General features: G+C 47.2%; 4 protein-coding genes across 9 annotated transcripts; 3 read left to right on the top strand and 1 right to left on the bottom strand.

Annotated features, from left to right (window-relative positions):
- Window positions 1-99: 99 nt before the first annotated feature.
- On the top strand, window positions 100-8,069 carry AQP2 (aquaporin 2). Its single transcript, XM_039514788.1, has 4 exons — window positions 100-462; window positions 3,383-3,547; window positions 5,067-5,147; window positions 7,854-8,069. The coding sequence occupies exons 1-4, from the start codon at window positions 100-102 to the stop codon at window positions 8,067-8,069; spliced, it is 825 nt and encodes a 274-aa protein (XP_039370722.1).
- Window positions 8,070-26,901: 18,832 nt separating this feature from the next.
- Window positions 26,902-30,880, top strand: LOC120391288 (aquaporin-5-like). Its single transcript, XM_039514787.1, has 4 exons — window positions 26,902-27,313; window positions 28,688-28,852; window positions 29,127-29,210; window positions 29,761-30,880. The coding sequence occupies exons 1-4, from the start codon at window positions 26,951-26,953 to the stop codon at window positions 29,944-29,946; spliced, it is 798 nt and encodes a 265-aa protein (XP_039370721.1). The 5' UTR covers window positions 26,902-26,950; the 3' UTR covers window positions 29,947-30,880.
- Window positions 30,881-57,915: 27,035 nt separating this feature from the next.
- Window positions 57,916-63,275, top strand: LOC120391290 (pro-glucagon-like). The gene is made up of 4 exons (XM_039514789.1): window positions 57,916-58,016; window positions 60,079-60,231; window positions 61,623-61,691; window positions 63,023-63,275. Exons 1-4 carry the CDS (start codon window positions 57,916-57,918, stop codon window positions 63,030-63,032), a joined length of 333 nt encoding a protein of 110 aa, XP_039370723.1. The 3' UTR covers window positions 63,033-63,275.
- Window positions 63,276-78,236: 14,961 nt separating this feature from the next.
- SLC4A8 (solute carrier family 4 member 8) lies at window positions 78,237-142,276 on the bottom strand. 6 transcript variants are annotated; one of them, XM_039514622.1, is made up of 26 exons: window positions 127,776-127,841; window positions 127,455-127,551; window positions 115,709-115,790; window positions 111,558-111,695; window positions 110,031-110,166; window positions 108,824-108,984; window positions 105,283-105,471; window positions 103,699-103,790; window positions 102,101-102,258; window positions 101,593-101,680; window positions 100,333-100,479; window positions 99,131-99,222; window positions 98,552-98,726; window positions 96,860-96,993; window positions 95,610-95,855; window positions 95,228-95,333; window positions 91,207-91,368; window positions 89,328-89,441; window positions 88,369-88,530; window positions 86,953-87,204; window positions 85,181-85,249; window positions 84,525-84,698; window positions 83,583-83,720; window positions 81,518-81,618; window positions 78,944-79,046; window positions 78,237-78,437 (listed from the first exon to the last, which is right to left on the bottom strand). In XM_039514622.1, the coding sequence occupies exons 2-25, from the start codon at window positions 127,473-127,475 to the stop codon at window positions 78,959-78,961; spliced, it is 3,225 nt and encodes a 1,074-aa protein (XP_039370556.1). In that variant the 5' UTR covers window positions 127,476-127,551; window positions 127,776-127,841; the 3' UTR covers window positions 78,237-78,437; window positions 78,944-78,958. The 6 variants fall into 6 exon arrangements, with proteins under 6 accessions (XP_039370556.1, XP_039370554.1, XP_039370551.1 ...); XM_039514620.1 differs by lacking the exons at window positions 127,455-127,551; window positions 127,776-127,841 and adding an exon at window positions 142,213-142,276; XM_039514617.1 differs by lacking the exons at window positions 127,455-127,551; window positions 127,776-127,841 and adding an exon at window positions 134,938-135,113.
- Window positions 142,277-142,913: the final 637 nt, after the last annotated feature.

The following is a 142,913-nucleotide window of genomic DNA, read 5'->3' as shown; positions in this document are numbered from 1 at the left end:
TAGATAGATAGATAGATATCTCGCACCCCAGCACCTTTGCAAGGAGAAGCCACGGGAGCAGCCATCAAGCTGCTTTTAGGGTCGCTCCTGGCAACCCCCATGATGTGGGAGCTCCGTTCAGTAGCCTTCACCCGGGCTGTCTTTGCTGAGTTTCTGGCCACGCTGCTCTTCATCTTCTTTGGCCTGGGCTCTGCCCTCAACTGGCCTTCAGCCCCCCCAGACATCCTGCAGATCTCGCTGGCTTTCGGCTTGGCCATCGCCACGCTGGTCCAGGCCCTGGGGCACATCAGCGGGGCGCACATCAACCCGGCCGTGACCGTGGCTTGCCTGGTGGGCTCCCACATCTCCTTCCTCAGAGCTGTCTTCTACGTGGTGGCGCAGCTGCTGGGGGCGGTCGCCGGGGCAGCTCTCCTGCACGAGCTCACCCCGCCGAACATCCGGGGACACTTGGCCATCAACAGGGTAAGGAATCCGCCAACGCCGGGGCTCTCGGGGGGGACGGGAGTGATGGATGGGTAGGGCTTTTGGAGAAGCTAAGGAAAAAGTCAAGCGAGGTCACGTATAGCTGGGAACAGAACCCTGGAGTCCGGCCTCCCAGACCCCCCTTGCTCTAACCCGACTCCCTCCTTCTGCTGGGAACGAACCCAGGTGTCCTGACACCCAGCACTGCGTTCCAACTATTAGACCAGGCTTCCTTCTAGCTGTGGGAACCGGACTTGGAGGTCCTGCTCCCAATTCCCCCCTGTAAGGATTCCCCCAGTGCTGCCTATGAGACCGACCAACAAGAGTCAGGACATTCACAGCCAAGCTGCCATTTTGACATAAGAGATGTTGCAGTTCCTAGCACTGCCATGCTTAACCCTTCTCCGGCAGCATATCCCACCACCTCTACAATACCCTTGTCTGGCTCCCTGCCACGTTAGGTCCTGCCAGTATTTCCAGAATGCTTGTTAGTCTTTAAGGTGCCACAAGGACTCCTGTTCTTTTTGCGGACACAGACTAACACGGCTGCTCCTCTGAAACCAATAATTACCATGAGACTCATGACATAATCATGAGAATTGGCAACACTGGACTAAAAGGCTGAAGACGATGGGGGCTAGTTTCTCTTTTCAGGCCTTGTCTACACCCAACATTTCACTGCTTTAAGTATACCACAGTGAAAGCAGTTCAACCTCCCCCAGTGTGAATGCAGTTATGCCAGTATAAAAATCCTCATACCTGTGTGACTTATTCCTGTAAGGGAGGAGGAATAAGGTATGCTGGTCTGAAGCACTTTTACGGTAGGAGCTGTACCGGTATGACTATTGCATCTTGAAAAGGAATTACATTCCCTAAATGACTGCACAGTGTCTGCACTGCAATCAGAGGTGTGATTTAATTTGCCACACAGGTAGACAGACATCCCTATTTTGGATACAGCTAGCGCCACTAACGATAGCAGAGAACCCAGCTAGCTGGATTTTGCAAAGGGACTGCTCAGTGCAACAAAAATCAGGCTACTCACAGGACCACAGGCAGGAAACTTGTTTCTTTGTTTAACTCAGGGGTTCTCAAACTGGGGGTCGGGACCCCTCAGGGGGTCACGAGGTTATTACATGGGGGGGGGGGTCGCGAGCTGTCAGCCTCCACCCCAAACCCCACTTTGCCTCCAGCATTTATAATGGTGTTAAGTATATTGTAAAGTGTTTTTAATTTATAAAGGGGGGTCGCACTCAGAGGCTTGCTATGTGAAAGGGGTCACTTGTACGAAAGTTTGAGAACCACTGGTTTAACTGCATCGCAACAGAATCGGGGGATGGGGAAAATTTCCCATGGACTAAACAGAAAGTAAGGGAGAGGTGGATCAGGACTCCAACCCATAGTACCCGGAGTAACCTAGTTAACCCTTTGATGACCACTTTTCTACATCACTGCTCTTGCTATTCTATCAATGCTAGCTCAGCTATGTCTGTGTGCGTTGTGCGGTCACACCTCCGACTCCGGCAGCAGTGTAGACAGATCCTGTGTATAGACCAGGCTTCAGTAACGCCGGAGTTATGCAATCCCTGGATTTACACCCACATAATGGAGATCAGAATCTAGCCCTTAACCGTCCTGGCAGGCAAAGAGGTGATGCAGTGAGAGAAAAAAAAAACAGCAGGTGAAATTTCTGGTTCTGTATAAAACATCTAGATTTCAGTATTTAACAGCGCATGTCTCAGGCTCCAGCCGCATAGCTGGACCATGGATAAGATCTCAGCCAACCCCCGAGTGCCAGCGGCACCGCAAATTGGTCAATTAACCAGCAACCTCCAGTGGTACCGCCACTTACATTGGCTTAAGGAAACACGAGCTGCCATTTATATTGCAAAACATACACTGGAGATGTTATCTCGAAGTGCGGTCAGATTAGGTTTGATGCAATTGCTGAGCACAGAATGGCTGCTTGGAAAGGTTGACCTGGAAAATATACATGCTAGGTGCATATTGCTTGTGCGTGTGCATGAGAGAGAGAGAGAGAGAATCAGTGATTACCATTGTGAAAAATAAAATTCTCATTTCCAGACACTTGAACTTTTCAAATACTGTCTCGGGTCACAAGTGAAATGAATTTTATGGGGCTCATTATAGTCCTTGTCGGCACACCTCCCAAGTACTAAACATTTGGCAGAATCTCCTTAAAAGAGGCCCAGCATGGGAATGGGGCCGCCCAGAGGATTCAGGGGGCCTGGGGTCTTCGGCAGCAGGGGGCCCCATTGCTGAATTGCCGCCAAAGACCTGGAGCGGAAGAAGCTCCGGGGACCCAGGCCCCGCGAGAGTTTTCCGGGGCCTCCGGAGCGAGTGAAGGACCCCACTCCAGGGGCCCCGAAAAACTCTTGTGGGGGCCCCTGTGGGGCCCAGGGCCTGGGGCAAATTGCCCCACTTGCACCCCCGCCCCCGGGCGGCCCTGCATGGGAATAGCACCGTACAAGAACAAGCAGACTTTTGACTGATACGGAAAGGCAGCAACCTCTGTAAAACGACGCACGAAAATACTCTTGCACACAATGCACAACGAGCCTGTGGAACTCCTTGCCACAAGGTAGTATTGAGGCCAAAGAGTTCTGAAGGGCTCAAAAAATACTAGGTGGACCCCTGACTCCGATCCACTCTGGCAATTCCTATGTTCCTTGCAAGTCAAGAGGATATGTTGACAGAGATGGAGCGATCCAGACCAGGAGCACAAGTGAGGACTGAGGTGTCCTGACAAAGCTGGAGTGTAGGAAGCGCTGACAGAGCAGGGATTTTGCAGAGCAGGATAGAGGGGCATCAGCTGGGCTGTGTAAGGAACCTGGGACTGCAGGGGGTGATGCTGGTAAGACCAAGGTGCCTTGACAGAGCTGCTTTCCTCTCGTTACAGCTGCACAACGACACGACTCCAGGCCAGGCCGTCACCGTCGAGCTCTTCCTCACCTTCCAGCTGGTGCTGTGCGTTTTCGCTTCCACCGATGACCAGAGGAGCGATAACGTCGGCTCGCCGGCCTTGTCCATCGGCCTTTCTGTCGCCGCGGGTCACTTGCTGGGGGTGCGTCACAACAGCCTGGCTTTTGGGTTTTAGAGCCATGACACGCAAGCAGGCCCATGTCCCAGATGGTTTCACTAGGTTGGGTGCTTTACAGAGCAGAGGAAGAATGGCCCAGTGGTTAGGATGTCAGCCTGGGTGTCGTAAGAGCTGGGTTTGATTCCTTGCTCTGCCACAGCTTTCCTGGGTGGCCTTGGGCAAGTCACTTAGCCTCTCTGTGCCTCAGTTTCCCAAAGGGGGAGAGTAGCACTTCCCTGCCCTCAGGGGTGTTGTGAAGTTGATGATTGTGAAGTGCTGAGGTACTACAGTAATGGAGAACATTCGGTATTTGTGCAGTGCCTAGCACAGTGGGGTCATGTGCATGGCTCCTAAGCACTATGGTAACACTACGAATAATAAATACCCAACATAGATCACTCCGGCCCCAGACTCCCCGAGCTAGAGATGCAGCAGGAACTAATATGCAGATTCCCTCCAAGGATCTCAGAGCCCTTTGCAAACATGAATGACCTCCTTTGAGATCTAGGTCAGTATCGTCTGCATATTACAGGGGAGGAAATTGATGAGACTTGCCCAACATCTGTGTAGCCGAGAAGGCTGTCAACAATTCGGTGCTTTCCCATTAAAGCAGGGTGGCCAACCTGACCCTGAGAAGGAGCCAGAATTTACCAATGTACATTGCCAAAGAGCCACAGTGATGTGTCAGCGGCTCCCAGTGCCTTCCACTCCCTCCCCACACATCCCGATCAGCTGTTTCGTGGCGTGCAGAAGTCAAGGGCGGCTCTAGGCATTTTGCCGCCCCCAGCACGGCAGGCTGCTTTCGGCGGCTTGCCTGCGGGAGGTCCCCAGTCCCGTGAATTCGGCGGCAGCCTGCGGAAGGTCCGCCGAAGCCGCGGGACCAGCGGACCCTCCGCAGGCAAGCCGCCGAAGGCAGCCTGCCTGCCGCCCTCGCAGCGACCGGCAGAGCGCCCCCCACCCCGCCGCGGCTTGCCGCCCCAGGCACACGCTTGGCGTGCTGGTGCCTGGAGCCGCCCCTGTCTGGGGGGGAGGAGCGAGGGCGTGGCCAGCTCAGGGGGGGGGGGAGAGGTGAAGTGGGGGCAGGGCCAGTGGCAGAGCCAAGGGTTGAGCAGTGAGCACCCCCCGGCACACTGGAAAGTTGGCGCCTGTAGCTCCAGCCCCGGAGTTGGTGCCTGTACTCTGGAGCCACAGGCTGGCCACTCCCCTGCATTAGACCATGCTTTCCATAATCGCTCCCGGTGCTGCAGGGAAACTCCCAGCTACTCCAGGCCCAGCCCCTTCCAGCAGGAGCCAGTGAGAAAATTTAGCTCCCTTTGCCAGCCGTACGACTGGTTGGTGAAAGATGCCAGTCAGTCTTTTCCTAGCACAAGGCGGCCTGGAGAACAAAAAGCTAGCGCCAGTGAACGAAGCCTGTGAATAACAGGCGAAGGCATTTAAAAATAGTCTTGCTGCTGAAAGGGCTTGGTGGTTAATAACAACCGTGCCCCTTTTTCCCACCCCCTAGATCCACTACACCGGCTGCTCCATGAACCCCGCCAGATCTTTCGCCCCAGCTGTGATAGTAGGAGACTTCAGCGCCCATTGGGTAAGAATTCAGCCCCCCGCACTCCTCATAGCTGCAGATCTGGGTGCAGTTTTGGCAGGACGAGTTGCGGTGCATAGGGTTGCCAATTTTGGTTGGACGTATTCCTGGAAGTCTCATCACCTGACGTAACCTTTAATTAAGGATTCATCTTTTAGTCCAGGAGACCCAACTCTAGCCCGTGTCAATATTTCTAGATCTCTCGAGAGTCAACCTAGCTGCTGGCATTTTGACAGTGAGAAGGGTAATAATAATATTATCCAAACCAGGCTCTGGTTGCCACCTGGAAGAAAGATCTAGAGATTGGGAGCAATAGATGCAGCAAACCATAGCCCTTAATTGCCTAGCCAAGTGGGCTAAGTTGCAACAGGAAAAAGGTGTGTGGTTCATTGTACGTGAGTTGGCAGAGGCACAAAACCTACAGAGACGTTAACTCTAGTTATTATCAAACTAATCTTTCCTGACTCTTGTCTAAACCAGCGTGGTTCAATTTTTCCATCAGATGCGGACGGCATTTATTTGGAATCTAAGTTTTGTGTTCAGTGAACCAAAAAAGGGGTCGAGGAAGAGACGCTTTGCTCCTTCTGGGCAAGTTTTAGCAAAGTTCTGAGAGTTTGATTGACTTCCTGGGTCAGAGGTCAGGCAACAGCCGTCTTGAAAAATGTTTCTTTGGCATGTTGACCAGGCAAATGTGCCTGCCAAGAGCAGATTCAGAACTAGAGCCCGGGAACACGCGGAAGCTGTGTTTTAGTTTTGCAGAACTTCATTGGTTCAGTATGGGGGTTTTGCATAAATCAAACCAAGTTTGGTGGACACCTGAGTTTCATTTTACCCAAATCACCAAGGTTGAAGGTGGCTAAATAAATAAAACTGAAGTTATACTACTTAGCACTTATCTAATGAACATTCAAAGATCTCAAAGCACTTTATAAAGGGGGGGTAATATCTCTATCTCCATTCACCCAGATGGTCAAACCAAGCTGCAGCGAGGGGAGTGCCTCGTTTTAGATCAGAGAGCAATTTAATACTTGAACTGAGAAAAGAAAAGAAAAGAAATCCTGCCTCTCTGCTTTAACCACTAGACCAGAGGTTCTCAAATTGTGGTCCGCGGACCCGAGCTCCATTCAGATGGTCTGTGGGGATAGTTCCCTCTAAGGTGCGCGCCTGGGCAGCTGCCCACGAGAGAATGAAGGGCCACGCAGGCGTGGCTCCACTAATTAGGTGCCTGAACCCTGGAGAAGACGTACATGTAAGGTGAGGTGGTGGCCTTAGGAGGAATAAGGGGTAGGTGGGAGGGGGCAGTGGGGTGAGAAGAGGGGGTGGGGGGAATTTGGGATGTGCAGGGCTGCAGCGGGCAGAGAAAGAGGTGACTTTCCCCAGCTCCAGGGTTGCGGCTGCCGGGGAGAGACACCCCACCCCCTTCCCAGCCTCAGCTCTGCGGGTCCTGTGGCGGGGCAGAGACCCCCCCTCTCCTTCCCAGCCCCAGCTCGGGGGCTGCTGGGGTGAGGGAGAAAGAGAGAGAGACACTCCCCCCTTCTTCCCAGCCCCAGCTCGAGGGCTGCCGCGGCGGGGGAGAGAGGGCACATCCATCGCATTAGAAAAGTAAGACTACTGATATTAAAATAGGAGTTGTGTGCTTTTATCTGTAGAACAAAAAAAAACATTAATTATAAAGTTTTTTTAAATAAAGCGCTTTTATCCAAAGCACTTTGCAATACTTAGCTAATGGTACAAACAACATTTGGAAAGATCATTAAGTGGTCCGCTGAGACCCTCAGCAATTTTCAAGTGGTCTGCGGAAAAAAAAGTTTGAGAACCACTTTCCTTTCTAGAACTGGGACTAGATCTCAAGAGACCTGGTTCCCAATCCCAGCCCTGATCTAACCACTGGTCCACATTCCCCACAAAGGCTGGGAAGAGACCCCAAGGGTCACAATTCCCAAACTTCTATTCTCCCCAGCAGAGCCCATTCCTTCCTACAGCTGAGCACAGAACCAAAGAGGTTAAATGCTCAATACTGAGTTCTTACCACAAGCCTGCATCACTTTCCAAAGTTTTGGTTTCATCACATTCCCTGAACCAGGTTTAGGCAATGGCTGCACTATAGTTTAAGATGCAATAAGTTATGTCGCACAGAGGTGTGAATTAGCCACTCCCTGGAGCAACATAATTTATGCCAATTTAAGCCACCAGTGTGGACCGTGCTATGAGAAGTTGGGGGTGGATTAATTAAGTCAACGGGAGAGCTCTCTCGCACCGGCTTAGAGCAGCTGCACAGAGAGTTTACAGCGGACTTAGATTTAGTGTTGCCAAAGCTCATTGGCTTGATCTTGGTTCCACAAAACCAACCACTAAAAAAAACCAAACAGGGTTGTTTTCAGATCCATTTGATCAGAACCACCAGCGCTTGGAGGATGGGAGTTCGGACAAAAGGTTCTGTTTTGGGTCCATCTCTGGTCCAAACGGCAGCGGAGATCAGGATGGAGCAAATATAGATGGATGGATGTGTCCCACTGGGATGAAAAGTTTATGGCCGTGGGCAAATTTTGAGCCCCGTTGGTTCCCAAATGCAGAGTGAACTCAAGCCTAGGTGGCTTGAAGACCAGACTCAGATCCATAAATATCTGGTGTTCATCTCAAGTTCCAGCTAAATGTCTGAGTCCTACAGTTCATTCGGAAGCCTTATTTTTTCTCTCTCCATCTGTCCAGGTCTTCTGGCTGGGGCCTTTGGCTGGCGCAGTGGTGGCCTCGCTGATCTACAATTATATTCTCTTCCCACACACCAAGACCCTGTCAGAGAGACTTGCCATCTTCAAAGGCTTCGAGCCTGAGGAGGACTGGGAAGAGCGCGACGTTCGCCGGAGGCAGTCGATGGAGCTGCACTCCCCGCAGACTCTGCCAAGGGGCATGACGGAGAAAGTCTAGTGAAGTCCCCCTGGGCTGCAAACGGAACTAGCCCCGTTCTCCGGCATCTGTTCTAGACAAACACACGTCATGAGTGACAAATGCACTTTTCCCCCCTTTGGCCGAGGAGTAAAGGTGCCAGAAGTTGCCCCAATGAACCATAAAAGGTTTGATCCCATTGTTAGCTGTGCCCTGGGCAATTCACTTAACCTTCCCTATGCTCGCCAGCTTTCCACCTTTACGGTCCATCCACATCCCCTTGCCTGAACCAAACACCGGCTCCGCCTACAGAACACACTGACCCCTAGTGGCCTCAGCATGGCAACCCCCAGGAGGCAGAACTCCTGGATCTGGTTCCCAGCTCTGCCACCGAACATCATGTGCCACGTCACTTCTTTTCTCCGTACCTCAGTTTCCCCAGCTGCAGAAGGAGGGTAAGACTACTCCCCACCTCACTGAGCTCTCGTGATGGATTAACATTTGCTGAGCACTTAAAAGCGCTATATATTGGCATTGTTTTTATGACTCGCCATTTAATGGAGTGGGGAGATTGCTACCTATTCCAGTCCACTTTCCCCCCGGCCCCCATCTCAGATTCTCTCACAGCTATGGCTGCTTGGACCCAAACAGGAGTTTGCCCCATGTAACGAGAGGCAAGCGTCTCATACACGGCCGATTCTATGCAGAGAACAGCACAGAAGGTTTTCCACAGAGATATGAAGGATGCATCATTCATCCTACCAGGAGAGCTTTTCTAAACTTCATCTGGGTGGTTCCTCCGGGCTGCCAGCTCCCATGTTTCAACAGAGAACAACACCCCTCTGTATTCCCCAGAGCCATCTCCCCGCTTGTTCCCTAGACATTTGCCTCCAAGTCTAATTCATTGTATTCCCAAGCTCCTTCTTATTCCTGTATTAAATTGTCACAGGCATCCTTCTGAGGCTCTTAGAGAGCTGCCGCATCCCACCCCAGAGGTGGCTGCATTTGCCCCAGCAGGTAAAGCAGCAGTGGCTTAACCTGTTCTGTGTCAGGACTAAAAATATGGCTCCCTGCCCCCAAGGAAATTCAGAATCGTTTAAAAAGAAAAAACTTGCCCTGCCTTTCTGTAGATTGAACTAAAGTGATAGAATTCACTGGTTTAAAATGCGATTTGAGTCCGTGGCAAAAAAAAATAATTTAAATCACCAATTTTCTTTTCTTTTTTTAAAAAATATTTCTTATTTTAGTTACTTTCCTAAGGAAAACTTAATTCTCACTGGCTGACAGAAGAACCCAAGAAACTTATCCAAAACTTACCCTAGCAATCAGATGGCATAAATAATGACTGTATATATCTATTCAGATTCTTCATTTTTACATTTCCATTCTAACCAATATCAGTGACTGTTCTCTTTCTGCTATAGACATTTAACTTATTGTTCATTGTGATTGTATGTAAAGCTAAAATGAAATGGAACGAAGCCATGAAAATGATTTTTTTAAACCATGGTTGAATATCTGTTGTATTAATTTCAAATAAAGCACTTTAAATTTCCTTTTACATGTCAAATCAATGAAATAACAGACTCACATTTATATAGTATCTTTCATTCCAAAGTGCTTTACAAACTGCTTCCACATAAGACCATATTCTGCTATCCTGACAGCAAATAGTAATTTATTCCAAGAGTAAAATATTCCTCAGAATGAGAACAGATGGTAGAAGTGGGTGCGTAATGATTATTCACCCACCACTGAAATGCAGCCAGCTCTGGGGTGGAATGCAGCCACCATTCTATCACCAGCAACACACTACAGCTTTTTTATTTGTTTTGGATGGTGAGACTGGACATATTAACCTTTTATCAACCCAGCCCACATCATCCAACTGGGAACACAAAATAAAGATCAGTCCCTTACCAGTACTCCAGTATGTCACATTTTTATTACACGCTTGTGACAGATTCTGATCTCTGCTACACCTGTAGGCCAAATTCTCAGTAGGCATCAATTGACCGACACCAGCCAATGGAGGGAGCTACACCAGCTGACAATCTGGCCAGTGACTTCAATGGATTGATGCTGATTTACGCCACCTGGGGATCTGGCCCCTTGACTCCAGTGGAGCTACACCAATTTACATCAATTGAGAATCTAACCACTGACGTCAAGGGAGTTACACAGAATTACAACAACTGGGGTAATGGCTTATTGACTTTAATGGAGCCAAACCAATTTATACCAGCTGGAAAGCGGGTCCCATCCTCTCCAAGGTATTTAGGTGCTTAAGTCCCAAATGTGAGTTAGGTGCCTAAATACCTCTGAGGATCTGGGCAGCAGCTCATTGACTTCACTGGCTCTGTAGCAATATACACCACCTGAGAATCCGGCTCCTTTGCGGCAATGGAGCTAGGCCAGTTTACACTAGCTGAGAATCTGCCCTGTTTACACCAGTGGAGTCGCTCCAGATTGACACTAGTGTAACTCAGATCGCACGTGGTGTCGCGGGGATCGGAGTTGCCTGAAGGAAACCCAAGACTAAGCCAAAGGAACCTCACTTTGCAGCTGAGCTTCTGTTTATAAACAGTTTAACGGGGATCGATAAAAGAGAAGGCATTGTTTTAATAAGTGGCTAATCAATTGCAATAGATCGTTGTAGAATCCAGCAGGTCTATGGGCTGCTTATAACCAACCATAACATCTGCTCCTGAGGTGCTTAGAAGCATGAATAATGGTATGTCTGTAACATGTATTATTAACCCTTTATAAACCAGGGTATCAATGGACCCTCAAAGCGTGGCTGCCACCTCAAGAAGGAAATGGAAATATTGCACAGAATAACCTCTTTCTCTCCCTGACTTGAGGTTTGTCCTTTGAGTCCTGATGCTCCAGACCTCAGGCCCATTGTTTTACTGATTCCAGTGGAGAAGGGTGAAACGCTGGTGCTATAGATATGCGAGATCATATCATTTCAGAAACGCTCAGCCCGCCGCTGCTCCGAGATGGCTCCAAGCTACCAAAATGAACCTGTCCGTCGAAGTCCGAAAACAGCAATCTAGCCACCAGCATTATGCAGGTACTCAGCATCAGAGGGCTGCCGCAAAGGGTTTTTATTTTTCTCTCCCTTCCTCGGTTATCGTCTGGATCACTTCAGCCATTACCCTGTGACCACTAGATTAGCTGCCCGTAGGGCTCTCACGCTTCTCATAGCGTGGTGCAAGCCGCAGTCTCCTGGCTGCAGTCTGTGGAGAATAATATTAATAACACCTCAGTAGACTGCAAAGCACTTGACAAAGGTGGGCAATATAATTATCCCCATTTTACAGATGGGGAAACTGAGGCACAGGGAGATGATTTGCCCATGGTCGCCTACTGGCAGACCTGGGCCCAGAACCCAGCTCTAGGCCAGCGCAGTAGCCACTAGGCCATACTGCCTCTCATCTGATCAAGCAGGCACACAGCCTCTTTATTGTTTTGCTCCTTGGTTAAAAACCATCGGCCGTTTGGCGGGGACGTTTGTCAATTCTCTTAATTCTATCACAGGTCTCAGGCTATTTGCTGCTTTTCTTAAACTCCCAGCTCCTGTATGTGATAAGGTGACAATATCAGCTCACATTTAAGGAAAAAAAGTAAGTTTCTAACCTTTATGGTAGCAGAAAAAATATATATTGTTGGATGTTTTCTTCATTTTCAAATATATTGATTTCAATTGCTGCACAAAATACAAAGTGTACAGGGCTCAATTTCTATTATTTTTTATTATAAATATTTGCACTGTAAGAAAAGAAACAAAAGAAACAGTATTTTGCAATTCACCTGATAGGTACTACAGTGCAATCTCTTTATCGAGAAAGTGCATTACAGGGTGGAGAATAGAACCCCATAAGTTTGAGGTTTGTAAACAAACTTATGTGGCTTAGGGATTGGCTGAATAAGAAGTAGGACTGAGTGGACTTTCATAGAGGATAGGTCCATCAATGGCTACTAGCCAGGATAAGCAGGGATGGTGTCCCTGGCCTCTGTTTGCCAGAAGCTGGGAATGGGCGACACGATGGATCACTTGATGTTACCTGTTCTGTTCATTCCCTCTGAGGCACCTGGTATTGGCCACTGTCGGAAGACAGGATACTGGGCTAGATGGACCTTGGTCTGATCCAGTATGCCCGTTCTTATGACTTGTAGACTCTAAAGGTTTACATTGTGTTATTTTTGAATGCGGTTATGTAACAAAAACAAATCTACGTTTATAAAAGAGATTGCCCTACCGTACTTGTATGAGGTGAATTGAAAAAGACTATTTCTTTTGTTTACCTTTAGTACAGTGCAAATATGTGTAATCAAAATTAATAATATCAAGTAAGCACCGTACTCATTGTATTCTGCATTGCAAGTGAAATCAATATATTTTAAAATGCAGAAAAACATCCAAAATATTTATAAGACTTTTAAACAAGTATTCTACTGTTATTGAACAGTGCGATTAAAACGGCGATTCATCGCAATTAAATTTTTTAATCGCGGTCATTTGTTTTGAGGTAATCACTTGAGTTAACTGCGATTAATTGGCAGCCCTACTATTAACCCCATTTTACAGAGGGGAAACTGAGGCACAGGGCAGCCAAGGCAAGGTCTACACTAGCACTTTTGTTGGTATAACTTATGTCACTCAGGGGTGTGAAAAAAACACCCCTCCTGAGCGACATAAGTTACACCGACAGAAGCGCTGGTGTGGACAGCGCTCTCCCGCTGACACAGCTAACACCGCTCGTTGGGGGTGGTTTAATTATGTTGACGGGAGAGCTCTCTCCCACTGGCATAGAGCGGCTACAACAGAGACCTTACGGTGGCACAGCTGCATCAGTATAACTGTGCCACCCGTAAGGTCTCTAGTGTAGCCATGGCCTAAGTGACTTCCCTGAAGTCCCCAAGGAAATCTGTGCTACACTAGGGATTTGAACCCAGCTCCCTCAAGTCAACTGTCACAGCTGCCTTGAGTGGAACAGTTGTGCAAGGTGGGAAAATGGAATCTGCTGCTTTTGCAAGATCCGTAGGGGAGATAAAAGAAGCCGCGGGGACTTTCCTCCTAGTTTTCCACCCAGGACCAGAATTACAAGTCCTCATTCCTCCCAGGTCTTTTCACTCCTTCCCAGCCTGTGCCTGGCCCTCACCAGCCACAGGGCCTACCAGCATATGCGTCAAGAGACTCTTGCCTCATTCACAGACGGCACCGCTGGTTGCTATCAAAAGCCGGCCTCCTGTGCTGGCTCTGCGCTCGGTGGCTGAATTTCCAGTCCAACAGGGACACGGCGGGGGGACTCCACACACAGAACCGGATTTTCTGGGACCACGGGCATTCTGCAGAAAATAACGTGTTTCTGCAGGGATCCTTTAGTGCTGGTGAAAGGTGCTAGACGGACAGTCCTGGAGGGCAAAGTTCTTTAATTACCCCTAGCTACAGCAGGGGAACGAAGCTTCATGCACGATCGCCACTGCATCTGAGCACACACAATACCTCCTTCTACTCCCCCATCACAGTCAGTCATCCCGAATCCAGCAGGAAGACTTATCGGGGAATGAAGTTTGTTCAGCAACATGATCCGTTCATTCTGGGCCTTCTAAAGTCCAGAGGACACTCAGGGTGGGTCTCCACTGCATCTGGAAGCGAGCCTCCCAGCCCGGATAGACAGACGTGTGCTAGTGTACTAAAAATAGCTTGCAAAATGTTGCGGCTCGGGCTTCAGAGCCCAAGAAAGGGATTGAAAGGCCAGGCTCCAGGCCAAGTTGCAACATCAAAGCAACATCTCCACGGCTATTTTTAGCACGCTAGCGCAAGCCTTACTTAGCAGAAGGCTGTCGACCCAGGCTGGGAGACTTGGTCCCAGATGCAGTGAAGATATCTCCTCAGATCTGAGAGGCCCATCTTATTACAAAGTACTGAATGACAGCAGTGCTGCCAATTTTAAGGGTTTTATTGCCAGCCTCAGGATAGTCGGTGTTTTTCTGAAAGCCCCAGTTCCTGGAGTCAGGTGATTAGGTGAGAATCTCAGCTTTCATTTCTAGTCCTTGTGGTTGCAAAGAAAAGCTTCAAAAATAGAAACGCAGAATTTCCCATCTGCGAGAAATTCTGACATTCCAAAATCCCCCATGGAACAAAACGTTTCGAAAAAAATCATTTGGGGGCCAATCAAAATCTGATTGACTTTTTTTTTTAATTGATAATATAACATTTCAAAATGAAAAATCAAAACATCCCATTCCAATAAGAACCTCATCAAAAGCCTTTTGCATCCAAAGCACCATGTTTCTGCTGGAAGTGACTTTGATTCTCATGAAACTGCTTTTTCTGACGGAAAAAAGTGTCCCACCGGCAAATTTTGGACCTGTTCTATTAAACCATAAACAATCCCCCAAACAGGTTCACAAACCCAAATACAAGAAACCCCATTGAACTAATTTTGGGGCCTGACTTACGATTTTTGAACGTTTGGGATTGGCCGTACTGCAAGAGTCAAGGTGAACAATGCAACTGAGAGAAAGCGGTGTTCTTGGGGGAAAGGGACTCGCTTGGAATTGAAGATCTGAGTGTAATTTACAATCTTCTCTGCATCCTTTGGCAAGTGCTTTCATCCCTTGTGCCTCAGTTCCCCCATCTCTAAAATGTCTCGTCTATTTAGGTTTTAGACTCTTTGGAGCAAGGGTTGTCTTTGATTATGTGCATGAACAACATCCCCACACTCAGCTGGGCTACTGTGATACCAGTAATAATTCAAAGAGCCAATTTGCTTCCTGTCCCATCCCCCCATTCCCCAAATAAATAAAACCCCAGAAAATTCGCAGATAGAATAAAATGAGTCTAAATCATCCAAAGAATTATTTGGTCTGTGGAGTTTGCTTGGATCTAGGATAGAGCCTCCTCTCACTCACACCAGAATAACTCCTCATTTACACCAATGCAAAAAAGAGAATCAACCCCTTTCTCCCCCCTCCTCCCCCGCCGCCCTGAGAATGGCATAGAGCCTGGACAGAGAGAGAGAGAGAGAGAGAGAGAAAGACTCAATCCCTCTGTGACTCTTGTGCCCTTGGTTGCTGGGTGTTGCAATGACACCATCCTTTTGGGGGTACTTTACACACTAAATCGCAGAGGAGGGCGCCAAGGGACATCTGTGGCATCTGACTGTTTAATCAGAGAAAAGAAAGGTCGGAGCTTCTATGAGTGCAAAACTTTTCCACCTGGGATGAGAGGTGGCAAGAGCTTTCAGTGTCCTCTAGTTGGCATTGAGTTATGGGATGCCACACACACACACACACACACACACACACTCACGGGATAAGCAATGGAGCCATTGCTCTTGCACCATACGCCAGCCACGCTGTAGGAAACTGCACAGGTAGCTTTGTCCAGGTGCTTCTTGCTGAGGAATTTGGAACACTCTTGCTTGTCTTCTTCAGCCTGGGCACTGGCTTTCCCTGGACTTCTTCCCATGCATCCTGCAGATCATGTCAGCCAGCAGCCTGGGTACAGATACGGGTGGGACCCACATGAGCCCAGCAGTAGCCTTCCGCTTGGGGGCCAGCATCTCTTTGCTTCAAGCTATGCCCAGCTTCCGAGGGCCATGGTCGGCGTCAGGGCAGCCTTGCTGCATGAGTTGATTCCAGGGGCTGCCCAAAGGGAAGCTGAGCCTGATGGTGTTAAGTTCATTGATGGGGACATGGAATCAATGTTCCATGTGGACCTAGATGCCAACAGGAGTTGGGTCGAGCCTTTGGTGTGGAGAGGGTCACATGCAGAGGGAATCGGGAGTTCTTTGACTAAGTATCTTTGTTGGAAAATGCCAATTCATCCAAACCAAAAGGAAAGGATCCGCGCTGATTAATTTCCTGTTTCCAAAAACGTCGGAGAAACGTTTCAAAATTGTCCATGTCCCATTTCAACATTTTCCAAAGGAAAAAGTTTTGAGGTGTCTGATTCCAAACAAGGTTTTGTTTAAAAATTTAAGGTTAAAAAAAAACCCCGAAATGGTCCAAATTAAAACAAAACATTTCAAAGTTACAGGGATGAATTGTTTCAGTCAATCTGAGCCAAATGTTCTGGGGGGATTTTCCGTTCGTGACAAATGTCAAGATTTTGATTTTGATGCAAGAGGGGACCATTTTTCAACATCTTGGAAATTCTCACGGGTCAGGGAAAACCATTTCCCTCCCAGCTCTTGGCATATGTCATCTTTACCAAGAGATCAGTCGTTGGGGGATCCATTTATTGGACTTCCTTGACCACTGCAACCACTAGGCCTCTGCACCTCCATGGGGCGTGCTGAGATATCCCCCATGCCCCACCCTGGAGTGATAAGCTGCAGATAACACCAGCTAAGACTGTAGCAAAGATATTGCTGATTGCATCTCCTTGCGCAGCGGGAAAGGGTTGCACGGTTTGTCTCAGGAACGCATCCAACAGGTAACCGATCCAAACTGCCTCTTCCGGCTAATCACTCCACGCGAGGGGCTGGATTCTCCCCTACCTTGCACCAGCACTGATGCCTGTGCAGACCAGACTCAGGCTGATCAGGCAGTTTTCCACCCATCTTCCATGGGTGTAAAAGGTGACCTTGGCCCAGGCTCTTGACTGGTGTAAACCCACATCGCTACTTTACACCATTTACACCGGTTGGATTTGGCCCACCAGGTGCAAGGCAGTCTCGAGTCTATGCAGTTCTGTATTAAAGAGCTCCCCGAGTTTTTAGAGCGATGGTTCGCCCCAGCATCCTTGGCAGAAACTTCCGCTCCATGCTGCAGCTGTGCAGCCTGCTATATTGATCGCCTCCACCCCAGAGGTGGCTGCATTGCAGCTACTGTTAGTAACGGCAATATGTTGGGAGGAAAGCGAGCACATCGTTGATTTATCATTTACAGAGTCATGCACGTCGTAGCTTCTATAGGCGAAGCGTATGGCACACATCAGAGGATCTTTGCATTCCTCCAACACCCTCCCCCCCCCACACACACACAGGTGCCTTGCAGTCCCCCTCTATTTCAGGGACTCCCCCCAGCTTCCCCTTACCAGAGGTTCTGTGAATCCCCCTAATTGCCCTTCCTCCAATACCAGAATCCCCCATTTCGCCCCCCGTGCCCAGCACCTTTGTGTGCCCCCCACACACACACATTCCCACTTCTCCACGCCAGGTCTACAAAGCCCCTCTCCCCAGTTTGCGACTGGACTAAAGCTCTATTGCATTCAGCCGCGGGTTCAAACAGAATGGGCTGTTGGGGTAGTTTTCATTCCCACTAAATAGCAAAGCAACCCCAGGCTAAGCCATTGTTGTTGACCTATGGCTGACCTCCGCAGCCTGCCCTTTGCCTGCCATGACAGAGCACGGCTGGGTTCCTCAGACCCCTCTTGGGGAGAAGGTACTCAAGCCACCAGGCCTGATTCTCCATTCTGTCAGCGCAAGGGGCCACCAGATCAGAATGGTGCACCGGTGTCAAAATGGAAATGAAGCTTTCACGAGGCCATTCATTTTCCTTGCACGACTTCACCCTGATGCCCCATGAATCCCACCCAATCCTTAGGGCCAACAGGTGTAACAAGAGACTTGAAATTCAGACAGCTCAGGGGCTGGTGCATTTAGGGTGACCAGATGTCCCGATTTCATAGGGACAGTCCCGATCTGGGGGCCTTTTTCTTTTATAGGCCCCTATTACCCCCCAACCCCGTCCCGATTTTTCACACTTGTCCTCTAGTCACGCTAGGTGCATTTCAATAGGTATGCGCACTCCCAAGGGCAGATCAGATCTTGGTTGCCTGAATGCTTAGCACATCAGTCAGTGGTGACTGGACACATTAAAGAGAAATCAGAGTACTTAACTGGTAGATAGATAAGTCTGCAGTTGTTGTTGGACAAGAACTGGAGCCTACGTTGGGAAGTTATTGGAAGCGGCATCGAAATGGGTGAGAGGGTTGAAGCTGAAAATCAGGATTCCTGGATTCTAATCCCAGCGGTGTCCCGGATTCCCTGGACAAGTCGTTTTCCCTTGCTGTGCTTTCTTTTCCCCACCCAGATAATAATAGAGACCAACTTCATGGGCGGGATGGTGATGCATAAATAATGTTTAGGAACATAGGAATTGCTAGACTGGATCAGACCAGTGGGTCCATCTCTACTCCAGTATCCTGTCACCAGGGGTGACCAGTATCAGCTGCTTCAGAGGAAGAAAGCCTGAAGTAGGCAGTTCGGCTTAATCTGCCCACAAGGAAAATTTCTCCCTGACCCCTCCAACAGTTAAAGGTTGACTTAAACCCTGAAGCACGAGAGTTTGTCTAGATCTTTGCAAGGAAGCCACTAGAAAAGAGTGGAGTATTACTATTAGCAAAGTATTAATACTATTTAACACCTCCCAAATGCAGTCGCCTTTGGGGGGAGGCTGCCAGCCAGATAGACAAAGTATACCACAGAGAAGTGGGAAATGTTTGCAGAATAAACTTCTCCTTTTAAAGGGCCATCTGAACATAACAGCACCGAGGGCCCCAGCTGAGATCAGGGCCCCTGGTGCTGGGTGTTGCACAGACACATAGGATTTGACTAGACAAAGTGGGCGAGGTTTTAGCTAATCCCGACCACAATTCCTAATCAAGACAAAACCATCGCAAGAGAGAATCCCTGCTTCAGATGGCTTAGAGACAGAGGGTGCGAGAGGGAACCGACTTGCCCAGCCCTATACCAGTGAAAGTTCTGGGAACAGAAGCCAGCTGTCCTGGATCCCACGCCAGGTCCCCAACCACTAAACCACAGCACCTTTAACAACCGGTCTGACCGTACAGGGCCTCACTCCTGAGGATCTCACCTGAAAGATTCCCCTCCAACATACACGTCATAGGAGGATGCAGGACGAAGGCCATGTCTATTCTGCAAAATTATGCCGACCCATGTCAGCATCCAGCCACCGCAGTTATTAAATCGCTTGTGTGCATGCACCCTTGGCTCCTTGCATCGGGGGAGCGCATCCTCACCAGGAGCGCTTGTATTGATTATACTGTTGGCATGGGGCATTGTGAGACAGCTGCCGAAAGCCAGTAACAATCGACATCAGCAACGCCAGGTCTACATGGAGACCGCATCGACCTAATTACATCGACCGTGACTCGGTGCCGCTCGGGGAGGTGGTGTAACGAAATCGGCACAGACAGACTGAGGAAGGCTGGAAGGAAGAAAGGAAATGGATCATCCAGGCCTTATAACCATGGGAGGAAGATTAAGAGCGTGACACCCTGGATAATGAAGGGATGGATGGTGCATGGTTGAGCAGTTCTGATTCTTGCTAGTGGAAGCTTGTGGTGCTTACACACACACACACACACCCCTACCTCTCTTAGCCTGGACACACACACAGGGTAGTTCACTACAATACACAGTTAATGTCCACGTTGCCACTGAATATTCTTTCAAGTATCATCTGGTGTCAGCAGTTACTATTAAATATTCCAGTGGCAAGAGCATGTGGGTAGGAAGAGGGGAGGGGCAGCGGATATTTGCCATTTTGTCTGTAACTTTTATCATTATTCTGATCAATACATGCCTGAAATTTTTCAAAACTGAGTCAGGTTTTTTTTGCTTAACCCCATTATATTCATCCTGCTGGTAGGTTTCAGCGGAAGGATTCGATTTCCTAATCTCATTACATATTTTACGGTAGCACCTATGAGTCCCCAGTTGTGCAGTACAAACCCAGAATGAAAAGAGTGATGCCCACTTCATGGAATTTACAATCTAATCTAATGTGACAGGCCCATCTCCTATGCTTTGCAATCCCACACTGAAACTGACCAGTCAGAACTCTGGGCTGATTGGAAATTACAAATCGGTAGCTTCCCGGTTGAGGAACAGAAAATGAAATCAACCATCCGGGGATTACAAGAAGCAACGATTCATTCACTGAATAACTTAAACATAAACACCTTCATGGGAAAGGACATGTCTGTGTGCCAAGCCTTGCAAAGAGCAAAGGATCTGACGGTTCTAATTTGTTCACACCCATCAGGCTCTGGAAGAAAATAGCTCCGGAAGTGGATGGTTTTGATCTTATTAGGTTACATTGTTTGTCTAAGAGCAAAATTAAGACCGCAAAGATTATTAAGGAGGGCAAAGAAACACCCCCGTCCTCAGAGCAACCACAAAGTGCCTTTCTTTTGCATTCCTGGGAGTTTTCCCTATGAATCTATCTAAACCTGCCTCCCCACCCCCGGTTGGAGAATTTTCACTCTTGCGACCTAATTCATCAGGGTTCCCCGCCCCCACCCCCAAAGAAATAGATCTGGAGTCAGATTCAGACTTGATGGAAGAATGGGTTCCCTAGGGAGGTGGTGGAATCTCCTTCCTTAGAGGTTTTTAAGGTCAGGCTTGACAAAGCCCTGGCTGGGATGATTTAGTTGGGAATTGGTCCTGCTTTGAGCAGGGGGTTGGACTAGATACCTCCTGAGGTCACTTCCAATCCTGATATTCTATGATTCTATGAAGGGGAGGGACTCCATTAAAGTCAAAGGAGTTTCACCCACTTACACTCAATCTGGTTTGATTGTTAACAGTCTTTAAATGGGGTACTGGGTGACCGTTCTCCATAGACTGTCCTTTGATTTGTTTAAGGCCCAGTGGGTCTGAAACTGCACAATGGATGGCATGTGTGTTGGTCGCTCGCCTGACAGGGAGATTCAGCCTCCTCTGGGGGGGAACACAGTAGTACTTCTGTGCTAGCAAGGTTGTGAAAAAGTGCTCAGGAAGGGGGTGGGGCGGAGTTTATAGGTATCCAACTGACACTGCAGCTGGGGTTTATGGGAGGTGGAAGGTCATTACTCATGTTGGAATCTAGCCAGGTCATCTTGAGGATCCAGCATACAAAACTGTCACCAGAATATGGCAATGGGGCAAGCGGTCTTAGGTTTTTCTTGGCTTAACAGACCTGGTTTTTCCTTCGCTTTACTTTCTACTCATGATCCACATAACTGGGGGAATGTGATTATGATGAATTCTGCTGTTTCCAATCCATATTCATCTAGGACCTTAGGAATGTCAGTTTCCTGCATGCTCAGAACTTCGGGGGGGGTGGGGGCAGTAGACCAAGTCCCTGATTCTTAAGTTAAAGGGGAATCTCCCCAAGCTTTTAACAGTATAGGGAATAGAACACACACAGTTCTGATTCCAAATCACTTTGCAGAATGTGTCCCTGTATGGGTTGCCAGAATGCAGCCACCGCTGGGGTGGAACACAGCAGCTGTTAGCAATGCTACAAATGGGTTTTCACCAACCGCAGGGAGGTGGAATGCAACTCATCGAGTTGAAATTTGGCTAGCAAACTCCCTAAACCTTGCACACAAAAAACATGCTGGGATTTGCAGTGAACATGAGGGGAGTCCTGGCTTCAGTGATCCATGTGGCTAGGGGCTTTGCCCCACCCAGTGAGCTCAGCTGTTAAATATCCACAGCACATCAGCTTCCCGCAGTCCAGAGCTCAGAACCTGCACCCTCTTAGAGCCTTTGGGGGGTTTTGTTTGTTTGTTTTTGGTTTTTTGCTCTAGATGAGCAGGCCGACATGGGAAAAGAGATGTAAATCTGGAATATTCCCATTCAAGCCCCAGGCATTTACACCAGCATCACTGAGATCAAAATCTGGCCCTTGCCTTGACTTTGTTAATGGGTTAACAAAAAATGGAAAATTGACAAGTGACACATACTCCTCTGTTGAAAGCATCCTGGCCTGGCTTCTTATGTCTGGTTTTGTAAGCAAGTCGTTTTTAAGTGAGGGGAAACTTGGGGTCTGCAAGACAAATCAGACTCCTGGAAGGGGGACAGCAGTCTGGGAAGGGTGAGAACTACTGCCCTGGAGGTATCTCAGGTCTCAGACAGGGAAGGGGGTGGGTGGGAGGAGGGTTCCTGTAAGGAACAGACATGGGAGAATTGGCTGTGGCCGAGGGGAAAGCCCAGTAGCAGAATTCCCCTGCCTTTGTACAGAACAGCCCCTGGTAACACTCAATAGCACCTCTCCAGCCCCCTCCCCTGCCCGGTGTACTCCGGGCTTGCAAACACTCACCTGCCGAGGTGGAGAAGGCCTCTGTTTATTTACGGAATGTGTGTGACTCTCTGGCTTGCGAAAGCCAAGGGGGTAGTCAAGCATGTGTGTGTTTGCAGGCTACAGGCCAGCTTTGCTTTCCAAAAAGCTCTGCCAATGCACCTCACCTGCAATATGCCTGAACACCCTGCACAGCTCTATCTCCCCTCCCCCTCAGCGCCTCCCTCCTACTCCAGCCCTGAGCTCCCCCAATACCGTTGTCCTACAGCACCCCCTGCTATTCAAATCCTGTCCCACTGCCACGGTGCTGCCAGGCCTTTGCTATGCACCCACCCAGCTCTGCCAGTGCAGCTCACTGCTGCGGTCCCAGTCCTGGACTCCTCGGCCAGCCTTCCCAGTGGCACCAGCTGTTATTCCAAAGCTAGGGGCCCTTCAGAGCTCTGCCAATGTGCATTACCCAGCTCGTTCCAGTGCCAAGCTCTCCTGCAGCGCTGCCAACCCACCTCGACCCTGCTCAGCCTCTGCGGAGCTAAGACAGCAAACCTGTGTGTGGCGCGGGGAACATGCCCAAATACCCACCGGGCACGAGGCTGCGACCCAGCCACACCCATTCCATTAGGGCGCTTAGGATTTGAAATCCAGCTAGGAGGCAAGAAGTGACTTAACCTCCCTTCTTCACAACCACCAAGATATGACCGGAACAGCAGCAAACAGGAAAATATTTTCCCTTTAGAGCAGTGGCTCTCAACCTTCCCAGACGGCTGTCCCCCTTTCAGGAGTCTGATGTGTCTTGCGTCCTCCTAAGTTTCACCTCACTTAAAAACTACCTGCTTACAAAATCAGACCTAAAAATACAATACAAAAGCGTCCCAGCGCATTAGTACTGAAATATTGCTACAAGAGAGTTTGCTGCTGCTCTGGTCCTATCCGGCAGGTGCATGGTTGTGAGGTGCACTGGCAGAGCTTTTTGGAAAGCAAAGCTGGCCTGTAGCCTGCAAACACACACATGCTTCGCTCTACCCCCTTGGCTTTCGCAAGCTAGAGGTTCACGCACATTCCGTAAATAAACAGAGGCCTTCTCCACCTCGGCAGGTGAGTGTTTGCAAGCCCAGAGTACACCGGGCAGGGGAGGGGGCTGGAGAGGTGTTATTGAGTGTTACCAGGGGCTGTTCTGTGCAAAGGCAGGGGAATTCTGCTACCGGCCAATTCTCCCATGTCTGTTCCTTAGAGGGACCCTCCTCCCCCCTACCCACTTCCCTGTCTGAGACCCAAGATACCTCCAGGGCAGTAGTTCTCACCCTTCCCAGACTGCTGTCCCCCTTCCAGGAGTCTGATTTGTCTTGCAGACCCCAAGTTTCCCCTCACTTAAAAACGACTGGCTTACAAAACCAGACACAAAAATACAAACGCGTCCCAGGCAGCGCACTCGTGCTGAAAAATGGCCTCCCTTTCTCATTTTTACCATCTAATTATAAAATACATCGATTGGAATCTAAATCGTGTACTTGCATTTCAGTGCATAGTACATAAAGCAGTATAAACAAGTCATTGTCTATATGAAATTGTACTTGGTGCTGACTCTGCTAGTGCTTTTTATGTTGCCTGTTGTAAAACTAGGCAAAGATCTAGAGATGAGTCGAGGTACCCCCTGGAAGACCTCTGCATACCCCCAGGGGTATGCGTACCCCTGATTGAGAACCACTGCTCTAGGGTCCCCCCACCCCTCCCCCCCCCACCATTGCTCCTGGGTAGATGCAGCCAGATATCAGAGACAGGGAGGTGAAGGTGCTGATCAGCACAGAGCCCTCGGGGTGCAAAGTAACCCCTGCTCTATAACACATTCTGAGGGCATCTCTTCCAGATAAGTGGCATCCAGAAGAAAAAATCACAACGGATGCCAGCAGTAGTGGGTACGGGAGCGGAACTGACATTCAGGGTAGCCTGGCTAGCCACCATGGCACCCGGTTCATTGTAGCCTAAGATACATGCTGCCATCTAGGAAGGAGTACGGCAGAAAGGGATCTAGGGGTTATAGTGGACCACAAGCTAAATATGAGTCAACAGTGTGATGCTGTTGCAAAAAAAGCAAACGTGATTCTGGGATGCATTAACAGGTGTGTTGTGAGCAAGACACGAGAAGTCATTCTTCTGCTCTACTCTGCGCAGGTCAGGCCTCAGCTGGAGTATTGTGTCCAGTTCTGGGCACCGCATTTCAAGACAGATGTGGAGAAATTGGAGCGGGTCCAGAGAAGAGCAACAGGAATGATTAAAGGTCGAGAGAACATGATCTACGAAGGAAGGCTGACAGAATTGGGTTTGTTTAGTTTGGAAAAGAGAAGACGGAGAGGGGACATGAGAGCAGTTTTCAGGTATCTCAAAGGGTGTCATAAGGAGATAGGAGAAAACTTGTTATCTTAGCCTCTAAGGATAGAACAAGAAGCAATGGGCTTAAACTGCAGAAGGGAGGTTTAGGCTGGACATTAGGAAAAAGTTCCTAACTGTCAGGGTGGTTAAACACTGGAATAAATTGCCTAGGGAGGTTGTGGAATCTCCATCTCTGGAGATATTTACGAGTAGGTTAGATAAATGTCTATCAGGGATAGTCTAGACAGTATTTGGTCCTGCCATGAGGGCAGGGGACTGGACTCGACCTCTCAAGGTCCCTTCCAGTCCTAGAATCTATTAATCTTGCAGAGCTCTGCCCCCACAGTCAGGGCCCGATTTTCAAAACAGCTCAGCTGCCCACTCAGGCGCTGGATTTTCACAAGAGCTCCGCACCTCGTCGGCTGATCTCCTTTTAAAAAATTTCTGGCCGGGAGAGTCACAGCGGGAGCCTGAAAATCTTGACCACCTTTAGGCGTTTCTATAGAAGCGAAGCTCTTTGGCCTCAGCAGATGATCCAATTTCTTGGAACTCGGCCCCGAGCTCTTTCTGAAATTCCCTGCGTCTCTGTACCCTGGCACTTACTTCAGAGCACAGCGAGAGACGGCGGGTTTATGAGCAAGAGTCGTGGGCAGGTTGGACTAAATGCAGACAGGGCCGACGAGGAGGGGGACGCCGGTACAAATTACCAGGGCCCAGTGGTCTGGAAGGGGGTCCAGGGCTTCGTCGGCCCTGTTTAGCCGGTCTGCCCTTGCTGGGGGGCCCGAAAAAAAATTTTCACTGGGGCCCGAACCCGCTCTCGGTGGCCCTGAATGCAGACACTGCACGAGGACAACAGGAGTCAGGCCAGGATGCTTTCAGCAGAGGAGTATGCACCATCTGGTAATTCACCCTCCCCCCCCTTTTTTTTAACCCATTAACAAGGTCAGGGGTCAGATTTTGATCTCAGTGATGCCAGTGTAAACGCCTTGGGAATGGGAATAATTCCAGATTTACACCTCTTTTCCCATGTCAGCCTGCTCATACAGAGCAACAAAAAAAAAAACCACCAACAAAACCCCCCAAAGGCTCTAAGAGGGTGCAGGTTCTGAGCTCTGGACTGCGGGAAGCTGACGTGCTGTTGATATTTAACAGCTGAGCTCACTGGGTGCCGCAAAGCCCCTAGTTCACATGGATCACTGAAGCCATGACCCTCCCGTCATGTTCACTGCAAATCCCAGAACAGTTTTTGTGGGCAAGGTTTAGGGAGTTTGCTGGCCAAATTTCAACTCGATGAGTTACATTCCACCTCCCTAAAATTCTCTCTGCAGCTAATATTTTACTTGTGAAAACTCTTCTGTGGCGTTGAAGAGCAGAACCTTTAGATCAGGGGCTCTCAACCTTCCCAGACGACTGTCCCCCTTTCAGGAGTTTGATTTCTCTTGCGTACCCCGAAGTTTCACCTCACTTAAAAACGACTTGCTTACAAAATCAGACATAAAAATACAAGTGTCCCAGCACATTAGTACTGAAAAATTGCTTCCTTTTTCATTTTTACCGTCTAATTATAAAATAAAACAATTGGAATGTAAATCTTGTACTTACATTTCAGTGTAGAGAATAGAGAGCAGTGCAAACAAGGCACTGTCTGTATGCAATTGTAGTTTGTACTGACTTCGCTAGTGCTTTTTACGTAGCCTGCTGTAAAAATAGGCAAAGATCTAGAGGAGCTGAGGTACCCCCTCCCCCGGAAGACCTCTGCGTACCCCCAGGGCTATGTGTATCCTGACAGAGAACCACTCCTTTAGAGCACTGGAGCCATGCAGGAGACTTGTCTGCAAAGCCTCAGCATTTGTTCTACATAACTGAAGTCCCAGTTCTAATCCCGGAGTTCCTCCTATGGATTGCTGGTCTGCACAATATAAATACTCTAGCAAATCCCCCCCACAAACACACACACAAAACATCCTGCATCAGCTAAGCACCAGGGCCCAGCTTCTAATCTCAGACATGCTGGTGTAAATCAGCAGTGAGAGTCACTCTGGACTGACACTGAGAGGAGAAAATGACCAGGAGAGCTTCCCCCAGCCAGGCAGTGAAACTAGCCAAAAATAAGGACTTTGCCACCTTAAATCTAAGGTGCTCCGCTTCCAAAATAGAAGCGAGACCCAAAGAGGCAGACTGCTAGTTACGCAAGGTGTTATCTAACGACCACAAAGACATCAGATAGGGAGCCATTGTCTGGAGAGAAAAAAAAAAAGGGAGAAAGAAAAACTGCCAATCATCTGAGTCTTTCACTCACTGAGAGGTGCTGAAGTTATTTTCAGCTGTAAACTTTTCCAGCTGCCCAGGAGGGCTGGCCAGTTCCTTGACTCCACCCACCAGCTTGGTAATGCAGCGACCTGCTGCTCCTGCATATATATGGCCCTGCGCCTTGCTGTTGTCCGCAGAACCCAGACAGAAGAAACCAGCCACTCTTTTCTCTCCGATTGCCCCGTCCCGATCCCACCATGTGTAAGGAAATTTGTACCATGGCTTTTCTGCGGGCCATCACGGCCGAGTTCCTAGCCACCATGATCTTCGTCTTCTTCGGCCTCGGCTCAGCCCTGAAGTGGCCCTCGGCCCTGCCGAGCATCCTGCAGATCTCCCTGGCTTTCGGCCTGGCCATCGGCACCTTGGTCCAGATGTTCGGTCACGTCAGCGGTGCGCACATCAACCCAGCGGTGACCATCGCTTTCTTGGTGGGGAACCACATCTCCTTCCTTCGGTCGGTGTTCTACGTGGTGGCCCAGCTGGTGGGGGCCATCGCTGGGGCAGGCATCCTTTACCTGGTGACCCCGATCAACACCCGTGGAAACCTGGCCGTCAACGCGGTAAGTCTTTTCCTGCCCACGGGTGATTAATTATGCCCAGGGCCTCAGCAACCCTACGCACGGGTTCCCGGCCTCGCGGGAGGAATCGGACCCACCACGAGGTGACGTAGGCCGGTTCACCCCGGCGCTGGAGGTATCTATGTCCATGCAGATGGAGAGAGATGGGAGCACCGTGCCGGCAGCCTTAGCGTAACTGACACTGCACTGACAGCACAGATTTCTTGTGCTGTGCAATTAATGAGGCGGGGTTCTTTTTTTTCCTAGTGCTTCTCTTATCCTGAGGGCTTTCAGATGAGCTTGACTCCAGCCTGTCTTCCTGGAGCCAGGGAGATCAGAGCAGGGAAAGGAGTTAAGCCAGGACAGGAGGGGAACCCACTTAAACCAGTGCAGGGGAGGACTTAGGAGCCCTTTAGACCCGTATGCCCAGTCAGAGGAAGGAGGTTGGAAGACCCCTTAAACCAGTGTGGAGGGGAGGATAGGCGCCCCACTTGGACCAGCATGAGGGCAATTTTGGGAGCCCATCTAGGGGCCCTGGGAGATCTCTTAGATCAACAGTGGGGAGTGTGACCGGTTAGAGGCGGGTTCCAGCCCCCTTTCAGACTGCTCTGAGGTGGACCCGTTGCTGTGCAGGTGTTGATTCTTGGAGCCTTCAGCCTCGTAGGAGAGTTTTCAGGGGCTGTGTTTTCCTCACTGGTTGTTCTGTGCCCCTCCAAGCCCCTAAACGCCCCCCCCCAAATAACTTCAGTCATCATGAGCCAAACTGTGCCTTGTGTCCCTTTGTTTCACAGCCCGTCCTCGCCACTTCCCCCTAACCAGGCCTGAGCGGCCCTCAACCCAACCCAATGGGGCTGGATCCTTTTTCCACACAGCTGGCGAGAGACGAAAACAGGTGCACCGACCCCAGGTGGTGATGGCTCATCCCACCCCAATGGCATCCCCTCTAGATCCCCACTGTCCCCCACCTCAAGGCCCCATACAGGGGGATCTTACCCCAGTCCCAGTCCTCACCTCCCCCTCCATGTATTGCTCACACCCTCACTCACTGAAGAGCGGACAGTCTCTGGCTACTCTGGGGCAATCCGGGTCTTAGCAAAGGGAGAAATCGTAAGGTGATAAGTGATTTGTTAATGCCTAGAGGGAGAAATGCAGAGAGAAAGGGACTTCCAGAAAGATAGAGGGGGGATATGGAGGATAGATAGATGGATAGATTGATAAGATAGACCCAGTGGCATTTCCTCGCTAGGAATTTGGGCGGGGGGGAGGGGGGTATTCCAGTCTCACTCTAAACAGCTCTGTGTTTTTTTAGGGGGTAGCAAAACCCCACAGCTCGGCTCAGCTCAGCAGCCATTCACACTCCTTCTTGTTCACGTGCAGCTCAACAACAATACATCCCCAGGCCAGGCACTGGTGGTCGAGATCATCCTCACCTTCCAGCTGGCGATGTGCATCTTTGCCTCCACGGATAAACGCCGGACCGACGCCATAGGCTCCCCAGCATTGTCCATCGGCCTGTCGGTCACCCTGGGTCACCTGGTTGGGGTGAGTGACTGGGTCGCCGCCGGGCAGGAGAGCTGGCCATGGGAGAAGCTCCCAGCTACTCTCATCCCAACCTCTCCCAGTAGGGGGCGCTGTAAGTAGCAGGGCTGAAGGGCAGGCTATGGGTGTGGGGGATGCACAGGGTGCTGTAGGGAGCAGGGCAGGAGCACTGACTGCCGGGGGAAGCCCCCAGTTACTCCAGTCACACCTGGAGCGATGCCCTGGTCACAGGAGGACTAGACCAAAGATCCGTCTTAATTCCCATGTCCCTTTACAGATCTACTTCACCGGCTGCTCCATGAACCCAGCCCGATCCTTTGCCCCTGCCGTGGTAGTGAAAAGATTCAGCACCGCTCATTGGGTAAGAATCCCTCACCAGTAACCGTAACTCGCAGCACGGTGAAGAAGAGCTAGGGGTCTGCAGCACACTGGTTGCTGGTTGGCAGGGGCTGGGCCACGGGTCGTTGGCAGCTCAAGAGCGAGGGAGGTCAGGGCGGAGGAAGCGAGGGATGTGTTTGAGTATAAGGAAATTGGGGTGGAGGGGAATCTGCTGAGAGATGACAACTGAAGGGGGCCATTAAGGAAGCACTTAGAGGCCAACGGCTCCACTGCGCCAGGCGCTGCATGAACATGGAAGGAAAAATCCCCTGGGCTTTCCCCCGGCTTGCTGTGGGGAAGCAGTGTGGTGTAGCAGATAGAGAAGTGGACTGGGACTCCGTACATGGGGATTCTATTCTGGGCTCTAACACTGGCCTGCTGTGTGATTTGGGGCAAGTCGCATCCCCGTGCCTCAACTTCCCCATCTGTAAACTGGGGGTAATGATATCGCTCTTCATAAAACGCTTTGAGATCTACCGTTGAAAAGCGTGACGGGAGGATTAGAGATGATCATTCTACCCTTGGTTTCCCAGGTCTTCTGGTTCGGACCCATCATCGGTGCAATCCTGGCCTCCCTGCTTTACAACTACTTCCTGTTCCCCTATTCACTGAACGTCTCCGAGAGGGTAGCCATCGTGAAAGGCACCTACGAGCCGGAAGAGGAGTGGGAAGAGCAGAAGGAGCAAAGGACAAAGTCCATGGAGCTGACCTCCCCGTAAGAGCGATGGCTGGAAGGGAAAAACCAAAGAACAAGCCAAGACTCTCAATCTGTGGCCTCACCACCCAAAGACCAATAGTCTCTATATGCAAAAGAAGGGTGCATGTGATATCTGTGTATATACCCTGCGACTGCGAGGGTGACTGATACAAATATTCCTGGCCAAAGAATAGAGACCCACACCCAGCAGAATGGGTCCCACCAACATCGGCCTCATAAGGTCTTGTCAATGGCTGGGATGTGCCAGGATTTTTAGCATTATGCAACTGTGCCTTAATTACTTGTCTTTGTCTTTGGGACGAGCTCCAGATCCGAACATTTCCCCCCGATCCAAACAGCCCCAGACTTTTTTTTTTTTGGAGGGGGGGAGGCATCGGTGGAGGTGATAACCTGGTCTGAATTTCACAGCCCACCTCAACCTGGTCTGAATTTCACAGCCCACCTCAAATGGGTGTGGGTGATTTCCACTGATTTTTCTTTTAATGCTCCACGGGTACCCCGACGGGGTGGCGGGCAGCGTTGTTGTAGCTGTGTTGGTCCCATGATATTAGAGAGATAAGGTGGGTGAGGTAATATTTTTTTACTGGACCAACGTCTGTGGGTGAGAGAGAGCAGCTTCTGAGCTACACGGAGCTCTTCCTGAAGAAACCCAGATGTGAAAAACATTCTGTGCACCTCAAAAGCTTGTCTCTCTCAGCCATTACCTCGCCCACCTTGTCTTTCACTTACAGGGTCAACATAACAGGGTCCCCACGTGATCCTGGATGATGGGAACATGGACCGTCCTCTGTAGGGTCAAGGAGCCATTCAGTAGCTGTTTGTGGGGTGGGGTGGGGTGGGAGTTTAACAAGGGTGGGTATCTCTTAAAGAGAGCCTGACCTGAAGGGATTGGATCTCCCATTTCTGTGGCCCCATAATTGGCTTTGGGAGGTGTCTGGGGGGGGCAATTAAAAAGCCCATGAGAAACAAGCACAAGGCCTTTCGGATTATCCAGCTGCTGCTTTGGAAGAGCGTGACTAGGCCTCACCCCCGTGCATTTGGTATCGGGGTGGCTGGGATGGGGGGCGGGGAGATATCTTGATGATGTTCCCTTCCCCCGCCCTGCCCCGCCCCAGCAGCTGAAGGTCTCTGGGCTTCCCCTCTCAGCCGACATTTGTGTGGGGCTATACCCCACGGTGCAGCAGAGATGGGAAGTGGGGGAGGGACAGAGAAAGGGGAGCAGGGAACAGACAGAAGGAGATACGGCAAAGGGGGGGAAAGGGCCGGGCGGATGGGTGAGATTAACAGGCCCAAGTCTTTCTGTCATCCCTAGGGCCCGGCGTCTTCTTGGCGGGGCTGGAAATTCGATTGTTCCCCAGCCACGAAGCACAAGGTCACAACTGCCCAATTGGGAGGTAGCCCGAGGAGCCAGGAAAGGCCTGTAACCTCCACAGTCCAGGCCCCTGGTTTGCTCCATAGTCCTGACGCCATATCCCGTAAGCCCCAACCGCACCCACGGCTTCTGCTTGTTTTCTTCCCCTTCCCTTCCCAAGCTTCTCCTGAGAACCACATAATACTGACTACGCTCTAAGGAATTAACCCGGGACAAGAGCCTTTCTCTGAATTACTCTCCAGCCTCTGCTGAGGCCCTTGGAAAGGGCAAGACAGCCAGCGAAAAGGCGCGAGGCTAGGTGGTTTGTTGTAGAGGATGCTGCTGCTGCTTCAGGTGCGCTAATCTCCTCGCTAGTCTGCTGTGTCTTTACCTCCGTACAGCCGTATCCCTGGCCTTTCGCAAAAGGCCACGATACAAGCCGGAGACCTCATTCCTCGTGCGCCCAGGGCTCCCATTAAACCCCATGGAAGCACTGGGCGCCTGGGGGGCAGGGGAGGAGACAGGGCTGGGACGCGGTATAAGGGCCAGCATGGCTGGTTTCGACAGACAGTTGCAGCAAATATATTTTTCCCGTGGCGCAGCCTACGTCCCAAACCTTTATCCCCGGGGGAAGCTGCTCTTTCCTGCATTGGCTGGTGTCGGTGAGTCCTGTTTATTTGGTGCATGAAGGATATGATTTTCGACTTTGTACGTGTATTATTGTATTATTTATTGTCAATAAAAGACACCACGGGTTAATCCTGAAAGCACAGCTGCCCCAGTGCCTGATCATTTTTGTTCCGTGATGTGTTGCACTAACCCCAGGCAGCACCCCTACTAGGCTGTATTAAGCCCATTTTGCAGATGGGAAAATTGAGGTACAGCCATGGATTAATTTCCAGGGAAATTGTGGGCACTCAGCCCCTCTGCAAATTAGGTCCAAGGTGTGTCTTGCGGGGGGGAAACTCAAAAAAAAAAGAGAGGCCTGGGTACTCAGCAGCCACACGGCAGAGCTGGGACTGGAATTCTAAATGTGCTAAGAGGAATCTGATGTTGTGCTAGGCCTGCTCGCCCCATGACGAGATTTCAGAGCTGGCTTTGAGGCCAGGGTGCAAAATCCGCCAGGGGATTATTTATATGCATGTTTTGTGGGGCATTTATTAAGGGAGCTAAGAGGAAGAGCACAAGTACAGTTGCCAATGCCAAAGGATTGTCCCGGAGTTGCCAGGAAATTAAAGAGGAATCTTTAATTAAAGAGGACGTCATGTGATGAAACCTCCAGGAAGACGTCCAACCAAAACTGGCAACCCTAAGCACAAACAAATATTGGACAAGCATCTTTCGAGAGCTCTCCCAGTTTGACTCAGTTCTGAGCAACCGGACCCTTTGCTGTTCCAGCCCTGGCCTCAGACACACGCAACTCGGCCAAATACACACCTTATTCCCAACCCACAATTCCTACCCTCTTGCCGGGCAAGTCCTGAGCTCATACACAATGCAGCTTAGCCAAATACACACCTTAATCCGGACCTTCCGCTGTTTGCTTGCTTTTCCAGTTCTGCCACTCGCATTTGCCAATGTGCCTCATTCCTGACCTGGAGTACTCCCCTGCTATCCCACTCCTGGGCTTTCACCACAACAGCTCTGCCAATGCCCCTCCATCCTGACCCACAGCCCATCTACTATGCCAGCCTCCCCCCACACACACACAGCTGTGCCACTGCCCCTCAGTCCTGACCCACCATTCCCTCCTGCCCCTGCTAGTCCACACAGCTCTGCCAATGCCTCTCCATCCTGACCCACAGCCCCTCTGCTATTCCAGCACCCCCCCACACACACACACACAGCTGTGCCACTGCCCCTCAATCCCAACCCACCATTCCCTCCTGCCCCCACAGCTCTGCCAATGCCCCTCCATCCTGACCTACAGCCCCTCTGCTATTCCAGCCCCCCACACACATGCACAGCTGTGCCAATGCTCCTCCATCCTAACCCACAATTCCCTCCTGCCCCCACAGCTCTGCCAATGCCCCTCCATCCTGACCCACAGCCCCTGTTCTATTCCAGCCCCCCCCCCACACACACACACAGCTGTGCCACTGCCCCTCAGTCCTGACCCACCATTCCCTCCTGCCCCTGCTAGCCCCCACAGCTCTGCCAATGCCCCTCCATCCTGACCTACAGCCCCTCTGCTATTCCAGCCCCCCACACACATGCACAGCTGTGCCAATGCTCCTCCATCCTAACCCACAATTCCCTCCTGCCCCCACAGCTCTGCCAATGCCCCTCCATCCTGACCCACAGCCCTTCTGCTATTCCAGCCCTGTGTTGACCCATATACGATGGGCTAATTATATATATATATCACATTATCAATATGTATTAGTCACACCATGTATATTAATATGCATTAAGCACACAATATTAATACAACATTATATTGTATATATATTTCTAGCAGTTGCATGGCCTATGTCTTTCTATAATCCTATGCAGTTTAGTTGTAGCCTGTCGGTCCCAGGGTATTTGAGAGAGAAAGGGGGTGAGATAATCTCTTTTATTGGACCAACTTCTGTTGGTGAGAGAGACAAGCTTTCAAGGCACATGGGGCCAACCTCTTCTTCCATAATCCTGTTCACGTATACTCTCTAGCTCATGACACTTTGCAAAGCTGAAGGCAATATTGGCATTAGAAAATAAGAAACGTATCAAAGGCAAAAGACATGAATGTTCTATCCCGGTACAAGATGGGGAGGTACCTTCACAAAATTAGTACCTGGAGTGCTGGTCTCCAAAACAAAGGTAAGCAAAGGTATAGAACAAGTTTAAGAACCGGTCCAAACTGATGGGCTGGATTTTATGGGATGTGCAAAGAGTTTTGTAACTTGTAAAACCATCCACTCCATACTCCAAGCTGAAATGTGGAACTCAGGGAGCACGGCTTCTGTGTGTGGTGAATTTAACAACGCTGCACGAGACAGCTTCCCAGAAACTGGTGTCCTATTGCTTTCTTCCTGGACCGCACGATCACTGACTTTCAGCAATAAACTTTACTGATACAGATTATTTGGTCTCTGGAGATTGTTTATTTCATATATCAGGGGGTAGCCGTGTTAGTCTGTATCCACAAAAACAACAAGGAGTCCAGTGGAACCTTAAAGACTAACAGATTTATTTGGGCGAAAGTTTTGCATCTGAAGAAGTAAGGTTTTTTGCCCACGAAAGCTTAGGCCCAAATAAATCTGTTAGTCTTTAAGGTGCCACCGGACTCCTTGTTGTTTTTGTATATTTCATAATGAACCGAAGTGTGGTCTCGCAAAAAGAACAGGAGTACTTGTGGCACCTTAGAGACTAACAAATTTATTTTAGCATGAGCTTTCATGAGCTACAGCTCACTTCTTCGGATGCATAGAATGGAATACACAGACCGGAGATATTTATACATACAGAGAACATGAAAAGGTGGAAGTATGCATACCAACAGGAAAAGTCTAATCAATTGAGATGAGCTATCATCAGCAGGTCTCGCAGTTGACTATGCAATTTACCAGCACCTGGTTACCCCCCCACACACAGATCTGCCGCTGTACCTCATTGCTGATTTTCAGCAACTCCTGCTGTTCCAGTCCGAGGCTCCCTGACACACAACTGAGCTGATCTGCCTCCATCCTGGCCAGAAGCAAACCCCTCCTGCTATTCAGGCTCCACAACATACCCCATTCTGATACCAGATACCTGTACATTTCCAAGGCCTCACTGGGCTGATTATGACAGGGCCACGGATATGATGCTCAATCAGGGTTAGACTGGTGGTGGGCAGATTTCCTGATGGAAGGCGCAAAATGGGGACACTGCTAACGTTCTGCTCATCACAAGAGCTTCTCCTCATGGCTCTAGTGAATTACGCTGACCGGAAGGGGCTAGACCCCCCCTTGTGTGGGTCTTTCACACCAGTGCAAATCATGACCATTCTGATCTAGCAGCGCTTTATACCCACTGGTGAAAGTGACTACGTCAACGCGCAGGGCACCGTGACCCACAGGCCTGGCAATTCTGGGATGTTTGACAAGCGCTCGCCATGAGCAGCAGCATGGTCCAGCATTAGGAGAGCTGGATTCATTACAAAAGCAGGTGTCTGTTCTTTTACAGGAGGGGAAACTGAGGCACGGTGACTGGACCAAGGTCAAGGCAGTAGCAGAGGTGAGAATCATAGACTATAAAGCCAGCAGGGACCATTGTGATCACCTCGTCTGTTCCCTGTATAACACAGGCCACAGGATTTCCCTGAATTAATTCCTGTTTGAACTATTGAAGTGGTTCCCAAACTCCCCCCTGCTAAGGATCCCTTTGGCATCTAAATAAATGTCCCAGACCCCTTTCATTTCTGGTACTACTAGAATACCCCTGCAGGAATGCCACCCCCACCCCGCCAGCACAGAATATCAGGGTTGGAAGGGACGTCAAGAGGTCATCTAGTCCAACCCTCTGTGCAAAGTAGGACAATCCCCAGGCAGATTTTTGCCCCAGATCCCTAAATGGCCCCCTCAAGGACTGAAGAGTTTAGCAGGCCAATGCTCAAACTACTGAGCTATCCCTCCCCTGCATGGTGTGGAGGCGGCCATTTTGAGAAAATGGCGTCCTTCATGTGGCAAAACTGCCAGAACACCCTTTTGGTGGATGCTGGCCACATAACCATGGCAGACCCTCCATGGATCCACTGAACTCGAGCCCTCACTGAGGAGAGCCTACGCCGCCGGCAGCAATGAACTAGTTAGCTACTCTGGCTCCTAACCAAGCCCTAGCCATGTGGGGTGTGCTCATAAACTACATGGAGGGGTCAACCATGCCACATGCTGGCACCAGCTTGCAGTGTGGTTAAGGACTAACGCCGCCTCCTGACCTGAAGGCCTCATCTACCGTATAGCTAGAACCATGGTAAATGTAACAAGGCGACGGGTCTTTCTGCAGTCTGGCAGCTCCCATGCTGGCATTTGGGGGAGGTGCAGGGAGAACACTGTAGCTCCCCAACGCAGTTAAAACCATTGTGCCTGGAGACAGGACCAAGCGACGGTTCGATTGTGCTCCTTGCTTTGCTACAGCACTATTAATGCACGGGGTGGAGCGAGGCTGTGAACATAGTCTCCGTGACTGGGACTCAAAACACAGAGGGTCTAGTCCCAGCTCTGCTCCTATCCTGCTGCGTGACTTTGTGTAGGTCAAGGCCCTGCTCTGTGCCTCAGTTTTCCCCATCTGTAAAATGGGGATAATGATGCTGATCTCCTAGAGCAGGGGTTCTCAAACTGGGGGTCAGGACCCCTCAGGGGGTCATGAGGTCATTACATGGGGGGACATGAGCGGTCAACCTCCATCTCAAAGCCCGCTTGCCTCCAGCATTTATAATGGTGTTAAATATATTTTAAAGGGTGTTTAATTTATTAGGGGGGGGTGCACTCAGAGGCTTGCGATGTGAAAGGGTACTGGCTGTTGCTATTAATATAACCAGGTTGCTCAACAGGGTACTTATTACAGGGTTGACTAAACTCAGAGCCCTCACCCAAAAGTGAAAGATCACCCATCACTACCCTGAGACATCCACTGTCACCCCCACCCCCCAGCACAGAAATTGATATAGCTAAATTCTATCTCCCAGGCCACATCATCTTCCTTCAGTTAAGCCACTGGGGTAATATTAAAATGTGGGTGCTGATGTTTATGAGGATGGCTACCCACACCCTAGAATTCAGCCAATGGGAGGGACAGACTGCAACTCACACAGTCTTGCTGCGTGACTGTGGGCAGGTCGCGTCCCCTCTCTGTGACTCAGTTTCCCCATCTCTGTAATGATACTCTCCCTTTCGGCAAAGCACTTTGAGCTCAACGGATAGAGAATGTGACTGTGCTCAGCAGCATTACAATACCCAACCATGATCAAGGCGTCATTGCGCTGGGCACTGTACAGACACGTTGAGAGACAGCCCCTGCCTCTCAGAGCAGACAATCGAAACAGATAAAACAGGCAAGGGATGGGAGAAAAAGCGACTTGCCCCGGTAACCCCGCAGGTCAGAGACAGAGCTGGGAACAGCACCGAGATCTCCCGAGTCCCAGCCGGGTGCCTTAGCCATTAGACCCACCCCGCCTCGCTGTACAAACGCTAAGCGGTATTATGATGGGACTCACCAAATTTGATTACACCTGTGACGTCAGAGCTTGTCTACATGGGGGACAGAGTGAATTAAGCTAAACCCAGTGGAGACCGTTTGAATTCTGAACGACGGCATCCGCAGCCACACCAGGGTTTAACGGATCTGCCGTAAAGGCCTCTCTTTAGTTAACTCAGACGACACTGGATCTTTGTCTCTGCGGCTTCAGAATCAAAGTAGCTCCACAGGGCCACTCAGCAAAATTACTGCAGCCCTTCAGGTCTGTCTGTTGAACGCAGCCTCGCTCCCTTCTGGGTAATAGGGCTCGGCATGTCCTTTATTCACATACCATTGTGCAAACGGCTCCGGCAATTTAGCAATTAGGCAGCAGAGCCAGTTCCAGGGCCAAATCTAGCAGCTGGGAGAGTGACTGCGGGGGAGGGAGGGGCCTGGAATTCATCAGGCAGCCTGGGGGGGCGCTGGAGGAAGCAGGCATCCCCCACCATTTTATCAGCTAGCTCCCCCAGAATGGCTGCTTAAAGTCCCCCCTGCCTCGGAGGAGCTGTCTGCACTTCCAAAGCCGCCTAGGGCACCCTCCAAGCCGCACAGTAGCAGCAGACACAGCCCCGTCTGGGGTCTGTAGCCCACGCTAATGCAATACCTAGTGCAGTGGGCCACAGGTTGAGAAACACAGCGCACCCCTCGAGTCCCCACACAGACCCCTATGCCCAGCGCCTCCCACCCAGAGAACCCGCCACATAGCGGAGTGGAGCCCTGGCCGGGGGGCCGGGCAGGAGGGACCCTAGACCCCACTGGGTGGGGCCAGGTAGCAGCCCAGACCCCACAGGGCCGGCCAGCCTGGACCCCAGAGCCCTGCCACACAGGGCCAGCCAGCCTGGACCCCGTGGCCAGGCAGCCAGGAGCCTGCGGCCCAGCGGCCTTTGGCACGCAGCTGGTATCTACAATGCGGGGGCACAAACCGCAGGTAGATCGGGCTAACTCCTTCAGCTCCACCATCTCCCCCCAGCCCCCCAAAAAGTCATCCTCTCTTCTAGGCCTTAACCCTGCGCCTTCCCATTAACACACATAATAAAGGGAGGCTGATCCACCAATCCCGTGATCTCATCACACACACGTATGGATGAAAGGGTTGCCACATCCTCTTCGTCTCGGCTTCTCCCTCGCGCCTTTCAGAAGCGAGGGCGGACGGGCTGGTTTTCTAGCCGTTCCTTCGGAGCTTTGTTCGGGCGCTTCTCAGTCCCTGGTTACCGTGCCGCCCCTGTGGGCGGTTTTCGATTCTGGTGAATGACAGGCGGATAACGAACCCAAGGCAGCTGTCGGGAGGTAAGCGCCTGAAGCAGTTACAGCACCTTCCTCATCTGAAATCTCTTTACGTAAGTGGGATCAACACCTGGAAGGATACTTAATACCGTGCATTTCTATAGCGCTTTTCAGCGGAGGAGACCACATGGAATAGGGGGGCCTTGAGGGGAAAGGCACTGCTCTAACCACTAGATCCCCTTCCCCCTCCTGGAGCCAGGAATCCTGACTCCCAGACCCCTGCTCTCGCCAGTAGAACCCACTCCCCTCCCAGAGCCAGGCACAAAACGCAGGATTCCTGAGTCCCCAGCTCAGCCTCTCTCACCACTTATCCCTCTCAGCACCGGGAACAGAACCCAGGAGTCCTGACCCCAGTCCTATGATTTACCATGCTGTGGAAATACCAAATGCGATCCCAACTCCACCTTCTAGAGACAGCTGCTGTCAAAGAAACACCGGGTGGCGAAGTGGGGGTGGAGAAAGTCCTCCGTCCTACATTTGCAGCAGCATGCTCCAAACATCAAAGCCAAAACCTCCATCCTGGGTGTGAGCCGTTCTCAGCGATGATTCAGATAATCCCATGATAGGAGCCAGCAGCTTGCGTCAGCAGAATATAAACCAGAGCCTAGAATGGAAACATGCAGGCCAAGCCAGGTACTTGGGAGCCTCCGTGGAGACGAGTAAGGAAATCAACCCTCTTGGGGGTGACGGGTCTCATCGCCCCCAAGCCATGGCTGAAGCAGGACTCACTATCTCCTGTTTAATCTGCCTGGGCCAGGAACTGCCAGGTCTCTCAAGCCCAGAGTTTGGGAAAGCAGAGAGTCTGGTCTGTTCTGACATGCTGGAGAGACGAGAGAGATACAGGATGGAGGGAGAAGCCTTTGCCAGCTCATTCTGAAGAAAAGGGGAGTCAGTTGCCCTCCACAAAACAAAACAAACAAAAAAAACCATCCACACAACAGATCTCCAGGACAGCTTTTAATCCACCCATAAAACAACAACATCTGCTGGAGGTGGGCCCCCAAAGCTGTAACAGTACGATCAACCTCCTGGCCTTCCCCAAAAGGCCGGGGCATAGTATCCTGAGTGGAGCTAGAGAAAGTCAGGTTTGAGGAGGGACCTAGGCTGCAGGGCACTAAGGGCCCAGGACTGCAAGCCAGGGGCAGGCAGCAGAACGTCCTTCCTGTACCGTTAACTCAAAGTGGTCTGCCCTCTTCCCCAGCACAAGGGAGAGCAGCTGCACTGCAATCGGGTGCTGCAAGGATCTCCTGCCACAGCAGTGGTGTGTGGGGCTCCTTGGTGAGGAGTCCTGCAGTCCTGTGAATGCTTTCGCGGCATGTTGTGGGAGAACACGTCTGTCCTTTCTGGGGGGGAGTAGCGGCTTTTGCCCATGCCAGCTAATCATATTCCTAGTGCCAGCTCACATGAGCAAGGGGTGCTGTGTGTGTTAGGCAGCGTGTTTTCACTGCAAAGCTAACTCTCAGCACGTAACCCTGACCTCAGCAGGTTTATCGAAGATCTCTCTCTTCCCAGCGACTCTGCTTAGATTAGACAAACAGAGCTTTTCAGAGAATATCAGGGTTGGAAGGGACCTCAGGAGGTCATCTAGTCCAACCCCTGCTCCAAGCAGGACCAATCCCCAAATAGATTTTTTGCCCCAGATCCCTAAACGGCCCCCCTCAAGGATTGAACTCACAACCCTGGGTTTAGCAGGCCAACGCTCAAACCACTGAGCTATCCCTCCCCCCAGTGGAAGCCACATGCCTAATTCCCGTAGGCCCATTTGAGAATCCCATCCCTAGATCAAACCATATCCTTCCTCTACAGGGCCTGCAACAAGGGGTTACCTTTGGGAAGGTCCTTCCCACCTTCCCAAAGCATCTGGCACCGGCTGTTGCCAGCTCTGGTGATTTTATTGCAAGTCTTGCGATATTTGGTCCTTTCTTTAAAGTCCCAGCTACCGGAGTAGGGCTGCCAACTTGCCTGTATCATCCTGGAGTCTCCAAGAATTAAAGATGAATCTTTAATTAAAGATGATGTCATGTGACAAAACCTCCAGGAATATGCCCAACCGAAATTGGCAACTCTACGAACAGACCTGGAGTCGTTTGCATACTTGAGCATCTCAGCTGTCGTTTTAAATAAAATACAGGTTTCCCAACCTTCACGGTTGCGGGAGATCAATCTGAAAATGTGACCTCCACAGGCTATGACACCAGAAGACAAGAACTCCACTGTTGTTTTTTTTAAATCTCATGACTGTTAAGCCAATCTCGTGATTTTTTGGAGGCCTGACTGACGATTTTTCAATGCTAAGGGCCGGCAATGTTGCACCCCTGCCAGCAGAGGTGCTCAGACCTGCAACCAGCCAGGAACCTCCCTGGCACACGAAACCGCCAACGCAGCCTTGACCTGTTATTTGGGGCTTATGGGCTGGGTGACACTCCGCTCCCATTGTTATCTTCCTGTCTCATATAACTCTGCTCCCAGCTGGGTTGCTAGGAGGAAGGAGCAGTGGAGGGGGCCCCGTGATGGGTGTTATCATGGTTCATACCACAGACAGTCTTAGCACCTGTTTCTCTTAGAGCCTGTTCTCTCAGTAGCCTACCCTTCCACTCCCCTCCTGCCAGGGCTAAAGCTACTGCTGTGTCATTTGCTTATGAGCTACCTAGGAAATAGCTCACACGCTGTCATTTGCACCTCAACAGACACACTTCCTGTTATTACAGTAGATTACACTGCAAAGCTAGAGGAATCTGCATGTGCCTATTGAATGCGTAATTTGTTCTAGGATAGCACTTCTAGCTCACCAACCCCAGTACGGGTAGAGGACCACATTCTCACCGATGTAGAAACATTCACATACCATCAGCCAGGACGGTGGAACAAGCCAGAACGTCCGGAACAAAAATCAATAAAGCCAGGAACACCTTCAGGACCTTAAATACAGTCTGCAAATCGTCAAAATACAACACCAAAACCAAACTCAAGATTTATCAGAGCCGCATACTTTCAACACTACTTTATAGTGCAGAATGCCGGGGAATGAGAAAGTCTGACACGTCCAAACTGTCTTCAGTTCATACAACCCGCCTCAGAAAAATCCTCCATATCTTTTGGTCCAGAACAATCTCAACCCAAGATCTATTGACACAGTGCAGCCAAGTGGATCTGAGCACCATCATCGCCAAGAGGCTTTGGAGATGGATTGGTCGTGTGCTTCGGATGGAACCTGATTCCATCACCAGAGTAGCAATAAGATGGACACCTGAAGGCAAGCGAAAATGAGGCCGCCCAAAAACAACATGGTGAAGAGCTGTGGAAGCCGAGCTGAAAAACCTGGGGCGCAGCTGGGGAACCATTGAAAGACTTGCCAGAAACAGACATGAGTGGAGGAGCTTCATTGCTGCCCTAAACGCCAGAGGCATAATAGGAACATGATGATGATGATATAGGTGCAGACCAAGATTAGGGCTCCATGGGGCTGGGTACTGTACAGACACACAGGGAACCGTCTTCACTGAAGAGATAACTTAGCCTAGCCCTGGTATGAACAGCCACATTGCAAAGCCCTACCTGAGTCACTGGGGCTATTTCTGGGGTCACAGCCCTGGAGTCTTTAGGCTGAAGTGAACTGAGCCATGCTATATTTTTTCCCAATGAATTGTGGGAAAATTTGTCTGTCCTTCTGGACACACAAGGGATTTGGGGGAAGGCACAGGAGAGCTAGCAGCCCTGGTGTGGTTTGTTAGCCTATGTCCACACTGCAAAACGGGTGGGTTACCAGCCCAAATGAAAGCCTCACTCGGGTTTTAGCCTATACCCCAGGTAGGTCAGGTGTAAAGCACCATTAAACTCGGATGACAGGGTTGTATGTGTGGACAGGAGGGGGAGTTAAGGGCAACACCTGGGTAAGAGGCCAGTTTAAATATGCAGTGAACACATAGCCATGGTAAGAGCAAGTTCCTGCCCCAAAGACCTTGGAGTCTAGAAGACAAAGCATGAGAGGGGAAACAGAGGCACGGAGACTGATCATAGGCCTCACAGCAGACTAGTGGTAAACCCAGGAATAGAATGCAGGTCTCCCAATTCCCAGCTTCGTGCCCTATGGACTGTGCCACCCAGCCTGTGTGTTTAGCACTTTGCCCTGCTGGCTGGATTAATATAACTTCATGTCTGGTTGCTGGACACAGAAATCCAGAAACTCTCCTGCCCTCACTCAGAGCTGAGATCTTAGTCTAACCGGAGGGCAGGATGGTACAGAAGGCTATCTTTGGGTGTACACTCCCGCCCTCTGCTGTAAAGCATGGACAAACGCACGGTAGAGAAGTCAGCGTTAATAAAAGCAAAGTAAACTAAGAAAACTATTGCCACGACAGTGGATTTAGCATTCATGGCGCCGGTGTAAAAAGGGAACCCCCACTGCCTGGGGTGTGACAGCTGTCTCCCCTTTACCATCAATGCTGAAGTCACATCTCAGCCACTTCAGGGATGGATGGTGGCTTAGATGAGCTCCCCAGTGCATGTCTCCTTTCCACATGCTGGGCACATGTTAGCATCCTGGGTGCTGTCGCTTCCCTGCAAGGATCAGAAAGACAAAGCCCTGCGTCTTATGTTTTCCTATGTTCTAAAATTGTTGGTGTTTTGATTTACTTACAGCCTGGCCCTGCGCGTCTCCCAGCAGATGCTTGGCTCCTTCGACACTCACTGAGCTCAATGGGCCCTGAGGGCACCCAGCACAGTGCTGGATCAGCCCTTGATCTTTGTGCTAAAACCTACCCTGCTAACACCCCTGCCGCTGTCCTCCAGGATCCAAGCCCTCTGCTGCCCATTTGTGGCCAATCCTGCTTGACAATGACTTGCACACAGCCCTGGTGCAGCTCTCGGGTTACATAATGGACCCTTGTGAAGCCAGGAGGTATCAGCAATAAAAAGAGGAAAACAACCACAGCTCCTACTGACAAGGAACGTATTGTTCTACAAAGGTGGGTCAAGAGCCATTGAGTTTTCCCAAGGTATTGTACTTCCTGGCAGGATTACTGGAAGCGGCAAGCTAGCTACTAGCTCGCTGCCAAGCAGACGGGGGCCGGGACGGATGCAGGATGCCAAGTCATGTAGTTAAATAGGTGGCGAGTCCAAATATCCTGTAACCAATCCAGGGCTGCCCAGATGTCCTGTTGTGGATACTTGGAACTTCATGGGAGTGGCAGGGACAGAGCTTGGACCCTTCTACCGCAAAGAGCAAGAACCATAGAGAGGGCAAATCAGGGCTTAAATTCTCATAGGGCGTTTAGTAGAGCCACCCACAGGAGGCGCCAGGGCTTGGGGCTTCTGCCGCACAGCTTTGAAAATAGTTACCAGAGCTCCACTCTGAACAGCTCCAGCTGAATTTAAGCCCTGGGGTGAACCAGGGGCAAGGACACTACTCTGGAAGGTCTGGCCCCAACAGTGCACTTTATGGCAGTGCTTGGGGTGGGAAGGGGGCAGAGTCCCCTCTTGCCTCAACCCCCAAAATGGGGAGGGATGCTGGAGGTGGAGATACCAGGAGAACCCCCTACTGTGATGAGGAAGCACCCAAAGAGTTGTCAAAGGGATCAATGGCATGCAGGTGACTGCGCTGGGCTGTCACCCAGCTGGGAACCTTGGAGGTAATTTGACTAATGAAGCTGCAACCTGATTACAACCCACACCACGTGTCCTTGCCTTCTTCCATGCAGGGAGCACACGCCCCTGCTAACTGAGGTGGGGGAAAGCAGCACTCGCCAGCTAGCAGGGGCCTAACTCTGCTTCCATTGAAAGCAAGTATTGACTTCCATGGGAGATGAGGTAGGCCAACCCACAGGATGTATGACAAGAGCCAGTTGGGAAATGCTGGGAAGGGAAGTGACAAAGAACACTCTCGTGTGTGTGTGTGTGTGTGTGTGTGTGTGTGTGTGTGTGTGTGTGTGTGTGTGTGTGTGTGTGAGAGAGAGAGAGAGAGAGAGTGAGAGAATGTCCCAATTTCTCATTTAATCAATGTTGCATCTGACGAAGTGGGTATTCACCCACGAAAGCTCATGCTCCCAAACGTCTGTTAGTCTATAAGGTGCCACAGGACTCTGTCGCTTTTTTCTTAACCTGTGTACTAATATAATTTTTTTAACATTGGCTTTAATAAAAATTTTAAATATTAGAAGCCACTAGATGGCGCAATTACAAATAATCTTACAAGTTCTCTTTAAGTAGACAGGTAAGGGGGCCATATTTTCAAAGTCAGAATTTGGGACACTTTTGTGGTAACGTTTTTCAGGGCTAACAAAAGACCAAAAAAAAAGGTGTGTGTGTCGCTTAGCTAGCTTTTGTGTGTATATGTAAAATATCTGTATGAAGTATTCATATTTCTTGGAGGGCGGAATTTTATCCGACAACTTAATGTTCTGAAGGTCCCTTCCAACCCTAATATTCTATGATTACAGGACACTGATCAAGTGTTATTTGTTTTCAGTAAAAGAACAGCTCGGGTAATGTCCGGTAGCCTGACTTCATTATCTGTATAGACAAGAACCGAGAGAGAGGCAAGAAAAGCCAACAGGAATGTGCCTGTAAGAACACTGGAGCTTTTGGGTCTAAAAAATTGTTCGTTCTTCCTTCTGCATTCAGAGGCATGGGACTTTGTACATTCCTTTTAAACAAACAACACTGCTTCAAAAGAAATAGCTGGCTACCATCAATGTTTGCTCCCATCTGGAACACCACCAAAGCCCTGAACTTTGACTAGCCACTTGAGACAGCATTTCTCACGGATAATTATTTTTTTAAACCAGCATTAAACAATAGAGATTCAAATAAATCCTTCTGATTGGCCCACTGTAGTACCTTCCATCTCAAAGCACTTTGAGAATGTTAATTATGCCTCACTGCCCTCTACTGAACAGCATCTGAGCTGTTCAGATGTGGGTATCGTATGCCCCATATGACTAAGAATGGAGATTCTCCTCTAGCTCAGTTGACAGTGCTTTTGGAGCAGGAGGATCTGAATTCCATAGGGACAGTCACTATGTGCAGAGAAGTCCTAGGTGGCTACAAATATTGTACAATGCTTTGCCTGTCGTGATACAACATGCATGCACTCACTCTTCCGGCCTGCTTGGAACATACTCCTGATGGTTTGAAATTGAATGCGACAAATGCAAAGTAACGTACTTCGGAAAATTTAATCCCAACTATACATCTAAAATGATGGGGTCTATATGAGCTGGTCTTGGAGTTATTGTGAAAGCATAAGCTTTCGTGGGTGAATACATGCGTCTGACAAAGTGGGTAGTGGAAATTTCCAGAGGCAGGTATAAATAGACAGTCAAGAATCAGTCTAGAGATAACGAGGTTAGTTCAATGTGTCTGTACATCTGGGTATCGTGCTTAGATTATCCAATAAAGTCATAAGATACATATACTGCATGATCAGCAATAACCCAAATTTAGGTGAATAAATTTAAGAATACAATTTAGATATTAGCATCCAAGTATTCGGGTAGATCACTCACGAAAAGGTATACAGAGAGTTGGTCGTGGAAAGCGAATGTAGCAATGAGTGAAGATTGTCCCTCGGTAATTGAGAATTTAGGGTAGGTTGTCCATTTAGAAAATACAATCCATGAGGAAAGATTTTCAGTTACTTTCTCCAGCTGTGCTACCCGCTCCTCCCTCCTGGTATTGCCGATGTCCAGAGATGTGTTCTATGTAGATGTCCCTTGACCGCCTGATGGCATCTGAGCGTAGCACTGACTGATTCTGCATTCCCGCAACACTTGCTCATTACTGGGGTCCCCGTGCGCCCAGGGCTCCGATGATCAGCATGTGTGTCTGAACCTGATAACCCTTAGCTCTCAAGGTGTCAGCCAGAGGGGTGTATTTCTCCACCTTTCGAGCTCGGGCGTTGCAGAAGGCCAGGGTCCTGTTCTCGAAGGGCACTGTGGTGTCCACCATCATGATCTTCTTCAGGTGCTTGTTGGTGACGACAATGTCCAGTCGCAGTTGGCTGTCGGTTCCAGGGATAGTGGAGTTCACAGCAACCTTTCCTACAGGTGGCAGGATGGCTCTGACCAGGCAATCTCAGATGGCGTTGTGTTGCAGCTGCCGGCTCTGGAATGGGACTTCCAGCTACACAGGGCGTGGGGTAAACACCCAGCTGCATGGAATTCAGTTCATCTCCCTAATTACAAATTAGCTAATGATGGAAGGGCTGAATCAACTCTGCCAGAATGCAAACATGGGGCACAAAAAGCAGTTTTGAAATGTTAGCTTCCCCAAAGGTTCGCAAAAAAGGCAGATGCAGAAGCCCTTAGCTGAAGCAAGAATGGTTTTGTAACAAGGCAAAGGAACCTAAAGGCATAAATTATTGCCTAATTGCAGTACACCCACACCTAATTGCTGTATTTGCATGTGTGAGGAATTATGATTTAATCTCTGCAGAGAGAAATCATACATCTCCTGTTACCGAGGGTTGGACTGGAACTAGAAACCAGTTCAAACTTTTAAAAATGTCTTTGCTAGGTAATTTTCTCCAGTGCTAAAAAAAAAATCACTAGCACATCCTCGCAAAAAGTGGAATATTATAAGGATGAAAATTAAACAAGAGTGCCACAGTTTTTGATCTAGAGACTTATATAGATTTTTTACCCCTGCTATAAGATACTATAGTAGAAATAGATTCTATAAGTAGGCCAGGCAGAATTTGATTATTATAATTATGATGGATAATAGCAATGTTTATTTTTAAAGCCTTTTTTTGGCTTTGTCTATTTCAGTGTTCACAGTAGCAGGAACTTATGGGGCGGGGTGGACAATTATTTAATGCCAGTAGTCATTGAGATACAAAAAGTTAAACCTTTATCACCATTATAACACAAATTGTCAACATCACAGGTCAAACTATCCAAAGTCAGTAGCCTTAAAAATCAAACGCCAATAAGTTCTCAAGTAGCATCTTTCTTTCTTTGCCTATCTGAATTTTGATTACTGTTGAAGGGGAAAAAAAATCTCCTTTCATTGGTTTGTGTGTGTAGTGAAATCAATATTTACTGACATTAACCAATACAAATCTAAACCTTCAAAACCTACCTCTAAATGGATTCCGGACAGGATATGTCAAAAGGAGCTGGTCAAAATTTTCCAAATTTTAATTGTGGGATGAAATTTTTCATTGAAATTTCATCAGAAGGGGGTGGGGTTGGGGCAGAAAACCAGGGAAAGAATTTCAGCTATTATTTTTTTCTCCCTTGTTTTTCAATCAGCTATCGAGCTGGGGCAAATTTTTAAAAGGCTTCTGGGCCAGATTTTCAAAGGCTCCTAAAGATGCAGAGTAATGGCTTGTGAGATTTACAGAAGCACTTAAGTTATATACCTAACTCCTATTGACTTTTAATGGGAATTAGGTGCCTAACCTACTTAGGTGCTTTTGTGACTCCTACTAGACATCAGCTGCATCTTTAGGTGCCTAAATACCTTTAGTATCCTAAGTCACTTGGGGCCCGATTTCCAATCTCATTTTCAAAAAGTGAGTTTAGGCACTTATTTTTCTCCATGGGGGAAAACTGACAAGAATCGCGATTGCAGAATAAATTGTTTAGCAATGGCTGTTCCAGCACAGCCTTTTGCTGTTCAGATGTTTTTAAAACCTTCTAAAGAAGAGTCAACTAATGTGCCAGAACATGACAGAACTCTAACAACACTTTGAGCAACAAAAAAAAGTGATGTCACTTTTGAAAAGTTTAACCTCCAATTAAAACAAAATATTGAAATTATGGTGAACATTTTTGCTGACTTTTTTGGATTTTGGCCAGAACAAAGAAAGGAAGGGGAAATTTTCAACAATGTTAACTCTCTCCCCCCACCCCATTTTTCTACTAGATCTTCTGTCAACCTCCCACAAATAATTGTTATGAACTGGGTGAAACCTTGTTATGGGTTGACTTAAAGCCTCACTGAGCTTGGAGTAACACCTACGGAGGTTGACAGGTGTGAACTCACCTGTCAAAGAACATAGATGGGGCTTATGTTTACAGTTAAGGTAAAAGGTATGTGTGAACTTTTGGACTGGGTATTATTTTGGGTACACATGTTCTTTTCACTCCTCACACTGGATTCTGTTCTCAGTAAACACAGAGCAAATACTATCTGGTTTAGCGACCTGTCATTCCAGGAGATGTCATTTTCTTAAAATAGCCTATTAAAATCTCCCGGATTGCTTTCAGTAGTCACCGGGGGATCAATGCCGATTCCAGCAGCCTCCAGGCCAATCCCAGAGGGTTGGCTACCCTATCAAAAACAAACAGCTCATCGTCGACCCTGTCCAGGAACCAGCGGGTTTTGATTTATGATGGAGAGACTGGTGTAATTCCCGCACACGTAGACAGAGTGACGCTAGCTTTACTCTAACTCGGGTACCAAGAGCAGCGAAGGAGGCCTGGGGACACAAATGAGTGGCTAATTCATGCTTCAGAATCTTCACTGCTATTGGTCCCTGAGCTAGCTAGATCCATCTACCCCTGCTGCCATCACGGCTCCCATTACAGTTTAGACATAGCCTAAGTGATGATAGTACCCTAACCACTAGACCATCCTTCCTCTCTACCTTCTACTGCCAATCCCCATCACCTGCTCTCATCTGAGGATTGTGGGTGGGTGGGGAGGTTCCACCCCTGGACCAGTCACGGAGGCCAAGCTGTCAGAGGCAGTACGGCCCCTAAAGCGAAAGGCACAGATTAAGCACACAGGATGAACTAGTGCTGACAGAATCTACATACATCAGTCATAACATACACCGCACAACCCCGCCTCCGGCTGAAGAGGTCACCGCTGAAAGGCTTTGCCGCTGAAGAGACTATCAGGAATACACACAGCAACCGGAGTCTGCAACAGGGCCGCCCAGAGGATTCAGGGGGACTGGGGCAAAGCGGGGGAGCTGCGACGCTTGTACTCACCCGGCGGCGGTCCAGGTCTTCGGCGGTGGGGGACCCTTCGGTTGCTCCGCGTCTTCTGCGGCACTGAAGGGCCCCCCTGCCGTTGAAATGCCGCCCAAGACACGGAGCAACTGAAGGGCCCCCTGCCGCCAAAATACCAGCCAAAGACCCGGACCGCTGCCGGGCCAGACTCGCAGGGCTCCTGTGGGGCCTGTCGCCTGGGGCAAATTGCCCCCCCCCCGCCAGGCAGCCCTGGCCTGCAACGAAGCAAGGAAGCCAAGAACCGCAGTCATGTGTCTGGGTGACCAGATGTCCCGATTTCATAGGGATAGTCCTGATTTTGGGGTCTTTTTCTTATATAGGCTCCTATTACCCCCAATCCCTGTTCCGATGTTTCACACTTGCTGTCTGGTCACTCCAGCTCCACCTGCTGCAAATGCTCTGCGATGAACGTGACTCAGATCCTTACAGCAGGCTGGGCAGGTGAGACCTGGGCTGAACCGTCAGCTCTGATCGGTTCAGACGAGACAAGCTGGGAGGAGGTCCGGTTTAAATCTCAACTGGTACATGCACAGACAGCAGGCTGGCCCTCAGAAGAGTCAGCACCACGTAGTTACGCCTGCTCTGGGGTATACAATAAGAGGCACAAGCAGGGGTTGTGTGCTCTGATGGTTATGAGGGAATTAGGAATCGGGAATCCTGGGTTCCATTCCCAGGCTGGGGATCTAATATTTAGAGCAGGATCTCTGGCTCTGAAAGGGAGTGTTTCTCCCAGTGTTTAGAACCAATCTATGGCTGCTCTGTATTATTGCTGTGCTGGGGAGACACCCAGTGGTGAAAGAAGATGGCACCGCAACCCTCCAAGAATAGACTATGTGTGGACTGGAAGAAGGATCTTCTTCACAGAAACATGTCGTACCTGTGAAATAGCTCCTCCCCTCCCGTAAGTGTCTCTCTCCCCAGTGTTGCTATCTCTCACAATTTGCTCACGAGTCTCACACTATTCGGTGTCTTACTTAAAGCTCCAGCTCCCAGAGCCATGGGATTTGGTGGGACTCGCAGCTTTCCTTTGAAAAAACTAAAGGCTAGTTTCTAGCCCCAGCAATGGCAAAGATTGAAAACAAGACCCGAGTGCACCTTATTATTATGATTTACCTTCAAGTCTCAGAAACCAGCCGCCTAACAAAATGAACCCCCGAAATATATAGATTTAAATCTAGAGATTTGTTTAAAGCAAACTCGTGATTTTTTAATGCTTGGGGTTAGCGATACCACACACGACACCCCGTGTCATGATCTCACTACCCAGACTCCCTTCCAACCATGCATGTGCCAGGGTTCCTTACTAGCCAGCAGAGGTGACAACATCTATAGTTAAGTTAGCCCAACACTTTCCACCCTAAGACCCTATTTTCGGTGGTTTATAACTTTGCCACATTTTAATCAGTTTAGCCGAAGTTTTCCAGGCTGGGTGTCTGCCTCAGGCTGAATTATTTTATTTTATCTTTTTTTTTTAAAGTTTCAAACTACCACACTTCAGATGTTTCCCAGGATGAGGTCAGGGAAAGTTACATTATTTCGCCCATGGCAAAAAAAAAAAAAGATTTTCACAACTGTTGGGTCGAGAAGCTCCAGCCCCTCCATGCTTTCGAGCAAGGACTTAAAATTTGGCAATACAATGAGAGAAGTCACCACCTGAGCGCCCCCTGGCAGCAGAATGCAGTATTACAACTCCCCTCCCCTCCCACCATCTCCCTCCTTTGGCTCTCCATGGTCTGTTCTGGCAAATCACGCTCAGTTTGCTCCCCCTCCTGGAGTTCAGGGGCGGTAAATAAAAAGGTCCAACAAAAGAATCTTCATGTCCAACATAAACCAAAATAATCTCCTGCCCTGCCTGGGCTCAATGAAAAGTCCTTTTTCCAGACTGCTGACTCGCTGGTTTCTTCCCCATGGAGAGTCCAAACTGAGTCAACAAGGAATGGACACCCATTGCTTCCAGCCAGTCATAGCCCAGTGGCTCTCAAGAGCTGCCCTCGCCCAGTCCGTCTGGCTTCCTGGAGCACACGTTGCTCCCCTGACTTGTCTCACGGGCCCTTTGCAGCTCTCTGCTGCTTCCTTCCTTGCTACTGTGCAGAGAGCGCTCAATCCACCCAGCATCCTTTTACCTGAGTCAATTAATTCATGCAACCTAGCGAACTGATATCATCTAGGGAAGTGGCAGCAGAGCCAGCAAAGATGTGGCTGGCCGAGCCTGGCCATCTTTAAAGGCCTAACCCATCTCTGACAGGCAAGGGAGCGCCCGCCGTGTCAGGAACGTGTCTTTTGCTGTTCCACTGGGAAAGCTGCCCAAATTGGACCAAGGGATAAGACGCTGGGGAAAAAAAATTCAGTTTGCACATGCTCAGTAGAAAGTTGTTGGAGCTCAGCAGCTACATTTTCTGAAGATTCCATCTGCACAGAGCATGCGCCATTCCCTCACAGCTCCTATATGCCAACCAGCTTGCACATGAACCGCCATCGCAGGGCGGCTGGGCCGGACTTCCTCTACAATTGCTATTCTTGGCACCAGTACAATGGTCCCTCACCTCCCCAGCAGAAGCATGCATTGTCATTTGTGTCCACATGTCAAATCCAGAGCTTGGCAGATCGCTTAGAAGAGCAAAATGTTTCCCTGCCAAGAAAGGAAGGGCTGAGATTTCAGACACAACTGTGTTAAGAGCCACCCATTTTGTCCCAGGACTTTTGGATCCAAGCCGTTTTCTTCATTGATTGATGCCTTTCAGGAAATTAAAAACACTGCGCCCCTTGGACAATATTCGCCCTAAATCAGTATTTCCCGACCAGTTGGGTGGGGTGTTCTTGTAGTTCATGAAAATCTTTTTTGTCACAGCAAAATTCACATTTTTGATCATTACTGGAGCATCCATCTCATTCTGCAGCTAGAAGAATCATGAGGAACCCTCATATTTTTAGAAATACTGGTTGAAACTGGATTCGTTCCCCATCCCTAGTAACTGTCACAGCTGATGTCTGGAGTTCCTTACAAGGTCGTGAGATCATTACACTATAGCATAACAATGTCCCTGCAAACTAAATTGGGTAGCATTAATAAACAAGTAATATGGAGTGACGTGCTAGAGATCAGTACAATTTGGACCTGTTTTCCAAAGGTTGAGCTAATTAATCTATTATTGCCTTGCTTTTGTGATGTCAAAAGCTCTCTTTTAAAACCATGATTATACCTTATTAGCAGACGGCTCCTCTAGTCCGGCACCTATTTGAACCACAGTGATATTTGGACAGTGATATTAAAAAACCTTCTTTGGTGGAAAGATAATTACTTGGCTGCAATAGGACTGTTCCGAGACTGAAGAATGTGAACAGCGAGAAGTTAAAAATTGGAGCCATTGCATCTGTGTCGATACCAAAAGTTATAGGAATCAGACTGGGTTGAGCAGTCTGAGAAGAATGAATGAATGAAGCAATTCTGCAACAGAACAGGAAGTAGGAGATTTTCAAAAGTGCTCAGGGCTGTTCCCAGTGAAGTAAATGGTCAAACTCCCACAGCCAGATTCTAATCTCATTTATACTAAGAAGTTGCCTACATGGCAAGTTACTCCCAGCAAGCCATTGAATAAATCTAGGGTGCCCTAGCTTGTAACATCCCGTGTGGACACTGCGACGATGCACATAAAGTCCCAGAGTGCACCTTGATGCATATAGTAGATTCACATCCTGGCTTGCCACGCGGTGACTTGCCAGGTAAACAAGTCCTAAGGCCCCTTTATTCCTCTCTGGTATTGTGAAGGGGCTTCAGTATTGCTGTAGTGGGTGTGGCTGCCCCATAGCACCACCTACTGGCCAAGCATGGTGGGCACTCCCTTGCCTCAGTTTCCCTCCCCGAGGTGAGTCTCCTCAGCCTCTCAACAACCCAACAATCGCTGGACCCAGACAAGTGGGTGAGACTCTGTGGCCTGCATTGTGCAGGAGGTCAGACTAGATGATCATAATGGTCCCTTCTGACCTTAAGATCTATGAGTCTATGAGTCCCAACAAGCAAAAATAGTTCTTCTGCTCTTTGGAGCTTCTCTTCAGCTCATCCCCCGGCCCTGCTCCCAGCCCCTTCCTGGTCTACCTTTGAAAGTATTTACGGCTGGGACAGAGCACGCAGCCTGGTTCCCCTGGTGTACTAGTCTCAGCCCCTTTCTGTGCTCTGTACCCTTCCCCGCTCCGGTTAGAGCCCTATCTGCAGCTCCACTCTCAGACGACTTCTTATGCTTTATGGGGAAGCAGCCTCTCCTATGGACCTTCATGCCACTTCACCCTTACCCTGCTCTGTATCCTTAGAAAACACAAACCGCAGCCGAGCTTTTCTAGTGTGACCCTACTTTCCTGATACACCCACTAAACCCCTCATAGTCTATTCCGTCACCTTAAAGCCTCTAAATTCTTCACAAAGAACCTGCCTTTCCTGGAAACGCTCCCAACATTCCCACAGCAAGTGGGCAGCTGTTACTTTAACCTTACACGCGTTCCACAACCTACCGTGGCGTCTAGTCCACAGCGAGAAATGATTCTTCACAACACAGTGTCCAGGTTGCAAGTCTATATAGGAGTCCTTCACTCCTAATAAAAAAGGTAATAATTGGAGATATACCAATCTCCTAGAACTGGAAGGGACCTCAAAAGGTCATTGAGTCCAGCCCCCTGCCTTCACTAGCAGGACCAATTTTTGCCCCAGATTCCTAAGCGGCCCCCTCAAGTATTGAACTCACAACCCTGGGTTTAGCAGGCCAATGCTCAAACCACTGAGCTATCCCTCCTCCTGTCAGAGCTTTAGAGTTGCATGTTACCCTCTATTTTGGGGGGCATGCTTCATAGAATCTTCTTCCTCGTCCCTCCTTGGTGCATAATTCTTGCCTTTTCTCTTTTAATCCTTCCCTTGCTAAACTCTGAAATTCCTGCTTACCCAAAGCAATCAGTTTGTTTGGCAATTTTGAGTAGTCGAGGGGAAAAAATAAATCGATTTACGGCCAGACCAAAAAGGAAAATATTGAAATTTTCTGGCAAGTCAAAGACGAGAAAAAAAAAATTCATTTCTGGTCCAGTGAACTGTTTTGTTGCAGCAATATCAAAACCATTTTGTTTCGATTTTGGACATTTGTCGTTTGTTAAAAATTTAAATTCAAGTTCATTTTAAAACAAAAAATCAAAAAGCTTCATTTTCAAATATTTAGACGAAACATTCTGATGTTTTTGTTTGTTTTTCCTGCAACGAACAATCCCCCCCCCCCAACGTAAACAAATTCCAGCAATTTGGCAAAAGTCAACAGAAATGTCTTGTGAATTTTTGTATTGCTGAATCTTGCTTTTTGGTGGGGGAGGGAGAAGCGGGCTGGGAAGGAAAGTTCCAGCCAAAAAAATTCTGGCCATTTCCACACATGATTACATGCCGGTAGTTTATATAAAGAGCGCCATCTATTGGTTAAAAAAGGTATGTAACACGGTCCATAGATCTGGAGGACCAATAAAGTTGGACTCCAGTTTACACAGCTCTAAAGAGGTGGTGAAAATTCTAATTCCCACTGGAGTTCCACCATTCAAACATTTGCTCCAGAACAGCATTGTAATCAACCTGGGACTGGGAGATCAGGGAAATGAGACAAAAAGGGCGTCCGACAGGCCCGGGTCTTAGGGAAAGAGGGTGTAGAGTCGAGTCCCAGGCTGACCTAGGTCGCAGGGGTAATAGGAAATCTCCAGGAATTCCAGGCAACAGAAATTCTCTGCCAGTGTTTAATGCTAGAGCTGAAAACTCTCAGACAGAGGTCTCTCCGCCCTGGCTTTCCCAGAGAGGAAACCTGCATCTGCCTCACTCCCTTCAAAGCCAGGGGACAGCTCCTTCAAATGGCAACAATGAAGAGCATCCCGGGATGCAATGCAGGCACCGACACCTACTTTCTGCCTGGGGCACTGGTATCTCCCAGCAGCTCCCCTGACTCCTGGGGGGAAGGATAGCTCATTGCGGGGGAGCATTTGGCCTGCTAAACCCAGGGTTGTAAATTCAATCCTTGAGGGGGCCATTTAGGGATCGGGGGGGGGTGAGTCTGGGGATTGGTCCTGCTTTGAGCAGGGGATTGGACTAGATGACCTCCTGAGGTCCCTTCCAACCCTGATATTCTATGAGTCCTGGGTAGGGGATGAATAACCTGACAGCATAAAGGGCTGCAGATGGGGTGTAAAGTTGCTCCCAGTTACCCCACCGCCTAAACAGATTTCCTGCTGGAGGAGGTTAAAAGGATTTGCAGCAAATGTTGCCTGTGCAGAATTTTTCACGGCAAAAGACTAGTGCAGCATTCACACATTGGCAGGGGCAGAGACCATATGGGATAATAATGCCCTGACAGGGGGCTGGACTGGACGACTCTAACAGTTTTCCTTCTCTACCTTCAGTGATATAGAAATGATTAGAACAATTTTCACAGAAGGAAAAACAGTGTCCTTTCCCCAGGACACAGCTATCAAAGCAAGCTGGTCTGATTAACTCCAAAATATTCCCCAGAGCTGGTCTGAGAACAAGCACCAAATCAAAAGATGCTGATTCAAATTAGCTGAAGCAGCAAAGCAAATTAGCTGAGCATCTGGTCCTGCATTGCTCCATCAAAATCAGAGTGATGCCAGTTTACACCAGCCAAGCATCTAGCCTGTTGTTTCAGGGGAAGTTAGAGGTGGCCAAAATAGGGCTTGGGATGGAAAGTTCATCCTCAGTAGACAAGTTCAGTCCAGGACTTTAATTTAAGCAAGTCATTGTGAGACAGTGAGATTCCTCATCCGTTTATATTTCAAGAGCGCCTAGGATGCAAACTCATGAGCCAGGAAGGACCCCTACACATTGTGTCAAATCCATCTTACAGTTATTTGAGATTCATGGCTGATCTTCCAGAGATTAAGGAAAATTGTCAATTTAAGTATTTATGTCCCACAATGGGGTGGGTTTCTTTGGCACTCTGGCTCTTTTCTTTTCACTTGAGCAGAAAGGTGTTTGGAACAGAAACCCTGCAGGCTCAGAAATCATTTCTCCACATAGGATGTGTTGTGGCAATAAGGGACTAGTTTATCTACAAGGGAAAAATTGATAGGTAGCTTGATTGGTCCGAGCACTGTAAAAAAACACGTTGCTGAAGGCGTACGTAAAAAAAAAAAATGCGGCAACTATTTTTTGCAACAGATCCACTTAAAAAAAAAAACACCATGTAATGATTCATAATGACCCATGCAACTAAAAACAGGAGTACCAGTGACCCACCTGTCATCTTTTAGCATCTTGCTAACAAGCTTAAAAGCACCGGTGAGGAGCAGAGTTTAGCCACAACCGGTTTGTACAAGGAAAACAAAGATTCTGATTTTAGGAGAGCATTGGTTCTTGTGCAAGGTAAGCCTTTTCCCCCTTCTCAGTAGCCAGTTTCAGCACTTTGAAGAAGTAAAGTCAGGGTGATGTATCTGATGGTAGGGAAAGGATTAAAAATTCTAAATTATTCATGAAACTAGGGAGGTTTTTAAACTATATATCAAATAATCATTTGGATTTTGACTAACCTGCTCAGGAAATGGTCTGATTTACTTGCTTCAGTGATGTGTTATTGTCCTAGAAGTGACCAGCTAAAGGAAGATATGGGGATATGAGCAATTTCAAATGTTGGGGCTGGAAGTATGGATCCAGGGGGTGCTGCTATACCCCCTGTCTTGAAGTGGATTCCATCATATACAGGGTTTATAATTTGGTTCATTGGCTCTCAGCAACCCCCCCCCATAAAAATTGTTCCAGCACCCCAGTTTCAAATCTTTGAACCATTATTAATTAGATCTTCTAAAGTGTGTGTGTGTGTGTGTGTATTATATATATAAAAAAATACACTAAAGATTGAGGTGCTCAGCTGGCTGCTGTGGTAATGGGGACCATATAGACAGGAGTGCAGGGTAAGATTTATTACCTTAAAAACGAGTCTTTGAAATATACAGCTGTTTTCTTGTAATCATGTACTTTTGATTAACCATTATATATGCCTATAGGTATTCAGGTCCTAGGATCTAATTTTCCACCCATCAAAATGCTGGAAATGCACTGTAAAATTACTTGTGTTGTGATTCATCCAGCTAAGGCTGGATTTCATTTGTTGGCAAATGGTAACCTTGGGTGTTATTGTCTTGTACAGAAGGCCAAATGAAAAGCATACAGTGGCTCTACCTATATGGACTAGTAATCGTGGTGTTGATCCCAGCCAGCTGGCAGACTGTTCTCAACGATTTGTCCAATGAGTCTAGGTAAGGTGCATCTGAGACTGACAAGTACACCGTGGGTTGGTGGTCCTGGGCTGAAGTAGGTGGAGAGAACACAAATGCGACCCATCAGATACCGCTTAATAATGTCAATTACTCTGTTTTATTTGGCTTTGCTGCCAGGCAATAGTACGGCATATTACGATGGGCAGCAGATGAAAACGTGAATAAGATGATGAGGTGTATTGGGAAAGGAACAGAGAATATGGACCATATTATTAGGCGCTGCAGTATCATCTAGGAGCCTAGTGATCATAGGATGGGAAAGGACCTTGCAAGGTCATCTAGTCCAGTCCCCTGCACTCATGGCATGGGGTTAAGTATTATCTAGATCATTTTTTGACAGGTGTTGGTCTCACCTGCTCTTAAAAATCTCCAGTTACAGATATTCCACAACCTCCGTAGGCAAATTTATTCCAGTGTTCAACTATCTTGACAGTTAGGACGTTTTTCCTAACGTCTGAACCTAAACCTCCCTTGCTGCCATTTAAGCCCGTTGCTTCTTGTTCTAGCCTCAGAGGTTAAGGAAAACACTCTCTCTCTCTCTCTCTCCCTCCTCCTTGTAACAACTTTTTATGTACCTGAAAACTGTTCTCATGTCCTCCCTCAGTCACCTCCAGACTAAACAAACCCATTTGTTTCAATCTTCCCTCATAGATTGTGTTTTCTAGACCTTTAATCATTTTGGTTGCTCTTCTCTGGACTTTCTCCAATTTGTCCGGCTCTTTTCTGAAATGTGTCAACCAAAACTGGACACAATACTCCAGCTGAGGCCTAATCAGAGTGGAAGAATTACTTTTCGTGTCTTGCTTACAACACTCCTGTCCTGCTAATACATCCCAGAATGATGTTTGCTTTTTTCGCAACAGTGTTACCCTGACTCATTTAGCTTGTGATCTCCTATGACCCCCAGATTCCCTTCTGCAATACTCCTTCCTAGGCAGTTATTTCCCATTTTGTATGTGCACAGCTGATTGTTCCTTCGTGAGTGGAGCACTTTGCATTTGTCCTTATTGAATTCCATCCCATTTACTTCAGACCATTTCAAAATTTTAATCCGATCCTCCAAAAGGACTTGCAACCCCTCCACAGCTTGATATTGTCCTGAAGAACCAGAGCCACATAGTGCTAGCGCTGTATGGATTTGGTCCTGTAAGACACTGAGCATGCAGTGCTGGGTCCTGTTTTAGATTATGTGGGTAACTTTAAGAGGCAGTGGGTCCTAGTGGGTAGAGCACTGGACAGGGATTTAGGAGAGCTGGGTTGCTCCTAGCTCTGCCACTGGCCTACTGGGGGACCTTGGGCAAATCACTTCACTTCCCCGTGTCTCAGTTTCCCCATCTGTAAAATGTGGATATGATGCTGCCCCCCTTTATAAAGCACTTTGAGGTCTACAGTAGACACATGCTAAAGAAAAGCAATGTATTATTATTAATGGTACATAGTGTAGCTCTGCATAAGCAATGTATGTTTTGGTATTATGGCAGCACCAACAGGCTCAGGCCAAGATCAGGGCCCTGTTATGCTAGATACTATCCAGAAAGAGATTGCCTGGGCCCTGGAGAACTTGGGCCTGGTCTACACTGAGGGGGCCGGGGGGGGGGGGAAATCGATCTAAAATACGCAACTTCAGCTACGAGAAAAGCGTAGCTGAAGTCAACTTATCTTAGATTGACTTACTTCGCGTCCTCGCAGCGCGGGATCGATGGCCGCCTCTCCCATCGACTTTGCTTCCACCTCTCATCCTGGTGGAGTTCTGGAGTCGACGGGGAAGCGCGTTCGGGGATCAATGTAGACACGATACATCAATCCCCGATAGATCAATCACTACCCACCAATCCGGTGGGTAGCATAGTCATACCCTTAGTCTAAACACACACAGGACAAAAGGGATGGGACTTACCTACAGTTACATTGTCATAGCAAGTCAGCGGCAAGGGCGGGAACAGAATTCATAACTGCCAACTCAGCGTGCTATCCACAGGACCCTGTATCCATCCCACTGCAGCACCCTCCTTCACTTTTCCCATCCCTCTCTCCCAAACAGATGGCAATCTTTTGAATCAAAAAGCGCTCGGAGTTTTACTTCCAACATCAAGCGGCATTCTGAAGGCACCTTCACCAGCGATTTTACCAGATATTTGGACAAGATGAAGGCCAAGGACTTTGTGCACTGGCTTATCAACACAAAACGTTACAGGTAGACAAGCGGAATATGGCTGAAATGGTAGAACAGAGACGTGGTTCTAGGCAGACTCCTGAGAACTTAGCAGCTTAAGGATCGGAAGGAGGCGGCCTAGGACTACTAGAAAGATTTTGGTCAAGGCCATTTCATAGTGGAAAATTGTGGGTTTTGACAAAATGAATTTTTTCATGCAAGTATTGGCTCTCTGTGGGAAATTCTGATCTTTTGTCAAAAAGCCAAAACACCCAACTACTGAAATAGTTTGGCCAAAAACCAAAATATTTTGGCCCAAACCAGAAAAATGGGTCAGTTGGTGGCCGAAAGTTTTTCAGGATTCAAAATTTCCACCCAACAAAATTTGAAAATTTTCTGTGGAAATGTTTAGACGGGGGCAGGGGGGAAACCCACACGCTTCTTCGTTTGTCAACCTTTTCTGTGGAAATTTTCTAGTGGGATGGGGAGTGGGTCAGATTCCCCACAGAGAGGAGTCAAGGCTGGGTTCTTTAGGATGAACTCTGGGGTATGTACACTGCAGCTGGAAGCATGCCTCCCAGGCCAGGCAGACAAGACTAAGGCCTGGTCTACACTACGGGGTGGGGGGGGGGGAGGGCGGTGTCGAACTAAGGTACACTTAGTTCGAATTTCCTACCTGTCCAGATGCCGCGGGATCGAACTCCGCGGCTCCCCCGTCGACTCCGCCACCGCCGTTCGCGGTGGTGGAGTTCCGGAGTCGACGGGAGTGCATTCGGAGTTCGAACTATCGCGTCTAGATTAGACGCGATAGTTCGAACTCCAAGAAGTCGAACTCTCCGCGTCGACCCGGCGGGTAAGTATGGACCTACCCTAACTCTGTTCAAGCTACTGCACTAAAAAAATAGTAATGGGGACGTTGCAGCAAGGGCTGTGTCATGGACTAGCCACCCAAGTACAAGCCCACCTGACCCCCTGGGTGTATTTCGGGTGGCTATCCCACGCCATAATCTCCACACTAGCTCGAGCAGAGGTAGCACATGACCATCTACCCAGGCTGAAAGGCCTGCGTCAAGCTGCCGTGTAGACCTAGCATGGAGACAGGGCCTCGGAGGGTACCAGAATCCCTCTCTGATCACCCAAAGGCCAACACCCCAGGCCAAGCCAACCCAAAGTGGTCTGGGCAGCTCTGGGAGGCAGGCACATGGGCTCAGGTGTCTGGGGTGAAAGAATGAGAACAGAAGTCAAAGAGGGGCAGTTTTTAAAGGGTGGCGGGGGGAGTTTCCAAGAGATCAGGCAGAAGGGAAAGACGAGGCATAAATAAAAAAAATAATTTCTTCTGCTCTTTAATAATGCAGTATACCAAAGAGCGAGGGTTGAATGGTTTTTTTGCACAGTTAGTACATTCACAGATGGGTTTTCCTTATTTTCCACAGCTCTACAAAGAGGTACATAAAAGGAGACCACGACATCATCTCCTTCCCTTCTGACCACTCACCATTTAGGTAAGTCAGATACACTTTGAATTTCCAAACGTCTATTTTTCACAAACTGCTCCCATAGCTAGGTTGTCCCGACGTCTGGATCGGACAGCATGAGCTAAAGAACCAGGACATGAGCTCGAGGTCAGTAGCAAAGGGGCGGGGCAGAGAACATTGTGTAATCAAAGTCAAAATGTTTCATGCGACCTTATCGATTCCAAAGGTTTTCCCCAGAAATTGTTTGACATGATTCAAAACTGCAATGGCCTATTTTGTTGGGACTGTCCTGGTTTATTGCCCTCTGATTAATTCTAATATTATAGCTAATAACAGAGTTCTACATTATCAAAGCAAAAATGTTTCAATGAGGTGTTTCCAAACTGAAATTATTTGGCATTTCTGTTCTGCGGAAAAAATATGACATTTCAATTTTTCCATCCCAATTTGGGACCAAACACGTGTCAGAAATGCCATTTGTGACCAGCTCTTCGTACCAAGCAATTCTATTTCAATCAGCAGCAGATCCTGAACGAGGGACTTGCAGAGCAGAAAGCATGGGCTCCTACCCTCCTGAGCGAGACGACCCACTGCCTAGCAGCCCCATAGACCTATGTATGTGGCCTAACCAATAGAGCTGGACATGGTGTTAACGTTGGCCAGTCAATCTACCAAGCCAAAACCATTCATGGAACTAATTCAGTGCTAGACTATGGTAAGGGTGTAGACACTGCCCAGAGCAGAGCCAGACTCAGTATTACTTTAGTCTCTGGTGCCTCCTGGCTGGCTGGGTGAGTGGGGAAAGTCATACCCGGCACAGAGCATTTTCCCCTCTGTGTTGGCCAACGTGTTTGATGGGGCAGAGTCAAAGCTCCACTGCTCCCTGCCCTTGCCAAGCCGATCGCTGCCCACTGGCAAAGGAAGGGCAGTAGAAGGCTGATGACGACACCAACAGGCTGCACAGGAGAAAAAGAGGGAGCTTTATGCCCCGGTACTCCCCTGTGCCGATGCATGTGGAGGGGCAGCATCTCCGTGAATAAAAGACAAAAACCGAAACAGCTGTGAGCTGATTGTGAACAGTCCACAAACAGGAAGAGAAGGTGACTTAATTGTCTTTCTAGCCCAATGAATAGATTGGTAGCAAACAGTACACGTTAACCAGACCCTGCCAAAAGCATTGACCCAGCAACTACTGATTTAGGAGGAAATCTATACCTATTTTAATCCCAACAGTAGAGCCATCCATTGCAGTCCCAGGAATCGCTGAATAGCAGCAGCTAACACAACTGGCAATATAAACCTATTTCACTGGCCTATATTCCTGAGCTCCCATGGCGTTCTGTGTGTTTGTTTCTTAGGTCCGATTAGCCACCAGACCAAGAAATCAGCCTTGTGGAAGGATCTTCCCACAGCTGTCTAGTGGACCTAGTCACATCTGACAACAATCAAAGGATTCCTCAATGAAACTGAATTGTACTAAGTGTTCATTGCTCCCCAGCTATTGTCATGACAAAGTATAGTGAAACATCCAACCTCTGTGACTAATGAGGTCAGCACGCCCTGTTAAAAATGGATTTGTTTTCACCCTTTACGCCGCTGTTTTAGTGTTGTCTGTGGGCTGCTTCTCTGGCACCAGAGTTTCTGTACGTTCTCATAAATGACAATAAAGCCGTGGTAAATGAAGCCTTTTGTTTTCCCCAAGCCAAGATCTGCCATATTTTAGAGAAAGTCATCCTGATCATTTTCCAATTCGCACCATTAGTGAAAAAAAAAAATCTACCAAACAGCATCCAAGGGCCCAAGATATTTAAGGTTCCAACTCACAAACACACTGAAGCATGTGCTAAACATTAACATAGGCCTGTGTGAGAAAGGAGTTTGCGCTGAGACATCCACCGCTCTGTAGAACAGCTGGGGTGCTGGTCCGTGATGGGTGCTTCATATAATGCAAACAGGACAAGGCTGGCAGTTCTTAATGTAACTCAGCCTGTTGGACTCAGATTAGCAAGGACACCTGCAGTTAGAGGAGATTAAATAGCCAGGCCTTGCTCTTATACAAGATGACTTTTCACCCAAAGCACTTGACAGAGGAGGTAAGTATCATCATCATCTCTATTGGGAAACTGAGGCAGGTTGAGTTACCCACGATTACCCAACAGCCTAGCCAGGAATAGAACATGGTTCTCGGGGATCCCTGTGCCAGGTTCTAGCCACAAAACCAGGGCTCGGCTCTGCCCTAAAGCCAGTGTTTGAGCACAGTCTTAACTTTAAGCAGCTGCTTGAGTCCCATGGGATTTCAGCAAGCACTTCGCCAAGTCAAGGCATTAGCTCAATCCGGACATCTCTTTGGACTTCACTGGGGCCAGGGACATGGGGCCAAAAGTGGAGCACAGCGGTTTGCTTTATGCATTTCCAAAGCCAATTTAGTTGTTCCTATTTCCACCCCCATCCCAGGGTACACTCACCCCAGATAGCACCTCCTCCTGGCCACTCTGGGGATTAGCTCTTTCCAGGTCCAAGGCCCCATTCCACTGCTCGTGGCATTCCCTGCTGCTGACTCAGCCAGTTCCCTCTTCAGGACTTGATCCTCCAGCCAGGTCACTATGAGTTTCCCCTTCCAGGGGACCAAAGTCTTTTCTTACCAGCCATCTTCTCATTCACAACCCCTAGGGTGCCACTTCCCCAGGGCTGGTAGGGGAGCCCAGGCTCACTCTCTGCTCCAGGTTCCAGGCCAGGGACCCTATGACTGGCAACTCTAGGATCCTGCTGCTCTTTTCCTGGACTCCCTCCTACAGCTTCTGGCTTCCCCCTTCTCTAGGTGCTTCTGCTCCAGCTCCCACCTCTCAGGATGTAACTGCAAATCACTCAGTTCTCCCACACCGCCTAACTCCCAGGGAATAACTGCAGGCTCCTTCCCTGCAGCCCCTTTCTTCTGCTAGCCTTTTCCTTCTCAGCTGAGCACCCTCAGCCTTACTTTGGCCACCTAATTCCCCTCAGCTGTGGCCTTGGCTGGTTAACTGGCCCCTTCTCAGCCTCATTAACCCCTTCCAGGCACAGGTGCTGGAACCAGGGGTGCTGCCGCACCTCATGGTTTCCATCCTATCCAGGGTTTACAGTTTGGTCTAATGGCTCTCAGCACCCCCACTATAGAAATTGTTCCAGCACCCTTGTTTCCGGGTTATTGTGGGGTGAACACCCTCCACACACACACAAAAACCAGTTGTATCTGCATTAGGGTTTGGAGAACTGTTAGTTGTTTGGTAGCACTCGCTGGCAAAGAAAGAAGATTCTCATCACTGAATCTTGACTCGATTAAAGGTGGCTCGTCCCTTTCTGAAGGGGAGGGAAAAGAAGGGAATCTAAATTGAAATAAAATGCCTCTCCTGAGCGGCTCCATAGAATAAAACGCAGGAACGTTGCTATTAGAACTCAACAGCCATGCTCTGTAGCTGTCATCAGCACCTTTGTCGATTCCAACTTCTTCTTTTGGTTTTAATCCATTAGAAGTTGGGCGACTTCGCTGCCATCTGAGAGTCAGGCATCCAACAGGAGCCGGACTCCTTTCTTGCACTGCTGAGAAAACTTTAAGTGCATGGGGGAAGGTTAAGCCCGCTGAGAGGCTTCCTAAAGACATGGGTAAAAAGGTCACTCTGTGTCTATACTGGGGTGGGCCGGATCCGGGCTGCCAGCCATTTTAAGCCGGCCCTCGAGCTCCTGCTGGGGAGCGGGGTCTGGGGTTTGCCACACTCCGGCACTCCAGCCGGGGAGCAGGATCAGGGGCTGCTCCATGCGGCTCCCAGAAGCTGCGGCATGGCCCCCCTCCAGCTCCTACGCACTCCAATGGCCCCACTCCAATGGCCCGCTCCGGTGTGCCAATGGGAGCTGCAGGGGCAGTGCCTGCGGATGGTGCAGATTGCAGAGCCGCCTGGCCGCACCTCCGTGTAAGAGCCAGAGAAGGGACATGCCACGGCTTCCGGGAGCTGCTTGAGGTAAGCGCCACTCAGAGCCTGCACCACTAGCCTCTCCGCACGCCCCAACTCCCTGCGCCAGCCCTGATCCCCCTCCCGCTCTCCAAACCCCTTGATCCCAGCCCGGAGCCCCCTCCTGCACCCTGAACTCCTCATTTCTGGCCCCACCCCCAGTCAGAGCCCTCACCCACTCCCGCACCCCAACCCCAATTTTGTGAGCATTCATGCCCCACCCGATGTGGCCCTCAGGCCAAACAGTTTGCCCACCCCTGGTCGGTACAGGAGGGTGCTGGGAAGCTGGGCATGAGAGGAAGAGGGGAAAACATGAATAAATCTTGTTAGAAAAGCTGGGAGAGCTGGGGAGGGTGTTGATGGAAATCGGTGAGGAGAGGCTGGCCTAGCCCATGGCATCTATGTCTCTAGCTATCTATTGTGCTACACGGACACTGCCCAATTTAGAATCAGCTCGTGGCTTCTTTCACTAACCCTCCCCAGCGCCGCCCCCCAAGCTAAATGACAAAAGATCTTGTCCCCTTTTGCAATAATTAGGGGCAAAGCTTTCTCTCTACTGTTATGACACCCTTCCCCGCCACCGTACTTTTTTCACCCCAAGTTATATACACTCTTCCTACAGACACAATACATCAGCTACACTCTGCTGCGTCTCTTGTGCCCAGGAAAAATCAGCAAAACAGGCTGCATTCACGGTGCATTTTAATTTGGATCTCTGTTACAACCTTCAGGCCTTGACTCAGCAAGTTGTTCGCCCTATGCTAAGCAAGCAAGTCATCCCCTGGATTTCAGCGACGCCTCACGAGCTTAAGGTTGATTTCCATGGGTTTGGTGTTTGCTTCTTGCTGAATAAAGGCCGAAGGCTGCAGAGTTTGGTGAGTAACGCGCAGCAAATGACATTTGTGGTGGATTTGGGTAAGGTTTTCAAAAGTGCCAAACGGTTAAATTTTCAAAAGTGCCCACAGGCCAGATTTTCAAAGGTAACTAGCAGGATCAAAAGGCACCTAAATCTCATTCATTTCAACGGGTGCCAGGCTTTTGAAAACCCCATTAGGGACCCAAATACCTTTTAAAAGCTGGTCCTGAGGCTCTAGGAGTAGAACTGGGATGTATATTTTTTATCAAAATGTATTTTTGGTCCAAAAAATTGCAGACTTGGTGACACCAAAATATTTCACAAATTCGTATCAGTTTCACCAAATTGTTTTAGTTGGGGAAAAAAAAACATGCTTAAGGGCTTATCTGGATCAGGGTCAGAGTGCACTGCCACCCCCTACCCCCCAGCAAAACTGAGCTCCTCGGTCCAGTGTTTTTCCTCCACAAAACAGAAAAAAAACAGTCGAACACACCTGTGGTTTCCTTTGGCTATGTCCTAGGGTGACCAGACGTCCCGATATTTCGCTCCGCCGGCAGCACTCACCGTTTGGGTTTTTTTCCCCTTCTCGCTTTTTTTTTTTCCTTGCTGCTTCACCAGCAGCACTCGGCTTTTTTTAATTTATGTTTTGCTCCCCATGTGTCCTGATATTTTCTCCCTCTCATCTGGTCACCCTACTATGTCTGCAAAGCCACCCAGCACTGTTTACTCAGTGTTCCTTTCTCCCCCAACCCCTGCTGCTTCTTACTCAAAAATATATCTGAAAAGCCCCTTCAGATTCCCGCCACATCTCTCAACGTGCAGCGGCAGTCGAAAAAGCGAACAGAATGTTGGGAATCGTTAAGAAAGGGATAGATAATAAGACGGAAAATATAATGTGGCCTCTATATAAATCTATGATACGTCCACATCTTGAATACTGTGTGCAGATGTGGTCGCCCCATCTCAAAAAATAAATAAATTGGACTTGAGAAAGGTTCAGAAAAGAGCAACAAAAATGATTGGGGGTATGGAACGGCTGCTGCATGAGGAGAGATTAATAAGACTGGGAAGATTAATAAAAAGAAATGGAGGGATATGATAGAGGTCTATAAACTCTTGACTCATGTGGAGTAAGTAAATAAGGAAGCGTTATTTATTCCTTCTCATAACACAAGAACTAGGGGTCACCCAATGAAATTAATAGGTAGCAGGTTAAAACAAAGGGAAGTATTTTTTCATACAACACACAGTCAGTCTGTGGAACTCTTTGCCAGAGGATGTTGTGAAGGCCAAGACTATAACAGGGATCAAAAAGAAACTAGATAAGTTCATGGAGGATAGGTCCATCAATGGCTATGTGCCAGGATGGCAGGGATGGTGTCCCTAGCCTCTGTTTGCTAGAAACTGGGAACGGGCGACAGGGGATGGATCACTTGATGATTCCCTGTTCTGTTCATTCCCTCTGAAGCACCTGGCATTGGCCACTGTCAGAAGACAGGATGCTGGGCTAGATGGACCTTTGGTCTGACCCTGTCTGGCCGGTCTTATGTTCTCTCCAACAGCAGGATTTTTCTCTTTCAAATACATTGAAGGTGGCATTCAGAGTCAAACACATTTTTTTATTATTTTTTTCCATTATTTTCGATGAGCTACAGATCAATCAAAGACAGGCACAGTTCCGACTGCTGAGGTACCACAATCACCAAGCAACATTTCACAGACATGAACCACAGGACAACAACATTTTTTTACATAACAAACCCAACCAAAACCCCCAGCCCTGAAATAAAATCAATCAAATCACATGTCGGACTTTTAGCAAACAGTTTAATTTGTAAATAACACACAGTTCAATTCTGTTTTCCAGTTTTATTTACAACATGGAGTGTTTTCAAACTACATCATCTCTTACAACAAAATAAATATATTTCAGTATCTCTAGAAAGAAAATAAATTTCTCCATTTCTACATGTAGCGTACAAGGAGGAAAAAAATATACTAGAAAAAATGTGCCAGCACCTTTTAAAATTTTTTTCCTTCCTTGTTTAGGGAATATTATGCACATCATTTTAGCTACTATTTTCAATGGGACCGAAGGGAACTAGGCATCAGATTCCCTTTGCGAAATTTGGTGCCTAACTCCTCCCAGTCTTCGTCATTCTCTGAACTAAAAACACAAGACAAATTAGATCCATCGGATTTACAGGGGACTATTCAAAAATGCCTCACAAGAGCGAGCAAAGACATGAACTTATGTGAATGTAAAAGAATCCACCCATTAGAAATCATCTCAATTTAAAACACCTTGAGGTGATGGTACGTTTTGCTCCAGGGGGACATTTTCAAAGGCACACATGGGAATTAGGAGCCTAATCTCTAGTTAAAGTCAAAGGAGTTAGGTACCAACCAGCCACATGTGCCTTTGAAAAACCTTTCCACTGTGTATTGCAGCACTGCCAACCTTTAAATCACAAGAACTAAAATCATGAGATATTTTAAAATGAAAAATCTGGGGTGAGGGGGAGTCCTGCTGTTTTTTTGAATGTTAGGGTTTTGTTTTGTTTTGTTTTTTGTTTTCCCTGCAACCACAAGAGCTAATTTTTTTTTAATAAAAGCTGAGATTTTCATGTCATCACCTGACTCCAGGAGCTGGGCCTTCAAATCAAAACACCAACATAACATTTGTGAGAATATCATGAGAGCTGACAACACTGTGGGATTCTGACTTCATCATAGTGCCAAGGCAGAATGTAAGAATAATCTTCGAAGGAGAGCTATGAAATGGTTAGAGCGATGCTTGAAACGAATGAAAACAAAGAATTTATTTTAAAGGAAGGGAACGGCTAATAATGATGCACGGGTAGAGGGAGCAAATTTTCCCCTGAGATGCAAAGAGTTTCCATTTTCCTTAAGGCGGAACTAATCCAGACTAGTTTTAGCAGGATTTTTCATCTTCAGACGTTGGTGGAAGTATTACCTTCCAAGTCACCAAGATCATCTAGGTCTTTGACCTCTCTGGTTGAGACTGGTGTATTGTGCTCTGTCCTGAATACACCAAATTCTGTCTACACTGCAAAGAAAAACCCACGGCACCGAGTCTCAGAGTCCAGGTCAGTTGACTCAGGCTCCCAGGGATTAGGCTGTGGGGCTAAAAATAGCAGTGTAGACGTTTCTGTGCGGGCTGGAACCCCAGCTCCAAGACCATCCCACCCCACCAGGTTTCAGAGCCCCAGCTCCAGCCCAAGCAGGAATGTCTTCACTGCTATTTTTAGCCCTGTAAACCTGAGTCAATTGACCCCGCGTCAACATCCCCAAAGAGACACCAAGTGGTGTGAACACAACGGCCTGCTGGGTGATGCTACTATGAACCCCAGAACACGCACTTGTATTAGCTCTACCTTCAGAACTGGTTGCAATTCAAGCTGCTGCTTCCACCGCCGGTGGTTTTATGGGGCTGGCAGCTGCATTTAAGAACAGAGGGGTTCTCTTTACCATAGCGCGTCCATCACCGTGGGTGGAACACAGTAATAAAGATTCCATGGTGCTAGGGTGACCAGATGTCCCGATTTTATAGGGACAGTCCCGATTTTGGGGTCTTTTTCTTATATAGGCGCCTATTACCCCCACCCCTGTCCCGATGTTTCACATTTGCTGTCTGGTCACCCTACCTGGTGCAGTTCCTGGAACCAGCCCCAGAGGAGCCCGGACTTTGGAGCTCACCTTGTTGGTATCAGGGGTTGTCAGGGTTAATCACAGGCTGCACTGTTCTTCAGCCAGCTACTCTGCCTTTCTTCTTTGTTTGCTAAGTTATCCTGTTGTTGGGATTTGCCGCAGCGCTGCCCTCTAGGGGCAGCTTTGAGCACCTTGCTCGACGCACTTTGTTGCCGCAAAGAGTAGAACCGGGCAAAAATTGTTGACAGTTTTTGGGGGGTGAAAAAAATACAGATTTGGTGACCTCTAAACACTAATTTGTGAGGATTGGGGAAAAAACAACCTAAAAAACTCCCACCCCTCCTCCAAATTCCATTTGCAAGAAGACACACTTCGATTTTTCGACTTGAAATGACTTTTGGTGTCCGATTTTCCTTTCATTTGATTTTAAAATAATAAAAAGGCTCCAAATCTAACTGAATTTTTTCCCATTCACCGGAAAAAAATCTTTCATTTCCACCCTGAATCTGTGGTGGCAGTCGGTGTTCAATTTTTCAATAATTGCCAGCGACCTGAAAAAACTATTATAGCATCACAGAATCATGGAAGGGACCTCAGGAGGTCATCTCGTCCAGTCCCCTGTACTCAAGGCAGGACTAAGTAATCACTAGACTATTCCTGACAGAGGTTTTTCAAACCTGTTCTTAAAAATCTGTAAGGACAGAGATTCCACAACCTCCCTAGTTAATCTGTTCCAGTGCTTAACCACCCTGACAGTTAGGAAGTTTTTCCTAATGTCCAACCTAAACCTTCCTCGCTGCAATTTAAGCCCATTGCTTCTTGTCCCGTTCTCAGAGGATGAAGAGAACAATTTTGCACCCTCCTCCTTGTAACAACCTTTTATGCACAGCACCACCCCAGCGTCATGTCATGTCCCCACCTGCACATTCCTCAGCACAGCATCATGTCCCACAGCACAACATCCCCCATGCACCCCAGTACCTTCCCCAGCCCAGCCCCTGCATTCTCCACTAAGAGCAGTCTATCGCCAGGCCCCTATGAGGCCTTAGGCATGTATGTAGAAGAGGAGGCATAGCTGGGGGACTGGCCATTGACGTCTTTGCAGAGACACTGCCCTACATCCTTCGGGGAGCTGCACAATCCGACCGTGCTCAGCAGAAGGAGAAGGGGACTCGCACATTTCTATTTGTTATCAATCTAGTGTGAAATCAGCGATGGTCCAGATTCTCCATCATTGACACCAGTGCCCAGCGTAAAATGCAAGGCTCTAAAACGCACGAGGCCAACCAGAATAGCAGCCCTTCGCATTGGTATAAATGACTGCACAAGACAGTGGAGAACCAAGGTCCAGTGCCTTCCTATGGGATGTTTTTAGCTGATGGACTACAAAGTAATTAGATTCTTTGGTGTTTGCAACCTGCTTCTGCATGTCCTGTTCTAGAAACAGGTCAGCTATCTAGTCATTACCGTTAGGTAACGAGTCAACCAATCATGATACGTGGTAGGAAACAGAGGCATGCTCAAATCATAGGCAACAAAGATGTCAGCTAAACATTGACATTGATCTTTGGAATCTTTGGTGTTTTCCTTAAAGCTCCTGCTCCTGGAGTCATGTTGTTATGCAAGAACCTCAGCTTTCATAAAACAAAAAAAGCTTCTAACCTTCGTGGTTGCAGAGAAAAACTTGAAATTATGACCTGAGAGCATCCAATAGGCTCAGAAATGAAGGCAAAATGAACCCAAAATGTGATTGTTTTTTTCCCCCGTTTGTTAGTTTTTGGTTTTCTTAATCTCATGGTTTTTAAGTCACTCTCATGATTTCTGAACAGTTTGGGGATTGGCCATACTGGTTACATCTCTTTTCTGGAACTATTTTGATTCTAGCTGAGGGCCCGGTCCCTGGCAAAGCTCTGCAGTTTTACTGTAGGTTGGGTTTTACTTATTTAAAAGGAGGCGATGTGGTACTGCAGCAAGCTGGGTTTGTGCTGCAAACAGTTCCACACTGTGCGTCGTTTTACTCCATCCTTAATACAATTAAAAGTAGGCCGCTTTTAAAGATACAGCCAGCTCTCCCTGAGCAATGTCATCACTTTCAACCACTCCATAGTGTTATCATTTTTAAAGTTAAATAAATAAATAAATAAAAAATTGTTGCTAAAGTCACTTAAAGGGACCCAGTAGTTATTTTTTCTAGAAAGCATATGGAAGTAAGTGTTCTCCTGTCCAGTAGAAACAATTGTAACCATTGCATAAACAAGCCATTTTATTATTTAACAGAACTAATATTTCTTTTTAAAAGGGCAGGAAAATCCTGGATTTTCTCCATGCTTTTCTCCGTGCTATATCTGGTCAGCGGGAGCAAACAATCGAACTCGTTTGAACACAGAGCTGGATACGTTTATGAATAGAGTTGTATGATGGGGTGACCGGAGGCTGGATTATATCATTATGTGGAATAATGATATAAATGATTATTTGCGATAACAGGAAACTGGACTCAATGAACCCTTCAGGCCTATTTAATGAGGGAGAGGATATGCTTGTTTCAGACACTGACGGGTCAGCTATTGCAGGTCCGAAACCTACAAGTGCTGCTGGATCTGAATGCAAAGAACCCGGCCTCCTCCTCAGCTCGAAGGCTGTAGCTGACTCTAACCACTCGAGGGACACAGGCAGCCTCGCTGCGCAAGGATGGGTTACCCTGGCACAGGCGTCCAGGATAAACTAGCATGTTATATTAATGCAGCCACGCCGCCATGAGTTCTGTGCAGACACAACCGGGCAGGAGTGAGAATAAAACCCAAGCTGTCTGTTCTTATCCGGGAAGCGAAAGCAGAGCTGGAACAAGAGGCCTGACCTTTTCCTTCCTCAAGCTGACACGTTTTCAGCGCCCAGGGCTGTTGACCTGAAGGTCCCTCCCCACCAGTGGTCATTAGCAGAGAAGATGACTAGAAATTCCTCTGTGCTTCAGTGGGCCCTTGGTGGATGACTGGGTCAGGAACCCCACCCCTGCATCAGCCTGAGTTATGCAGCAGGAGGCCAGACTGGGAATCAAAATGGACCCTTCTTGTCTATCAATCTATGAATTCTGGGCTGGGGGAGATTCCCAGCTTTTGACAAGGGGCCTTAGATCTCTTAGACCCTAGTCCTTACTGCGGCAGCCCTATAGTTTGCGGGATTAAGTCAAGCCTATTAGCATCTTTATCATTCAACAGCTGAAGAGAGGGCATTATGCAAGTGCACGAAGGAACCAGGCAGCCCTTGCCGATGGGGGCAGCCGGTAAATATGTGGCCGACATCTTCTTATCGGTCACAGTAGCAAAGGCGGGAGTCACGAAGGGCGTGATGCAGCCACGTTCCCAATGTAGACCCTGTAAGGCCCCTGCTTCATCAGGGGAAACCAAAGCTGCAACCAGCAGGCCAACTCTTTTAGATCCTGGCCAGCATGGACTTTCAAGCTGCAGCCAGGCATAAGAGCTACTGCAGGTTCCTAGCTGTAATTGCTGTAGGTGAGAGAACAGGGACTATAAACGGTATTCTAAGTCAGTCTGCTACCCCAGTTCATCACTCCTGCATGGGGAACTTCCTTTCCTGCCCCGCCACCCCCACGCATGTATCACATCTACCATCTGCAGAAGTTTTCTGGGTTCCCTCACCATCTTTTCTCACGATCTGTTTGTATTTTCATGATCCCCACTCACCCGCCAAACTTACTGGCTGCAAGCTAGGAACTTTTTCCTCAAATCCGTCTATTCTTAGGTCATTGGGCTACTCTGAATTGATCATGCAAGCCTTGGAGAAAATCAATTTTCACAGAAACAGCAGTCCTAGAAAAAAATCCTTTCCAAAGCTTTCGCGCCACTAGCTGTGGACAGTCAGATATAAACTAGAGGCGGGTAAAAGACCGTTCTAGAGTTTCCATCTCACAAGGATAGGTGTAAAGATCAAGGGGTTACAACAAAGCTCTACTGTGATGCAAGAAAACGATATAAAGCGCTGGCCCAAGAATACTACCCAACGGATTTCTCTTCAACCAAATCTGCTGGAGTAGCAAAAATAATTCAATCATTGCCTCACCACCCTCCGTTCTTATGTTCAATTTAGAAGATCTGATTCTGATCTCACTTCCACCCAGGGGCGGCTCTAGCTTTTCTGCCGCCCCAAGCACGGCAGGCAGGCTGCCTTTGGGAGGTCCCCGGTCCCGCGGCTTCGGCTGCTTGCTTGCAGGAGGTCCGCCGGTCCTGCGGCTTCGTCGGCTTGCCTGCGGGAGGTCCGCCGGTCCCGCGGCTTCGGCGTACCTGCCGCCGAATTGCCGCCAAATCCATGGGACCAGCGGGCCTTCCACAGGCAAGCCATCAAAGGCTGCCTGACTCCCGCTCTCGCAGGGACCGGCAGGATGCCCCCCGTGGCTGCCACCCCAGGCACGCGCTTGGAGCGCTGGTGCCTGGAGCCGCCACTGCTTCCACCATTCAGATGCCAGCATAATGATGGTGTTACGCCCGATTTACACCAGCGAGGCTGGAATGAGTCTCGGCCCCTGTGTAATGCTTAGTAATATAGTAAATCAGGCAACTGTATTCAGAGAAGAAACTACCACTGAGACTATTCCTTTAAGAGAATGAGTGATGTACACTGACATCATGGATGCTGAAAAAGCAATTTACAAAGCAAATAAATCAAAGTCCACTCATTTTATAAATCGAGCCTCCACATCCAGCCCTCTGGATGATCATAATCAGTCAGCTCAATAATTCTGGAAGGAATAAATGAATGCATTTGAAAAGAAAGGCGATATATGTTTGGAGTGAGTTTCACTGCAGGCGTTAGCATTTACAGTAAACAATCAAGTACTGTTCGGGTGAGTGCTACCATAACACCTATCCACGCTGCAGGACAGGCGGTAACCTTGGAAAGCTCCTGATCGGAGACTAGTCAGATTTGCTTGCAATAAGCATAAAAGTTTCCACCAATCGAGAAATCCATGTGCTTTTAAAAAAACACAGGCCCTGATCTTGAAACTCTAACCTTTGGGGACGCTCTTCTTGAATTCGATGGGAACTGAGTTTTGGCAGAATAAGAAAAGCAGAATGAAGCCCTGATTCAGCAAGGTCTGTAAGCACCTGATTGAATTATAAGCATCTGAGTCGGCCCATGAGAGTCAACAGGTGAGATCCTGAGTTGTGCCTCTAAGCGGCACAGCACAGAGGAGGGTTGTGCCTTTCTGAGCCTGGGCTGCTCCAGGGACTACAGTGGCCCCTGCTGTGATTTAGAAACCCCTGTGGGCCGGTCAAAGGAGGAATAGCTCAGTGGTTTGAGCATTGGCCTGCTAAACCCAGGGTTGTGAGCAGGGCTGGCGCTTCCACTAGGCGACCCTAGGCGGTCGCCTAGGGCAGCAGGATTTGCAGGGCGGCATTTTGCCGCCCTCGGCAGAAATTCGGCGGCGGGGGGTCCTTCCACTCCAGGTCTTTGGCAGAAATTCGGCGGCAGGTCCCGGAGCGAGTGAAGGACCCACCACCAAAGTGCCCCAAAGACTTGGCAGGGAAGGACCCCCCACCGCCGAATGCTCAGAGGAGGAGCGCTGCCACCTAGGGCGGCAAAAACCCTGGCGCTGCTTCTGGTTGTGAGTTCAATCCTTGAGGGAGCCACTTAGGGATCTGGGGCAAAATCAGTACTTGGTCCTGCTAGTGAAGGCAGGGGGCTGGACTCGATGATCCTTCGGGGTCCCTTCCAGCTCTATGAGCTAGGTGCATCTCCATATATTTATTATAAAGTCACGGCAGCCTCCCAGGGCTGACCTATAGGCCACGGCACTGCCTGGAATCGCTGCACCCTCTGACACAGCCTTCACAGCTCTGGCATGCCTTCTACCACAGAGATGTATGGAGGGTTCCTCAGAGGACAGCCTTATGGCGCTGCTGGTGGAACCCATCCCAGCTGGATCTGGAGCTTCTACTGCTCCAGCTGAACGGGAGGGAGAGTTCTGCCCCAGACAAGGATGAAGGACTGGATGACCCTTCAAATTCCCTTCCAGCTTTATGATTCCCTCATGCACAGAACTAAATGTATTTAAAGTTATGTGCCTAAGTGCTTTGCTGTTCGCGGACCTCAGATGAACACTGATTTCTAAAAGTGATTCGATAACTGATCTGATTGTGATACTCTGCCAAGCGGTATAACAAAGAGACAGTCCCCAGACTATGATACAGCTAGATAATGTGACAGTCGACTGACAGCTCTTGTTTTCAGATGACGTATTAATTAGTTTTGCCTCTTTCCGCCCAAGAAGCGAGCACCACGAGATTGCAGTTTTCTCCAACTCGTGCATGGTTAGAAGCTATTCGCTGAAGAGCTGGTGTGAATAAATCTTGGGCTGATGTTCGCACAGGAGCGCGTCATTGCGGCATCCAAGCTATTCTGATTGGCCTCTGAGGTCGCAACTAATGTTTCTGTCCCATTATGGGACGAGGGTGACTCTTCGGAGAAGGCTTATGCCGTGAATACTCACCATTATGAATCATCTGCAATATTCCCTGTTCCCATTGCGCAGCATGAGTTAACAGGCACCGATTCAGCAAAACGCTCAGGCACATGCTCAGGCAAAGCAGGTGAACAAGCAAGAAAGAAGCATTGTCTAATGGACAGAACACAGGACTGGGCCATAGGTCCGTCCATCCTTTCCAATCGGGGGGGGAAAGGAAGGTACTGGGGGGTGGGGGAGAAAGGAGACACCCAAAGCCCCTCACATGGAGCAGGAAGAATGGGGGACCCTGGCATAGGGGGAGGGCAAAAGGGGGGTACACAGAGCCGCAGGCATAGGGGAGAGGAGGAAACGGGGTTATACAGAGTCCCAGGCATGTGGGTTGAATGGGGGTCTCGTATGAGGGGCCGGGGGAGGGAGTACAGAAAGCCCCTGGCACAGGGGGTTTAATGGAGGACCTTGGTCTGGAGGGGGAAGGGGGGATGTGGGTACACAAAACTCCTAGCATGAGGGAGGTGGGGGTTGCAGGGACTCCCTAAAAGAGAGAGGGTTGGGAGGGGGTACTCGGGGAGCTTGTGGGGGAGGAATGGAGAGATGCAAGGACCCCGAGTGTGCGCACGGAGCTCAACCGACAGAAGCAGCAATGCCTGCATGACCCTCCTGTCCAGCCAGTCTGCAAGCTCTTTGGGGCAGGGAGAGTCTTTCAGCACCATGGAGCCCCGATCTTAGTCAGCGCCACTTAGGGGCTACCATAACACCCAGGACTAATTTACATAATCAGCAGAGCTTTTAATTTTAAGCAAGTTCCATTAACTTCCACGGGACTTAGAATCATAGAATATCAGGGTTGGAAGGGACCTCAGGAGGTCATCTAGTCCAACCCCCTGCTCAAAGCAGGACCAACACCAACTCAATCAAGAATGTGCTTACAGCCCAGATTTTTAAAGGTATTTAGAGCTGTGCAATGCACAACTGATTTAGGAGCTTAAGTATCATTGCCAAAAGGGATTTAGGCACTTAGAAACCTCAATCCCGCCAACCGTCCACCCTAAATTAGGCATTGCACGGCTGAGCAGACGGCACGCTTTGCTGAGTCCAGGCCTTAGGCGCCAGAACGTGTGCAAAATTGCAAAAACTAGAATGAGCGTGCACTGAAAAACCAGTTTGCAGCTTTGGTCCAGATCTGCTGAAGATATTCCCATTACACTGGCCCGCCGTGGACTGGCCCTAGATGGACCTGTGACAACTATTAAAATACACACAAAATCACTGCAGAAACTTAACTGAGAACCCAACCAACCCAATAGCCAGCTAGGGAAGAACAGTATATGGACGGTGGCCCAGAAAGACCAGAAAAATTAATTTTGTACATTCAGAGTTTATATTTTTAAAGGAAAATCGGATGGAAAATCTATACCGCTCAATGGGTGTGTGGTAGCAATCTCTCTACCACGAAGAGAACAGAACACACGTGCGCACACAGAGAGAGAGAGGCTTAACAACACTGAACTGTCATCGATTGCAATGGCCACCTCAGCTTGCTGGTCTGAAGAGAATAAACGCCCACTGAAGCACACCAAAGATCATTGAAAATGTCTGAATGGCTTTAATGTGAATCCAGTTACTTGAATGAAAAAAGTACCAGAGGAGAGCGGTGGGGGTTTTTTTCCCCCTTTCTCTGTTTTTAAGAGTATTTTCTCCCCGTGTCTGTACATCTTGGCTCATCCCTGAGTCATCTTCACATTCTCCTCCCCCGCCGCCAAAGTCAAGGTCCCTAAATGGAAAAACTAAGCATAGAGAGACAGCCTCATTGGCAAGAGAAGGTAACATCTGCTGTCAGATGCTGAATCATTCCTGCCCATAGGAAAACCACAGGGGCGGGGGGATTTCTGCCAGGAGCAACTTGTGGGAGGGGCACAAAGGGTCAAGTGACCCTCGCCAGGGTGAAGTGCCCCCAGCAGCCAGCCTGGGCTGGGGTGGGGCAGAGATGGAAGGGAAGGAGTGGAGCCAGAACCTCTCCTGGGACACTGCTTGGTGCAGTGAAGCAGCTGCCTGGGATAGCACCTGGCTGCCCCAGGTCGAGCGAGCTGAAGCCGCCCCCCCTCCCCATAGGCTCAGAGTTGGCTCCTGTCCCCAGAAGCTGAGCCTGGGCAGATCACGTCTCAGAGAGAACCCCCAAGCTAGCTCTGTGTCTAACACACACACACGCTCACACCCATCCAGCTGGCACGCACACAGACACGTGCAGAGGAGGACCGTGGCTCAGTTAACTCAGATCATGCCATCCTTTTACCTCTTGTCCTGGGATTTAGAGATTTTCTGTATTCATGCTGAGAGCTTTCCATACAGTTGTCTTAGGCATTTCGTCTGAGATGTTTATCTCTGAAGGATCGTCCCTGCAACAAATATTATAGGTGTTGATCGCCGTGATCGCTATCGGCTCCGGTCCAGCAAAGCACTTAAGCACGTGCTTATCTTTAAGCAGGTGAAGAGTCTGAAGTCAACAAGACTGCCCATGTGGTTAAAGTGAAGTCTGGGCTTAATGCCTTGCTGGATCATTGACCTCAGGAACCAACCCACACAAGTGCTGAGCATCTACTGGGTGCACTGGGAGTTGCGGGCTCCTAAACCATTCGTGGTGATAAAAACACTTCTGCACATCATTCTAAATGGGCTGGTGTCAATATGCCAGAATTGCAGCCAGCTGTTTGTTGAGAAAGCTCCTGTGCAAAATGTGCAGTCGAGAAAGCTTCTGTGCAAAAATGTGCAATCCCCGCACACCGTTTGCTTACAGTTTCATTACCCACTTAGCTAACTTGGGAGTCCTCAACACAAAGGACAAATGGATTGCTTCTTCGGACTGGGTTTGTCTGGGAGCACCAGAACGAGGGCAGGTCTTGACAGTGTTTGAAACAGTCTCTTAAAACTAGCACGAAGGAATGTCGGTTATGCTCGGAAGAAGCCGAGTCTGGAGTTTTTAATCCCATATAATGAGTTTCCAATAAGATTAAAAGCAGCAGATCAGCATCCAAGTGGTGAAGTGACGGCAACATCCTTTAAAGCAGAGGACCAGGGTGCAGGCTGCACGTCTTGGCTGCTGATGCTGCTAGCGCTGTTCATAACACCTGGGCTGACAGAGCCCAGGGGAGTAGTAGGTAGGATCCACAATAACATTACCTAGCTCACGCCTCATGCTTTCCCTCTGCAGATCTCACAGCACTTGACAAAAGGAGATAATCACTATTACCCCATTTTCCAGATGGGGAATGGAATCAGTTGACCCAAGGTCAACCAGCAGGCCAATGGCAGAGCCAGGCGTAGAATTCAGGGCTCCCGCATCCCAAGTTCAGTGCCCTAACCACGAGCAGCACTTCCTCACAAAATTTAAAGGTACCTTAGTTTTCACATCCACCACCAGGTCTTGGCTTCAATAGGTTTTCCCATGAGGAAGGGGTGAGAAACCTCACGTCACTTTCATTTCAGGACATGTCAGCCACTTGATTCTGCCTAACGGGGGTTGCCAACAAGGATCAATGGGAAGTCTGGCTATTAAGACTCATGAAAATCCCCTTTCACACCCTTACCATTCTCCTTATGAATAGAGCTGGTTGGAAAATAGTCAGCAACAGAGTTTTCTGTCAGAAAATGCCATTTCGGCAAAACTGAACTGTTTCGCAAAATCGTATAGATTTTTAGGGGGGAAAATGGGGGTTGGAAATGCTGAAAGTTCCCATTTTGACATTTTCAGAACACAAAGTTGCCATTTTCATTTCAAAATTACTTTTTGTTTTGAAATTGACTTTATTTTAAAAACATTTTTAAAAATTAAAAAAGTGTCAAAATTGAAACAAAACATTTTGACTGATCCAACACTATTATTTTTTAAATTTCATTTCACAGGTTTGGCATTTCATCCCAATGAGGGCTGAAAAAAAATGTGAAATCTTGACATTTTTCACAGAAAAGGGATAGCCTAATTTTGGCAATTAATTTGGCAATTGATCTTTGATTATCAGCAGGTAAGTATGCCCAGTGGTCTGTGATGGGATGTTAGATGGGATGGGATCTGAGTTACTACAGAGAATTCTTTCCTGGGTGCTGGCTGGTGAGTCTTGCCCACATGCTCAGGGTTTAACTGATCGCCAGATTTGGGGTCAGGAAGGAATTTTCCTCCAGGGCAGATTGGCAGAGGCCCTGGAGGTTTTTCGCCTTCCTCTGCAGCATGGGGCACGGGTCACTTTCTGGAGGATTCTCTGCAGCTTGAGGTCTTCAAACCGCAATTTGGGGACTTCGATAACTCAGACATAGGCTAGGGGTTCGTTATAGAAGTGGACGGGTGGTATTCTGTGGCCTGCATTGTGCAGGAGGTCAGACTAGATGATCATAATGGTCCCTTCTGACCTTAAAGTCTATGAGTCTATCTGTTTTCCAACCAATTCTATTTTATTAACACATCTGCTCTCACGAGCGGTTGTGAGGGAGGGGAGTGGAATCAGTTCATGTTAGGAACATCACCACAGATGTCTGGAGATTTCTCTCTACAGATCTGCCTGGGGAGCACAAAGCTGTGTAACAGCCTTTGTATTTATTGGTATATAAAGGACATTTAAATATGCGGCATTAGAAGAAAGTCAACCTGGGTTTTTTTTAGTGTTTAGATTATAATGACTAAGGCTTGGATGTTCAAAGTGCCCAAATCTCATTGAAATTCAACTCCCTTAGCCTGCTGTGAGAAAGCCAGCCTAGATCACTAATGCTGAGAAAAGCCGGGACTGATGGAAATACAGCACATCCAGGAAGATACTAGTGGAGCAAAGAATGTGACAACTAAATATTCATGCTGGGGGATTTCCTTAGTGAGTTGTACCTGAAATTGTTATTTCGTCCTGGAACAGTCAAATATTTCGTGTTCCCCAATGGCAACTGCATGACATTTGCTTCAGTGGCTTCGATCATTTTCTGAGACTCCTGTTTTAAAAAAAAAAAAAAAACAAGTTCTCTCTGTTGAGGAAGAAATTAAGGGCAGTCTCACTTGGTTAATTCTGCTGGCCAGGGTACAGATGAAGTAGAGCCGGGAGAGCAAAAGCTGTTGGATCTTCCGCTCCAAGTGCAAGTGGATTTTTTTTTGACCTTGCCTTCTCTGACATAAATAAATAGCAACATGTATATTTAAAAAAAAACCCACCTAACCCAAACAAAACACTCCACGGAACACACAGGATGAGAGACTGAAGCACACATTGTTATGTAAAGCCTCCGCTCAATCTAGTAGAATGCGATTGTAAGATTTGTAACTTTTCAGTCATTGCTAGTATGGTCATTAAGTTCTGTAACCTTTTGCAAACGTTGTAACTTTAGTTATTGTTAGTATCGCCTTTTAAGTTTTGTAACTTTTGCAAGCGTTGTAACCTTTTCAGTTACCACTTGTATAAACCTCCAAGCTTTGCAATATTCCATCACGCAATCAGAGAGAGTGTGAACAAGGGAGTGTGTGTGGGAGATAAGGGAGTGTGAACAAGGGAGTGTATGTGGGACTGGGCAGAGAGGAACTGCAAGGAGAATAGCACCCAGAGACAGGAGTCAGCTCTGTCTGATGTAATCTGCCCTGAGAAGGCAATCATGGGGTGCTGTAAAGAGAAGAACAACTTGGTATGCCTGAAAGGAACGAGGGCTGGAAATGCCTCGGTGATGGACACAGAAGGGAAACTCAGCGTATGTGACAGGAGCTGCCCAGTTCCATAAAAGGAAGAAGGCACGCTCACAGGCCAGCTGCTTCTTGACCTGCTCGCCGGCCCGGATCCGTGACTGCAGGCGGACACACCAGATCTACTATGCTTCGGCTTCTCGGCTTCCTCTGCTGTCTCCGGTAACTCTCCGCCTGCGTGAGTGTGTGGGTGATGAGGGTATGAATGTGATGAATCTATGCATGCATGAATTAGCCCCACCCCTTTTCTGTTTGATCCAACAGCGGCATTTCATAAAAATATAAGTGTAACCCTGGGTTGGTTTCTAGGGAAACTGAGGTGACACACGTGACCAGACGTTAGCCACATCGCTTAATGCACGACTGGAAGGCACTGAGCTACGGCAGTGATGTGTGTGGTACAAGAACCTGTCTAGTTTAGTACAGTAATACTCAGACTGAGACTCAGGAGCCATACGTGGCTCTTCAATGTGTCTCTTTGCAGCACATGATATTAAAGCACTGCGTGATTTCACTATTATCCAATCTAAGCAGCAAAGAGTCCTGTGGCACCTTATAGACTAACAGACGTATTGGAGCATGAGCTTTCGTGGGTGAATCCCCACTTGGTCGGATGCATGTGTCTGTACTTGTGCAAGTTTCTTCATGAGGTTGATGGCATGCATCCGACCAAGTGGGGATTCACCCACGAAAGCTCATGCTCCAATACGTCTGTTAGTCTATAAGGTGCCACAGGACTCTTTGCTGCTTTTACAGAACCAGACTAACACGGCTCCCCCTCTGATACTATCCAATCTAAGTTATTCATGAATCAGAATCCTTTTGCTAGGTTATTAACCAATTGTACTTGGTCAATCATTTTGCTGATAAATATGAATTCATACTACTGTGGCTCTTCTGGGTAATGTTGATCATTAATTTGGTTCCTGAACCCGTGAGGTCTGGATATAACTGGTATAGTATATAGTATAGCATAGTTCTGGCCCACCTAGTGTGATGTAGATCCTGCAAAACATTTCAATTTCAATGCAACTGCATTTTCCAAAGGAAAAAATGGTTCCTTTGAAAATTACCAGCCCTGACCCTCCTGCTTCCAAATACATTACATTGCTCTCTATTTATGGTCCTCCAGCCAGATTTCAGTCTATAAACAAAGGGTTATACTGGCAAGTGGAAGTGTTATGAGTTCATAGGTGCTGTCTGGCCCGGGACACTCCATGGATATTACCTCTTCTTCCTTGGCTTTATTTTTGGCATCATCCAGTTTTTTCTTCTTGCTTTCTGGCATGAGGTCATCGAGCCAGCTGAGCTCCCGCTTCGAGAAACAGAAATCCATGACTTGCCGGACAAAGACCAGAGCCAAGACCTACGTGGATACAAATGAACAGCTAATCAGTTCAAAGATGGCTCCGAGCCAATTTTCATATTAGAGTTCACCAGTGAAGTCGATTTGGGTATAAATGGATGAAATGGACCAAAGGTGATTATGGTTTCACTCAATTTTCAGATTCGGAACATCTTTTGTTTTCAGGTATGCATTAATCAACATTCTGCAAACACACTGGGCCCGATCCTCATGTACAGTGCTCAGGCGATGCACAGGGGCCTTGTCTTCATTAGGGAAAGGTGTGTTTTTAAAAAGTGGTAAAATCCTAGTATAGACAAGGCAAACTATCATTTTAGCAGGCGTTAGCTGGTTGAGTTCAACCCTGGACTCCTGCTCCGGGTTGTCCTCAATCAGCTAACCACAACTGCCTCATCGACATGGGGATTTTGACCTGGTTAGTTCACACATGTTAAAAATACATCTTTTTTCCCAGTTTGGACATGGATGCAGAAGCAGGCCCAATACCTGTCCAGTTAACCTAGCAAGCGTAACAAAAATGCTGCCCCAGCTCATTCCTAATGGCAGGCTTCAATGAGACCGCTCATGTGAGTAAGGGATATAGGCGAGGCCTTTAGGGATCTCTTCTCGTTTGCACCGCACAAAAGAGCCTGAATAGGGAATTATATTGACACTCATTTTACTTTGGCATTGGAGGCTGTAGGGGAAATGAGACTAAGACCGACCCTTACTCGTTCTTGAACAAAACCGCCAATCACACCCTAAAGCAGATGACTGGTGTCTATTGATACAAACCATTCAGCTAGAAAAGAACAAGGGCTTTACCATCATGGGAAAGACGATGGCAGCAGGAGAAACTTTGATGGCCCAGAGTGAAACGAGGCACATCAGCTGGATCACGGTGAAGAGATGTACTTTTCGCAAGGGGACGTGCCGTAAGTAGATAAAGTCGGGCTGGTGTTTTGCTGGCATTCCAAACAGCTTCAGGCGATCGAAGAACTGAAAAGACCATGTACGGAAGAGGTGCTGATTACACAGGATTTCAAATGCTGGCCGAGATTTGCATTCAGTAGTTTAAGTTATTAACAGGAAGAGAAATGAAAGAGTCTCCTTTAAAATAACAAGCTAGTAGGCTGTTGAAAATTACCATATGCAAATCAGCATGAGTCTTTGTCCCCGCCAGTGGCTAGATCACATCTAGAGGTTTGTGATTCTACTACTGCCTATAAGCTCATGGGCCAGGTCCTTTAGTTCAAGGAGTAATAACACCACCATATAACTCTTATGCAGCACTTTCCATCAGCAGATCTCAGAACACTTTACACATGGGGAAACCAAGGCACAGGGTGGGCAATGACTTGCCTGACATCATCCAGAAGGCCAGCGCCAGGAATAGAACCTGGGTCTTGGGAGTCCTAATTCAGTGCGCCATCCATTGCCACACTATCTAGCACACAGCCTTGTGTTACAAAATCACATACCTGAATTCCTCTGAGTGAAGAAACGCCCATGTAAAGGAACACCCCATAAAGCACCGGCATCGGGATAAACTGCAAAGTGAACGTAAGTATTAAAGATAAACCCATATACCGTAAATAATAGCCATTTATATAAGGCTCGCCCATCGTTAAGGCTGACATTTTCCATGCTTCAGCTCTGTTTCAGAATGACTTCTTGGGGAAAGTGACATCAAAAATGGTTCGGTCGTTTCCGAGAACAAGGTTAGAGGAAAGTAGGTTCTTTCACCAATGTTCAAAAGTACTTACCTCAATGCTGCTGTACGCCGTGACATTAAAGAAAAGCCATCCCCATAGTTCACTGTGACTACATAGAAGGCTAGCATGCTTCACCTTAGCCCACAGGTGACGTTTTGGGGTGAAAACTTGTAAGAAAGTCTGTGCAGCCACTATGGAACAGTTAGCCTTTACGAAAGCAGCACATGCTGGGAATCACAGTCAATTGTAACTGCAAGACCAGCAACTGGATGTGGTACTGGTCTGAATACTCTTGATTTCATCTAGTTTTAAAAACTAAAAAAGGGATGAGCCTGGCTCTGGCTGGAAGAAAAAAGGAGTTTGTGGCACATGCTCATGTGCTCCAGGATGATGGCTTAGACTTGACCCGAGTCCAGACTCTGCCTCTTCATTCAGTTTTAAATCAGTTCCATAGAGGGGAGTCCACCCAGGCAGGCTTTCCCCTCCTCAGCACTCTGGGTCTTAGGCTTGCACACACATCCCCGTCATCGACACATGCAAATGGGAGGGCTCTCGTGTGGAAAACCCACAGCCAGGCACATGAATCATAGAATATCAGGGTTGCAAGGGACCTCAGGTGGTCATCTGGTCCAACCTCCTGCTCAAAGCAGGACCAATCCCCAGACAATTAAATTCACATGCACAAGTGGCATGGGCATGAAAAACACAGGCATAGAAATATACACGCACAAACAGAGGGCCCATTTGGACAACCTGGCTGTATGGATCTGCCACTTTGTCCATTAACCCTCTTTAAGGGCATGTCTTCACTGCATAAAGCGATGTGTTCTTAATTCGGGTTAGCTCACTCAGGTTAAAATAGCAGCGAAGACACAGCAACTCGGCTTTTAACTCAGGTTAGTAGTTCAAGATAAAGTCTATGGGGAGACTGAGGTTGAACGCAAGCTGCTAACGTGAATTAACAGCTGAGTAGACATGTCTTCACTGCTGTTTTAACCAGGGTTAGCTAACCTGAATTAAGAACATACCTTTTTTTTTTTCCTTCAGTGAAGACATACTAAGATGGAAGCTAGTTCTGAGGAAGTGAGTAGGGTGAGCTGCCACCTCTTATGGTAATGCTCCTTGTAATACTTCTTATCACATTATCCCTGGAAATAGGAACCTGGGAGTTGCCAGACTGGATCAGACCTGAGGTCCATCTAATCGGTACCAGATGCACCAGAGGAAGTGCAAGAACCCAGCAATAGGCAAATGTGGGATAATCTGCCCTCCTCTGAAGTCTCACCTTAATAATTAATAGTTAGAGATTGGCTTAAACCCTGCAGCACAAGAATCTCTCTCTTTTTTTCCCCTTGAATTATCTGTTATAACTATAGATATTATTGTTATCCATATAAATGGTCAATCCCTCTTTGAATCTTAAGGTCTTGGCCTCAGCAACATCATGTGGCAGTGAGTTCCACAGTCCAATCACAAACACAATATCTGTCCATATATTTATTGTCCCAATGAACTTTGGGTACTTTGTGTCCTGTTACCTTTAACACAGCAGTCATGAAGACGGAACAGCCCATAAGCACAAAGATCATGAGGCCAGTGACTCTTTGCTCTAGTATCCCAAGAAATTTCGGTTGTTCTCCGGGAGCTGAGCAGCCAGACTCTAGTTTAAGGCTGTTCACATGGGTGATGGATAGAACAGTCGCAGCGACAAACCAGGGCAGCCCCATCACGGAGCAAACACCAAGCATTATTGCTACCATCAGAAGGTCCAGGTGGTAGCCACATCCTTTCTGCAAGAGAACAGAATCCAGTGAGACAAGACATAAACTTTACTCAAAGGGATGATCTTTGAAAACAGATTCATGGGTTGAAATCCTGGTTCACGTTAATGGCAGTTTTGCCACTGACCTCAATAGAGCCAGGATTTCACCCATAGATTTTAAGGCCAAAAGTGACAGTTATGATTAGCTAGTCTAATCTCCTGCATAACACAGGCCATTCACAGAATTTCACTCAGTTATTCCATGTCCTGAGGTTGAGCAGGAGCACAGATTTCAGAAACACAAACTAAACCTTGATGTACAAGTTATGTTTTTTAATTAAATGCCATGTAACGATCTGAAAAGCACCAATACAAGAAATAAAGAAACTCTGAGTTATTTGTGCTCATAAGAATTCTTTCAGACACAGAGAATTTATCCAGAAAAGTTCCAGCAGGAAGATTTTATGCTTTAATAAAGCAACTTGGAAAACTAACATCTTTCAAGTCTATAATTGTCCAGTCATGTAGAAATTAACTTTTAAGTAGAGTTTGGTGGGAAAACATTTTAATTCTTGTTCTTGCAAAAAAATTGATAAAAATGAAAAACACTCAAGTTTGTTGACATTTTTCTTGAAAAACTGTCAAAAAAATCTCTTAAAAACCAATTAAAAATTAGGCTTTTTTAATATGAAAACCTGGAATTTAACAGCAAACCAGATTTTTTTGTAGAAATTTCCATTTAATCAGAAATCTATTTTTCCATCAGAAAAATTTCGACCGGTTTTATTTTTAAGCAACTAAGAGGAAGCTATAGTATGAGTTGCTTTGTGGTGTGTCAAACTAATTAATTCCCCTGTCACCGATGGTAATACAAACTTCTTGATATTTTGGTTTTAGGCTAATTTATTTGTTAGGAAGATTATTGGCCGAATTCTCTGTTGCTCTGCTCCATGTGTAGTCATTTAGGGCCTAATTCAGGAAAGCATCTTTATTTAGGACAGCAATTAAGCAATTGCTTAAAGTTAAGCATGTGCTTAAGTCAGAGCCTTGCAAAGTGAGTGCAAAGCTGATGTAAACTGCTACCATTCTGATGTGGAAGCATGTCACGCTCACTTGCCATGGGGGGTAAATGACACAAGGTTCAGAGTAATGGAGAATCAGGTCTCTTCATCCACTCCTAAAACACTGTTACCTTGAGTTTATGCTCCTTTCTGTTTATGATAACAGCAGTGATTTGCTGGTCCATGAATATCAAGATGGTGCAGAGGAGAGCTGGGATGAGAGCTGCTAACACCGTCCACCAGGGATTGGGTCCTATCGGGCTAATAATCCACCCACGGTCATCTCTTGTCGGCTACGGCAAAAGACACACACACAGAGCATAATAAAAGCCATTTATTGAAGCAATTGTACCACCCATTCTCAGTCATCTTTCTATCTATGTACTTATCCAGCTCCCATCTCCACAATACCCGAGGGCCTCACAGTCTTGAATGTATTTTCATCACAACACCCTTGCAAGTTAGGGCAGTGCTATTGGCCTCATTTTACAGATGAGGAACATGTTACTAAAGAGAATATTTTCTAAAGCTTTTAAAGGATTTAGGAGCCTATGTCCCATTTTTTTCAAAGTAATTTATCCCATTGATTTAGGCTCCTAAGGCCCAGATCCTTGAAGGCATGCCTTACTCTCATTGATTTCAATGGGAATTAAGTGCCTAAATATCTTTAAGGATCCAGGCCTAAGCACCTAAATCACTTATAAAAACAGAACAACCCCCAAGCTACTCAGGTGCTTTTGAATATTCCACCCTGAGGGTTGAAGAGGCTTTCCAAGGTCACCCAGGGATTCTGCGACAAAATCAGGACAGAGCTCACAGCGCCTGAGTCCCACTCCTCCCTGTTCCAACCACTAGATCCCACAGCTAGGAATTGTATCCAGGAGTCCTGTCTGTCAGTTGCCCTTGCTTTAATCACTCATTCATAGCCCCCATCCAGAAATGGGAACGGAACCCAGGAGTCCTGACTTCTAGCCTGCTATCCTCCATCCGCTAAACCATACTGCCTTTCACAACATACAGCTCATTTCAAAATGGCATTACAAATGTGGATTGTTCCGTGAACCCAAATCTGTTACACCCACTTGATTACCTTGAAGACACTGGGAACCTGTAGCTTTGGTGATGGGACTCCAATTAAGAAATCAAAAGTCACCATAGTGACGATAGTTAAGAAAACAGCAAAGTCACTTATCATGGCTCGTACCTGGTATGAGAAATTAAAGAAGCATTTGGCATTAGTAAGGCTGCAAGTTTGGCACGGAGGTCACATGACTTTCTGGGACCTCCGTGACTTCTGCAGCGGCCGTTTCGGCTGGCCCAGGCCAGCCGCACTGGCTGCTGCTGGGGTAGTCTCGGACCACATGCCCCCCAGCAGCAGCAGGAGTTTGGGTGCATGTGGGAGCGGGCTAAGGGTTGGGGTTCGGGAGGGGGTGAGGGCTCTGTGCGGCATTTACCTTGGGGGGCTCCCCAGAAGCGGCGACATGTCCCTCCCTCAGCTCCTACCTCCACATGCAGCCTCTGCCCACAGGCACCGCCCTCGCAGCTCCCATTAGCTGTGGTTCCTGGCCAATGGGAGCTGCGGAGCTGGCGCTAGGGGCAGTGTGCGGAGCTAGGAACTGAGGGAAGGACATGTTACCACTTCTGGGGAGCCACGAGGAGCAGGGTGGGAAGCCTGCCAGCCCTGCCAACCCCCCACCCAGCTCCAACAGGGGTTCCGGGGTGCACACTGTCACCCACCCCCCCAGCACCATCGGGGGTCCCAGGCTGCTATCCCCTGAGCACCTGTGGTGCCCCCCAGACCACCCCCCCCAAGCACCCGCAGTGTCCCCTAGCCACCCTCCCAAGCACCCACGGCACCCCCGGGCTGCCCCCCCATGAGCACCCACAGCGCCCCTGGGCCTCCCCCCCCCCCCCACTAAGATTTAGTCAGGAATATACAGTACAAGTCATGGACAGGTCACAGGCTGTGAATTTTCATTTACTGCCCATGACCTATTCATGACTTTTACTTAAAATACCCGTGACTAAAATGTAGCATTAGGCATTAGTAAACTGTCAAAACAAAGCAACAGACAGTACAGTCAAAGGCAAATGATCTTTCAATTAAAATTCTTTCCCTTTTTATTGTTAAACAATGTTAATTTTTAGCAAACAGCCAGATTCAAACATACTTTTTAATACAAGATTGTATCATTCAGAGTTGTTTTTAAATCTCTGGATTCTGCCCTTTGGGAACATATCAATACCCACAGTCAGTTCCAATAGTTCTGTTACTTTATTCATATTACTGCATTCTCAATTTAGCAATATTGGTGTCAGTCCAAATTGTTCAGGTGCCTTGGAGTGAATGCAATGGGGTTTGTGGGCACTGGATAGATTTCACTGAACAAGGATCATTCTAAATATATCACATATATACCCTGATGTGCCGGAATCATGCCATGCCATTTGCTTCAATACATGGAGAATCTGGTGAGATTTACACTACAGCTGTTTGAAAAATGTTTTTTCCTCCCCAGGGAAAATGTTGGTTGTCAGACAAAATATTTCAGGCAAAACCCAAAATATTTCAATTCGAAAATGCTGTCATGATGCTTCATGGGAGATGTAGTTCAGGTGCCTCAAGCTCTCATTCTCCTTTATAGCCTGGGCTCCCAGCTCAAACTACATCTCCCAGGATGCACTCTGATCTTCCCTCTTGTAAGGGGAGGCAGTGTATCATGGGAGTCCCTGGCCATGGTGCATCATGGGTGATGTAGTCTACCTGGGAAACCCAGACCATAGTGGAGGATGGGAACATGAGAGCAATGAACTATAGTTCTCATAAGGGACCATGGCAAAATTTATGACCAGTCCTAATTTCCTCTCAGCCTTGGAATTTATAGTAATATACACTAATGAGAGCTACCATGAAATACTGGTCTTTCAGGAGAGAGAGGGTTGGCAGTTAGCCACCATCTTCTACTTACTTTTGTTGGGAAATAGTGGCTGGTTTTAAACATCTTCAGTGCGCCGGACATGATGAAGGTGGTGAAGAAAAGAATGCAAGACCAGAAGAGGACATCTGGCGTGTAGGGGCCATGGTGCCCACAGGCGGGTCCAGTAAATTCTCCATGCATTTTCCGACATTCCTGGAGAAACAGGTAATCAAGACACCACCATAAACACACATGATACCCGTGATACACCACAAATGTGATGGTACATCTCAATAAAGTAGCTCTATAAAGATCTGAGTATCTGCATAGTCTGAAAACAGCATTCAGAGCTAAATCCTGCTATTCTTACATAGGCCAAACTCCCACTGACTACGATGCGCCTTTGGCTGACAGCATGTAGCTTTAATAGGTAGCAACGTGTAGGAATGATCAGAAGGGCTGTAATGATTCATGGATATTAACACCCTCTTGTTACAAGTGTTGGTTGCTAACTTTTTTCATTCATAGATTTGAAGGCCTGAAGGGACAGTTAGATCATCTAGTAAGACCTCTGATCCTCTAACTCTGAACTTGACAGGAGTAAACTATTAGTTACTTAAAGTCTCCATCCTGCAAACACTTAACAGATGAGAGTTGTCGCTTGGGGTCATGTTTTCAAAAGTGTTCATCACTCTACAGTTCCTGTCATGACACGTAGGGCCAGATTTTCAAAACAGCTCAGCACACAATCTGCTGACTAGAGCTGGTCAGAAAATAGATTTTCTGTTTTGTGAAACATTTTTGAATGTTGAAAAAAAAATTGTTCCAAATCATGACAAAAAATGAGATTCTTAAAAAAAATTTTGTGAGGGTCATTCAAAACATTCAATAAATTCAAAATGTTTTGTTTCAATTTTGAGCACTTTTAAAATGTATTTTTATTTTTTATACAAAATAAAATACGTTTCAAAATGAAAAATAAATTTGAAACAAATAAAAAACAACCCTTTTGTTCCAAATATATCAAAATGGGACATTTCAATGTGTTAAATGTTTTTTTCTTTTTTTCTTTTTTTTTCCCCCAAAGTGAAATTTTACTGCAAATATAATTTCACAGAAAATTTAAGTTGCATCAAAGTGGAATTTTCAGATAGAAAACTGTTTGGACAAAATTTTTCGGACCAGCTGTAGTGTTCACCTCTTTTGACAATCTCTTCCTAATCATTGGCATGCTTATGCCTTGTCACTTATTAACCTTGGGTAACCAAGAACTCATCTAGCATGACACTTACCTGAATCGTTGCACTAATGACATAATTTGTGCAAACATTGTAAGAGGAGCTGTTTACTAATGGAAAAACAGTAATGGAAAAGTAATGGAAAAACAGCTGAGACCATTACAGTGCCCTGCCAAAGTGCACGTGATCTTAACGGAGTGGAAACGACACCGGCTTTATTTTAAAACTACCCCTTAAAACAAAAATGCGCTAATGCTTTACACATCACAAATGTCTAGCAGAATACGGGCTATATTGTGGTCACCCAGTAGGGTTCGCTCGATTCCTGAAAGGGCAGGGAGTGCTCATGCACGAAGCTGCTGCAATCTGTCACCTAGTGCTTCAAGGAAATTGGGAGTTGGCAAAAAGAAACAACATTGCTCCAGGTCCCACAGGAAGCTAGCTAGGAATCATCCCCTGCTAGCAGCAGCAGGCTACCGAGCCAACATTACAGAAAGTGCAGGCTGTACAGCTACAGAACAGGTGTAGTCCCTGCTGCTCCTGAGCATGGGGCAGTGTTGCCAACTCTTATGATTTGATTGCAAGTCTTGTGATTATTTTTGCTCACGGTTTTTAAGCCTAGCTCATGATTTCAGGGGACTGGACTCACGATTGCTCACCATTTGGGGTTGGCTGTACGGGCACTATTCCTCCTGATGCATTATGCCTGCCCAGGGCAGTCATACTTTTCAGATTCGCTTGCTCAGGCAGGGCTTCTCCCGCCTCCTCTCCCAGCTCTGACCTGGCTCACAGAGTCAAATCCTCACAGGCGCAGGCTTAGACATTACCAGTAAAATGCATTTAAACTGGCAGCTACCAATGGAGATGCCTGTTCACTGCCCAGTGGCCGTCGAACAAGCATGGGGTAAGTTAGGGTGCATTAAGGAGGGAACAGGCAGCAGGTTTAGAACAAACAAAAGGAAGTATTACTTTACACAATGCACAGTCAACCTGCGGAACTCGCTGCCAGGGGATGTTGTGAAGGCCAGAAGTGTAACGAGGCTCAAAACAGAATTAGATAAATTCATGAAGGATAGGTCCATCAGTGGCTATTAGCCAAGATGGTCAGGATGCAATCCCTAGCCTTTGACTGCCAGAAGCTGGGACAGAACAACAGGGACAGATCACGTGATGACTGCCTGTTCTGTTCATTCCCTCTGGGGCACCTGACATTGGCCACTTTCGGAAACCAGAATACAGGGCTAGAAGGACCATTGGTCTCACCCAGCATGGCCGTTCTTATGAATAGAGAACAAAACCCAACGTTGCACTGAACTGTAAATCAACGGCACATCCTCAGCTTAAACTGCGAGTGCTGCTTTCATCTACCGAGACCTCACAGAAAAAGGAAGAGTTCAGGGAAGGCAGGAGAGGGATGGAAAGGAGGGTTAAATCAATGATAATGGTGGGAGGAGAAGTAAGTTCTCATGGAAAAACCCACAGGAAGTGATCGGGAGATTTTGGGAAAAGACCTCTATGTTCCACACGGGGTCCCCGATTCCATTAAGGGACTTAAGCACACACCCAGCTTTAAGCAGTTCCCCAACTCACATGCTTAAAGTTAGGCACATCCTTAAGCACATTACTGAATCCGAGTTCCAGGCTTGGCGTAATTAGGCCCCAAATCAGGAAAGCACCTGCGCACGTTCTTAACTTTAAGCAGGCGCTTATGTCATGCTGACGTCAATCAGACATAAGTGTGGACTTAGAGACGAGCACAGCATTGCTTTCCTGAACAGAGATGCTTTCCTAAACCAGAGGCATAGGCAGGCTGCATTTACTACTTGGGGCTTTGCAGATGATCCCCTCCCGCAGCCAGGAGAATGCTGGTCCCAAGCATTTAAACTAGGGCTGGTCAGGAAATCTCTGACAAAATGTTTTTCCATCAGAAAATGCCAACTCATCAGAACTGTAATTTTTTGGTAGGAAGGGGTTAGTTCTGGCAACGTTTTCAGAGAACCTGGATGGGAAGTCTGGGGAGTGACCCCTGAATAGCCAGTGGCCTGGGGCACTCAGCTGAGTGATAGACAGAGCAAGGACTTGAACTTGTGCCTCCCACATGCTAGTTAAGCAGCCTACCCACCAGGCTAGAGTCAGTCTCCCTCTGCCCCACTACTTTGTCGTGAAATGTTTTATTTATACAAAGTGCAGCTGCCCCAACAGAGATTCTGACTATATACTCCAGCTATTATGACACTCACCTGGAGACCCAGGTTCAAGTCTCTCCTCCATATCAGGTAGAACAGGTCCCCCATAGGCCAGGTGAGTGCTCTAACCACCAAGCTATCCGGGGCAGGCCTTAGCCTCTCTCTCTCCTCTTGTATTCACAGGAAACGGTGAAAAGGTTTCCGTTTCATTGCACATCGCAGTGAAAACAAATGCTGAAACTTTGACATTTTTTGCCAAACAGAATTCCTGTTTCCCGGCCGGCTCTAATCTTAAACTCGCAAGAATCTGAACTGCGTTATTTCTATTGCAGCAGTTCTAGTCCAGTTTGAGGCCTGGGATGACTTAGGGGCCTTAAGTAACAATTAGCAGCATGAAAAGGCCGAGTTAACATTAGCGGGAGTGTGACATGATGGTTATTTTGACCATGATGCCCTTTCGCTCCATTTTGATCTGTATAAGGTGACCAGACAGCAAGTGTGAAAAATCAGGACAGAGGGTGAGGGGTAATAGGCACCTTTAGAAGACAAAGCCCCAAATATCAGGATTGTCCCTATAAAATCTGGACATCCGGTCACCCTAGATCTGTAATATACCACCAATAAGAGCCCAGGGGCCCGTGCACTTACGCTGACAGTGAGGTTCGCCCACTCAATCGCAGAAGGGACAATCTTCCTGTCACTCCAGAACTGCAGGGTTTGATTGCTGGGATTGTCAGGAGCGGCACACTTACAGCTAAGAGCAAAGAAAACACATTAGGGTTAAAGTATCAGAAGAGGGGACCTGTTATCAAAAAGGCTGAAAAACACTGTGCTAGATCACCTTCCTCTAAGCACCGATTCTTATTCAGCAAGGTGCTGCAATCCTGCTGACGTCAAAGGGAATTAAACATGTGCTTTGCTAAACAGGGAGGGGCTTAGGCGCATACTTTGCTGAATCAGCATCTTACTGTCCTGTTTGACAATAGTAGCTTTAGAAAAGGGAAAAAAAAACCAAACAAGATGAACTCACTAGTAGAAGGTAAGGTGGTCGAGCTGGCTGTGCATGTGGACGGGGTAGGTCACCCCTAGCTTAATCAGTTTCTCTAGAGCTTCGTAGATGAAAATGATACAGATCAGAGAAGCAAATGCTTCTTCAGTAAAGCGAGTGATGTAGCGTACGAGGGAGCTGGAGTCTGTTGCCACAAGGACGATGCACAGGAAAGCGGTCCACAGTCCAATGCTGGTTCTCAGGGAAAGGTAGGAGAGCGAGTAGTCTCTGCAAAAAGGAGCCAGGGACAAGCGCCAAAGGTCAGAATAAGCCAACAGGTGCACAGTGAATGGCACAGGAAATTGGGAAGGATTTTATTCAGTCATTAAGACTCTTATGAGGACTAATTAAATGCATCACTGCTCTCCAGGCGAACTACCACCAATCAAGGGTGTAGACCAGGCAGAGAAGAGCTCAAATCTATTATTATTATTATTATTATTAATCAGCCTAGCAGCAGCCCAATTAAGCCAGGCACGGTACACATCTATATTAAAATTTCAGTCCTTGCCCTTAAGAGCTCACAGTCTTCAAACACACACATGCATAACATTAAGAATGTATAATCCTTAAATTCAATGGGACTAGTTGCTATGGCTGGTAGGAAATTTTCCATTAAAAAACAAATTTCCATTGATAGAAAAACTAGATTCCCAACGAATTATTTTTTTGATGAAAGTATCTCCTTTCTGCAGAAAAACTAACTGCTTGGAAACCAAAATATTTCAGGCAAAAATGAAATATTTCACTTTTTCAGTTTTCAAATTTCTACCCAAAAATCAATTTTCTCTACAGGCAGGTGGGCGGGGGGGAACCACTTTTCCATCAGCTCTATTAGTTATATGCTTGAAGTTAAGCATGTGCATAAGTGTTTCCAGGATCCAGACCTAAAAGACAGGACATAAGAAGTGGAGGAGACAAACATTTGGGGATGCGGGCTAGGAACTTGAGAGGAAAGTTATGCGTAACTTTAAGCATACGAGCGACACATTCATGGCTCATGAAAGTCAGTGTATTGTTCACCGTTCCGGTTTTTATTAAATCTACTCAAACTATTCCAGTCTTACACCATCACTCACGAAAGCAGCAATGTTTTATTTGCAAGGAGGAAATAAAACTGTATCTTACATTTGCTTTTTTTTTTTTAAATACACATTTTCCCTGTTGTTCTTTTAATCTGCCACCTGGCCATATGCATCAATTCTGTACATTCAAAGAGCACACGGCCTTACTTGCAGAACTTGAACAAAATCTTTTCAAACACCAACACCGGTCCAGTGCTTCCTAGGATAGTGAGGGGTTGTCCAGCGAACAGAGAGTACACAACTCCAGTCATCGAGGCACCAAATAAGGATTCTATTGCACTCTGAAGTTAAAAACAAACAAGCAGGTAACAGATAAATATTCCTCCATCTTTAAGTTTTGTACCTATTGGGTCTGAATCTCATTTACACTTAATCCACTTTACATTGTTCTGTCAGTGCATAAGGGTGGGCGTAAACTATATTCACACCATTTTAAGCTGAGTATATGCTGCCAGAGCGCTGTATAGGACCTTAATGGAGAATTCATGTGATTATTTTCAAAAGACACTAACATCTGGCTAGATTTTTAATGTGAATCTGGCACCTAAATCCCTTAGTTGGTTTGAAACTCCCAATTTGCATCTCTTTGCTTGCATTTTATATGACCAAACAGCAATAAGCACATGGGTGTAGTACTAAGGGACTTTAGTCGGCGACCGAGGAGTTCCTTCCCAGTCCTATATTCCTTTTGATGAAACTAAATACGCTGCCTCAGTTTTCCCATCTGTACAATGGAGATAATGATAATGCCCTCTTTTGTAAAGCGCTTTGAGAGCTACTGATGAAAAGAGCCAGATAAGAGTATTGTTTATGGATTGCAATGTATTGGATTTAGTGAATAAAATCTGCAAATGCCTCTTCCTTCCTTAAGATTTTATACTATTTTGGGGGTTCTGGACTCCAGCCCACGACTGCAAAATGCCGCCATATAAAAGAACACATGCACAGGGCTGAATGAAAGTGGCATGGGCTCATGGCACACTCTGGCCAACCTTTAAATAAATACACAACCTGCGGGGGTGTGGGGAGATAGTAACACTGGCAAAGCCAAGATGAGGAGTTGTCTGACGCAGCGCAATGGGAAATCAAATTACTAGAGACTTTGGACTCGTGCTCACAGCGGCTAGCCCCTGCTCCCCTCCTATTGCAACAGCTATACTCGATTTTTAGCACACTAGCCCAAATGGTGCTAGCACGGATATACCTCCTCCAGCTAGAAACTACACCTCCAGCTCCAAGTAAGTGTAGATGTACCCTGAGAGTTTTACACAGACACCCATCACCTTCCATCTATGCCTCCCATCCTACCTACGGCAGGATCTTAATTTTAAATAGCAATCACTCCGCCAGGTTAGTGTTATTCCCCTATCCAAACTGAGCGGGCTGCCCCCTGGAATAGCAGCTTTGAAAATGTAACATTGAACGCTACGCTTTGTTAGCACGCCCGAAGCATAAGCAGCACACGCCATGGAATTCCATGGGGCAGAGGCTTTGCGGATGTCAATTAATATCGTTCCACGAAATCAGTCAGTGTTGCCAACTCTCATGAGTTTATCACGAGCCTCGTGATATTTGGTGGGGTTTCTTAAAGCCCCAGCTCCCGGAGTCAAGTGATTACACCAGAATCTCAGCTTTCATTTTAAAAAAAAATTAATTCCTAGACTGCCTGGTTGTGGAGAAAACCTGCCCCCTAAAGGCTCAACTAGCAGAAGGCAAGTCAATAGAACTCAAAACATATTAGCAGCAGTGAAATTCAATGCCTATCGCTCTTGGTGTTCTCTGATGTAGCTTGTTCTCCTGGGAATCATACCTTATGCATTAGAAAAAAAATACTCTTACTATTTGTCCATCGGTTGCTTCTCCAAGCAGCCCCCCAAAGGTAATCACGGGGGACATGCAGGCACAGTATAGGAAGAGGAAAGACGCCAAACACTGCAAGCTCAGAGCGTCCCTGAAGTCACTCCAGAACCAAGGAGCTTTTCGTTTCACATCCATGATCAAACCACCAAAGAGCCTGCCAAAAAGAAAAGAAAATGATATTTTTCCCCCGTCGGAGACAACAATGGCAGATTTTCTTTTTTAAACAAGAAAGAAGCAATGGTGTCTTGTAAATTCTCTGTGTTGCAAGTCACCCTACACCTTGCTCTGACACTATTCATAATGAAATGATGCCTCGCTCCAATGCTTTCCATCAGATCTCAAAGTGCTTTACACAGGAGGTAAGTGTAAATAATAAAATTATTATTATTTATTTGTGTTATCTTAGCATGTCAGAGCCCCTGTCACGCAAGGTGCTGTACAAACACAACAAAAAGACAGGTGACAGCCAACCAAAAACAAAAAAAAATCCATTACTCGCAAAGCTCTAGGGTGAACTTTAAGGAGAGGCAGATGAATGTTAAATCTGGTCGCACTAACCTTCCCGTTCGTTCAAGTTCGGGTCCACTGTGCTGTTCTGGCTCAGTATGGCAAGCAGTGCCATTAGGGACACCTGGCATCTTCCTCTTGTCCTGTTAAAACAGAAACACAAGAGCGAGATCTTCGTGGTGTTCGCCTCTAGATCCCAGGTATCTGATTGCAAGACACTCTTCCGTGCTTAGTAAAATTAAACAGCCCCAAACTCCCGCTGCACAGATCAACCCCTACCTGCCTTTGAAGGTTGTTCTAACAGATACACTTTTCACCAGGCACATAAGATGAACACACCCAGTTTATTTTGGACTGGACGGACACAGCTGGATCCAGAGCTGAGGGTCTCTCACACAGAACAGTGTTCCACCAGCCCCTCTCTTTGAAATCCAGCCTGGCCATCTCTGCTATATAAGTACTTATATGGCCAACATTACTGTAGTATCCACATGTCTCACAGTCTTTAATGTATTTATCCTCACAACCCCTGTGTGAGCTAGTGAAGTGCTCTGATTAGGGCTTGACTTCCACAACCCCCGTGACTTCTGCCGCAGCCAGTGTGGCTGACCCCAGGGCTGCTCAAGCATCTGGCCCCGGGGACCACCCGAGCAACCGCCTGAGCAGCGGTCCCAGGGGCGGCCAAAGCAGCCACAGATTGACGGCTCCCGGCAGTGGTCCCAGGGCGGCCGGAGCAGCGGCTGGTCCTGGGACTTTATCCCTCTGGTGGCAGCCAGAGCAGCTGCTGGTCCCCCGGGGGGCTCCCCTCACAGTGGTGGCCAGAGAAGCCGCTGGCTACCCCTGGCAGTGGGCCCCCCGGGGCTCCCCCGTGCAGCTGGTGCTGTGTGCTCCTTCCTGGCAGCAACCCCCCCCCCCAAGATTCAATGAAGGATATTTATGGTATAAGTCATGGACAGGTCACAGGCCATGATTTTTTGTTTCTCGTCCATGACTTTTACTAAAAATACGTAGCCTTAGCTATGATACCCATTTTAGAGATGGGAAAACTGAGGCAGAGAGAGGGGAAGTGACTTGCCCCAAGCGTGGGTGACAGTTGCCGAGCCATGAATAAAACCCAGGTCTCAAGTCCCATCCTGTGCTCTGTCCAGTATGACACACTGCTCCACAGGGCTCTCGTGTACAGTTCCTGCTCATACATCCCCATCAGCCATTCTAGTCGCTCTCTCATTCTGGAAGTGAAAAATGTTACCTACCTGGGAAGGTACATTTTTCGGTGGTTCAATTCTAATCGATGGATCCCATTCTCCAGGAGGCAATACCGTCACCTGATCCAGGAACTCATCAATACCAGCTACAAGGTCACCACGGTCTTTGGCTTTATAAGCAACGTCATGGAAAATCTGCAAATAAGAGAGTAAGGTTTAGGCATGTTTAGCTTAGGAAGGGGAAACCCAGGCACAGAAAGATGGCGTGGCCTGCCCTTTGGCGGGTTAGACTAGATGACCCTTGCAGTCCCTTCTAACCCTATGATTCCATGTTGCACAGCAGATCAGAGACCGAACAGGGAACTAAAAACAGTTCTCTTGAATCCCAGTCGAGTGCTTTATCCACTAGATTGCACTGCCTTGCTTGAGTAATAACAAAAAGATAATAACAATGGGCCAGATTGTCAAGTGCTAGTTGACTAGAGCTGGTCAGAGAATGAGGTTTATTCCCAGAGAAAATTTCAAGAGCTCAGTGAAAAATAAAAAAATAAAAAATTTTGATTCTGAAATGCCACTGATTTGCCTCATGGGAATTATAGTGTGGTTACCTCATGCTCCCATCATCCTGTAAAAGCCAGGTTCTCTGGTCAGACTACATCTCCCATGATGCACCATGGCCTCCCCCTTGGACAGTCACTGTCCATGGTGCATCATGGGAGATGTAGTCTGCCTGGGGAACCCAGCACCTAGAGGAGAATGGGAGCCTGAGGTGCTTGAACTACAAGTCCCATGAGGCATTGGGGTGGCCTTTCAAAGTCAATATATTTCAGAATTTGGCTGTTAAATTTCAGCTTTTAACTAAAATATTTCAACTTTCAGGCATTCCGTTTTTCAACGAAATCTCAGAATTTTCCATAGAACACACTTTTTGCAAAACATTTTGTTTCGCTGAAATTAAACTCAACCTTCCGTCAAAAAACAGTTTCAATGGAAAATTTTCAGGCAGCCTATTTGTCACCCACAATCAGGGCCATTATGCAGAGTTGTTGAAAAGCCGGATGCTTATTTTGATGCCTAAATGGGAGCTGAGCTATTTTGCAAATGTGGATTTTGGCTGCTGTGGGGAAGAGAACAAACTTCCCTAGTGTTACACACCCATCCTGATCTCATTCCTCATCTTATCAGTCTGGAAACAGACAGTACATGCCCTTAAATCCTGGTCTGGAAGAGAGAATGATTTAGAAGAGGGCAGAAAACAAAGAAATGCAAAGGAGAAGAGCTGAAATTGTCACTTGTGCCGTACCGTACCTCATCTGTCATGAGGGTGGCCATTGACCTGCCAATCTCATGGTACTGATGTGCCTTCCCTTCTGGTCCCAACAAGATAAATAAGAACCTGGCCACAGAAAACAGAGAAAAAAATGCCTTTATTAAATGGTAGTAAAGAGCAAAAAGAAACCGCCTGAAGTTTCCAAAGGGATCCGCACAGTAAATCAGCTTCAACGGGAGTTAGCACACAATGCTCATGGACTTGCAATGGGAGTTAGGCTCATTAATGCCTCTGAAAAGCTCTCCCTTTAAGTGTATTGCTTCTGTAAAAACGTCACTTCACCCACTGGGTGGAGTTCATTCGGGACCCGTACCTGTGCACTGAGCTGATAAAAGGCATAAGAGAAAAGCTGGCCTGAGTTTACTGGGACTTTCCATAGAATGTTTTTAATCTGATTTGAATATATATACACATAATTTAATTTAATTTTTAAAACATTTTTTAATTTTAAAAAAAAAAAGATTAAGTGTTTTTTAACGCCCTTACCTTGTTGGGATCGGGACTTCCGTCATGCCTGAGAGAAGGACGGCTGGTGTCAGACGCACAAACGCCACCACGGGACGAAGGAGGAAATCCAGCTCTCCCACTAGAACGTTGGATGCTTCTGCTCCGGTAGGAATTTTCTTCATGAAATGAAGCTCCGCCTAGTTATGAAGAAATAATTTGCAGACAATTAGGAGTCACGCCTCCAGATCCACAACTGCACCTTCAAGGCCTGCTCTCTACATAGGTGTTATAGCGGTTTAATTATTCTGGTTGGAGGGGTGATTTTCTACTGAAATCCTTAAATCGATACAACCGTAGCATGGATGCAGTTGTACTGTCATAAAGGTGTCTTAGGACTTGATTACATGGGAAAGTTTTTTCTGTATAATCTAAGGAGAAGAGATGAGCTAATATTTGATATTATGTTCAGGATGAGGAGGGGAGGCAAACTAAAAAATATGAAACAAAATTCAGTTCAGTTTCAATCAAAAACTGAACGTTTTTTATATTTTTTAATGAAATGTAGAAAAAAAATGGAAGAAAAAAATTCGTTTTGGTCAAAGAAAACGTCTTGGTTGATCTGAAACTAATTGTTTCATTTCATTTTGGGTCAACCAAAAATGTTTTGTTCAACCCACAATGAAATGTCTTTGGGGTACTTTTGTTTTGGGACATTTTGGGGTATTTTGACTTTTTAAAAACAAATTTTTTTTTTGTTTTTGTTGAAACTATTTGCCAAATTCAACCCAAATTTGTGAAGAGCGTCACCACCTGGAAAAATGTATTTTGGGGGCAAATTTACTATTTTTCAAAAAAACTTCGCCCGGCTCTAACAACCAGTGAATTTAAATCTATATAGTTATTTCAGTATAACCTCCCATGTGGAATAAGCATCACACGTCAATGGTTGATCTCAGTGGACAAATGGTTGAGGCAATATGGCCCAACCCAAGGGCCAAAACAGGTAGTAAGAACTCATGAACAGATTTTTAAGTTCTCAGCACCCACAATTAGGATCTGACTTTCAAAAAAGCTCAGCTCCCATTTAGGCACCTAAATAAGGACGTCTGTCAAAGCACTCAGCACTAGGCCTGTGCAAATAATCGATTTTTTGGTTTGCTGGCCAAACTAGAAAAAAAATCTGGGGCAAATAATTGTTTCGGGTCACATGAAATATTTTGTTCAACCTGAAAGAAACTTTGTGTTTCATTTTTGGGGGGAGGGTATTTTTTTTTAATGGAACTGAGGTAAAATTCAAAAGGAAAAGTTGCTTCCAATCAAAATGAATCAGTCAGAAAATGTTAAAACCAAACAATATGATTTTTTTCACCATTTTTTCCCAATTGAAACATTTCAGCGAATTCAACACAAATACACAAAAGGTTTCAGACAACCCAAATCTGTATTTTTTAGCCAAAAAAAGTTTAGGCTAAAAAATGTCACCAATCTCTACTTCGCCCCCATTATGAAATGTATGGCCAGTTTTTTCAAGCAGGCTCCTCGCTCAGCATGCTGAGCTCTCGAAACATCTGGCCCCATCAAATTATCCACATTTCTTGTATTTACCTTGACTGACACAGCCACACGTAGCATCTCACCTTGCTTAAATCCATAGGACTAGTGTCGTGGGTCACTCCATTTTTAACTTCTAGACTGGTAGTGCCAGGTTGAGGACACAGCGCGTGCATTGCTAAAGGAAAAAAAGATCAGAAAGCCCAAGGAAGCATGTTTCCTCTGTACCATTTGTGGCAAACACACACTGTTGCAGGACAGCAGTTAGTACTATGTGATGTACTGATCAGCACTGTATTTGCATGAATGCTAAGTAGTCACACACTGCTCCCATTAGCTAAAAGGGCACTAGAGCAAACATATAAACAGCTTTTCAGCTGCCCAACACCAGCTCCTTCTCCCAAGGTCCCATAATGAAAAAACAAAATAACTAAAGAGAAATAAAGAAAAGAAACCCCGTATAGAAACTTCCTCCCAATTTCCCTGAGTCCCATTACAAGAAGTCTTCTTATTTTGGGGCATCTTGATAAGTGATAGCTTCATGCGTTTTACAGAATCACCTCTCATTTCTAATATGTGTTAAAGGCTATAGCTTCACTGCAGAAAAAGGTGTATTTTTTTTTACAAGGACTGGGTAGTTTTGACCTCAGAGTAGCTATTTGAGGTTAACTGTATACCCCTCACCTAAAGTGCATTGTCTCCACTAAGATTTTACATTGATACTTATCAGGGGGTAGCCGTGTTAGTCTGTATCCACAAAAACAACAAGGAGTCCAGCGGCACCTTAAAGACTAACGGATTTATTTGGGCATAAGCTTTTCGTGGGTTGCATCTGAAGAAGTGGGTTTTTTACCCACCAAAACTTATGCCCAAATAAATGTTAGTCTTTACTGATACTTGTGACACAACAATAGGGTGACCAGATCAGAGGAAGAAAATATCGGGACACATGCGGGGGGAGGGGTCGCTGGCGGAGCAAAAAAAAAAAAAAGGGTACCACGAAATATCAGGACAGATGCCTAAATATTGGGACGTCAGGTCACCCTACACAGCAGAGTCAAAACTACCAGACATCTGGCTTCGTGATTAGAGCTAAGCACAATGTTTTGACTGAAGCTTTTTTCGGTAAAAAAAGGCAGATTCAGCAACACTGAAACTTTTCATGGATTCGTGTCGGTTTTGCCGAATTGTTCATCTCGAGAAAAACAAACTACCACAAGAAAAATCCAAGAATGCTGAAATGTTTCATTTCGACATTTTCAAAACAAAATATTTTGATTCTTTTGGGTCGCGACAACACACGGCAGAGAAATTTCCTTTACTATTATTTTTGAAATGCTTGAAATTGAAACAGAGCATTTTGTTTGACCTGAAATAAGGTGGGTTTCTTTTTTTACTTTTTTGCTTTGCAAAAATTGCAAAATATTTCATTTTGCAGTCAACCCACAATGAATTTTTTTCAGTTTTTCAGAACTACGGGCAAACCATGTAATCAGTTATTCCCTCAGCTTTCCAGCTTTAATCGTGATGTAAAATACCAACACCATTTTTTTTCCAGTGAAGTCATAGATAACTCAGCTGGGACTTGTGCTCCTTGGTGATTCAGGCCTTTTGGAAAATCCCACCTCAAAGGGTCAGGCTATCTGAAGGCGCGACCCAGAAATCCTCACCTGTTTTATCCAATAAGTGTGGATCCGACTGCTTCTTGCTGACGTCAGTGAAAGAGCGGACAATCGGAAGGAGGTTGTTCCTCTTCTTCTCGTTCTGGTGGTGATGCTTTTTTAAGAGGGCATCCCGGATATTCTCTCTCATGCTTTCATCAAACTCACTGCTTGGATCTTGTTGATCCAGGATCATATCTGGGGGAGGGGAAAAGCAATTCTCTAGCGTGCAGATTGTGTCACCGATGATTGTCCACGTGCTCAATGTACAAGCCAATAGGAAGGGAGGAATAGTGATTACAGAGCTATTCTAGGACTGAATTTGTGTCCCTGCTCTGCCACACACTTCCTGTGTGACCTTGGGCAAGTCTCCCTATGCCTCAGTTACACCTGTAAATTGGGATAATAGCTTTACTCTACCTCCCAGGGAGAGTTCTGAGGATAAATGCATTAAGGAATGGGAGGTGCTCAGAAAAAAGCAGCATAAGTACCATTGACAGAACTAAACATGCCCTCAAACTATTCTTATTTAGCTCTGTGCTTAGAAAGACTTCATGGCCACAGCAATCCCTGAATTGCACCTCCACAGTGTCCCCATATGATGGGGAGGTGGTGGAATCTCCTTCCTTAGAGGTGTTTAAGGTCAGGCTTGACAGAGCCCTGGCTGGGATGATTTAGTTGGTGTTGGTCCTGCTTTGAGCAGGGGGTTGGACTAGATACCTCCTGAGGTCCCTTCCATTCCTGATATTCTATGAAGGACTATCCCTATTTCACACATGGAGAAAACTGAGGTACCACACAGATTAAGTACCACCATCAAGCCCTTGCCTGATCTGAGAATTAAACATTTCCCCTTTGTTTCTTGGTGAAGATTCCCAGGATCATTCTTTCCCCCTGCAAACCACCCTGTTGGGAAATATTTCAGAGCCAGAACTGCAGTTGGACTTGATCCAGCTGGCAGATACAAGATATTACCCACTGCTCATTCAGATTTTGAGGCTGCAAACAGGGACTGAAGAAACTGCAACAGTGTCCAGTATTAGAGATGACTGCTGCAAATGGTGATGGAATGACTGAGAAAGCAACAAGATGTACACGATCCTCCCTGATTGATTTAATTGATTGAAATAATTTTTGATGGTGGTGGAACAGAAGAAAAGTTATTAGTTTGTAATGTTTTTGTTATAAATAATTTTGTTGTATTAGCTGAAGAATAATATGGATGTTATTAGTATTTGATATACCATGCATTTGTTTACAGAGTTAAATTTAGAGTTAATGTCTTATGTTTGTTTGTTTGTTTGTTTGTTTTGTTTGTTTTTTTGGTTTTGTGCATCTGTGTATTTATGTTGTTTTGTTTGATGTTGCTGCAGTGGAAGCCCGTAATGTGATGCTATATGGAGTATAAGATGATATGCTGGAGAGAATAAAATGACTTTGCTGCTAATCAAACCACCCCCTCGTGTTCGTATTGCAGTCGTGCTGACAGCGGGCTACACGCTTTCCAAACACCGAGGAAGAGAGAGGGTGAGGTTGTAACTTCGGTGGAGTCAGGACTCACTTCAAGAATCACTACAGCACCAGACAGCCAGCAAAGAGCAGTGGGACAAAACCCGTGCCAGTCTCAACCCACGATGAGCTGGGAATAAGGTCGCACGCCTCATAGGAGAGCGTTACTACCGCCAGACGGAAGAGACAACCAATGCCGATGCGATCTTATTTAGGGAGACATTGTAGCATTGTTAATACGTCTTTGGGCATGCTTGCGCAGCTGCTGGGAATGTATTTCCCAGCATGGCTAGACAGACACACGCTGGTTCTGCTCGAGCTAGCGTGCTAAAAGTAGCAGCATGGCCATGGTGGCATGTGCAGTGACTCTGACTAGCCATCAGAGCACATAACCAGGGGATCGGGCTTTTACTCAGACAGCTAACTCAAGCAGAGCTAGCACACGTCTGTCTAACCGTGCAGAGAAGCACACTCCCAGCTGCTGTGTACACATATCCTTTGTCTTTCCAAAGGGAGTTTTCTTTGCTAAAAAGTCTCTGCAAAATGATTATTCACTGCTTAGCTAATGCAGTTATTATTCCCCATTCTCAGTAATGCAGTTTTCTTTCCTGATTGCATTGCTCTACACATTTAACCAAATTATAACCAGTCTATAACTGGCTTCCCTGAGATTTCTTGGATAATTGACTGTAACTGGCAGTGCTCGGGGAGGAACGTGCTAAGAACGGACCTGACATCACCAGACCTTGAAAGAGTTTGAATGGAGACCTGCCAGTCAAAAATAATTTCTACAAAGCTGCTTTCTCAATTACCCTCCATTATCTCCTCAGCAGAAATGTATTATGGCCCTCTGCCAAAGGAACCCTAGCTTTGAAAGTTAGGTCTTGTCTACATATTGCAAAATAAAGTAGGGACTGAATATGAAGTGAAATAGCTATTTTTTATGGACACGCCTATTCCACAGTAAGGTTTTATCTACATGGGGAGTTATTCCAAACTGACTATTCTGATTTATTCTGAATTGTCTCAATTCACTTTGGAAATGGATTAAGGTAATGCGGAATTAGGATTTGTCCACATATGAAAACCAATCCAAAATAAGATTGGGGCATGAATTTAAAGAGGATTAACTACTCCTGATTCTCTCCATGTGTGGATGCTCTTACCCCAGAGTAAGAATGCAACATTCTGAATTATTTATAATGTACTTATCTTAATCCAAACTATTTGGATTAAACTAATAGAAGTGTCCACTCATGGCATCAATCAGGAATAGTTATTACACTTTAAATTTATACCTTACTTTATTCCGGATTAATTTTCATGTGTATGCAAATGCTAAGAGTGCCTTTTTGCAGTTTAGCTTAATCCATTTTCAAAGATGATTAAATTAAACCAGATACAAGCACCCTTGGTGTGGAGTAAAAGTGTCCGCATGGGGAGTTAGAATAGCTAGCCTGCCATAGCTATTCTGGACTGTTTTCCTATGTAAATAACCCCTTAAAGAATTTGCATAGTTCACACAGATTCCCACGTCTTAAAACAGAATAAACTAAGGTGAATTATTTGTAACAAGTAGTTTATTCAATGGATTTTACCTCTTTTTCTGACCCCAAATGGTCCAGACATACACTTGTAGAACAACAATAGCATGTTAACCTATTAGACTCATTTCTGTTATCTGAAGTTATTCTCCAAATTATTTCTCTGAATAATTGTAGATCTGTAAAACATGAGAGAATCTGATATTTGAAAGGTGCGCTCTTTTGATTGTCACATGGTCTGTTTCTGGACCTTGATTGGATGAATGTAATCAGGATTTCAGGGTGGAAAAATCATGGTTCCAAATCTAAAGTTCGGTTTCTGTGCATATTCTAATGTATTTGCTTAACATTTTCTGTTTTGATGACATCCCTACCGAGGATTTTGCAGGAACAAACATGGTGCAAAGGGAATTTATTTTGTTCAATAAATGCACAAGGATATTCCCCGAAGCTTTTTTCTCTGACATGACGCAACGGATCGCTCAGTAAAGCAGTACCTGCAATTTCCTCGATGCTGTTGGCACACATATCCAGAAGGACAGTCCCATTCATGATGCAACTCCTCAGCTCAAAGAGGCTGTGTAATGAAAGTGTCGCTACATAGGGCTTGCTCCAGCGTTCTCCTCCGTCCTCCACATCCTCCTCGAACTTCAGCCACCTGGAAGCATGGCAAACCAAACACAAATAAATACCGGCAGCGACCAGTTCCGGTGAAAAGACTCTTAAGCAGGTGTTGCAGAGATACAAAGCTGTGTATGAAATCTACCCCATAGACATTCGGTAACTCAATTAACGGTTCAAAGCTGGAGAAGGGAAGAGGATCAAGTGCACATTTTGTTTTTTAAGCAGCTGATGCAAAAATTTCCACCAGCTCTAATAATGTGCTGAAGGGTCTATTTTATATTTATTTTACATAAGGCACATCAGCTGCTGGGATTGGACGACGGGGGATGGGTCACTCGATGGTTGCCCTGTTCTGTTCATGTTCTTTGAAGCATCAGGCATTAGCCACTGTCAGATGAAAGGATACTGGGCTAGATGGACCATTGGTCTGATCTAGTATGGCCATTCTCATCTTCTTAGTATAGTGCACAAATGCCTCATAATCTTTAAAGCATTTGTCCTCGCAACACCCATGCCTTTCTATCTCATATGGTGCCCATTATCCTAGTATGTAAGCACCTCTCAGTCTTTAATGTATTTAGCCTCTCAAGCCCCTGTGATGCAGGGCATCGCTACCGTCCCCATTTTACAGATGGGAAACTGAGGCAGAAAGAGACTAAGTGACTTGCCCAAGGTCACACAGCAAGCCTGTCTCAGAGCAGGGACATGAACCTGGGTGTCCCATGTGCCCGGGCTAACACACTGATCACTGGACCGTCTCGCCTCCCCATGTCTGTACATCAACATGCCTGCCTTTGATTCTTCCACATGCTGTTATTACATAGGAGGTGCCTGAAAAAGCAGAGGTGCTGTGCTATATACAAGGGATCTGCATCATATCTTCCTCCCCCACCTCTTTACCAAGTCACACTCTGGAAGTGACAGACTATGAAAGCCCTGTCTAGCAGCAGCATCTCTTCTTCCAGCAGGTGGTATCATTGGGCAGCACTTCAAGGAAATGGTACCAGAAACATAGCCTGATGGGAGGTCAGGAAAACATTCAGTTTCATTGAGCCGGAGGAGTATATAGCTGTGTGTCACCTGGCTGTTTCCTTCCATTCGGCATCTTCTCCTTCTTTCACACAGATTTCATCCAGCTCCGTGAACAAATCGTGGGGAACGTGCTCCTCGTCCTCCTCCATACCAAGGATAAACTGAACTCGCTGAGACGGGGTGTCTAATTAACAAACAGTTAAAGAGGCATCTGCTGTGACCAGGTTACGCCATTAAAGAAATGCCACATTTTAGAGGAAGAGGTTGCTCATTGTTACATGTATCAAATAGAAACATCACGCCAAAGATGCTTGGTTTCAAACCGACCCACATGTCAGAAGCCAAATATAAAATTCATAGGCACCCACCAGTGGCCCAGCCAATCAGCTTCTCTCCCTCCCCACCCCCCCAGCACCTCCTGCCCACCACGGATCAGCTGTTCAGCAGTGTGCAGAAGGTGCTGAGGGGAGAAGGTTTTTAAGAACAGGTTAGACAAACACCTGGCAGGGTATATGTGGTCCTGCCTCATTATGAGGGCCTGGACTTCATGGCCTCTCGAGGTCCCTTCAAGTCCTACCTTTCTGTGATTCTATTATTTATAAAGGTATTTTGCAGATTAAAAATCCCCCAAAGAAAAGAACAGAGCGAAAAAGTAAAAACGAATCATGAAATAACAAGACCGTTCCCAGTTTTCACTTGGATAACTTTGCTTGTATGCTTCATGTTTCTCTTCCACCTTTCCTCTGTCTTGTCTATTTCAACCGAAAGCTCCTTTATGAGAGGGATCGTTGCTTGCTATGTGTCTGCATCACACCTAGCATAATGGGGCCCCGATCCTCGTAGGGGGCCTCTGGGTGCTTCCCCTACAAATAATAAATGCTGATCATAAACTGAATTACTAGGAGTAAATTCTTGGCCCTCATGAAGCGAACGGCAAAAGCTCCCAGTCACTTCAGCGGAGCCAGAATTTCCCCTCTTAATTTCATACACGTTAACTAGCACAAGTTTGGCTCTAACTATTTCAGAGCGAATAAAAAACTCAGATGTTGCTTTCACTGGGGTGAGATTGGGCAATGAACTTTCAATGTCCAGTGCCCTGTGTTATCCCAGGAAGAGCAATGCCAGGCAATTTACCAACACTTGTGGTGGATACTCCATCCCTGATAACTTTTAAATCAAGACTCTGTGTTTTTCTAACTAATCTGCTCTAAGAATTCTTTTGGAGAAGGTCTCTTGCCTATGTTATTATAATAATAATTGGAGATACACCTATCTCCTAGAACTGGAAGGGACCTCGAAAAGTCATCAAGTCCAGCCCCCTGCCTTCACTAGCAGGACCAAGTACTGATTTTTGCCCCAGATCCCTAAGGGGCTCCCTCAAGGATTGAACTCACAACCCTGGGTTTAGCAGGCTAATGCTCAAACCAGGTCACGCTAGATCATCATGGTCCCTTCTGGCATTGGAATCGATGGATCTACTAAAAAATATTTACTCCCGTTACTTACATAAGTTATGCTTCCATCATTAAACGCACGCTATGTTCCCATCGTACATTAGCCTGAGGTGTTATTTACCATGAGATTCCTGCTCTTCTTCTTGAATGGATCCCTTCGCCCGGTCTCGTTTCCTATGTTTCTGGCCATGATTCCTGTGATGTCTGTGGCTTTGTCTCACCAAAGGCATCCGTACCCCAACGTACAGCGTTCTGTGCCCTGCAACAAAGCGGAAGCATATTAGTCTGTGTCACTCTTAGCCCCACAGTGCCTGTCAAGATGAATGGTGCCCATGGTGCAACACTGCTGTTCATATAGCTGTGTTTCATAACTTATAATGTTCAAAGTCAGTAAAAAAAAAATCACTTAGGTCAGTGTTTCTCAAACTGGGGTATAGAATCATAGACTATTAGGGTCAGAAGGGACCTCAGGAGGTCATCTAGTCCAACCCCCTGCTCAAAGCAGGACCAATCCCCAGATTTTTACCCCAGTTCCCTAAATGGCCCCCTCAAGGCTTGAACTCACAACCCTGGGTTTAGCAGGCCAGTGCTCAAACCACTGAGCTATCCCTCCCCCCATATGTGAGGGTACTCCAGGTGATCTGCAGGCCCAGCTGATCTCCCCCTCCCCCTCCCCCTCCCCCTCCCAGAGCCTCCTGCATGCTCGGGAACAGCTGTTCAGCAGCGAGCAGGAGGCACTGGGAAGGAGGGGGAGGAGGGGAGACCGGGCCCGCTCGGAGGAGGGGGCGGAAAGAGGCGGGGAAGAGGAGGGTCAAGGGTTGAGCGGGGGTGGGAAAAGGTGGGGCAGCGGTGGGGACTTGGGAGAAGGGATGGAGTAGGGGCAGGGCCTGGGATTGAGCAGGGAGCTTGAGGCTCCACAAAAAAATGTAAATCAAAATGGGGGTCCTCGGGTTGCTAATGTGTAGGGGGTCCTCCTTCCTGCTTAGATAAAAAAGCTTCATTTGCTTTCTTTCTTCTTCTGAATGCTGCCCCAGAGGGGCGTTTTCTTCTTTCACTCATGACTGCTGTTCTGTGCCAGCTACAGAGGCTCTCAACACTCAATTGAAGGGGACAAATAAGCAGGCTGGTAGCAGGGCCTGAGTGAGGGATGACATCAGCGTCTTAAGGGCCTAACTGGCTCTGACTACTTCAGTTGGCTGCCTGTTCTCCTCAAGTGGGTTCAGAGAAGCAGCAGGAGACAGGAAGCTCCCTGAGAAGCTGGTGTGAATCAGTCCAGGCTCCTGGGGGTGCTGGAGAGGTTCCTCCTCCTCTCTCTCCCTGCAGCTCCTGCCGCTTTCTGTTAGTCCCTCTCACCTTTTCTCCTGCCTGCCTGTTATGGCTCTTGTGCCCTCCTTCCTCCAGCACAGCACTCCACCATCCCAGGGGTGGCCCCAGGCCCCAGCATGCCATGCGCGTGCTTGGGGCGGCAAGCCGCGGGGGGCACTCTGCCGGTCGCCGGGAGGGCAGCAGGCAGGGTGCCTTCGGCGGCATGCCTGCGGAGGGTCCTCTGGTCCCGCAGCTTCGGTGGACCTCCCGCAGGCATGCCTGCAGAGGGTCCACTGGCATGCCTGCGGAGGGTCCACTGGAGCCGCGGGACCAGAGGACCCTCTGCAGGCACGCCTGCGGGAGGTCCACCGGCGCCACGGGACCGGCGAGCAGCAGAGCACCCCCCGCGGCATGACGCCATGCTTGGGGCGGCGAAATGTCTAGAGCCGCCCCTGCACCATCCCTGTGCATCTAGAGCAGAGAGATTACATATGCACCAGCAGCAGACACAATTTTCTACACTCTGGGTCCTAGTGGCACCCCCCCACACACAGTCTGGCACCTGAGGCGGCTGCCTCAGTTCACCTTATGGTAAGGCCAGCTCTGTATTCTCTCAACTGTCAGTCAGATATCTGCAAAGCAGCCATTTTTGCAGGGCCCCTTAAAGGTCATGGACTTGTTCTATTTTAGCTCTGACACATCTGGTTTATTTTATTATTATAAAGTTTCAAAAACAAGGCAGCGGCTTGATTTAAAAAGCCCCTAAGAAGGAAACAAACCTCTTTGCAATTTACAACTTTAATAGGACAATGTTCCGGACAGTTCATTAAGCAGAGGCAGAAGGTAATTATTTTCAAAGCTTGCATAAGGCATAGCACAAGAGGAGATCAAGCCAATCTCCTGATGATAAACTATTAGACAAATCATAGCCAGACACCTTAAGCATTCAGATTATTCCAGTGGCCTATCAAAGCTGGGTTTTTCTATCTGCTGGACTGAAAAAATATGCTGATGAGTCATCCCACCCGTCTCCTATATCTAATGTTGTTTCCTCTGGAGGTTTTTTTTGTTCCTTTATTTATAATTTTTTTTTAAAATGTGAAAAATGTCTGCTGCCTCTCATTACTAATTTAAGCCCATTTCGCCAGAATTGAACCTGAAATTTAATGAGATTCTCTGGCCTCTGTTATGCAGGCCGTCAGATTTGGTCATCATAGTTGTCCCTCTTCTGGCTTTGAAATCTGTAAAAGCGGGGACAGAGGATGAAGCAAGAATCAAAAGGCCGGGTTATATGTTGCCCTGTATTTTGTGTCATCACCGGCACCAGTGCAAGGCAAGTGCAAAAATCTTTAGGCCAGGCGTGTTGAAGACACAGCCTGTATGATGCATCTCCTTGGCCTGAACAACACAGGCAGAGTCAACAGAACCTACGTGCTCTCTCTCTTCTTTTCTAAATATGTTTTGAGCCCTCAGAAGGGTTGGTCTTTACTCAAAACATAGGACACGGCATGGAGGCAGTGCAGCACACGGAGCAATGTCGTCGGAGATTTGTCCACTTTGTCAGCTGGATATTCTCTCCCTTTGGCTGCTTGCTTCACATTCTTGGCTGTTTTTCCCCCACATTCTTTCTCCTTTCCCTCTTCCACCCGGCCCTATTCCCCCCCCTGCATCCCCTCTCCCTTCCCTCGTGTCTCTATTAGGTAATCCCCTCCAAAAAAACTCTCCACCCCTTAAAAATCAAAATTGATGGTATTAACATGCCATTTGCAACCCATCACCGTAATCACTCCCACCAGGCCTACCCTATAAATGTGCATCAGTATAAGTACTTTGCTCAGGGGTGTGAAAAATCCATGCCCCTGAATGACACAGTTGTACCAACCTAACCCCCAGTGTAGACAGAGCCATGTCACGGAGGTGGATTAGCTACGCTGATGGGAGAAGCTCTTCCATCTGCATAGTAACTTTTTCACTGAGGCACCGATGCAGTGTTTTAAGTGTAGACATGCTCTTATACCCTTTTCTCCTCTCCTTAGCCGGTCTCTGCACCTCCGTCCATTGCTCTAAGTTTGTATAGGACTTAACACAACGGGCCCGCATGCTCGGTTGATCCCTACGCACGACCAAAATAATCATCACAATTAAAAACTCACAGCAATTAACGGAATGTCCGATACAATGTGGCATTCTGTGCAAATAGGAACTGCTTAGCATTTGTGGGTAAACTAACTGGGTTCCTATTTGTTGCTTTCCTTTGGGAGCTTCTCAGTAGAAGGCTCCCTGGCAGGGTTTGCACGCCACGGCTGAACAGCTTGTGAGGAGGAACACATTTTATTCATGGATAACTGGCCAGCAGAAACAGGGCTCATTTTGTCAAATGACAAATCACGGACGACACACATATTGCCCAGATCTGCTCTCAAGTCCCACTGCTTCTCTTTAGCACGAGGCCAGTTAATGGGCAGGAGTCTCATGTTCACTAAAACCCCTTTGCACTGCCCGACTGATGGGCATGAGACTCTTTTACAGCCCAGGCATCTTTGTGCATTTTGTCTTCCGACTCATACAAAAACGTAACGCTGCTGAATGAGCAATGCAAAGGTCAACTGTATCCAAAGGGCCTGATTCTCTGTTGTTCTGTCCTCGTGCTGCCATTTACGGCAGTGGGTGTAAGATGCTGCCAAGCCCGATTGGTGACAGTTTACACCTCGCTTTGCACTGGTGTAAGCGACTGCACCATGGAACACCAGGCCTCAGGTGTGTAAGGAAAAGTAACTCACGGCGCTAATGGGTGGGCAATCCAATCGCAAAGAGACGGATGGAAGTTGAGTTATGGCCAATCATTTATCTGATCTGGAACTTTATTAGCCAAGAAGTACATTTACTCCAGGTTCCATCTAGCTAGACGTTAATGATGTACTAGAAAAACTGAAAAATATAGTTATCAGCTGCAGCCTTCGACCTTACCTTCCAGCTCTTCTTTCTCATAATGAATATTAACGACATTACTGGTCCCACCTTGATCCACCACCGCCTCTTCGTCGACTCTCTGTTTAAAAACAAAACATAAATGTGCAACTAGATAGAAGCAATTTCCTATTTTACTCACTGTGCACAAGATTTTCAAAAAGAACACATAGAATGGAACACACAGACAGGAGATATTTATACATACAGAGAACATGAAAAGGTGGAAGTATGCATAACAACAGGAAAAGTCTAATCAATTGAGATGAGCTATCATCACCAGGAGGAAAAAAAACTTTTTGAAGTGATAATTAAGATGACCCTTAGAAGGTGTGAGGAGATTTTCAAAGTGACTTAGGAGGAGAGCGGGGTGCTATTTATCAACCAAAATTCCTTGGGGGTGAAAAAAATGCAGATTTGGTGGCATCGAAACATTTCATGAATACGTGGCAATTCTGCCAAAAAAAATTCAGTCGAAAACTAAAAAAAAAAAATTCCAAAAAAACAGTCTTTCCATTTCAAAATGTCCTTTCCTTTATTTTATTTTTTTTTACAATTGAAACATTTCAAAAAGGCTCAAATTAGAAATGAAACATTTTGTTCCATCCAAAATGATTTTTTCAACTTTTATCTTACCCAACATTTTGTTTTCAGTTCAACCCCAAATTTTTTTTATTTTTTTTTATTTTTTCAGAATTGCCAGTGCATCAAAAGATCCAATATTGGCACAGGTCCACTTAGGAGCACAGCAGGGGATTCTCAAAAGCAGTGTTGGCTTAACTCTGCTCCCACCGGTAAAACTTCAACCACGTGTCTTCCTATGTGTTTGTACAGCACCTAACACAATGCAACCCCAATCCTTACTGGGACCAGCAGAACTCTTGAAGAAGCAAGGACCTCAGTGAAAGGCTGTTATTTAAATATCAACAACATAATGGATCGCAGTATTGCAAACTCTCAAGATTTCGTTACGAGTCTTGAGATATTTGGTGGTTTTCTTAAAGCCCTAGCACAAGGGTAGGCAACCTATGACACGCGTGCCAAAGGCAGCACGCGAGCTGATTTTCAGTGGCACTCACACTGCCCGGGTCCTGGCCACTGGTCCGGGGGGCTCTGCGTTTTAATTTAATTTTAAATGAAGCTTCTTAAACATTTTAAAAACCTTATTTACTTTATATACAACAATAGTTTAGTTCTATATTATAGACTTATAGAAAGAGACCTTCTAAAAACGTATTACTGGCACGCGAAACCTTAAAGGAGAGTGAATAAATGAAGACTCGGCCCACCACTTCTGAAAGGTTGCCGACCCCTGTCCTATCGACTGGAGTCATGAGATTCCCATGCAATCACAGCGTTCTTTTTTTAAAAGCCCTTATAATTACAAAAAAAAAGCTCAAAAATGGGAGGCAATTGTACCCTAAAAGTTAAGAAAAACACAAGATAAATAAATTGATCCCAATCCTTTGGAGGCGAAGGGGTAAAGCTCATGATTTTTAACCCAACCTCAAGCCTTGTCTATACCCAGAAGTTGTACCACTTTAACTATACCAGTATAGTTAAAGCAATAAAGCTCCTCTAGTGTGGAAGCAGGTATACCGGTATGAGTGAGCTTATACTGGTATAGTTTATTCCCACAGGGGAAGGGGAATAAGTTATGCTGGTATAAAGCACCTTTAAATTGGTATAACTGTGTCCACACTAGGGGCTTGGCTACACTTACAAGTTGCAGCGCTGGGAGTTACAGCGCTGCTCATGCAGCTGTGTAAGGGCCAGCGCTGGAGTGTGGCCACACTGACAGCTACCAGCGCTGCAGTGTGGCCACACTTGCAGCACTTTCCAGCGCTGTATTGAGAGGTGCATTGTGGGCAGCTATCCCACAGAACACCTGGCGCTGAGTATTGTGGGAAGGGGAAGGAAGTGTGCGGGTCATTCCGCTTCCTGTTTGCCAGCGCCCCGTGGTGCATCGCTTCACATCCCAGCATTCATTCCGGCAGCGTTTGGCGCCATTGTGAGTGTCTTTCTGTTACTCTCTGTGAATCGCGATTTCTGTGGCAAATGGAGCCCGATCTGCTGAGGACTCTGCTGATGAGTGTCACCAGCACAACACGTTTGGCAGTCGAGCTATTCCTTCAGCTCCAAAGTGACAGTGAGGAGTCCGGCGATGATATCAATATGGATTTGTCTGCGCGTGTGACACTAGAGTGCTTGCGGCATTCACGGAAATGCTCAGCACCGTTGCGCTAAACAAGCACTGAGTGGTGGGATCACATCGTCATGGAAGTCTGGGATGACGAGCAGTGGCTGCAGAACTTTCGTATGAGAAAAGCCACTTTCATGGGACTGTGTGCTGAGCTCGCCCCACTCTGCGGCGCAAGGACACAAGATTGAGAGCTGCCCTGACGGTGGAAAAGCGGGTGGCTATTGCAATCTGGAAGATGGCAAATCCAGACAGCTACCGGTCGGTCGGGAACCAGTTTGGTGTGGGAAAGTCGACCGTGGGAATCGTTTTGATGCAAGTTTGCAAGGCAATTAATCGCATCCTGCTAAGAAAGACCGTGACTCTGGGAGCGTGCAGGACATTGTGGATGGCTTTGCACAAATGGGTTTCCCTAACTGTGGAGGCGATAGATGGGACGCATATTCCTATTCTGGCCCCACCTGGCATCACGTTAATCGTAAGGGTATTTCTCTATGGTTCTCCAGGCGCTTGTGGATCACCGCGGGCGTTTCATTGACATTTACACAGGCTGGCCTGGAAAGGTGCATGATGCACGCATCTTTCGGAACAGTGGCCTGTTCAGGAAGATGCAGGCAGGGACTTTTTTCCCAGACAGGAAGATCACAGTAGGGGATGTCGAAATGCCCACTGTGATCCTTTACTGCCTTGGCTCATGAAACCCTATACAGGGAAGCTTGACAGGAGCAAGGACCGGTTCAACTACAGGCTGAGCCGGTGCAGAATGACTGTGGAGTGTGCTTTTGGGCGTTTAAAGGCTCGCTGGAGATGTTTGTATGGGAAGCTAGACTTGGGGAAAGCAGCATCCCCGGTTATAAGCGCTTGCTGTACCCTCCATAATATTTGTGAAGGGAAGGGTGAAACATTCAGTGAGGCATGGACCACCGAGGTTCAAGTCCTGGAGGCTGAATATGCACAGCCAGAGAGCAGGGCTAATAGAGAGGCCCAGCACAGGGCTTCAAGGATTAGGGATGCCTTGAGGGAAGAATTTGAGGCTGAAAGCCAACAGTAATGTTTGCTGCCTTGCATGGGAGTGAATTGCACTGCTTACACTGTTATTCTATTATCCATAATAATAATATGATTTGCAGTGCCTCTTTCTTTACTGGGCTAAGGTGTCTTTCACTATCTGCTATAATAAAGACTGTTTTCAAAGCCAAGAATTGTTTTATTGAAAAGAAAAAAACTTCCTTGACAGACAGACAGACACACAACATTTCATTAACACAAGAGGGCAAGGGTGTGGGTTGGTGAACTGTACAGTCACAAGTTTGCATATGCCATGTCTGGATTGCTGTTTAATGAATCCTGCACTTCAGGGTGCATATACTGCATGGTGATGGGGTTGAATGCAGAGGGTAAGGGTGGTGGTAGGTATCAGGGCTGGTTGGGGAACGTACAGGTGTTGGAGGCAGCTGGTGGTGGTAAGAGCCTGGATGCTGGGGAAAGGTGGTTGGAGCTGACATTGGGGCACAAGGCACAAAGGACGGGCGGGTGGGGAGTAGCACGGTAGTGCTCTGCTTGCATGGCAACGAGTGACTCTATAGACTCGCGCTCCAGGATGCTTAGCAGCCGCTCCGTGCTTTTCCTCTTGGCCACTGCATTTCTCTGGTCCTGCTTTCTTTCTCTCGCCACTCCTTCAATTCTTTTCTCTCTGTAGCAGAGTGCTGAAGAACAGTTTTCAGCATGTCCTCTTTGCTCTTTCGGGGATTTTTTCTCAAATTTTGAAGCCTCTGTGATGTTGAACATCTGGGCAGTCCAGTCAAGGTCACTGTACACACAGAAATGACAACATTTAACACGGGCAGCATTGTATCCACTATCTCCAGACATGAATTGTTACACTGAGGAGTTCTCACTTGCAAGTTCTCACTTGCATTCTTTATCCCAAAAGGAAAACACAACAGAAGCCACGAAATGGTGAGTGAGGAGTGGGGCTTGAGTGAGAGGAGCTGGTTGCTTGGGTAATCTGGAGTGCTAGAGGGGTTGAGTGAAGATGCAGATGCAGGGGTGATCTTATCTCCTATCTCTTCACTAAAGAGTCTCCCAACATTTTCACAGGACTTAATCCTGGAAGATGTTTCAGTCACTAGGGAACAGCGGGGGGCTCTTTTAGAGCAATGTGGATTCCGCCCGGGACCCTATGCGGCGTGCCTGTGTTCAGAAATGGTCCCCCCCCCCCTGGCCGAAGAGTGGCGCGGACGCGTCACCGTCACTGGGACAAGGGACACAGTGGCTCTGCCTATAAACCTGCGCAGGCATATTGCCCACGCTCTGGATGAAGCTTTTGCTGAGATAACTGAAGCAGATTACGCGACGTGATAGACCACATCAACGGGCTATTCCACATCTAGACGCTGCCATGCATGCATCCATAACCCCCCTTCCTCTCCAGAAACATTTCCACCCAGAAAATAAAAGCCGCTTACCGGTACACCGCTCCTCTGCCTGTCCTTCTGCAACTGCTGGCTGCTGCTGCGATTGGGTACTTTCCTCCTGGCTTGAGAAGAGCTCCTGGCTGCATGCCTCCAGGGAATCTGCGGTTTCTTCCCCATCCCAGGAGCTTCACTCGCGGTTTCCTCTCCCCGCAGCCTCCTCCTCCTCCTGTCCCCAGCCTGCTCAGAAGTGTCCATCGTTACCCTGGGATTGGCAGTGGGGTCACCCCAAGTATGTTGTCCATCTCCACGTAAAACGGCAGGTCGTGGGGCGGATCCGGATCTGCGATTCCCTCTCGGGCTTTGTAATAGGCACTCCGCAGCTCTTTAACTTTCACCCTGCATTGTAGTGCGTCCGTTGATGGCCCCTATCCAGCATGTCCCTTGATATCTGCTCAAAGATATCGTAATTCGCGCAGCTGTGCCTGAACAGACGCCTCACCCCAAACACTGATGAGGTCCTGCAATTCACCTGTGCTCCATGCTGGGGCTCGTTTGCCGCGGGGAGGCATGGTTACCTGTAACCTGTAACTGATTAACTGATTGCACTCCACACCTGGCTGCAGCAAACAGGAAGGAGATTTTTAAATTTCCCGGGGCATTTAAAGGGCGGGTCACCTGAGGCAAGAGCAGTAGAGTGCAAACTGATGTGCAGAGTGGCTGAACAGGACTTCTGGGATAGCTCCTTATTCCCTGGAGGACAGGTACAGCGCTGGTGAGTGTCCACACCTGCTGAGCAGCGCTGGTGTCACCAGCGCTGCACTCTTATACCCCAACCCGGATGGGTTTTCAGCCAGCGCTGCAACCAGGGAGTTGCAGCGCTGGTGGAAAGCCTCCACCAGCGCTGCAACTTGTAAGTGTAGCCAAGCCCTAGGACTATATTGGTAAAAATGAACAAACAAACAAAAAACACATAGAAGGTGACATAATCTATGATTCTATGATTCTATGACAACACACACTGACCAGTGGGTTACACATGCAGTAATTCCCAAAATGATTCAGGCCAGAGAAAAGGTTTATTTCTCAATATCACAGGAGACAAGCTACTGAAGCTTAGCAGCAACCAATACGTACACACAAGAGTCCTTCTTGCTTTTCCCTGTCATCAGTGTGGCGGAAAGGGGTGACCAAAGAAGCAAAGACCGCCTGCATTTCGGACCTATGCTGCAGTTATGGCTTAATACCAGCGCCTTCTGGAAAAACTTGATAATATTTTGTCCCTCTCCTCATGATACATTTCTGCTATTGATTGTTAAGACTCTTTCAACAGGGGAAAAATACACCACAGTATCCTTATTTTTTCTCTCTAGGAAGGTCAGTTGTGCAAACGAATGGAGTAAAAATCTGTTGTAGACAGAATTTCCCAGAAGAAAAGCAAAACCTTTTCACCTGTAAAGGAGGACTCTGTGGTGCAATAGTGATCACTCTTTATTTTGCATTTGTTTCAGAATTTATCTAATTCCCTTAGCTTACATAAGACATTGAGGATCTTTTATAGTTGCCTTCTGGTGTTCTTGCGTTTTTAGGGTTTATGTTTGCAAGTTCTTCGCTTTAATCACAATGACTAGAAACTCCATTTTTAAAAAAAGAGCTGAGATTTTCACATAATCACTAATTCCAGCTAATTCCAGGAGCTGAAGCTTTAAGAAAAAACATTGAAAATCAATACAACTGCAAGAGTTGGTAATGCTGCTTTATGGAAGCAGGAAAACTACAATGAACGTAGCTTATACATGTTAATTGGCTCGAATCAAACAAGAACACTTAGCTCGATTTAAAAACATATGTTATGTCAACATCCATAGTGCACTACCTTGTAAATGGAGAAGTAATTAACACCTCCATCTGCTTCCGAAGGGATACACAGAAGCAGCTCCTTTCATTTTCACACACTCTCACCACACTCCTCCACCCTTTTATCCCTGAATTGGAATTTTTTTCCTGCATGCCTTTCTGGGTGGCTAGCCCTTTAAAACTGGCAGCAGCAAACAAATCACTCAGCTCTGAACCGGCCAGTCTGGCTGATGTTTGCTGCATCTCACTCTCTATCAGAGGATAGGGGAGCACATTCTCCCAGTCCAGTCTGGACATGCAGGTGCAGCACACTGGGCATGCATGGATTCTGTGACAAAATACACTCTGTAATTGGGACCCTTGGAAAGAACAAAGTCTAGAGACTCCTGCAACTTGCGTGGGGTGCCCCAAACAGATTTGCAACATCTAACAGGGGACAGGCAGCTGGAACAAGTCAACTTTTTACCATAAAAATCCTCCCCAGGTCCTTAGACCACAAGCTCTTTGGGGCAAGGATGGTCCCTTACTGGACTAGCACAATGGGGCCTAGATCTTGGTCAGGGCCGCTGGATGCAACCGTATTAACAAGAAGGAGAATAGGGGAGGATTGAGGGATCCAGAAGCAAACAGCTGAACAGACAGGGTGTGGCAGAGGGAGGGATAGCTCAGTGGTTTGAGCATTAGCCTACTAAACCCAGGGTTGAGAGCTCAATCCTTGAGAGGGCCATTTAGGGATCTGGGGCAAAATCAGAACTTGGTCCTGCTAGTGAAAATAGGGGACTAGACTTGATGACCTTTCAAGGTTCCCTTCCAGCAATATGAGATAGGTTTAGCTCCATATTATAAGGTAAGCAGGAGCTGTGCTGTCTGGGGCATTACCTGAGAACAGAGGGTCTATTGTAACCTAGTGGTGATCATGTGTTACAGGCTCCTTTCTGTGTCTGATCCACAGAGCATATAAGCCTGCAATGGTCCTAGCTTTAGCTCAAGTTATAATAGCTGATGCTTTTTTAGCTCGGAAGGTCTCCAGTTCAAACCCGGCCAAAATGGAGGCTAACACGTTATGCTTAAATTTTGCATATTAACACGGACCCGAGTCATGTTGATGTTTTGAATGTGCTGGAGTTTCGTTAAAAAGAGAATTAGAACTCCACAGAAAAAGACCTTAAATTGGAATTGTCAGCGTGGGTTGTGTCCGGGGTTCGTTTGTTTGTTTGTTTCTCTTTTGCATTATTATTTCAAACGAGCAATGTTGCTTGTAAATAAGCAACATTAATTCCTAGGAGAATCCTAGCTATGGTGACTAAAAATAACAGGAAACAGCTGAAATACCAGAGGTGGTTCCAGTCGGGGAACGAGAATTAATGCTTAGTAGCCCCACAAGTTCCAATTTCAGAGTAAACTTGTTACTACTTTGTTGCAAGAAAGCAAATTGGTCCTATTCTGCAGAATTAATTGACGTTACCTAGCAGCGGGCTTATTATTGCAAGACCTGTTGGCTTTCCATTTCCTAATTACTCCTGTAACTATCTCTGCCTCTGTCTGTCCCTTCTTAGCAACAGTCACCCAGATCGCCTCTGGCAAGGTTTCAGACAGGCATGGAACCACCCCAGACAGTAAGCGGCTTCATTTCTGAGACATCATACAGATCCTGATTAGTATGTGTCTTATCTGGACCTTCTTAAAGGTAGCAAATAAAAGCAGTAGCCCCACACTCCTGCTGAAAAACTATATGTAATGCAAATTTAAACTCTTCAGCACAGGTTGTTTTTCACAGAAGGCCTTTCAGTGGCATTGCCTGCCCTTTGTATTCCTGCCTGAGCTAGCATTTGGGAAGACGCAAGGTGGGAGAGGCTTACTGTGCTCAGGACTGTGGATATCATGTTTATGTAGCCCATTCAGTTACATCACCCACATATTCAAGTATCAGGGGGGTAACAGAAACACATATTCAGGGATGTCTATTGCATGCTGACCAAAACATGCCAGCTTTGAAAGCACAGAGTGGATGAAATAATCCATGTGACATACACTACACATCAGCCGATCATGGAAATACTACAGCGACCTGCACACCACACATCAATGCATTGCACCCTTTTATGAATCCAGTGCAACTTAACTAACGAAGCAGATACCATGCAACAGCCACTAAGGCTGCTAAAATAGTCTGCATTAACGCTGCATCATGTGGCTTCGGCGAACCCTTTGCCCTATATTTGCTAATGAAAAAAAATCACTATTTCTGGGAGTTAAAACAACAGTGGTTGCCATTTAAAAATCAATATTTGCCACCTGATACCACAGGGTCAATATATGTATTTACTTTCTTAGTTCTAAGAGGAAATGGTGGTAATGTAGGATAGTACAGTGTGGTAGCTGTTGGAAAATATTGACTTGGGGCCAACTCAGAGGTGAATCAAAGGAAATCTAACTGGATATAATTCGCACCTTTTTCCAACCCCTTCCATGTGTAACTTAGATCAGTTTGGACCCCCTTACACTGAGGTAGACTAAATGTGTGAAATTCAGAGGTGATGTATAAAACATTGGTGAGTGAGTGTTAATCTAAAGCCAGATCTACACTAGAAATTTTTGCTGGTAAAGTAATGTCTACAGGGGTGTGTTTTGTGGGTGGGTAGGTTTTTTGGTTCGGGGGGATAGGGAGGGGGTTTGCCACATTTCTATACCAGCAAAAGCCCTACTGTAGACGCAGTTATACCAGCATAAAAGTGCTTTGGTCCATATAGCCTATTTTGTTCAGGGACCCAGTACAAACTACACAAGCAAAATAATGTTTTGCCAGAATTATTATTGTTTAATAGCTGTATTACTGTAGCACCTATGAGCCCCAGTCATGAACCAGGACCCCCACCGTGCTAGGTCCAGTACGAACATCAAACAAAAGCATGGTCCTTGTCTCAAACAGCTTACAATCTAAGGCCTGGTCTACACTAGTAGGGGGAGATCGATCTAAGTTATGCAACTTCAGCTACGTGAATAACGTGGCTGAAGTCAACGTACTTAGATCTACTTACCGCGGTGTCTTCACTGCGGTAAGTCGAAGGCTGATGATCTCCCATCAGCTCCACCTGCACCTCTCGCCCTGGTGGAGTACCGGAGTCGATGGGAGAGCGCTCAGCAGTCGATTTATAGTTTAGACGCGATAAATCGACCCCCGCTGGATCGCTCGTTGGATACAGACAGATGGGAGAGAACGAGGAAACAATGAGACACTATTGGTCAGCATGATAGGCAGTGGTGTCAGCACACCACCAGTCTAACAATTGTCCGGTGTTTTTATGGGTATCACGGCAGAGGAGAGTTAAGCTAGGTCTGCACTAGCAGGCTTTGCTGGTATAGCTATACCAACAAAGCTTTTCTAGCTTGGACCTGGGCTAAGTAACGAAAAAGACCAGCTTGAGTTTAAATTCTGCAACAGCTCACAGAGAGAGACAGAAAGCTGCAGAGCATAAGCGCTTTGGCTGCAATTTTGTCATTTCTTTTCCACCCTACTGAATGATGAGTCGTAGCTGAGAAAACGGAACAGTGATAAAAATATAAACTCTCCAGGGATTCTTCGAGACGCAGTGAGAACTTCCCACCAGCAATAACGGCAGAATCTGTTCACAAGGCGCTGCTTGGATTTCTCCTACACCGCAGATCAGGCACTAGGTCTCTGCGATTATTGTTTTAAAATCTAGTACATGAGGAACAGAACAAACGGGAAACCCAGACTGGAGCTTAGCACGAAGCGAGTCAGGAGCTGTCATTTTGAGGCCCCCAATGCTTATACCCCGGGGATGGCTGCAGTATAAACAACCTGATCCTGTTCCAAACTTTGGGCCAGTTTCTACCATTAAGGCCCAGACTTGAGTAAGAGGGAGACCAGCTGTTGTGCATCCCCGCCGCATAACATGGCTCATCTTCTGCTCACTCTGCAACTCAACCAGCTCCATCAGATGGCCCCCGGCTCTATCTCCTCCCTGCTCCTTTTAGGGTCTGATCCTACTGCACCACTGAAGTCAACGGGAGCTTCTCAGCTGATTCTAAAGGGCACAGATTAGACTCCTGAGAGGGGCCCGAGCCCTGAAAAGCCCTTGTGACTGGGAGAATATAAGCACCCAGTTGGATAAGCAGAGACATTTCATCCGGCAGGGCTGTCACTCCTGGCTCCTTTCACCAGCACTTCAGCCCAGATCTGTAACTGATTTCTATGGTAGTTAGGAGCCTAAATACCTTTTAGGGTCTGGGTCTAAATTCCTATAAAGAGAAAAATTCTAAGAGCTCAAACCACTGGGAGGTAAATCCCATTTGGAGAAGTTACCAGCCCTAACAGGTGGCTATTGCCGAAATACAATAGCCAATATTCCTGATCAGTCAAGGACAATCTTGAAGGGTAGAGTCATAGCTAGAGGGGAGAAAGTTACCCACAGCGCAGGAATAACCGTCATGAGCAGGGACGTGTTTTTGTAGCCCCCGCCCTGCTCTGAGAAGCAGTAGCAGCAGGTTACAGAAGCGAGAACAGGAGTTCTGAGTTCCCATGGCGCAGCAGAGGAAAGCTGAGGCACATGTAACATTTCTCCAGCAGTAACAAAGGGCCTAATCACCTGCTCCCCTGGAGAAATCCCAGGGAATGGCAGGAAACCTACACAGTTCTTTCCATGGTCTCCTACTAAGCATGCCCTAAAGGGGGAAGTTTGGTCAGGACGCTACACCTTTTCTAGGTGGCAAAGCCTCTCAACTGCAACAGAAGTTTGTGGACACTGAATCCTATCATATTAGAGTTATGAAGGTGCATAACTCTGACCTGAATCAGAGACTGGGACCTGGAAATGTCAGAACCCGCATATAAATGTACCCCCTTTATTATTCTCAGCGAGCCTCTGCTTTCTAGCAGCTGTCAGACACACATCTGTCTAGGAAATCCTCTATTCAGGATATTCATATTCAGGATTCTAGCCGCACAAAGTAAGTGCATACTTTCACTGGTCCTTATTCCTTCAACATCCCCTTTGCTGTACTAAACTGCAGCACCCTTTCGTTTTTCTATTCTCCTAACACCCACTCCTGTCTATATCCCTTTGAAATGTTCTCAGACATTTTGCTTCCAATGCAACACCTCTCTCTTTCTTCCCCGCTCCTGCTGAGAGCCTAGCGCATTTCACTTCCGAAAGTGATAATGAGGTTTGCCACTGTTTTTTTATATTTTATTATTATCATTATTCTTTTTAAAATCCCAATTCTTTTTAGCAGCAGCCCAAGCATCTATTACCTGCAGTTTCTCCGATGTCATGGTGGTTTTCAAGTCGGCCACCAGGCTGTGAAGTTAGTCAATACCTTTCTTATTTAATCCAGTGTCCAGATCAGACCTAGGACCAAATTCACCACAGATAGCACTGAATTCAGCCCCTAGTTTGCCGCATGCGCCATTCGAGCCACGGGGATAGAGAGAAACTTTACAGCAATAGCGTTTGATTAAAAAAGAAAAAAGCCAACTTAAAACTTGATTAGCCCTGAAATACTTCAATCCTAGTCTTTGAGCCAAGGGTTGGGGGAGACAATGGTCACTTAAATACTACTCTAGTTAGTCCACCTGGTAACTCCTAAGACGCATATGACTCTCAGCTCTGATGACAAATGGGACAGCGCGGCACATAGCAAACAGCAAGTGGGGGTTGATTCTACTGGCTTCTGAAAATACGCATCACAGGCAGAAAGGTTCTATGCGGTTTTTAAAAGATATTGCACCTGAATCAGAGTGATCTGTGGAATGGGCCCGTCCCAGCTGGCATTTACATGGATGCTATATCCTTCAGAGCAAGCAGGGCCATCACCACTACAAAATTCAAGGGAGTTTTTCTTTCCATTTAGTTTAAAAGTTTGATAAATAGGCTTCTTGAACTTGGTTCCCATGACATGAGCTTTTGCGTAGGGTCAGCCTGTAGAAAGGCATCTGGGCTAAGGGCTAGTCTTGATTGAAAGTTTTCAGTCAAAAGTAAGACTGAAAAATAAAGCCGCAAACTTGTGGACCTACCAAAGAACTTGCGTAGCATGCAGGGAGGAAGATGTTGGGGGCGTGGCCAGAGCATATAGCACTCCACCCATCCTGAACTGGTATAGATTAGAGCAACCCCCAGGCTGCTCTAATTATCCTGGAGGCACAGATCTGTTCTAAAAACCAGGAAGCCATAAATGGCACTATCCGCTACTGCACATAGCAGAAAGTTTAGGAATAAGCGTTAAAGGCCCCAGCATACCAAGGGTAAGAGACACATTCAGCACAGATACATTTAAAGTTAGAGGTGGTCAAAAAAAATTCTGATAGAACAGTTTTCTGTCAGAAAGTGCTGATCTGACAAAAATCAAAATGTTTTGCATGAACATCTCGATTTCGTCAACATTTTCAACCAAAAATGCTCAAACCGTTCCGTTTCAATAAGGTTGAAGTGGGTCATTTTGATACAGTGTCTCCACTAACCAGTGTGCCTGGCTGCCTGGCCCCTCTGGGTTGTCTCACTCACAACAGACACAATCCATTTCTTTTCCCCATGTGGATTTTTAATCTTTAGAGTCTCAGCATCGCAGAACACAGTACAGGCATGTGTCAAGAGAAGCCTTCCACCCAACTTTCTCTACCACATCTAGCTCTCTCTGCTCTCCCTCCTTACTTCCTGTTCCTGCCAATTATATAGCTTCCCTTACTGAGCTAATCACCCATGAGCCCAATCATTGCCCCCCCAAGAATCAACAATCTCCACATAACAGGTTAATTGTCTGCAATCATCTCTGTTAGCAACTACCTAAGTGACTAGGGTACTACAGCGACCTTCTGTCACATACAGTCAAAGTATTTCATTTTGTGCGTCGTATTACATATATTTCATTTATTGTATATGATATGAGACTGAATTGATAAAGTCCAAATGAAACACTTCACCCTTTATCTAAATGAAAGGTTCCAAGAAGGTTGTTTCAATACTTCCAAAATGACATTTTTCTAAATTTTCATTTCAAAGGGAAATTTTCATTTTTTTTGATTCAGGACAAAAAGGAAAATTTCTAAATGTCAGAATTTCCCATGGAACAGAAATTCTGAGTTTCAACCATCTCTATTTCAAATCCATCCTTTCTTTTCAGATTTCCTGAAGTCAGAATGATGCTTCCTACTTCATTGAATTTCCCAACATGCACTGTGCTGGTGATGCAATAACTTCCACAGAACCCCAGTGGAATATGAACCTGGCATATATAGGGATAATCCAATCACTTATTTATACTGTGCTCATCACCTCTCTCTCACAAGTGATAAATTACTTTTTTTTTTAAAGCATGGCTAATTAGTTATATGCTGCAAATTCACTTCTTGTAATAGGCTGGCTTAATCCTACTCAGGACCAAGATTAACTGCCCAGCTTTAAAGGAAATGTGACACTTGGTGTAAAATGACCTGGTACATGAAAACGACACCAAGGTCTAATCAATTAAAATCAGGTCACGATTCAGTCTCAGAACCCGGCTGCCTTTTTATTATTTAACAGTAAAACCTCAAAAGCAAACAACAGACGAAATGGAGGAGGCAATCTGCAAGAAGCAATAAAGAGAGAGAAAGTATTATGGTCAACTGTTATGTTTCACGGCATACACACAAAGAAGTTAGATAAAAATATGAAATACTCTCGTTGGAAGGTTGCAACATAAACACGACTTTCTTCCTTAGAATTCAGACTGATAACACACAAGAACCCACAAACATAGACCAGGCAGGCTGCTGCCCACAAGAGAGAGACACAACTCAGCACACCTTACTCTAGCTAGAGTCTGCAGAACTGACTAACGCATGCTTGCTTCCCTGCAGAGCCCCTCACCATGCAAGCAGGATCAGGAAAGCCCTTACACAGTAAAGTGACAGCCTACAATTCCAGCACAGTTTTCAAATATACCACACCAACTTTTTCAAATTTAGGAGCCTAAACGTAATCAAGTAGGGCCCCACAATTGGAGCTAGATTTCCCAAAGAACACAAAACCCATCTAGGTACCTAAATAGAGTTTTTCATGCAATAGCTTTATTATTATGACTTTTTGCCCTGGTTTGGGATGAAAACAAATTTTGAAGTATCAGAATTTCCCATGAGACAGAAATTCTGATATTGGATCAGCTCTCTTATAAACAGAAAGGGAAACAGGCCAGTTTACACTCATTATTCAAGCCGGGCAAAAAGTTCTAGCATCATAAATACTGAACAATTGCAATAAGATGGATAAAATAATTTAACAATAAATTAAGGCGAGATTACTAGGGCTGGTTGAAAATTTTCCATCGACTTTTTTTGATGGGAAATTGGGTTTTCAACTAAACAAACAGTTTTGCATAAAGTGTCTACTTTCCTCAAAAAAAATCAGTTTTTCACTGGGAGACTGGCCATTTTGACAAGTATCAGGGGATAGCCGTGTTAGAGGAGTCCGGTGGCACCTTAAAGACTAACAGATTTATTTGGGCATAAGCTTTTGTGGGTAAAAAACCCACTTCTTCAGATGCATTCAGATGGCCATTTTGAAACATTTGGGGGGGTTGGGTTGGTTTTAACAAAAAGTCATAATTTTCTGTCAAAAGTTCTGACGACACATTTTTTAAGCTTTGAATCAAAATTTTCAAGGGAAGCGGGAGGGGAAACATTTTCCAATCACTTCTAATCATTAGTAAGACCTGGAAATAATTATTTTAATGTAAGATTTTAATCCTGACTTTAAAATGAAAATCGGGTTGTGGTGATGCTCAGTTGCATAAAATTTGCAATGAAAGACGGCTGCCGTTTGGAACATATTTCTCTCTCCTACTATAAATACTTTCCTATGAGCTGGAGCTTTTAAAAATCAATGCAATTGCTTTCACAAAGTGCCTGGAGGTACAATAGGCAATTCTCAGAAAGAATCCTGGCGGATGAAGGGAAATGTGTATGCATTATTCCAGATACAATAAAGCTGGGCTAAACAGGGACTTTCTCCTGAGTGACCTCAGGCTTTCCCAGATCTGAGAGGAACTCAATAAATCGTCCTCTTTATCAATAGGAAGCTAATAAAAGAGGACTGAATAGAAACTGGATGCAAGCAGCGTGTGAGGATAAATACATTAAAGATTGTGAGATGCTCAGATACTACAGTAATGGAGGCTAGATAAGTACATTAGATTCCTTGGTCACTGTCAGTCTGGTTTTAGATCTGGAAATCTAAGTTCTAGGTTCCCAGTCACCTTGGTATATAGTGCTGGGAGTCTGATACAGAGAAGACACTGGCTAGTGATTTATTCTTAGCAACGTACCAGGATCAGAGGTCCACACTGATGTTTTCTTTAAAGACTTAGCAGCCGCCTTGGCTACTATTGGACATAAGGTGGCATAGCTTCAACTGGAAACTCTGGAAGGTGTAGATGGGACTCTGCTTCCCTCCAAGAGAAATCCCAGGGGGCAGCAATGGGCCTATTTTCATCTACCTTGAAGGGTCTCTTGTCTCAGCATTTCACAATGTTCTATTGTCACTATGCAGTTCTCTGTCCCTCATCTAACCCTGACAATGTCCCACCCATGCTACCCTAGTGTCTTGTTGAGTATCTGGTTTAGTCCAGATTAAGATGGAGGTGATATTAGTTAAGGGAAGCAACCACAGAATATGGCAGGATTAGGGCCCACTTCCATGACTGAAGGGTGTGGCCATAATTTGCCAAAAAAAAAAGGGTCACACTCTTGGAGGAGGAGGGCGGATTAGAGAGTCAAGGTGGTCCATTGGACAGTGCACTGGACTGGGAGCCAGGAGATGTGGACTCTGTTCCCAACTCTGCTGATGACCTGCTGTGTGATGTTGGAGAGATCACCCCCCTGTTTCCCCTCCCACCCTTTGTCTGTCTTGTCTAAGTTCTGCAGGAAAAGGACAGTCTCTTGCTGTGTGGATGTATGGTGCTTGGTATAATGGGATTCTGATCTCAGGGCTTCCAGGTGCTACTCTAATACAAACAATAAATAATATTAAGTGACTGCATGCATCAAACTTAGAGGCCATTAAAAAAAAACAAAGCCCTAAAAGTGGATGCACTCTCTCCTGAGCAGACTTTTGAATAGGCTATGACTGGTTATTATATTGAGGAATTTAGCAATCTAATAAAGCTGCAATATTATAACCTTTGCAACCACACAACCTATTCAGAAATCTATTATCCTCCCTCCACTTCCTGACAGATGCAAACAGTTTTTGTCATCTTCCCTTGATCTCCCTTGGATATCTTCAGTTTGTGTAATTCTCTCTCAGGCTGTATGGCTGAGAATTCATACTCCCTCAGCGGGCGTCCAGGACTCGAAGCCTTGATTCCTAGAGCTAAGTAAGTCGGTCTTTGAATAGCAGTCAGCCAGGGAATTTGCTATTATCCAAACAGAATGGATTTTTCTTGCTTTTTGGCTCTGTGCCTGCTGCTTTCACAAGTTTGTCATCCTTCTGATTCCCTAAAATAAACGTTTGATGCAGAAGTTTCCATAAAACGGAATATTAAACTTGCCTAAACCTTTGGAAAATACCAGAGTGCAGCTGATCCTATTAACTCTTTGAGCAACTTTATGTTGGTTTCATAAGACGCTAGCCAAAATTTTTCACCCAGGAGTGCCTAAGTAAGGCTTCTGAATTCATAGCTGGGCATCTAAATACAAGCAGCCTGATTTTCAAAAGTTCTCGGCACCCACAAATCCAGCCAAAGTCCATGGAGTTTGCCGATTTTATTTAGGTGCCCACGTACGAATTTAGGAGCCTAATTTCAGACACTCTGTTTTGAAAACATTGCCCATTCTAGCCAGTCATTTGCAACACCGTGCACTAGATGCAGAAAAATGCTGAGCCTCAACCGTTACGGCTAATCAAATTAAAAATGAGGCTGCTCTCCCAGGCACCATGTTGCAGCGCCTTTGGATGCTCACTGCTGCAGCGTAGCTTGTCTGTCTACTATAAAACTGCTATAATCTTTGGATATCCTTGTTGCACAGTCCAGTTGCCATGCTGCGGCAGGCTCAGTGGAGCACAATGGCTGACTGCTGTTCCCTGTTGGAATGACCTTTTCCAACCTGCCTTGCAAGGCCAGAGTTGCCTGAACTGCCAGCTGGTATGCACAGCTTTTCTTCATCAAACATCTCCTTTTACCCAGGAGGCCAGTTACGCTAGCAGATCTACTCGGTCTTTTCTAACAGAATGGACAACATAACGTATAACCTTAAATTAAACAATATGCCCATGTGGACACGTGAAACTGACTTGAATAGCCTGACTTGCTTCTTCACAGGGATAACTTCGGCAATCAACAGGCGGAGAACAAAGCAAAGAAACCATTAGAGAAGAAGTAATTGATATTCCAGCTTGGCCATCTGTGGGGGATGGAACCACTTCTCTCGCTTACACAACATCAAAAGCTTTCAGGAAAAAGGAAAAAAGAGCAGGATCAAATAAGGAAAGAATTTACCCAGAAATCTCTCCCAACATCAACCGTGATGTGACGTCTGAATATTGAGTCTGAAGAAGAGAAGAATGAGGGGGGATTTGATAGCTGCTGTCAACTACCTGAAAGGGGGTTCCAAAGAGGATGGATCTAGACTGTTTTCAGTGGTACCAGATGACAGAACAAGCAGCAATGGTCTCAAGTTGCAGTGGGGCAGGTCTAGGTTGGATATTAGGAAACATTATTTCACTAGGAGGGTGGTGAAGCACTGGAATGGGTTCCCTAGGGAGGTGGTGGAATCTCCTTCCTTTGAGGTTTTTAAGGTCAGGCTTGACAAAGCCCTGGCTGGGATGATTTAGTTGGGGATTGGTCCTGCTTTGAGCAGTGGGTTGGACTAGAAATATTGCTACTGAATAAGGATATTATGGTCGTGCTCTGGGGTGGGTCCCCCATCCTGATCAGCTAGGCACTATACAGACACAGCAAAGTGTCCTGCTCCCAACAATTTATAATGTAAGAACATAGACTATTCTGCCCCACTCAGTAAAACACATGGGGAACGATAAACTAAACTGACAGTGTTCCAACTGTCTATTCCCACAGGCCATCTTCTGTGTTACTGGAAGCTTTCAAAAACCTTGAGGAAGCAGCAGAATGTTAAGGATTACAGCGACAGATGAGGAGCTCAAGATACCTAACTTCTTTCCTGGCTCTGCCGCTGCACTACTGTGGGCAAGTCACTTTACTTCTCTGTGCCTCAGTTTCCCATTATCAGTAGTACTGAAAGCGCTTTACAAAGGTCAGCGTCATTACACTCATTTTACACATGGGGAAACTGAGGCACGGGACGGGGAAGTGACTCACCCGGCAGTAGAGCCAGGAACAGAACCCAGGGCTCCTAAGATCTATGTCTCCAGCCACTAGACCACACCACTCAATGTACTAACGGTGGGTGCTTAGATACTGCAGTGGTCGTATAAGAAGCTGTGTAGAAAAGAATTCAGACAAAGGACTGTCTCTTATTATATGTTTGTACAGGGCCTGGCACAATGGAGCCCCAATCCTAATTGGGGGAAATAAAGTAATATAAATAACTCCTAATAGGAGAGATATTAACTCAAGTTTTGGTACAGCCAATATTGAGAAAAGAGAGATCTTGTCTCAAAAAAAAACAAAACCCTCAACATTTATACAGAATAACAAGAATCCAACTCATTTCAAAGCAGCTGCTAGTGCCAACATCCCCTTCTTGGCTGGATACAGACTCTTTCCATTTTCTAAAACTGTACCTGCAGTCGAGGCACCATCGATAAGCCCCTGAGCCAACCCACCAGCCAGTGCATCAAATAATATTCCCAACAGAAGCAGGCTTTCAGACCCTTTCCTTCAGGGGTGAGTTTCATTTCTCCAAACCAAAAGAGTTCAAGATAAACCAGGTTCTACCTCCTACAGGAACCAACCCACTCCCTACAGACCACACCCTCCAACTGAGCTCAGGCTGCCCTTTATATCTCCCAGCATGCCTAGTTCTGAGTCACATGCTCCCATCACATGACCTCTAAACTCAGTCGCTTTATGGGAAATGTAGTCTCCTCAGGGGGCCCTGGCCAATAGTGGAGAATGAGGGCATGAGTCACCCAGACTACAGTTCCCATGTGGCACCATGATGGCATTTCCAAATTGAAATTTTGGGGGGTTCGGATGTTCAGTTTTTCAATTAAAAGTCCATTTTTTCTGCAGAAAAAACAAATCTTGAAAAATTGTTTTGTCCAAAACCCAATTTTCCACCAAAAAACAGTTTCATTGGAAACATTTCAACCAATCCTCATTTTCACCCATTGTCTTCCTATATGGTTGCACAATTCAATGGTCCCTGTGTCATTATTTTTATTACTGATTATGCATATTCCATTAGTGCCTATGAGCCCCCATCACGGACCAGGATGCCATTGCGCCAGGTGCTGTACCAAGACAGAGCAAAAAGACAGTCCCTGCCCCATGGGTGTTGCAATCTATCATGTCACTGCTGTTGATGCTGCCAGAAGCAGCTGCTAATTAGATTTTGTTTTCTTACATGCAATGTGATAAAATCAAAGCACCACTTTCTTTTTAATGCCACTGCTTAGGATTTACATCTCAGAACTTGGAGGACAAATTCGATGCAAAAACCAAATACGCATGGGATCCGTTTCTGCATTCAGTACTGACGGTAGGTTGGATCTGCTGTTCCTGCTCACTGAATGCAAAGGCGCAGATGACACAGGTGGGGCAGGATGCAGGAAAAATCTGGGTGAGCATGTACAGTATTCGCATATGGTGATCCAGTGTATTCCTGGGGAATCACTCAGTTATCCACAGCCCAGTTAAATGCCAATTAGTGTTTCACCACCTACTTAATCATGGCCCTCAGAGGTACTAAGACTCAGAAAGAGCTGATTCGGGTCTGGGAGCTAATGTATCCACCTCTTTCTTCCGTGTATAATCTGCAACCTTTAGTTAGCATTTCTCAAGAATGCCCTGTCATAAATAAACAGATCAGGGTTAAGGTCTCTTTTCCCTGGAAAGGGTTAACAAGCTCAGTAACCTGAGAAACACCTGACCAGAGGACCAATCAAGGAACAGGATAATTTCAAATCTCTGTGGAGGGAAGCCTTTGTCTGTGTTCCTTGTTTGCTCAGAGCTCTCTTTGGATCTAAGAGAGGTCAGTCATGTCTCCAAGTTCTCCTGGAGTAGTTCCTACTATTCAATAGTGAGTATTAATTAGAAAGGCGGATTAGTCTTATAATTTGATTTCTACATTTGCAATTGTGTGTTTGCTGAAGGAAATTCTTTATTCCTGTTTGCTGTTACTTTGCTTTTACTGAGAAAAAGGTTTATAGGTTAGACTCTGTGTATTGTTCCATCTTGGGTTACAGAGACAAGTTACTTTCTTTTTATTCTTTAATAAATTTTTTCTGTTAAGAACTTGGTTGATCTTTCTTTGGGTGGATTCTAGGCATCCTCTGTAGTTAAATCCTGGTGTCAGGAAGCAGGGGAATGGTTTATTTCTCCTGGGTGTAAGAACTCCATGGATTTGGGGCAAGGATTGTGTCTCAATCCACGTACCTGATTGAGTGGTGGCAGCTTTTACTAGATCTAAACTAGGATTTTAGTTAACAGCTCCAAGTGGGGGTGAGACCTATGACATGCCCCAAAGTTAGAGAAGAGAATTGGGAGTCAGGACTCCTGGGCCCCAATTACTCAGCTCTGGCTGGCTGCTTTGTGCAAACCTTCAGGCTGCACTAACTGAAGCCCTGTCTGTATTGTGGTTTTGTGTTTGGTTCCTTGCTTGCATGCTCTGGTGTAGCTACACTAGTAGAACTCGCCCTGGGAGATAAGGCTCCGGTATGATGTGACCACGGCCTATCATATGCTGACCAATATTGTCTTATTGTTTCCTTGTACTCCTCTGTCTGTATCCATCTGTTGATCTCTTCGCTCATATCTACACTGTAAGCTCTTTGGGCAGGGAATGTCTTTTGTTCTGTCTTTGTACAGCGCCAAGCACGAGGGGGTCCTGGTCCATGACTCCAACTCCCAGGCGCCACAGTAATACAAATAATAATAACAGATACACAGCAACTGTGTAAATCAGTGTTTTCCCCAGTGAAACTTACTGGGGTAAGTTTCAGTCCCATTTGTACTGGTGCAATGCCTTTGTGTTAGGCATTTGCACTGGTGTAAGGGCAACAATGGCAGAGGGCTTATTTTGAATCTACCAGGGGCTAGAGGCCTTGAATACCTGAGTCATGGTACACCTGGTATTGAGGGTGTATAGCAAGGATGGATGGATGCCAGCAGGACCGCCTGGGGGGGGGAGGGAGTGGGGCAATTTGCCCCAGGCCCCACAGGGGCCCCCACAAGAATTTTTCAGGGGCCCTGGAGCAGGGTCCTTCACTCGGTTTCTGCTCCAGATTTTCAGTCTGCAAAAATTTTCAAGGTTTCAACTTTCTGTCCTGTGTGACAAAGTTCCTCCTCTACCTTGGTGGGCCCTGCACTTATTGGCGGATTTGCTCACCTCAGAGATCTTCCCCTCCGGTGGAACCCATAGTCCAGGTCAATTCCTCCTGTGTCTGATCAGGAGTTGCGAGGTTTGGGAGGAACCCGGGCCCACCCTCTACTCCGGGTTCCAGCCCAGGGCCCTGTGGACTGTAGCTGTCTAGAGTGCCTCCCGGTACAGTTGTGCAACAGCTACAACTCCCTGGGCTACTTCCCCTTGGCTTCTCCCAACACCTTTATCCTCACCACCGGACCTTCCTCCTGATGTCTGATAACACTTGTACTTCTCAGTCCTCCAGCAGTGCCTACTCACTCTCAGCTTCTTGCACACCTCTTGCTCCCAGTTCCTCACACGCACTTCCTCTCCTCTGGTTCCCCAGCTCCCCCTTTAGCCTGACTGGAGTGAGCCCTTTTATAGCATCAGAGGGGCCTTAATTAGAGTCAGGTGTTTAACGGCCTCACCAGACTCTTAGCAGGTTAATTGGAGTCAGGCGTTCTCATCAGCCTGGAGCAGCCCCTGCTCTGGTCACTCAGGGAACAGAAAACTGCTTAGCCAGTGGCCAGTAGATCTCCCTTCTACTACTCTGCTGTTCCCAACTGGCCTGGGTCTATCACAATACATAGCCCACTATTGATAATAATGAATTCAGCCGTTGATGAGACCAAGGGGTATGGAGAGATGTTGGAAAATGGGGTTACAATCAGCCAAAAAAAAAAAAGACAAACGTGTTGGAACTGAGTGTCATTTCCTTGTTCCTGCTTTATTTATTTCTTTATTTGATTGTTTTCACTCACCATAGATGTCCTCCCTTGCTAATCTATCTGCTACCTGTTTATTCTGCTAACCCCTGGACCACTTCCCCGCTTTAATGAGAGTTGATGAAATTAAGGGCCGTGTTCGGCGCTTCAGCACAAAGCAGAGGCAAAGATTTGGCTCTCCTTGCATAGGCAAATATCTCCAGGTGGTACAGAACCAACTTAGCACGCTCGGCAGCCTCTTCATCCCAGTTCATGAGACATTCCCGGAGGAAAGGGGGCCTGGGCAGAGGCGTCTTTGGGGCAGGGATTGTCTACTACTGTGGGTTAGTACAGCGCCTAACACAATGGAGCCCCTGTTTTCAGACAGCCCCTAGGTCGGGGTCCCCAACGCGGTGCCTGCGGGCGCCATGGTGCCCGCTGGGGCATCTAAGTGCATCCACGTACTGGCCGGCAGATGAGCATCCGCTGAAATGCCGCTGAAATTCGGCAGCGATGCCTCTGGATGACGCCGCTTGTCGGCAGCATTTCGGTGGATGCTCGTCCACGGTCCTCCATGGCTCGTCGTCTGGTACCCGCCAGACAAAAAAGGTTGGGAACCACTGCTCTAGGTGATACTGTAATAAACATGGCTAATAATGATCTCTGCACCCCATGATCCACAGCTACTGGAAGGGATGCTTGGGCCAGGCAGACCCCAGGATTGGGGAGTGCAAAAGTAGCTTAAAACCAGTCCCTGTCCCACCCTCCAATCCTGTCCTCGGTACCGCGAGCCTGGCCTACCAAATGGCCGTAGGTTGCTTTTCTGATACTCATGGAGAGCTGGGGGAAAACCAGTCACAAGATGTGAAAAATGTAGCTGATTCACAGATAATTGTAATGGGGGGAAGCAAACAGGACAATTGTAACTGAAACTACTATAACCAGGGCTAAATCCTTAGCTTGGGGAAGGGAAAAGGAAAACAGCCTCCTTGTTACTTTGTATAGGGGTAAACATCACTTATTGTGTGTAACCCAAGCAAACGCAATGGATGAACAGTCCATGCTGAAGTACAACATACTACAAGCTGAAGGATGCTTCTCCGCCTTTTAAGGGTGAGGCAAGCGGCCATTTGGTTACCTCTTTCGTTTTTGCATTTGTAGGACGGTATGGTTTGTTCGAGGTTTTCCCGTCTGCGCCTGCTCTGGAATTTTTATCTGCCTTTATCGCCTTTGCAGTGGTACGTCAGGACTTCGGCTGATGTGTGTTAAGGTGACCAGAAGCCCACAAACATAGCGGCTTGCACATTAAAAATTGTCACTTTATTATACATTGGGAGGGATAGAATCATAGATACGAAGTGCTGGAAGAGACCTCAGCAGGTCATCGCATCCATCCCCCATGCTGAGGAAGGACCGGTATACCCGGACCATCATTGACAGGTGTTTGTCCACCGGTCCTTAAAAAGCTCCAGTGATAGGGATTCCACAACCTCCCTCGAGAACCTGTTCCACCCCTACACTATCCTTACAGTTAGGAAGTTTTTCCTACTTTCCTGAATCCTCCCTGTTTTACCCTGGGCGGGACATGGTGAATGATGGTGTCGGCACAGTCGCAGGACTAAGCAACAACACCGGGGCTCAGAAGAACTAGCTTGTATTTGCTGGCTCAGCCACCGTGTGACCTTGACCAGATTAGTTCACCTATTCGTGTTTCTGTTTCCCCTCTCACTGTCTGTCTATTCAGGCTGCAAGTTCTACAGGGCAGGATCTGCTTCTTACTATGCATTGGTACGTCGCCTAGTGATCTGGGGCCTTTGGGTGCTACGGTAACACAAAACATCACAATGATATCGAGTCATTATTATAAAACCAACAGCCACCATGTTCCCACCCCTTCAATATACATCACTAAAAACCTGATAACTAACAGAAAAATCTGGTGGGAATTAGGTGCCAAACTCCCCTAAACTGCTTTGAAAATCCCACCTATAATATTGTTAAGATACAGGGGGGAAAAGAAGCTTATTGCAAATCTACGTCTCCCATTCTCTCTTCCCCCATCCTCCCTCACGCATGTGCACACACACACACATTGTGCAAGAGAGAAATAAGACAGCAGTGATCTTTCAATTGTTATAGTAAACTGCAATTTCAGGGAGTCTGAGTCCTCTGCCCCCACACATCACTCCCAGCTGACACTGAGCCCGCAGCTTGCAATCCTTCGGCCTGTTGTCCATCCCAGACTGCCTCTTTGTATTGTGGAAACTCATTCGGCATTGACCCGAATGGCTCCCAAAAACTCAGCCGCTGCACATAAAGCCACCTGTTTAGTTACAAAAGGAAGCCAGGTGCCAACTGATGAGTGTTTGGATTCCACTCGGCTCCCTCAAAGGAGTGAGGGGGGGAATAAATGGGTTCTTATATCTCAGTGGCCGTGGCTGTTTTCCCTCACCCCAAAGGTCTGTGTGTCCGGACGGGTCTATGCTGCTGGGGGTAGGACAGGGCCCCTCGGATTCCCCTGGGGCATTGTCTGTGCATTGCCCCCACTCCCAGAGGTAAGTGAGTTTGAACAGTTCTCAGCTCTCTGAGGGGGAGAGGGGGAACTGCTCTCCCCTTACCTCTGAGGGGCAGTAACCCCCCCCTCCCAAGGTGAGGGCATCTGGACCGCTCTCTGCATGGGGACAGGAGGAAGAGGAGGGGTGGGATTGGGTCTCCCTTTACTCCCGGGGGCAGTAGCTATGCAATTCCCACCCCCAATGTTTGCATCGGAACAGCTCTCTGCAACGGGAAAGGGGGAAATGAGTCTCCCTTTTCAACCAGGAGCAGTAGCTGCTTATCCTCCATCCACACCCACCCCACAAAGTGAGAGTATCTGGAGAGCTTTGTGCAGAAGGGAAGGGGTGGACTGTGGGCAGGGAGTGGGGGGAGGATTTGTGGACAGCTCCCTGCAGATGGGGGCAGGGAGGGGAGGGAGGGATTTGGTCTCCACTTATTTCCCAGGGGGAGTAACTGTGTCTATCCCCTTCCTCCAAGGTGAGCGCATCTGGACAGCTCCCTGCAGGCAGGGAGAGGCGAGGAGGGGTAGGGGGGCTGGAACCGTGTGTATAAGGGGGGTGCTGATGAGAGCCATTGAATCAAACTGTAAACGCTGTCTATAGTGGAATCCATTTCAAGCTATGTAACCCCCCCCCCCCAAGATAAGTGCATCTGGACAGCTGTCTGCAGAGGGGGGTGGCAGAAAAGGGAGGGGGGATTTGGTCTCCTTTTAACACACACACCCCGGGAGCAGTAGCTGTGTATATCCCCCACCCCGCAAGGTGAGCGCACCTGGACAGTTCCCTGCAATGGGGGGTGGGGGGTGCGTGCCGGGACGGGAGCGGCGGGGATTGTGTCTCCCCTTACCCGCTCCCGCACCCGCTCCTCCTGCAAGCCACCCACTCCGGAGTCAGACCCCCCCCCCTACAAGCCACCCATTTCGGAGTCCACCCGCCCCGCAAGCCCCCCACTCCGGAGTCAGACTCCCCCCGCTCCTGCAAGCCCCCACTCCGGAGTCAGACCCCCCCTCCTGCAAGCCCCTCACTCCGGAGTCAGACACCCCCTCCCCCCGCATGCCCCTCACTCCGGAGTCAGACACCCCCCCTCCATCCAGCGCTAGGAAATGGCTCTGCCGCAGTGAGCAGCCGCCGCAGCTCCCCGGCTCGGCTCGCGAGCTGGGCTCAGCCGCTGGCGCCGGGCTGGGGACCGAGCATCCCCCGCCCATCCCCGCGGCGGCGGCCCGGGCCCGGTACCTGGTAGCTCAGGACGATGCCGTCCGGCTCGTTGCTCCCCGCGGGCATGGCTGGGGCAGGCGGCTCCGCCGCGCCGAGCTCCGCTACACCAGCCCCGCCCCCCCCACCGGCCCGGCCCGGTCCGGCCCCCACCGCCTGCGGGGCGGGCAGCTCCCCGCTCCCCAGCCACCGGCGGCCGCTGCCTCCCCGCGGCTCCCCGCGCCCCGGCAGCCAATCCCGGCCCGGCCTGGGGGGGGGGATGGAGAGGTGGGGTACCAGGAGGGGAGGAGGCGGCAGGGGGAGGGGAGAGATGGGGATGCCGGGGAGGGGGCACAGGGGGAGCGCGGAGGTGGGAGGTGCAGGGGGAGGGGACAGGTAGGGAGTATGGGTTGGGGAGAGGGGGGGGTTAGGTGGAAGGGGTACAGGGAAGGGGAGAGATGGGGGTTGCAGGGGCAGTGGAGAGATGGGGATGCAGGGGAGGGGGCACAGGGGAAGCGCAGAGCTGGGAGGTGCAAGGGGAGGGGACAGGTGGGGAATATGGGGGAGGAGACCGGTGGGTTTGCAGAGGGAGGGATACAGGGGAGGGAAGAGGTGGGGTTGCAGGGGGTGGAGGTACAAGGGGAGAGGACGTGGGGGTTGGGGATAAAGGGCAGAGGGTATGGGGGAGATGGTACAGGGCAGAGTTGAAAAGAGGTGGGGATGCAGGGGGATGGGGAGTAGAG

Source organism: Mauremys reevesii, linkage group 25 (genome assembly GCF_016161935.1).
Source record: "Mauremys reevesii isolate NIE-2019 linkage group 25, ASM1616193v1, whole genome shotgun sequence".
Taxonomy (NCBI): domain Eukaryota; kingdom Metazoa; phylum Chordata; order Testudines; family Geoemydidae; genus Mauremys; species Mauremys reevesii.
The sequence above is the reverse complement of the archived record's forward strand: the minus strand, read 5'-3'. Positions and strand labels throughout refer to the sequence as shown.

What these genes read in the sequence shown, in the direction of transcription:
- AQP2 (XM_039514788.1), top strand. Translation starts at nt 100, where the DNA reads ATGATGTGGGAGCTCCGTTCAGTAGCCTTCACCCGGGCTGTCTTTGCT. An exon ending in GACACTTGGCCATCAACAGG is followed by an intron (nt 463 to 3,382) that starts GTAAGGAATCCG and finishes CTCTCGTTACAG; the next exon opens with CTGCACAACGACACGACTCC. An exon ending in GAGACTTCAGCGCCCATTGG is followed by an intron (nt 5,148 to 7,853) that starts GTAAGAATTCAG and finishes CCATCTGTCCAG; the next exon opens with GTCTTCTGGCTGGGGCCTTT.
- LOC120391288 (XM_039514787.1), top strand. Translation starts at nt 26,951, where the DNA reads ATGTGTAAGGAAATTTGTACCATGGCTTTTCTGCGGGCCATCACGGCC. An exon ending in GAAACCTGGCCGTCAACGCG is followed by an intron (nt 27,314 to 28,687) that starts GTAAGTCTTTTC and finishes GTTCACGTGCAG; the next exon opens with CTCAACAACAATACATCCCC. An exon ending in GATTCAGCACCGCTCATTGG is followed by an intron (nt 29,211 to 29,760) that starts GTAAGAATCCCT and finishes TTGGTTTCCCAG; the next exon opens with GTCTTCTGGTTCGGACCCAT.
- LOC120391290 (XM_039514789.1), top strand. Translation starts at nt 57,916, where the DNA reads ATGAAAAGCATACAGTGGCTCTACCTATATGGACTAGTAATCGTGGTG. An exon ending in GATTTGTCCAATGAGTCTAG is followed by an intron (nt 58,017 to 60,078) that starts GTAAGGTGCATC and finishes TCTCCCAAACAG; the next exon opens with ATGGCAATCTTTTGAATCAA. An exon ending in ATCAACACAAAACGTTACAG is followed by an intron (nt 60,232 to 61,622) that starts GTAGACAAGCGG and finishes TATTTTCCACAG; the next exon opens with CTCTACAAAGAGGTACATAA.
- SLC4A8 (XM_039514617.1), bottom strand. Translation starts at nt 135,051, where the DNA reads ATGAAACTCACCCCTGAAGGAAAGGGTCTGAAAGCCTGCTTCTGTTGG. An exon ending in GAACTTGAACGAACGGGAAG is followed by an intron (nt 98,727 to 99,130) that starts GTTAGTGCGACC and finishes TCTTTTTGGCAG; the next exon opens with GCTCTTTGGTGGTTTGATCA. An exon ending in AAGCAACCGATGGACAAATA is followed by an intron (nt 96,994 to 98,551) that starts GTAAGAGTATTT and finishes TTTTAACTTCAG; the next exon opens with AGTGCAATAGAATCCTTATT.